Raw genomic sequence first — 144,179 nt, 5'->3', positions numbered from 1 at the left:
TTTTGCTTAAAATACAGCTAAATTTAAAAATGAATTATAGAACAGATTAAATAGTAAGAACCTATCATTTAAATCAGGGAGAATATATACAAAATCCCTTTTTTTAAGATTTTATTTATTTGAGACAGACAGAGACAGAGACAGAGAGAGCACAAGCAGGGGGAGGGGCATAAGGAGAGGGAGAATTAGACTTCCCACTGAGCAGGGAGCCCAATGTGGGATTTTTTTTTTTTTTTTATGTTACGTTAGTCACCATACAGTACATCATTAGTTTTTGATGTAGTGTTCCATGATTCATTGTCTGCATATAACACCCAGTTCTCCATGTAATATGTGCCCTCCTTAATACCCATCACCGGGCAAACCCATCCCCCCATCTCCCTCCCCCGAGAACCCTCAGTTTGTTTCCCAGAGTCCATAGTCTCTCATGATTTGTTCCCCCCTCTGATTCCCCCCCTTCATTTTTCTCTTCCTTCTCTTAATGTCCATATATACAATGGAATATTTCTCAGCCATCAGAAAGGATGATTACCCAACATTTGCATCAACATGGATGGAACTGCAGCAGATTATGCTAAAGGAAATAAGTCAAGCAGAGAAAGACAATTATCATATGGTTTCACTTATTTGTGGAACATAAGGAATAGCATGGTAGGTTCTGAAAATATAAAAACAAGCCTTCATAAAGGTTATAATCTAATGGTAGGAAACACCACTCCTCTGTACACCTCCATTAGAACCCATAATCTTGGGTAGGCTTCCCAACCAAGCAAGATAAAGAATTCAAATGACCTTGATCAATTGAATTTCTTTGTCTTCCCCCCAGCTCACTTATTATAGACAAACATAAGGGTAGTAATAGCTGTTATTCTAAACCTCAGGGCCCAGTCACTTGCAATCCCTTTAGCCTCTGGGTACTCGAATCTTCTTGGGGCTTACTAATAGTACAACCATAATCACCAGCATTTATTCAGCACCTACTATGTGTCAGACTCTACACCAAATTCTTTACCCATGTTATCTCATGTTATCATCACACTAGCCTTACAAAATAGTTACCATCACTCACACACACACACACACACACACACACACACACGCATACTTTTTTTACAGATATGACAGCAGAAATCTGTTAAGGTCATCAGTTAATACGTGGCAGAGCCAAGACTGCACATAGCCCAAATCTTCAGACCCTTATATCTGCACTGGGCATAGAGTTGGTGTTCACACCAGAAGTGGTCATTACAGCAGCTAGTAGTTCTCGTAACATTTGCTAAGCTGTCAGCCTCTGAGAGGAAACTGATGAAGCAAGGGAAAAACAAAACACAATTATGAGATTTGGAAAGTCCATGCCAGTAACCTGTCAAACTCATGATTTATGAAAAGCGTTAATGAAGTATAAACAATTCCAGGTGGGTCATTCAATCAAGCTCTTGATGGTTAGATTTCACTGTTTGAGTCTAGGTGGCTACCAAATAGAATACTAATTCCTTATGAGAGAAAACTTCAGATTGAATTATGTTGTAATTATGATCTCAGGAAGGGGGCTGGCATGTCAGTGTGTCTATATGCTAAGCATGTGTGTTGGCTACAAGACCAGGTCCTATTGCCTCAAATCCTCGTGGAATGCAGGATGCTCTGGATTCAAGTCCAAGCTGCAATTATAGGATTTGAGATGTGAACCCACCTCACCTTCAGTTTCCTCCCAGCCAGTGAGGACCCTGGAACTACCCACCTCACAATGAGACAATGTGTGAAAGCCAGTACAACAGACAATCCTTGGTGGGCTTCTGCCTCTTAATCCTTTAGTCTCAACTTCCTCCCCAGTTTCCTCCAATAAGTAATCTTCCAGCATCTAGCATATACTAAAAACTGTGCTTCAACATGAAGCACAGCTCTATCCCAAAGTCATTCAAAATCTGGTCAGGGTGCCCAATTCTGGTAGGGAGTCTACAGATAATTTCCCAGAGAGTACACTTTCAGCATTCCTTTCCTAAGAACCATTAAAGAACCTACCTATTCTTAGATCAAATATAAAATCTACCTACCTTCTAGCCCAAACACACCTCCTTCCTTTATAAAACTCTCTAGTTCACTGCTGTCTTTCTTCGGCTTTGAATGACTTCAGCACCACTGCTTCAAATCTGTTTTAGATCTCAGAGTTTCTCTTAACCTTAAGCTCAATTGGGCCTAAAGACATTTTGATAACAATAATAAAGAAAAAGCAATTAAACCCTCATGGAGCTTACACTGTAATGGAGGAGAAAGACAATAAACAAGTAACCAAATGAACATATGCTATAATTTGAAGTAAAGGTGAGTGCCGTGAAGAAAAGAGGAAGTAAAGAAATGGTGGGGTTGGCATGTCTCTGTAGATAATATGTCAGGGAAAGGGAGTAGCAGGTGCAAAGCTCCTGAGGCAAGAATGAACTTAGTGTGCTTAAGGGACTAAGAGAAGACTGGTGTCATCAGAGTATGGCAAATGAGAGTTTAAAGAAGTAGAAAAGAACCATATTTTTAAGGCCATGTAATCTATGACAGAGTTTGAGTTTCGCTCTGAGTGAGATAGGAATCCATCTGCAGAATCTTAAGTACAGGAGTGACATAATTTTATCACATTTCTTAAAGATCATTCTGTGTGAAACAATAAGAACTGTCATCCTTGTCTTGTTAATGGGAATGCAAAATGGCACAGCCACTTTGGAAGACAATTTGGCAGTTCATTACGAAACTAAACATACTCATCATATGATCCAGCAATAATGCTTCTTGGTATTTACCCAAAGAAACTGAAAACTTCTGTCCACACAAAAACCTGCACACAGATGTTTATAGCAGCTTTATTCATAATGGCCAAAACTTGGAAGCAACCAAGATGTCCTTCAGTAAGTAAATGGATAAATGAACTGTAATATATCCAAACAATGGAATATTATTCAGCACTAAAAAGAAATGAGCTATCAAACTATGAAAGAGCATGGATGAAACATAAATGCATACCAAGTGAAAGAAGCCAATCTGAAAAGGCTGCATAGTATGTAGTTCCAACTATATGACATTCTTAAAAAGACAAAACTATGGAGATAGTAAAGAGACAAGTAGTTAGCAAAGTTTGGGGAGAGGAAGAGATGAATAGGCAGAGCACAGAGAATTTTTAGCATAGTGAAACGATACTGTGTATATTATAATCGTAGATACACGTTATCATGCATTGGTCCAAAACCATAGGAAATACAACACCAAGAGTGAGCCCTAATGTAAACTTTGGACTTTGAGTTGTAATGATGTGTCGATGTATGTTCATCAGTCGTAACAAATAAAACATTCTGGTGGAGGATGTTGAAAATGGGGAAGGCTACACATGTGTCGGGCAAGAAGTATATGGGAAATCTCTGTCCTTCCTCTCAATTTTGCTGTGGACTTTAAAGTGCTCTAAAAAGCAAAGTCTATTTAAAAAAAAAAAAAAAAGATCATCCAGGAGCTACATGGAAAATAAAATAGAGACCAATGTATGTAGAAGTCTGGAAATCAGTGAAGAAGCTATTGCTAATTAGGTAAGAAATAAAGGAAGCCAGGACTAAGATGGCAGTGAGTAGTAAGACAGGGTAAAATTGGAGTATATTGTGAGGTAGAACTGACAAACTTGTTGATGGACCAGATGGACTATTCTGTGGGGGATCTGCTTCTCTTCTCCCTCTGCTCCACCCCTGCTTATGCTCTCTTGCTATCTCTCAAATAGATGTGAAATGTAAAGGGAAAACAGATTTATGACCTGATGATGCTAGGAACAGAAGAGTAAGGAAGAAACAGATTTGGAGTGAATTCAAAGCTTCTGCTCTAGACATTTTAAGTCTTAAATGTTATGTTGGACACCTGGGTGGAAAAGTTGAGCATGATTTAAATGTAAATATCTAAGATTTGGGGGCATTCTCAGGGCTACAGATACCAAATTAGAAATCACCCACTTGTACATGGCATCAAATGCCATGGGACTAGATGAGGTAACTAATGAGAGTAGACAGTAAAACAAAGAGAAACAAACTGAACACTGTGCCCAGGAGCACACCAACATCTAGAGTCCAAGAACAGGATATTGACTAGAAGTTGCAAACCAGTGTGGAAGCACAAGGGATTTAAAGAGATAGACAAGAACCCACATCCTCACCAGCAAGAATCCTGAGTCAGAAACCAGAATCGTGAACCAGAATAATAAAATGCTGCAATATCTATCCCTTTCTTGTAGATATCAGGAAGCAAGAACCATGGTCAGGGGCACGGACCCACTTGCATGAGACTTCTCAAAAGCTCAGTGTGTTTGTATGCCCCTGGTGCAGCTTCCTGCCCGAGAGGAAAGAAAGCTCTTAACTATAGCAGCAAGAAAGTTGCCTAAACCTTCAGCATGAATACCCAGTGTCAGACCATGGGGAGCATACAAGGGCAAAGAAAAGAACTCATTAGGTGAAGAATAAGGCAGTGCCTTTTGCCTTGGGAAAGTTGGGATCTTCCATAAGTAAAACGGATCCAACCATCATGAAATGCTGAGGGCCAAGCCCTGTGTTGGGTACTACGGTTTCAGCAGCTGCAGAGATAAATAGCATAAATCCCATCCTCAAAGAGATGCCAGCCAAGTGGATTGAGGAGAAAATGACTAATAGCTGGACACCTAATCCTGAAATGTGGGAAAAGGTGATTCACCCAACATCACCTTCTATCCTCACCTTCCTGTAATCTTGCTGTGAAAAGTTAGTTGGTTAGTTTTTCAGTGTGATATATTGAAAGGTATATTGGAAGTATGTGCCTGAAAAAGTCCTGGAGCAAGTCTCCATCTCCGCCTCCTACAACTGCCAGTCCTGGTCTCCTACTGCAAAAGCACACAGTAGTGTGCCAATCAAAACTCTCTTGATGGTAGGGAAGATGAAGGAGTTTGTAAAAAGACCATTCCAGGGCACCTGTGTGGCTCAGTCAGTTAAGCATCTGCCTTCAGCTCAGGTCATGATCCAGGGTCCTGGGATTGAGCCCCGCATTGGGCTCCCTATTCTGTGGGGGGTCTGCTTCTCTTCTCCCTCTGCTCTACCCCTGCTTATGCTCTCTCGCTATCTCTCAAATAAATAAAATCTTTTTAAAAGGCAGGTAGGGCACCATTCCAGGAAGAAATAGGAGGGATTTTCACAACTCTTGTTTGACACCTTTCAAAAGCCCAGCAATCTAAGGCTCTCCACCCCTTCTTAAGGAGACAGGGGTTCTGATCCTGATTTTTCTAAACAGTTAGAAGGGTCTGGTGTTGATTTTTTTTTAAATAAAATGAGCAGTATTACACTGTGCATTATAGCATTTGCATGGGGCAAATGCCTTTCTTCTCTACCTTCTCTCCCCAATCCTTCACCCATGACAGGCATCACTAACTAATCATGGTAGACTTCTCTACTGCATCAGGATGCAAAATCAGAATCCTTTTCAACACAGCACTGCAGGCAGCACTATTAATCAAAATTACTATATGAGGTGAAACCTATTTCCCATCTCTGGCATAGTATTTAGCAGCAGAGCATTTAGAATCAAGCAAAGTTCTGGATTCTGGTTCTGTCCTTATGTCAATCCTGGTTCTGAATCCACAGTTCTGAAATCCTGGGTCCCAGTTTCACTGCTTGTCAGCTGTTTATCTTTGGACACATTAACTAAATCTCTCTAAGCATCAGTTTCTTCATCTGTTGTTCAGAGGAAAAGCTCATGTTCCTGCGAGAGCTTAGGATGAGGGGACATACCGAGATTCAGAGGAGTCCAGCAAGGCTTCACTGAAGTGGGAGCACTTGAGCTGAGATGTGAGGGAGGGCAAAGCATGCTCACTGTAGGAAAGACCATGCCACATGAGAAACAGTCCATGGGAATGGAGGACAGGTATCAAGGGGTCATCAGACAATGGCCAGACTATATAAGGCTTTTAGAACATGTTAGGAATTTTGGTCATTATCCAAAATTCCATGGTTAAACACACAAAGGATTAGGATAGACAACATAATCCATTTGCAGTCTGGAAGGCATTTCCACTGGGGAAAACATGTCAGAGGGAAACTAGAATTGAGATCGGAAGGCCAGTTACAAGTCAACTGCAGTGCTCAAGGGAAAGGTATAGTAACTCAGACTAGGAAAGCAGCTTTAGAGGCTGGGAGAAGTGAAGAAAATTCAGAAATCTTTAAAAGGTTAAAAAATTAGGGAGGACCTCAACACCACTAATCATCAGGGAAATGCAGATCAAAACTACAATGAGATATACATTACACCTGTCAGAATGGTTTAAATCAAAACACAGGCAACAGGGTTGGCAAGGTTGTGGAGAAAAAGGAACCCTCGTGCACTATTGGTGGGAATGCAAACTGGTGCAGCCATGGTGAAAATAATATGGAGGTTCCTCAAAAAATTAAAAATAGAATTACCATATGATCCAGTTAATTCCACTACTGGATATTTACCCAAAGAATATGAAAGAACTAATTTGAAAAGATATATGTATCCCTACGTTTATTATAGCATTATTTACAATAGCCAAGATATGGAAGCAATCCAAGTGTCCATCCATAGATGAATGGATAAAGAAGATGTGAGACAGAGAGATAGATAGATATAATGGAATATTACTCAGCCATAAAAAAGAATGATATCTTGCCATTTGCAACAACAAGAATGGATCTAGAGTGTATAATGCTAAGTGAAATAAGTCAGTCAGAGAAAGACAAATACCATATGATTCCACTCTTACATGGATTTAAAGAAACAAAACAATCAAAGAAAAAAAGAGACCAAAAAAAAAAAGAAAAAACAGACTTTTAAATACGGAGAAAAAACTGGCGGCTGCCAGAGGGGAAGTGGGTAGGGGGGCAGGTGAAATAGATAAAGGGGATTAAGAGTACACTTATCTTTTTTTTTTTTTAAGATTTTATTTATTTATTTGACAGAGACAGCGAGAGAGAGAACACAAGCAGGGGAAGCGGGAGAGGGGAAGCAGGTTCCCCACCAAGAAGGGAGCCCAACATGCAGCTCAATCCCAGGACCCTGGGATCATGACCTGAGCCAAAGGCAGACGCTTAATGACTGAGCCGCCCAGGTGCCCCAAGAGTACACTTATCTTGATGAGCACTGAGTATTGTATAGAATTGTTGAATCATTATATCGTATACCTGAAACTAATATAACACTGTATGCTAATAATACTTCAATTAAAAATTATTTTAATTTTTAAAAAATACAAAAATATAAAAATAAAATATCCAAACAGGCCAGGGGAAAAAAAGGAAGAAAGAAATTAGGGAGACCTTGGTGATTAATTAGGGAGAAATCAAGGATAATGCCTGGGGTCCTGGGGTCTTCACTTAGCCTTCCAAGTGGGTGGTGGTGGCATTCACTAAGACAGCAACCATCAAAAAAAGACCAGATATTCTTTTGTTTTGTTTTTTTGTGGGGAAAGATTTGCAGATCCAAGTAAAAGTGTTAAATAAGCAGATGGATCCACAATAAGGATACAAATGAAAGATGAAATAATGGAGTCTAAATCAGTCTTGCTGGTACATTGAATCAATGCATGAACTCTCACATAGTTCCAAAAGTCTCCGACCCAAGATCTCCAAGATTAGGGAAAACCCCCTGATTCTTTCAGCCTGGCCTGGATGCCCTAAGCTCACAGCAGGGCTGACGTCTACCCAAATGCCCACCTACACTATGAATACTTGTCCTTGCTGCTTTTGCCAAGAATATTCTATATGCCAAGTAACTGAATCCTGAAATCATAGAAGATTAGCTCTAGGAGGAGACATAGAGATCACCCAATGCCATTGCATGGCCATGTGGAGATGTGTTAAGATACAACAAGCTGGACAGAGAGGGTGCTGGGCTCAGAGAAAAAACACCTGGATAGTTGCCCTGCCCACTAACACTCTGCTGACCTCATTTTACCGACTTGAAAACTGAGGACTTTCAAGGTGAAACTATTTCTTCAAGGTTATAGAAGGAGTTAGTTGCAGGGCAAGGACCCAAACTGACACATTCCCCCCAAATTTTCAGCAGTTCTGATGTTTCAAAAATTTTTAAGTCCACAATTATGATAATGAGTACATGTTAGAGCTATTAGCAAATCCATGAATTTAACCCTGTCCAGATTTCTATTTTCACTTATTCATTCAACAAATATTGAAGAACCTACCAAGTATCAAAGTACCAAGTACCATACAAAAATGGAGAACATACCAAGTATCAGACACAGGGCTAAAGAGAAATCCTGGTATAAACTCAGGCCTTAGTTAATCCAAGGACTAGGTAAATGGCCTGACTGTCCAGGTGAAAAACAGTTTTGAAAATTCCATCATATCTGTGGAAATTCAAAATCATTTTCCAACTTTCTAAAGGTAATTGTCCAAGACCCACACAAGAATCTACTTTCGTCAAATGAGTTGCCATCATGAAGTCAGAGGTATAGAGGCTCAAGTAACCACAGGGATTTGATTTTAACACAGAGCAAGAGCACACAAAAGGTGTGACTCTTACCTGCTTTCTGCAAGGAACACGCGTGGGATCAGAAAGATTGTGGTCCCCAAGTAACAATGGCCCTGTCTCATGAGGGTCATAGATGTAGTGCGGTGAGGCCTATGAAAGGTCAGATCTCTATCAGGAACAGCCCAATGTATTTGAGCCCCTTTGATATCTGGTTATCGGATAAAAACAGGACTTCTGGCACCAGATACTGCTGATGAACCGCAGTAGGCAAGGAGTCTTTATTGCTGTTCTGCCTGGAGTCGGCTAAAAAAAAAAAAAAAAAAAATTTTTTTTTTTTTTTTAAGCTGAATGAAAGAGAAGAGCAAAGAGAAAAGATTAACTGGAGCTTTCCAAACCTTAAACTTGTCATTACAGCTTGTGTTTTGCACAAACTTCGGACTCCTGGTTCCTTTTGCCCCCTACGTGGGTTACTTTTTTTTACCATATCTAAATTGACTAAAGGCAGCTCGGAGTATTCAGCCATGCAAGTGTTCTTAACCTTGCTACACGTGGATTGCCTACACAAACGTGGGACCTAAGTGGGTCAGTTTGATAATATAAAATGGATCATGAAAATTAAAATTATGGGACCAGGCAGAAACCTGAAAATGCTTATGATATGATGTTAGTAAAAGAATGTGAACACTCACATATGCTCTGCTGTGAGTTGCAGAAACAGTTGTGTATTCAGTAAAACGAGGTATGTAAATGACACATTGCTGTTTGTAAATGATTAAGTATTGTATCAAGGTGAAAGGATTAAGAACCAGTAGGGGAGAAGGAACATTTTTCAGTTTTCTGTAGTATGGTTTATTTGACCGATTTTTTAATTCTCTTTTTTGACAGGGTGTGAACCTGATATGGTATAGAGAAATAGTCCCCACAAGAAGCAGGTGACAGAATAGAATGCTCTCACTTTTTCCCTTTGTCTGCATGTCTGTAACCATTATTTGCCCAATTTTAGCCAGGAACAAAGCAGAAGACACTTACAAAGCTCAAGTTTTGGTGAAAATTTCACAAGGAGTAGCTATCATTCATGGGTCCATATATACAGGGAGCATCTGTGGAATTTAAAAAACAAACAAACCTGGATTCAAATCCCAATCTGATGATTTCGTTCATTTCCTTGCCTGTTAAGCGGGAAGAAGGAAAAGGAAGGAAATATTTGCTGAGTGCTTACTATGTACCAAGCTCTGGGCTTGGCAATTTTTCATACGTCATTCCATCTAATCTTCACATCAGCCCCATGAGACAAGTATTAGCCTTCAGTTTACTGGTGATACACTGAGGCCTCAAGACATTAAATAATGTGTGTGTAGTCATACAGCTAGCAAGTGGCCAGGATCCAAAACAAGGATTGTCTGTCCCCAGAATCTGCTCCTTTCACTCTCTGGATGAGACCTCCCAGGGCTACTTCAGGATTGAATTAGCTAATGGGTCAGGCTGACAGCAGGGACCTAATAAGTATTTGTTGAATCAGAACCTCACTATCACCATCAAAACCCTGTGAGCCCTACTCTTGTTTCTTCAGCTCCCTGACCAGCCCAGAAAAAGGTTTTCCCCTTGCCACTGAGTGAGCCTCTGCCCACCCTTCCCATGGAGAACAGGCACCCACATGCCTCCAGTGGGCATAAGGCAGGTCTCTCTCTACACCAGCAGAACAGCAGCCTAGAGGGGTCCTGTTGGTGGAGATGTCCAAGGCAGGACAGCACCCAGACACCAGCAGCTTCCCCAGGGCATGGGTCCTGAGCCTAATCCGAGCCCAAGGGTGTGTTGATACACAGATCTGCACTGCCTGGTTAAAGCAGAAAAAAGCCTCCAAGAGGAGAAGGAAGAGGAAGGATAGGGAGGGGATCAAAGGGCTCCCTCCTTCTCGCCATCACAGCTTCTTCAGCCACAGACTTCAACACAATCCAAAGGGAAAATGTAGCCAGGATCTAGTTTCCTTTTAAAACAGACTCCTAATTCCAATTTACCATTGCTCCACAGAAAGCACGTAAAGGTATTTATTTCTTAGATTCACCATAGTCCCATAAACAGAATTAACTTTCCTTTTTCCTTTTGTTCAAGATAACGTGGAGATAATTTCCCCCTTTTTAATATAATTGACACTATTTTTTTCCTTCAAATGCAAGAAAAGAATAGGAACATTAACAACCCCAAACTGTTCCTGAATATAGTCTTTTCACTGGCCTTTTCACATTACAATACATGTAAAGGCTCAGATAGAGAGCAGCATTAAAGACAGACACTTCCCTAGTATTTTGAAATCATTATGAGTTACAATCCTTTTGATGCAAAGGGCTTCCTTTTTTTAACCATGATGTCTTTTATGTGAATAGTGAAAAAAATGTTCATGGTAACAAATGCACCAGGAAAAAAAAGGTTAGAAAAAAATGGAAATCCTGTTTGTGTCCATAGGTGAAATGCTGCTGTGAGGCGGCTGCAATTTGACTTTGTACAAAAAGGGTCACTGAACAGAAGGTCAGGCAGCTGGCCATTTCCATTTCAAAGATGCTATCAAAAGGCCAAGAGGCAGTTCACCCAGCAGCCCTTTAGCAAACAAGATTTTCTCCTCTCTCATTTATGAAATTTTTTTTTATGCCAAAATAGTTTAGCAAAGAGATCCCTGATTCATTTCCCCTGGAACATAAGTGGCTTGCGTGAGGTTTGGGGAGGACTTTAGTTTAAGGAATAGGAAGAGTTGTGAGTAATGAGGAGCCATTTGGTAGCCACTTATCAAAGGTTTTGCAGTTAGGTAATAAATCACAGCAGAGCCCCTTCACTCCAGGCCAAGACAAGTGAGGAAAGGTAGCTCCGTTAATACAAATTATGGCTATTCACATCTGCAATGAGAGAATTCAGATTTACAAACACCTTGCTTATTCATTAAGAGCCCCTTGCAAAAACAACAGGAGAAAGGCACAAATTGGAGTTGATTATGATTTTGGTCAAGCTTGAGATCTTATTAGTTACATCTGACTTAGCAAATCTTGTCAGGCAAAATGACACTGGTAGAGCCAGAAATTGCAAACCCCTAAATTTCAGGAGCCTGTATGACAAATGCAACAAGAGTGGAAGGCAAACTGGAATATGGAAGAGCAGTCACCCAGCCCACTATTGCTCACTGTTGAAATCCTTTATGAATGATAGTATGAGCAGGTCTTCAGTCACTACAGGGGGAAAAAAATGCAGTGGGTAACACTAAAGGCACCCCCCTTTGCTAGGCTCACCAAGGAAACCAGGGCAGTCTGGACCACCCACCTGTGATAAGAACCATCAACATGAGGCCGACCCACAGGACAAGCCAGTCCTAGAAGTACCAAAGGTCAAAACTGGGGAAGTCCTATCCATCTACTGGTCCTAGAAATGCAGAAGCTAAGAAAAGGTCAGGAGCTACATGAATGCAGGAATAAAGTGATGTAAAGAGAAAGGGCACATGAAAAATACAAGACCCATGTTAATTACTTTAAATGGGGAGTTTAGCAGAACAGAGCTTTGTCATAGAAAGAAGGGACAGTATCTAGTGAGGTCACAAGGCTCAAGCCAAGCCAGATACTTACAGTCCCTAATGTTCCCCCGAGCTGTCTTTAAGAAGCCCTCTTACTTCGCCATCTTTAACCCTGTTCTCTGTAAAATGATACAAATGGCTTCTCAGCTTGTCCTTTTACCCCCATGACAGCGTGAGACTTGATTGACCCATCCCTGGATGACCAGTAATTAAGGGCACAGAACAGCCATGGAAATCTCACAGAGGTCAAGGTGGGGTCTGGAAACAGCCCCCTGGGAAAGTATGCCAGTGATTTCTTTGCTGCTTTGGCCATGCTAGTGAGCTCGGTGCCCAATGATAAAAATTAATTCTAACACTCTTGAAGAATAAAGGAAAAGAGTGTGACTAATAACTGCTCTACTTTGAAGACACACTTCATACTATGAAGAAAAAGTGTGATTGCCCCCAATATTCTGGGAGATTTAATTGAATGCTATATAAAATCTAATATAATGAATGACCTTGCATTTTCTTAACATTTCATCTTTCGAAGAGACCCTTATTTAAGTCATTTTATGCTTAAAGGGGAAAAAAGGATATCCCCTCTTGCTCTTTATTTACATTTTTCCAAAATTTTTTTCTGTTTCCAATGCTTAGGAAAAATGTCTACTGGCAGGAAGGAGTGGAGGGAGGGAGAGAGGGAGAGAAGGAAGGATGAAAGGAAAGAGGGAGGGAGGGACGGCAGGAAGGAGGGAGAAGGAGACACATCCAACACTGCACTGGCTGCTGCTTCAAGAAGCAATCTCTGGCATCTGCCAGAACTCCCACTAAATGAGGGTCGGTCTTATCAGGTGTTTGCTCTGCTCCTGTACACCTAATTGTGTGGCCTTGACTATGATGGAATTTGTTCCTTAAGGAAAAGGAAAACATGAGCCTTGGTGCTTTAATAGCAAGGTATCTTCTGAAGTAATAAATGACCAGGAGGTTGGATTTGGCAGCAAGGGAGCCTACTTCCTATGCTCTCCCCAGGGATGTCACGAGCAGCTGTGAACATTAGAAAGAAGGGAATCTGAGAGGAAGATGATGTGAGGGGAGAGGCCAGGAGGGAATGTGGGGAGGTGGCATGGAAAGTGGAGATCTTGCTGGATTCTTTGCCCCTAGGAGCCAGGCTTCTACCTGTTTGGAACAGTACATGGTAACTAGCATGACCTGCAGCACTTTCATCATTGGGCAAATTCATTAATAAGAACCTTTAAGAACCTCTGCCTAGTAGTTCCCCAAAAGCAGCTGGAGGGCTTCTAGAACGAGAGACATGTGTCTGTGGTCAGATCTTCACATTCCCACTGAATACAGTAGGTGATCCTATGATCTTCCTTAGAACTCCCATAGGGAGGAAAAAAGTTCGGCATCCAATATAGTGTGGACCAGAAATGTCTGACCAAAATTCATCCTCTAGGCATGAGAATAATTGAGAGAACTTGCAATGGCCCATAATATTAATGCTGTCCTCTTCTTCAGTGTGAAAGCCATCTACCTGCTTTCTTTATTCCTAAAAATCCTGTCAGGTTGTTACTATCCTTCCCATTTAACAGATGAGGAAAACTGAGGCTCAACCAGGCTATGTGGCTGCTCCAAACTAGCAAGCAGCAGAGCCAGGACAGATACTGTGGTCCCCTGACCGTGCATCCAGTCATTCCAGAGCCAGGACTAGGTCTGCTTGAGGAGTGTGGGAAGCTTTTTCAATCTAAACAATAAATCCCTAATGGACCTGAGATGGTGCTGTGGATTCCCACCGTTTGACACTGCTTTGGTTAGAGAAAAAAATCTCCAGTGTCTCCTTTGGAGTCGGCAAACGAGACAGTGTCTCCTGACCCCAAGTGAGGCAATGAAAACAAGAGGAACAAAGACCTAGCTCCTTGAGTTTTCAAGTCCTGGTGGGTAGAGGGCTGCCATGGGAAAGTCAGGACTTCCAAGAAGCAGCTAGAAGGTCACTGACGCCCGGTTAAGAGCAGGGAGGATGGAAGCAAAGAGGTGGGAAAAGAAAAGAAAAGAAAAGAAAAGAAAAGAGAAGAGAAGAGAAGAGAAGAGAAGAGAAGAGAAGAGAGAAGAGAAGAGAAGAGAAGAGAAGAGAAGAGAAGAGAAGAGAAGAGACTGTCTACTCAGAGTGAGGAGTCACCAGGAATCATTAAGGGGCCTGCAGGAGGCAACCAATTTGCCTCTCCTCTAGGTGAGTCTGACACAGAGACACAGACACCTGCTGCAGGGAGGGAGAGGCGGCCAAGGAGCACAACTCGGAGGAGTGCCCTGGCCCAGCCCACACCACCTCCCAATTCTTCCAGACCTCAATCTAAAAAGTTCAGCGAATACTCTTTGCCCTGGGTTACTTGCAAACTGAGCAGATTTCCAGCTGAGAAGGATCACCCTGACACACTTGGGCTTGTGGGAGAACAATCTATATCATCAGTCCCTCAAAACTAGAGTGATTGTCAAGACAGAGACCGCTGGGATATAGAGAAAAGAATGCTGGCCCCAGTCTGGAACAAGGGGAAGAAAGAACCAACATCCATTGAGTTCCCACTACGTACCAGGTGCTGTTTGTGCATTGCTCATTTAATCCCCCCAATAGCTCTACCTTAGGCATGATTATTCCTATTTTACTGTTGAAGAAACTGAGGCTCAGAGATTAAATAACTTGACCAAGGTCACACAGCTAGTTAAGTGGCAAAGATGGAATTCAAGCAATCCAGCATAGATTATACTTCTTCTATGACACCAAGTGGCTCCAGTAAATTTCACAGAATTATTCCAAGAATTAAATAAAACAATTTTAATAAAACTTTGATCAAACCCAGAGTGGCTAAGCAAATATTAGCTCTGTGTGTGCATGTGTGCACAAACAATACTTGCATACAGACAAGTACTCAGATCTACAGTTCCTTGCACAGAATAGCCATGTGAATTAGTATCAGTGGAAATGTTTCTCTCCACAAAGCAAATATCTGTACCTTACACAATTCCCCTGTGAACCCCATCATCACCATGGCCATTAAATGTGGTCCCCAGATGAAGTACGAGCATGCTGGTCAAAAATGGATATTCACAGGCTGAAAGCACTTTATGATTACCAAGGGACAAAAAATGAATTAAAATCACACCCTGCTAAGTGCCACAGAAGTATTTTCAAATTAGCATCGTTGCTGTTATCTCCTTAGTCCCTGGCACGTGGGTTGTACCTGCTGACATGTCCCTCAGGAAAACTAATATGTTCAAATCGGACCCGAGACAGCTGATTACAGTTTATTTTCCATACCAATGACAACAGAACAGGCCTGCTTTGTCAAAGGGGTAAAGTGCTGTGGGCTCTCTCTGTCCTAATGAAATGTGTGTGTTTTCTGAGAGTCACTTCTGTAATATACAAATTTCTAGCAAGGCTGAGACTAGAGGAAGGCAAGCAAAGCCCTAAGAGCACAAAACTTTAGGAAGAACTCATTCTCTGGGTTGTGCAAGTGCCAACCCTATACTTGCATGTCCTTGAGAGTGAGCACTGTCTTAAAGCTTGTACCCCAAGTACCTTGCTTGCTCACCCTAATACAGGTCCTAAATTTCCTAGCACTGGCACAGGCCCTATTCTATGAAAGAGGGGAGGAGTCTCTCAGAAGAGAGTAGCTGCTCTCAGAGAACACCACTGACACCTCCAGAAGTCCAGTGATAGATTTTTCTGAACTTCAAGGCAAGAGAAGCCAACATATGGAAATATTTAAGGGCCAGACAATGCCCCGGCATTTAGAAACCATGATATAGATGATATACATCTTATTGTTCAGAGCCCCACCTTCCACTCTTCTGAACCCATGGGAAGAAGGACAAGTAGGACTATCTACTATGTCTCTGCAGGCTGTCTTCCCTCCTCCCCATCCCTGATCTCCAACAGACCCCAGAGGAAGGACTGAGAGCATAACAAAAGCTCCCATCCTTCTCTTTTAGAAGCCCCACTCTATCACAACACCAAGCCACAAGTGAGAATATGCTATGTAATCAAATGAACTCAAGAAGTGATCAGACACAGGTCCAGGTTAGACAGTAATCCTTTCACACGACCACAATGTAGATTAGATTACCCTAGCTCTGCCCATTGAAGGGAACAAAGGAAAGAAATGTTTCAGTGTTCAGATGATCCCGGCTGCATTTCTACCAAATGTGTGTGGCAGTGGCTACACACATCCTGGTGGAATCTGAACACCTCAGATGGTGTGAATCTAGTGAGCAGAAATCGGACACTGCATTCTACAGAAGCTGGTAATAAATGTGTCCATCAGTGATGCCATGGGAGAATGGAATCAGGGTTCCATCATGTTCCCAGGAACATAATGCCCTCAGAAGCATTGAGATAGTGCCCTCCTTTACCTGCCAGGCAGTGGGACTGGAAGCCCACCTCCCCCAGGTCCAGAACAATGGTTCCTGCAGTAGGGAATGAGAGGAAAGCTGAGAAAATGAGAGAGGTCTCCAGAGAGCAAAGCGTAGAGAACATATGGCTGCCTCCTCATGCTGTAGCCCCAGGTGCTCACGTGAATTCCCAGGCAAACAGCCTGCTCACCCTCTTTTTGTAACTCTTTGGACTATAAGTGACCCTTTCCATTGTCACCACCTACTACTTCCAAAAAGGGTCTCTCCCCTAAAAGAGATGGAAAATAGACATCACCTACCACTGTGGGGCCTCAGGCATCTCACGTAACTTTTTTGAGCCTCCATTTCCTCTCCATAAAAGAGCAATACAGGCCAGCACAATGCTTGCTGCTCCGTAAGTACTAGTTACCCTCCCTTCTACAACTGGTTCAAATAGAGATTGTTCTTGAATTAGAGACTTCATATTAAAGCACAGAGCCCAATGCCTAGCTCAAAGCCCATGCATCATAAACCATTCCTTTTACTCTTCCCTACCCTCCCCTGCCAAGTTCACATAAACACACTCTGTTTTTCCCTCTCGATCAGACAGGTCCAGACAGAGGTATGATATCTGCACTGGAAGGATTGGAGACCACCAAGATTTAAACTTTCCTGGGTATTTTATCATCACAGAAGCTTAGCCTGGGGCAGAGGTGGAAGCTCTGGAGTGAAAACCCAAGTGGGACCTGGTTACAGAGGACCCTTTGAGGAGAAGGGATGAAACTGAGAACTCAAAAAAACCAGCCTCAGCGGGGGGAAGGGGTGGTGGCAGAGAGTCACCTTCTCAATACCCTTTCCTTCTCCCCACCTATGCTGCCATTCACACCCCAGATGATGGATGATGCAGAAATGGTGGGAATGAGATGAGAGACAGTTCCAGTCACCTGCGTGCTGCGGGGGCAAGTGAATGAAGAAAGAAGAGGGATTCTGTGGCCACCATGCCATGCAACCCAGGCAGGTGGTTCTAAAAGACATCCCAAGTTGAGAGACTAAAGTGGGGAACTGACTGTATTTCCATCTCCAGCATGGATGTTTGGTTAGCAATCACCCTCCCTAGGCCCCAGACCCCATAAGGCAAGTTATTACACCAACCTTCATTAAGTAAGGAAGTCCAATCAGCCAGAATCTCCAGAGCAAAAAAAAACACTGAAGGCCAAATGATCTAGATGTTTTTGACCTGAATTATCCTGATAATAACCTGAACTGTCCATTTGACTTCATTCAGGCTTATAGTAAGAGCCTGCTCCTCTTCTGACCCTTAAAGGTCACATCTTATTGAACGGACCATTCTCTTTTTGCTTACTTTCTAAAAGACATAATCTAGGGGCGTCTGGGTGGCACAGCGGTTAAGCGTCTGCCTTCGGCTCAGGGCGTGATCCCGGCGTTGTGGGATCGAGCCCCACATCAGGCTCCTCCGCTATGAGCCTGCTTCTTCCTCTCCCACTCCCCCTGCTTGTGTTTCCTCTCTCGCTGGCTGTCTCTGTCTCCGTCAAATAAATAAATAAAAAATCTTTAAAAAAATAAAATAAAATAAAAAAATAAAAGACATAATCTATATAAGCACATGAATCCTATATATCTGCACCTTTTCTTAAGATTAATCATGCTATGGTGCACTGGGTGTTATACAGAACTAATGAATCATTGAGCCTTACATCGGAAACCGGGGATGTACTGTATGGTGACTAACATAATATAATAAAAAATCATTAAAAAAAAAAAAAAAAAAAGAAACCAGGTATGTACTGTATGGTGACTAACATAATAAAAAAAACATTAAAATAAAAAAAAGAATAATGCCTTTACTTAATGCAGATCAACAAAAATAAAGATACTTTGATAATGTTCAAAAAAAAAAAAAAAAGATTAATCATGCTAATATTTCACTTAACCTAACAGGAGATAATTTTTCCCTGTGTATTTGCCATCTTTAAATTCCAGAAAAGGAAAAATAAATAAATAAAAATGAATTCCAAAAAATGTGAAACTATAGTGACAGTAGCAGATCAGTGGTTGTCTGGGCCCAGGGGTCAGGGGAGGGGATTGACCATAAAGAGGCAAAAAGAAGGGTGCCTGCCTGGCTCAATCGGTAAAGCATATGATTCTTGATCTTGGCGTCCTGAGTTCGAGTCCCAATTGGGCATAGAGCTTACCTTTTGATTGTTTGGTTTTAGTTTGGGGTTTTTTTTTATTTAAGTTTAAGTTACTTAACATATAGTGTATTATTATGTTCAGGGTAAATTTATATGACACTCAGTGCTCATTGCATTAAGTGCCCTCCTTAAAAAGAAATAAAAGGCATCCAAATCAGCAAAGAAGAAGTCAAATTTTTACTCTTTGCAGACAACATGATACTCTGTAGAAAACCCAAAAGATTCTGTGTAGAGCTTACTTCTTTAAAAAGAGGCAGGAGGAAACTTTCTACAGTAACAGAGCTATTATGTGCCTTGATGTGGGAGCAATTCATCAAACTGTACCCATGGAATTACCAAATTTTACTATATATAAATTATACCTCAATAGAAATTTATTTTTTTATCTTTTTTTTTAAGATTTTATTTATTTATTTGACAGAGAGAGACAGCCAGAGAGAGAGGGAACACAAGCAGGGGGAGTGGGAGAGGAAGAAGCAGGCTCCTAGCGGAGGAGCCTGATGTGGGGCTCAATCCCAGAACACCAGGCTCACGTCCTGAGCCAAAGGCAGATGCCCAATGACTGAGCCACCCAGGAGCCCCTCAATAGAAATTTAAAATGCTGTTGTTGGGGCGCCTGGGTGGTGCAGTCGTTAAGTGTCTGCCTTCGGCTCAGGGCGTGATCCCAGCGTTCTGGGATCGAGCCCCACATCAGGCTCCTCCATTAAGAGCCTGCTTCTTCCTCTCCCACTCCCCCTGCTTGTGTTCCCTCTCTCGCTGGCTGTCTCTGTCAAATAAATAAACAAAATCTTTAAAAAAAATTTAAAAAATAAATAAATAAATAAATAAATAAAATGCTGCTGTTGTTGTTTTGTTGTTGTTGTTTAACAACAGAGCAGCATAGGGGCACCTGGGTGGCTCAGTCATTAAATGTCTGCCTTTGGCTCAGGGCACGATCCTGGCATTCTGGGATCAAGCCCCACATCAGGCTCCTCCGCTGGGAGACTGCTTCTTCCTCTCCCACTCCCCCTGCTTGTGTTCTCTCTCTCACTGCCTGTCTCTCTCTCTCTGTCAAATAAATAAAATCTTAAAAAAAAAAAAAAAACAATAGAGCAGCATAACTTAAGAATGTCAATGAAAATGTTTCTGTTACACAGGGATGGAAATATTAGATCTGCCAAAATGTCTCAGTAACAGGGTACTTCATCAGAATATGCCAATACTTGGTAGTATAAATCATGATCTGTCAGCTGCCTGAGGTGAAGCTGTGTAACACTGAACATGTCCACAGTGTATGTTCCTCCATCACATCCTCCAGGAGCATTGTTAACCCTTCAGAAATTAGAGGCAATGTCATTCCTCAGGTGGACAATCAGTAGGGTAGTTGATACACCAGAAAAAGAAGGCAAGGGTTTTGAGTCAACATGATAATCTGTCTTTCCATAGCCCAAACACATGGTATTTCCAGAACTTTATCCTAATGCCATTTCATATTTACTTGGCAAATCAAAAACTTCAGGCCCAAATATTTTTGCCTTACCCATTTGACTTACCAAGGGACAGCATAGTAGCATCCCAAAAACCCTCTGGGAATTGCTACGGTTGGAGACTACAAAAGCTGGTGATAGTAGAAGAAATTTCTCCTACCCTGATATCCCCAGGGGTGAGGTGTCTAGGGCTGTGTGGATAAAAGTACTGCTCCCCCTTTTTAAAGATCTGCTCAGGTGGCCTGTCCCAGTCACACCCAGAAGTATGTGGAGGGAGAAGGTCCCTAGAGATACCTGCATACCCTTTTGGAACCCCACACAGCCAGTTCTGAAAGGAAGGGATATATAAGGTCTCATTTCAGGGGCCTAGCGCTCAGACCCCTGGTTGAAACTTCAGGCTGGGAACAGAAGAGAAAACCAATGATCTAGTGATGTCTCTCACTCAACAAACAGTTTCAAGAAAGACAACAACTTCATTTTCAGTCCATTAATTCTTTGTCAACAGAATCTGATGGGAAATTGAGTCTAGGAGCTAGAATGAGCACCTCATTAATATATGAAATTCAACTTAACATATTCTAAGCTTCTGTGGATACAAGGCATTGCAGGAGTTGTCTTCAGCATTGTCTGTCTTGTCTTCCTCTCCCTGAGCAATCTCATCCACCTCCCAGCTTTTTTCTGCTACATCTCCCTGATGATGTCTGAAACTCTCCAGTTCAGTTCCCTCCCTTGAGCTACATCAATGGACTTCCACCTGTCCACTGATCATCACTCCCTGGATGTTTGGTAGAAACCCTAATATAATGAGAACAGTCCAAACTCAGCATCGTTACTCACAAATCTACCCCTTGCTAATCAAGTCAGAGATTAGCACCCAGAAAATAGGCACTCAGTTACTCAAGCCCCAAACTAAGAGGGCACTCCTCCTCAACCACCATCACATCCAGTTGGTCACCAAATTCTACCTCACAGATATCTCTGAAATCTACCCTCTTCACTCTCTCCACACTCTTCATACGTTTCCTGACAACTCCTAGTCGTTCCTCCACTTGCAGTGGGATGATCCTCCTGTTCACTTTCTATAGCTGACACTCTTAGAGCCCCACCAGTTCCCCTTGACCAACCAATGCACTTGTCCCCCAGATGCTGCAGGTTTGAGTGGCTAAGAGCTCATGCTTACACCCTTTTCTGGAAGACTATCCACAGCTGATGAAATCATCTTACCTGAAGATGTGTGGGATGTCATCTTTCCCTCGGGCACAGCAAGACAACTTCTGAGATGTATTTCATGCTCCAGAGCCCCCATGAGATCAAGCCAATGCTGGATTCTTCCTGAAACCACATCTCTACCCAGCTTCTTCCACTGCTCTGTCCCACTTCCCCCTTACTCCTTTATTTTTTTTGCCTCTGAGAGCACCCCTTCAATAAATCATAAGAATCCCCATCTCAGGCTCTGCTTCTTGGGAATCCAACATAAGACATCCTTCATATTGGCATAGAATTATTTATTTTTAAAGGCATAGTTGATCCTGTAACTCCCTGGCACACATTTTCAAAACTTATACCTCATTATGTACATATAATCCAAAGACCTTAGTGTGTCATATAAATTCTTTCCTATTTCTACAGACACTGCTCCTATCAGTCCCCTTTGCAAGTTGCCCACTCCAATCAGGTTTTCTACCCTTCCTTTCTACTAAACTACTCCACTTCCCCCCAAAAGCCATGCTCTTTCACACTTCTAGGTAAGCTCATATTCTTCTCTTTGCCTGAAATTCATTTCACCATTTTGTCTAAGCTCCTGTTCATCCTTTAGATGAACAGGTTTAGGTGAAACATCACTTCCTCCCTGAACTTTTCCTGAGCCTTCCCACCCTCTTAGGCAGAGTCAGATGGCCTATCCTCCGGACTCAAGTGGTGTTGTATACGCACTCTATTACAACATTTGCCCTGTTGGGCTATATTTCGATATTACTATTAAGATAATTCAGTGTGTTTTGTGATATTGTCGGTTTTATCAGGACAGGGACTGTGTCTTAGACATGTTTGTATTCCCTGTGCCTAGCGTAGTGCCAGCACAGAGTTAAGTGCTCACAAATGTTTGTTGAATACATGTATAATCAAGCAGTCTTCTATTGCTAATCCTGGGAATGCCCTTTCCTTTTATCTGTATTGTTTCCAAAACAGTGGTGTGGACTTCTTGTTTAATTTTATCCTGCTTCCTGAAAAGTCCAGTGTTTACTCTGGTTTCCCTCCCTCAATATTTCTGGGGTGTCTAAGGGATATCGGGGGTCATCTTGGCTGCTACATGTCATGTCTGGATCTGGATTACTACCCTAAGCTTCTCTGTGGGTCACTGGTTGGTATAGGCAGCTTCTCTAGGTCACCTGAACACTCTCAGTACCAATTATTCCCAAGCAAGGACACTGATGCTCCCTTAATGTCCCAGCACAAGCCTTAGGCTGGCTATGGTATTCAGCAGACCTTTACTGAAGGCTTCGGGGTACCTGAGGAGAGTTACAACACAGGGAAAACCCACAAAACATGGCGTGAGCGATCACTGCTCCCGGAATCTGTATCCAATACACATGCCACCATGTTTCAAAGCCAACTTACTACTTCCATGGACAGAAGGTTCCCACTTAGGAATGAATGCCTGTCACAGCCCCTTCTCTCCAGCTAGAGGAGGAAACCTTTCCTTCATCTCCCAGGTAGTATCAAAACAATCTCTGCAGAGTTACAACTCTCACAATGAACACTTAACATCATTTTGAGTTTGGCTCTTTCATCATTACCTCAAACTGTCCTTTCCAAGCAGATCTGCACTTCACCTTTACATTACCAAAAACATAGTGAAATGTTAAGGTCCCCCAGAAAAAAAGAAAAAGAAAGAAAGGGAACAGGAGAACAGTACTCCTGTCCTCCACAATATACAATCTCTACCTGCAAAAACAAACAAAACCAAACAAAACAATAAAACCAGAATACTGCTATTATCTTTAAAATGGAAATTTTCACTCACCATTAAGCTTTCACAAACATTGCATTACCCTACTGAAATGAACATAAAAAAAAGGGATGAAAGAGTAAACCAAATATACCCACATGAAGGAATTAAGTAAGGCTTTAGGAAAGGGATTTGAGAGAAGGAATTATTTAAACCTACAGAGAAGGGGGAAAGAAATCACAGAGCAAAGGTCAGAGACCTGGAAACAGAAGCTTCACAGCACTTTTTAGGAAAATTGTACAAGATACGTGCATCAGTTAGGAGCAATTAGACCAGAAGGGGAATAAGATCCCTTCCACTACTGATATCTACTCCTTCTATAAGGAAAGTGATTTGAATGAGTTGTTGTTGTTGTTGTTGTTGTTGTTGTTTTCATTGCTGCTTCTTTATACATTTCTACATTCACACATTTTTTGCAAGGAGTATTTACCACCTTATGGTAAATCTGAAGAAAAGCCTGGCTACAATATTCCTAATTCTTAAAGCAAACTCTAAGGAAGATCCAGGGTAACAGTCAAATTTAAAAGGAAAGAACCTTCATTTAGCAAACATAGCCCTCTCCTATGGCACATTTACCAAGAAGGTAATTCAGCCCCCAAAGCATTATCTCTCAAAAATGGCACAGAATGGCAACAACCCAGTCAGCATTAAAATCAAAAGAATTGTATCTCCTTGCTCTATACCCATGCCACCTCATCTTGATGTTCCTTGGAAAATCTTAGCAAGAGCCAGTGACAAGCAGGATGGCAGGGAGAGTTTTGCTTCATCAGAAACACACCTTCTAGGAGCTACATCAAGAAAGAAGTAGTATCTGTGTGCAAAGATGAAGTAACCTCACCTGCAGGCTAATTACTGAAAGTACCTAAAAAAGAAATTGGATTAGAGATTCCAAACAGTTAAAGCTCACACTAGGGGAGGACTGAATGAGTTCAAAATGATGTGCTTCTTAGAAAGAAATCTCTCAAAGAAATATGAAAAAGGAAGAGTTGGAATGTGGCCTGGCCCATGGAGTAAAAGAAATCCTTCACGGACTTGGGAATCATCATCAAGATTAATGCCAACTCACACGGAGAGCATGAGGCATCATTTGGAAGATGGAAGCCCCAACATGAAGTACCTGAATGAACCTAAAAGATGACAAAACAATCCCTGGGAACGAGAAGACAATGGAGGAGCCATGTGGTAATTTAAAGGGAAATGTGGAGAAGGCAAAGGTTGATGGTAAGATGGGAAGAGTTGCCAGTGGGATGAGCCGGATGAAGGATGAAGTGAGCACAGGGGCAGAGGAAAGAGAGCATTAAATGAAGAGGTCACTGTGCCAAGTGCTGCCTTCTTTGTGAAGTGAGTCTGCCACCAGGCCAACAATACTCAGAATAAAGAAGAAATTATCTGCCAGTTTTGAGCTCTGTGCCTGTGATAATTTGTAGCTAAGGTCCTAACTTTCGACAAGGTGCTCCAGATCAGCACACTTCACTAGAGATACCAAAGGAAATTCTGAAACAAAATAAGTCAGTGGACCTAGGCCATATGTCTGGGTCTTAAAGCAGAGGGAAGAGCAAACATTCAGGGAAACATCAGCTTAGGAAACCCAGGTCAGCAATCCAAAGGGTATTCTAGGTCAGAGGAGAAGGCACACTAGGGCTTCAGGCTTAGTCACCGTGGAATTGCCCCATTCTAGGCATCCAAACCGATGGAAAATCCCTGAAAAGTATATTAAGGGAATCCTTCTTCTATAGAGAAGGCTGAAAAAGAGGTCTGCAAATGGAAGACATGAAGCAAAGAGAGAACTCAAACGTTTTCTTACTACCCTCAGGGAAGAGATTGGGAGGCTGATCAGCTCTAAGAGAGTGAAGAAGGCAAGACTTAACCCAAGATAAAACAGAAGCCATACCGCAGCTACGTGGAAACCCACAAGACAAATAAAATTCTTTTTTCTTTTAATTGATTTTATACTCTCAAATAACATTTGTAATCTTTTTGTACTAAAGTGGGATCTCTTCATTCTGTCCACTGTCCATCACCCACAGACTAAAATATGCGAAAGAAGTATGTAATGATATACACTGAAGAAGCAGGAACAATGTCTGGCCCATAACGGGTACTCCAGAGATAGCATATAGTCATTTACTTACTTATTCATTTATTCAATATTCATTGTCTTTCTATTATATGCAAGGCATTGTTCTAAAATGAGAATTCAGCATTTTTTTTAAAAAGACAAAACCTTCACAAAGCTTACATTCCAGTGGAGGGAGACTGGCAAATGTGCAAATTTATACACAACAAAGCCAGAGGGTAGTAAGTACTATGAAGAAAAAGAAGTAGATTAAGGGGATGGATAATGACTAAGGATTTCTTTAGATTTCTTTAGATGGGGCAGTCAGGGAAGTCTCTCCGAGGAGGTGGCACTCAAGCAGGACCTGGATGAAGTGAGGAAGCACCATTCAGAAAGAGGGCAAATGCAAGGCCCCAAGTACCAGGAAGAATGTGAACTAAATAGTCAAGTTTCTGCTTAGACAGTATTTTAATTTCATTCACACACATATTTAAATTACATCTACAGAATCCATCTAGAAATATCAATTTACAAATATTTCTTCCTTGTCAATCTCACTTTACATGAAGTAATTTTACTCGGACTCAAAACAAGCATGTTTGAAATCAGTATCTTTTTAGAGCCATTTTTGGGTCACTTCACATAACTTCCAGGGCACATCATCTTCACTTTCATCTAGGCTTTTTGCAGTCCATGCATAACGCTGTGGCTGAATGTTTATCCCAAGCCACAAGTACCCATTGGTAAGGATTCAGATTTTTATAGGTTTTATTTATTTGTCAGAGAGAGAGAGAGAACAAGCAGGGGGAGCAGTAGAGGAAGAGGGGGAAGCACTCTCCCAACTGAGCAAGGAGCCTGATAGGACTCTTCCCAGGACACTGGGATCATGACCTGAGCAGAAGGCAGATGCTCAACTGACTGAGCCACCCAGGAGTCCCAAGGATTCAGATTTTAAAGTAGCGCTTTCATCTTAATGTCGGTTCCTGGAAGGCAGGGTTATCATTCTGTAAACTACTGTATCCCAGGGCCTAGAGCAGAGATTAGCAAATATGGCCTGCCGGCCAAATTTGTGAATAAAGCTTTTATTAACCAAGTTTTATCAGAATAAAGCCACGCCCATTCATTTGCATACTCTCTATGGCTGCTTTTGCTCCCTAATGGCAGACTTGAACAAGTGAGAGAGACTATGTGGCTTGCAAAACCTAAAATATTTACTCTTTGGCCCTTTACAGAAAAAGTTGGCTGAGCCCTGGTCTAGAGCATTGTCTAACACATAGTAGGCACTCAACAAAATTTGGTACTGATTAGTTGACCCAAAGACTACTCCTTATTTTCTGAAGGATAATTTAGAGAAAGGAAAAAAAACAAACCTCACATTCTGTGGTATTTGTTGGATTTGTCCTCAAGCGCCCTCCACACTGGCCCCTTCCAGTAGTTCTTTTGAAGCACTAAGTGGTATAAAAGCCTTTCTGTCTAATTCTTAAGGGAGCATTTTCAAGGCAGCTCTCCTTCCCTCTGTAGCATGAATAACTCTAAAGACATCGCTTCTCTCCTCTGTGCCTCCATTTTCCACAACTTGAAAACAGAGTGTTTGTGGAACTTGTGGGTCAAGTGTTTTCAGAGAAAAGGTACTGCAGTTAGGAGTGTTTGACTTTTATATCTGGAAAAAGCAAAGGGGCCGGAGTATGGGAAGCCCATATACACAAGGAGGGATGGAAAGTTAGGTCAGCAGCTGGAGCTAATGGACGGTGAGGCCCTGGGAAGATAGCACCTTTTGAAAAGGGTCATCTTTCTCCACATGTTCAAGCCACTCTTACAAGAGCGCACTTTGAAGGGGTCCTGAAACTCTGTTCCAGTCCATGTTCAAAAACTGTGTATGAGATTTCCTGATCTTTATAGAGTATGCAGACTCTCTCAGAAAAGAGTTCCCACCAGTGCTCGTATGGAGGTACTTTGGAAAGGTTTGCAGGTAGTTCAGCCCAGCTAAGGCTCTGTCGACAGAAGCACTGCTGGATATAAAATCACCAGAAAGAACTTGAAGCTAGAAAATTGACAGAATGGTGATTGCTTTATTTCTTCTTGTAGAGCAAAGTGGAAATTACCTCCCTCTGTTGAAACAGAATCTAGTCTTAGGAGGCAGAGAGCCTACATTTTTTGGCATTGTAAGGGCTCAAAAATGTTCCATTTCACCCTCTGTCTTTTGTCTTCTGCTACCTGTAAAGGAGCAAAGAGGAGCTCTGAGAGAAATGGGTTGAACACTTTAAAAGTATTTTAGCAGCAATTTGTGCAAGAGGACAGTCCTAGGAGTGATTTTCTGTCACCTGAAATACCCTGAGGGGCAGCAAAGAAAAACTGTGAGGGCTTTTGTGGCCGAGCCTGAAGACCCAGACACACAGCCCTGCCTGGGAGCAGCCCGTCCCACAACACACTTCACAGTGAGCAAGCAAGAAGCCTTCTATTGAAGCCACACTGGTAACTAGGCCCTGCTTTCCTCATTAAACATGATTGGATGGTAGTACTGAAAGAATGAACTCATAATAAACATGAGAGCCCCTATGGCAAATGGGTCATCTCAGTGTGGGATCCCCCTGAGGCAGACCTGAGATGAGGTGTAGGTAGCACATTTGAGAACCACAGGCCAGTAGGCAAGTGAGGAAGGGAGACCAGGAAGGAAAGGAAGACATAAAGTGTCAGATATCAAGCCAGCTACCACTATGGCTCAGTGATTGAGTGACAGCTGCTGGGGTGATGTTAACTTCCCCAACATCCCACCCTGGGCAAAGGGATGCAGATATTAGAAGCAAGAACTGCAGCACATAAATATGGTAAGTTCCAATGGATATGGGTAGCATGCCCATAACATCTGCTGCAGAGCTGCTCAGTGAGTTTCCTCTCATATTTCCTGGTCCACATATCACTACCTCATACACTTGGAAACAAGTTGCGAGGGATGGAGTAGTGACATCCGCCACATTCCCAGGGCCTATTATCTTTCGAATAGACTTCTTCTGTTAGGGGAAATCCCTACATTGTAAATCCAATCTCCCCAAAGTAGAACACAAATGTCCAGCCTTCCTTGCAGCTAGGACACAGGCCTGAGTTTTAGGGTCTGCCAATCAGGCACACAAAGGTAACACTGTACTTTGAAAGTGTGCAGTGTATGAGATGGGCTAAGGAAGACATCCCTTATTCCCAGGGAGAGGAGTGGCAGAAGCATGCAGTGTTTGGTGTTGGAGGCAGCAGTGCCTATAAAGGCTTTCCAACAGTTCAGAGTAGAATTTCCAGCACAAAAGGGGCAGCAGGGTTGGTGTCCTTAGCACTTGTGGTAAATTTGGTTTCCTGCCATGTAGCGCTCAACAGCTTCAGGGCTTTTTCATCAGGCCAGTTTCTGCAGCTGGGCATAAGTGATCCTCCTAGAATCCTGTACCCAAATGTGTTTCTCCCCACTACCCTTTAATATCCTTTACATCAATCCCTTTCTTGCTTAAATCAGCCAGAGTGAACTCGGTTTTTCATGACTAAGCTCATGACTGATACAGGTGGAAAAAATAAATGGTAAACAACATAGTGTGACATGGTACATCATTTTATAAAAACATAAAGAAGGGCACCGGGCTGGCACAGTTAGTTGAGTGTCCGACCCTTGGTCTCAGCTCAGGTCATGATCTCAGGGTTGTGAGACTGAGCCCTGCCTCAGGCTCCACACTCAGCGTGCAGTCTGCTTGAGATTTTCTCTCCCTTTCCCTCTCCCTCTGCCCTTCCTGCTCGTTCTCTCTCTCTCTCTTTCTCTCTTTCTCTCTCTCTCTCAAATAAATAAATAAATAAATAAATCTTTAAAAATAAAATTAAATAAAAGTATAAAGAAACCCAAAGTGGCCATTTGGTCATCTTCCTCATAAACAGGGTACCTATAAATCATTTCAAATGAGAAACTAAGTCCCCAGAGAGAAAATTCTGCACAACATAAAAAAGTGTATCATTCTAGGAACCTACAACACCCAATGCCAGAACCTTCTACAAGGAGATACAAAAACTTTTCACAGTCATTTGAAAGGAAAAAAAGAAAAAGAAAATGAATTTAAAACACACATTTCTCACTGAATGTACCTTTAATGGTTTTAACTTTATTATACATGAAGCTGTTGATTGCCAAACATTAGGAAATCATCATTTTCATTTTCTTCCAGTTCAGTGTGACCCAGACAAAAATTTGAGAGGAGACAAAGATGTCAATACTATATTTAATATAAAAGAAAACTGTTTCCATGTCACATGGGCATCAAAAACACTTGTTTCAAAAAAGAGCTTTCTTCCAGTTCCCCTTCTACTCTCCATATTTTGAGAGCAAAGGAGGAAGTAGGAATATTCCCTCAAATCTCTGGATCAAAAGTCAACATGGGAGAGTCCACTTGAATTCCTTACTTCCCTTGTAAAAATGACATCCCCCTTTCAGGGGCAGAAATTCATCTTCCTCTTAAAGGATGCTCTTAAAGGATGTCTGTCCTCTGATGTTTGTATTTAATGGCAAGAGCTATATTGATGATGATTACATTTCTGTCAGTGGTTTTCAGAAATCATTGGGAGGGCACTGGGTCTCAGTAGTATTGCATTAACATCTTACCTTAAATGTTTTACCCATTGACCTTAAAATATTTCAAAATTCATATTTTTCTTAGAAATTACTGGAAAATATTATAAATATAAGAAGCATAATGTTTCATGAACAAATCAGGTTATACTGCATAGGGAATAAGACTTGGAATCAGACAAGCCTAGACTCTGAAGAATGACCCTCCCCTCATTACAACCTGATCCTCCACAGTTGTTAACTACATACCTTAGGCAAGTCACCTAATATCTCTTAGGCTTAGTTTCATCATCTGTCAAATGGGGTCACCATACCTACCACTCAGGACTGTTCTGAGGATTAAATGAGATAATATGTAATAATATGTAATAATATGCAAAGCAAGTAAAACATGTTGGCATTTAATAAACATTTAGTAGATGACAGCTGTTTTTCTTTTTCTTCTTAATTTAACCATACAACTTTGCATCTGTACATGATTATTTTCAAATAAATATTGTATCTATTTCAATGTGGGTGAGATTTTTATTTTATGTCTTGGCTTCAGAATTTCAGTTTTGCATATCTCATCTTCTATGATCTAAGCTATTGTCATCTATTTATTAAACTCTTGTGTTGATGATCATCTCCTCCATCATACCTTCTGACTGCTGCCAAAGTTCTTTCTTCTGATGATGTGATGAGCACACCAGCCCACACTTTAAAGTGCCAAAGTGGCTCTCATTTCCCTGTGGATCCAATTCAAGCTCTTCCTCACCTGCAGCACCACTTCATTCTCCCATCCCCAGCTGTGTATCAGAGTCCAGGAGGCTCCAAATTGTTTCTCAGATTCCTTTGCTTAATAAATTATACCCAGAGAAGTAAATTGTGGAATCATTAGTGATACCAGTGCCCACAGTCGAGAGCCACCAAATGCCCCACACAGATCTAGGTAGGACCATAGCACCACTATGTTTTTAAAAGCTGTTCCTCCACTCCCATGCCAGTTTCAAGTTATTCTGCTGTATGCTTCAGGTCAAACTCAACCCCCCCCCTTTATTTATTATTTATTTATTGGTCTCCCTTAGATTGCAGGCTGCTTAAGGGGAGAAAGAATATCTTGTTCATGGCAGGAACCCATCTCCACAGTACACACACATGCTCCTGGCAAACTGCTTTGGCACATTTTGAGTCCTTCAAAAAATGCTTGTTTGCATATCTTTTTAAAGTTAAGTGTTCCTCTCTTTGCATTCATAACTCAGCAGGTTATTTAGTTAATGCCAAATGCCTTGCTCCCTCCAAGCCCATAACATCAGAGTGACCAGTAAAAAATCTTAGAAAGATGTATTTTCAGAAGCAGAGGCAATCATGCTTTAAATAAGGAGGGCACCAAACCTGGGCCCACAGAGCCCACAGTTATCCTCAGAGACTCAAGGGAACAACCCAGGAGGACTCCATGGGTTTGCAGAGAATTCTGGAGTCATAAGATGTAAGATAGGAAGGGCCTCAGGGATCATAGTGCCTAACCTCTTCAATTATCAAAGAAACAGGCCAAGAAAGGAGAACATGACTTGTTCAAGGTCATTCAGATGTTCTGTATGAGAAGGACCTGGAGCCCCCAGCCTCTTTCCACTCAATCCTGCTCTACATGTATGGCGTGCGGAGGTCAAACTACTCTTGGTGGTATCTGGAAAAGCCTTTCCATCCTCTTCTGGACCATCGGGAAGCCAAGTGTGAATGTGACAGACTTTCCCCAGCATTCCTAGGTGATGACAGGGACAGTGACCTCAGTGACAGGTCCCTGAGCACTCCCTCAGCATCCCCATATCCTGTCCTCCCCAAAATCAATCCTTTCTAATGTTTCATTTATCACCCCAGAACTTGAGAGTGAAGTCTGAAGGAGAGAAGTCTGCCATGACTGTGTGTTCTCCACATTGCTCCTCCTGCACATAATCTCTGGGTAATGATTCCCTTGCCAGAAGCCCAGCTCCCGAAATAGTACGGTACGTTGGCCGTGGTCCAGGAGTTAATAGGGATGGCAGCATTGTGTCTTATGACCCGTTTTAACTGAGCTAATTTAGAATTTGCCTGACCAAGAGTACCATAAAACGTACTCCTCAAGATGAGATTGTTAATTACCACAGGATGACTCGCCTGTGTTGGGCGGCTGGGGAGAGCTAGAGGGGAAAGGCTGGTTTCCAGAAATAATCCTTCCCTCCTCACCAAATAGGAATTAAATGTGGGAAAGGGCAAAGGGGATGGACTGAGAGATTCACCCACAGGAACTAAATAGGGTTATAATTAGTTTGTGTGTTTGCAGGTGTCATCTTTCACCCTCCGCTGTGGAGGAGACTGAGGGTAAGCTCAGAATCTTTGTGTCTCTTGGAGAAGGGCAGTGAGATCCTTGGGGTGTTAGAGGAAGAGCTGGAAGCAAGATGACTGCTAGGAGCAAGGCAAGCGAAGTCTCTGCGGTACAGAGAGACAACGGGATGCAATGACCCCCGAATATAACACCGTTTACTGACAGCAGCTCCCCGCAGCTATTACAGGGCTGCCCAAGAACGTCCTAATTAGTGAGGGTTGTCAGCACTCCCATTATAATCCCCAGTTGAATGAGCTAAGTGTTTGTCACAGCCACTTCAAGTCACAGCCTCTGAAACATAGCCTTGAGTGGCCAGTCTCAATTTGTTTTTACCCCATGACTTATTCTAACCACCTCCATGCTTCATATGCATCTCAAATGTATATTTAAGCAGAGCCATCTCATATAAAGGGGATTCGATTTCCACAGCTGTCTCATTGCTGAGATGTCTATCATTTTACAAAAATGTCCCCTCAAAGCACACTCTTTCCAAATATTTCTAAGATATGAGTTATATATTATATTCACAGCATTTTTTTTCTGCCACTTTGCTCACTGTTTCCTCTCAGGCTGACTCCTTACACTGGGTCTTGACCTCACCACAATGGTTCTGAGTAAGCAGGAATTGGTTCCTGCTTCTGGCTGTATTAGACTGGAGTCTTGTGTATTGGTCAGCTGAAGATTGTGTTCTGTGAATTCATCTTAAGCATGCTCTCCTTAATATTCGTTAATTCATGAAACCCATGTGGAATGTGAACTGTGTTAGATATTTAATCTTACTGGTATGCCATAAACCTTTACATGACATGATCTGCCTTGATGTATAGACCAGCCTTATTAAAAGTAATGGGTGTCTTGCATTTGGAATCAAGAGAGCATTTTGAAGAAGAGAAATAAAACTCAAATGGAATGATATATGGGTAAAAACATGATTCATGTGGATGCAATCTTGTGAGCACTGCCCCTCTTCTCGGCAAGCCTCTTCTCTACAGCCACAATTATCAGGAGAATTCTAGGGTGAAGGGAGAGGAGGGGGAAGCCTTATTTTCTTGAAGTACCAGACAATACCCTAGGTAAGTATTTCAAATGTCAGGCTTCCCTTAGGCAGTGTGGAGCTAACCTAAGCTTAAGTCTGACACCAAAACCACTGGTTTTGTGAAACGAGAGAAGTCCAAAAGGTACTAAGAAAACAGAGCCCACATTAAATACTTTTTGAGATCTATATAAAATAAATGTTAAAGATGCTTGACATGAATTCACATATTAAACAATGCATGATCTTTAACAATAGTCGAATCGAGTGTCATTTCAATTCACAGACATAATCAAACATTTTGAGAAATTTAGTAACATTTTTTAACTTTGCCTTATGGAAATTTTCAAAAATATACAAAAGCAAAGAAAATAGTTTAATGAACCCCATGTATCCAATACCTAGCTGCAACACTATCAACTCCTAAGAAATCTTATTTCATTTCTATTCATCCTCACCACCTCTACCCACCCACTCCCAGATAATGTTAAAGTTAAATTCAGACTATTTGAAGAAATTTAAACAGGCATTTCACCTGTCTCAGAAAATCCACTTGGGAATTAATTACCAGGTCCTATTAGTACTCTGGGTCTACCATCCTCAAGAAGGCCTCAAAAGTGACCACAGCTACCAGAGATGTCCTTGAAGGGGTGTCTTCAAACGCACTATGAACCTCATCAGTAATCCAAAATGCAAGTGAGTGACTGGGCACCACAAGGAAGACCAACTACCTGAGGGGTAGCATTACCTACTCAAGGCCTAAGAATGGCCTGCATGAGCCATCATGAAACAGCACTTCCCAGTCACTAAGGTAACAATGTCAAGTGCTCTACTCTCAAAGAATTAAAAACAAGAAAGTATCATCCTTGCCATAGAAAAGCTCATTTTCCTTAAAAACAAAAATAAATACACGCCCATGGTTTGTGAACAAGTATAGTGTTCATTCTACAGAAATATATATGGAAAGAGGTATTATTGAAATGAACCTCCCCAAAAAAATTTTTAATAGAGCTTGTAAAAGGATACCAAACCTGGAGACTCCCATGTCCTCATCACTATTTATATATTTGAGACTCTTCTTTCTGGAATCACAATAGCAAAACATGCAAGAAAAAAACACATTTGCACACCCGGAAAGCTACTTAACTTATTTCTCAGGGTGTGTAGGAGCTTGAGGATGTTGACAAATGTGCAAAATAAATATATACGGTGGTAAATGACCAGTGAGCATTTTAAGGGTCTGAAAATATCTTTAAAGTCAGTGAGCTCCCTGATCTTGGCACATTAGCAGCTATTAGTATACTAAAATGATCTGCCTGGAAGGCATGGAAAAATCAGACATTCTCCACTGGGAAGCGAGCAAGTGTGATTAACAAGAGGAGCCTATACTAAACTTCTAATTTTCCCCCCATCAAAGCAATGGCAAATCAAGCCATTAATGAGGAAATATACATTTTTAGATGACACCCTAGAAATACACATCAGAGAGAAAGTGCATCCACAGAATAGCTAACTTAGAAAGATGGCACAACTCCGAGATCCTGGTTAGTAGGAAAAAAGAAAGGAGGCCTTCTTAATCAGCCTTTGTCAATCACCACCCAAACCACAAGGAGGAGAATGGCACTGCCAGTAACCAGGCCTTGTCAGGGAGGAAGGCAGAGCTGAAGGAGCCCCAAGAGTTAAAACCTTGTTTACTATGTCTAGAGATAGTGCAATCTATATACCAATCACTAAAGTCATTTGAGGCTTGCCTGTTGCTGACAAATGTAGATGGACAGATATGTAAAGATGATGCGTCATGAACTACAGCTGATGAATTTCCTGCAGAAACCCCTGTACTCACATCAGAAGTGTCAAGAGGTGACAGAGCTACATCACACTGAGTCTGGCAGTTTAATTTGGTGTCGGCTATTAGTGTTGACTCCCAGCGCTATTGCCATTCAGTGTTTCTGCTGGCAAGGTGACACAGCCTCAGAGATTGCTAAATTTCTTTGTTGAGTGAAAGAGAGGTTAGGTTGCCTGGTTTGCACAGTAATCCCTTGCTGAACAATGGGGACTGCAGAGGGGCAGGGGGAGGAAACAGGGAAAGAAGGAATTTGTTTCACAAAGCTTGTCTTAAACTTTCCTTGCACAATTTCAGGTAAGAGTCTGATGGCTTTCTTGGGTAAAAAATAGATGTCTGGAGCAAGATGATTTATGTTGACAGTTTGGCTGACTTAGAAGCTACTGAGTACACTGGCATCACGGAAGTACTCTCCCGACATCGGTCCCAGGGAAACCACCACATTTGCTCGGGAAGGAGAACTTCATGAGTTGCTCTGACCTCTGGGTGTCACCCAATGAACCCATTCCCTTCTCCTCACCCCATGCTTGGCAGTGTACCCAAGGACACTTCAACCTTCCTCAGTTACCCTTTCTCCATAGAAAAGAGAAATAGTGCCTGTATCCTACATCCCTCCCCACCCCATGCCACTGCTGGGGGGGTGAGAAGGTCTGGAGTACAAGCCAGGAAAGCCCGGGAAGTTCCACACTGCCTAAGGGAAGCCGGACATTGACTCCTGGGAATTTGGTCGAAGTCTAATAACAGATAGCTCCTCCTCCACTCTGCCAGGCCAGCACTGCCCCAGATGAATGTCCTGGTCCACATATCATGGAGGCCACAGAAAGGTGATAAAGGTCACCTGCTCTTAGGATACACCGTTCCAGAACTGTCTACAGACTGGGGCTGCAGTAGTAGTAGGGGTGGGAGGAGGGGTTGGAAGAAACCTGGGGAGGGATGTACATCATTAGTAGTAAAATAATGTCTATAGCAACAAGAAAAGCATGGCTCAAAGTTTAAGCAACTTGTGCAATGTAGCAATTAGAGTAGGGAAAAGAGGAAACACTTAGGAGCTCTACCTTATAAGAATCAGAGCAGATTGCAAGGCTTCCTAGCACCTGCCCTCCCGCATTGGACAAGAAGCTGCTCACAGTTCTGTGCTCCTTACATTTTCGTGGCATTTTATACTTGCCCGTGGCTTTTACGCCCATTATCTCATTTGAGCCTCATTCATTTCCTGAAGCCACTCCCAGAGGCCACCCTCTGGTTCTGAGCTTCTCCAATATTCCAACTTCTACCCACATTCTTGTCCTTTTACAGAAGAAAGCACAAAGCTGCATGTTCTGGGACAATTTCAGCCACTGCCACGGAGCTGTAACGTACAGAACGAAGTCAGTGAGAGCCCCCGCTCCACAACGGTCACTCACCTGGAATATCGTGTCCATCTGCAGGAGCCACACTTCGCAAGGGGTATCAGCCAGGGGAACATGTCCTCGGGAAAGCAGCTGGAGCACTGAGGAGCCGACATTACGGTGTGTGGCTGAAGGGCCTTGGCCAGAAAAGACAAGAATAAGCACAGTCTAAGTCTTCCATCAGTTGCAGAGTTGCCATGTGAAAACCAAGAGATGTTTAAAAAGAACAGAGCCGGGCCACAGAGGGGCCCATATGGCGTTGTTCTGGGTTTCTGCGTAACTTAAAAGGAAACTTCCACCATGTCCGGAGCGCTTGATGTCCTGCGAATGAAGGAAGACGTTCTCGAATTCCTCGCGGCAGCAACCCACTGAGGTGGCGCCCACCTTGACTTCCAAATGGAACAGTACATCCAGAAAAGGAAAAGTGATGGCACCACCTCATAAAACTGAAGAGGACCTGAAGAAGCTTCTGCCGACAACTCGTGGCATTGTTGCCATTGCAAACCTGGCAGATGTCACTGTTCTGTTCTCCAGAAATACTGGCCAGTGGGCTGCGCAGACAGGAAGTTTGCTGCTGCCGCTGGAGCCACTCCTACTGTGGGCCGCTTCACTTCTGGAAGCCTCCTTAACTGACCAACGCAGCGCCTCACTGGAGCCGAGACTTCCACTGCTTACTGATTCCAGGGCTGACCACCAGCCTCTCACAGAGGCTCTTACGTTAGTCCAGCTACCACTGCCGGGTAGCACAAACTCGCCTCAGGCGCCACACGAGCAGCGCCATCCCAGGCCTCACGGACGTTCCGCCAGCAGCCCGGCGGGAAGTTCTGCGCATGCGTGGCACCACCCCGTGAACTCCCGCGGAAAGTCACGCAGGATTTCTTCCGTCCTGAAGAGATTGAAAGGGGAGGGCAGGCCTTGGCGGAAAAGGCTGTACCAAGGTGGAATTTCAGGGTGAATGAACTGCTTCACCTCCCAAATTGACTGCTTCTCCACGGGCAGAGGCAGGCTGGTCCTGAAGGCCTGCCGGTGCCCTCTCTGCCCCTTCAGGGTTTTCCTCCTGAGGACTGGAACGCTCAGCCGGCCACTGAGGACGCGTCCGCCGCTCCCACCTCACCAGCCACCGCACCGGTAGGAACAACCACTGAGTGGTCCTAAGCTGTTCTGCACAGACTGTTAAGCAGAAAATGGAAATAGGGTTAATGGAAAAGTAAAGATTTCAAAAAAACAAAACAAAACAAAAAACAAAGCACAGCCCAAACAGCAGGAATTTCAGAAGGGAAAATCACAAGTGAGGAAGACCTCTCTAGTGGCTGGAATTGGAAGGAGCTGCCACAGGAGGCCACAAGTTGCCTCCACAGGGAGGCTACGTGCTTTGGGGATGTCGTAGAGGGATCTGTTCATCCCATAAGGGGTTGGAGTGGTTATTGCTCAGGCCCCTTCCCACTCTACTGTTCCGTGCCCTGGAATCGTCGCACGTTAGCCATAATGTATTCCAGAAAAATGAAGGAACTTCAGACATGGCATGTACTGCCCGTGGGTGAGGAATGAACTGTTGTGCTCCACGAGGAAGGAAAGGTTGAGATAAGGAAAATGACTCCACGGGCCCTCCAAGTGCTGCTCCAAGCCCCAAGTTTTTTTCCTTTTGTTTCAGAGAGGCTTTAAGGAAAAGACAATGCTGGTGAGAAGGTCCACCTTCTTCCAAATCTGACTGGATTTAACTGGTTAGTATTTTACAGGCTCAGGTGAAGAAACATCTACCTTTTCGGGAGGCTGAGAGTTTGAGGATCTGACATATACAGAGTATAGCAGCCATTTCTATCCTGTTTCCTCTGCTGTTTAGAAAGGGGTCTTGGGAGCCTGGATGGTTGCAGTTAAGCGTCAGATTCTTGGGTTTGGCTCAGGTTGTGATGAGGTTGTGAGATCTAGCCCCATGGCAGGCTCCATGCTCAGTACCAAGTCTGCTTGGGATTCTCTCTCCCTCTCCCTCTGCCACTCCTGCTTGTGCTCTCTCTCTCTTGCTCTCTCTCTCTAAAAATAAATAATAAATCTTTAAAAGGAGAAAGAAAAAAGAAAAGAAGAACACGATCTCACAGACCACCTGATCGAAACTCTTCATTTTTTTAGATGAGGAAACTAACACCCAGGAAGGTCAACTATGTATCCCAAGGTCATACTGACAATTACTAGCAGAGCTGGACCTTGAGCATTGGTCTCCTGGTGTTTTATCCGGTGGTCTTTCTTCCACCAAAGACCATTTTTATCCACTGGGGATACAAATACCAATTTCTCCAACAAATCAATGGCATGGAAAGTGAATAGATTAAAAGAGATTTAAGAGAATCCGCTAAATGCACTGATTGGAACTTGTTTAAATTCTCATTTAAAAAAAACAAATGGAAAAAATACATTTTGGAGACTAGCAAAACTGAATATGAACTAGGTAGTAGATAATATTATTTATTGACATTTGTATTCAATTTGATAATGGTATCAGGTGTATATAACTTTTCTTTAAATTCTTATCAGTATGAATGCATATTGAAGTATTAACTTACAAAACATGATGCCTGGGATTTGCTTTTAAATACTTTTAAAAACAGGAAAATGGGGGGAGTGGTAATGGATGAAATAAGATAGGTAAATGTTGGTAATTCTTGAAGCTGGGTAACATGGGGGCTTATTAAGCTATTCTGTCTATTTTTGTATATACTTGAAAATGTCAATTTTTGAAATATTTAAAAAGAAAAAAATTAATAACCCAGACTTAAGCCTGGGCAAGTTGAAAGCACAACCTCTCCTCTGTCTCCAGCTGAGCAGCAACGGAGATGGAAGTGGGGGAGGTAGCCAGGGCCTGGATCACCGCTACTCTCCTGAGTCCTTCACTCCCCCCACCTTCTGCTGAAGATGCTGCGGGGGAGGGGGTCACACTGTGCTTTATATCCATTTGTCCATACTTAATTTAACAGAAAACTGGAAACTTTTCAGTGAAATAGGCCTGTGCTGTATTTTCCAGACTCTAACGCTTTGTTAAAATTTTTAAAATAAAAAAATATAATTGGAAAAACCCTCACACTCATCGCATGCACAATATCCTGGTAATTACCAGATAGTGTTAGGGTTCATCAGTAGTTTATTCATATGACCAATTCTCACCCTCCCCTTGTAGTGTGTCTTCTACACACACATACACACACACACACCATGAACCATCAACTGTATAGGAACCCAGTTTGTTTCCACCTTAATGACAAGGAGGAAGACCTACCACTGGATCCAAATGGAAACTTGTCTGTAATATGGAATCAGAGTGTGGTTCGGCTTCGGACTGTATCTCTTCCCCTGTTAATTCTCTCAAGAGACTTGAGTAAGTTGTGCTTTCATAATTAAATAAGTTGTGTCTTTGTGGAAACATACTAAAATAACTTTGGACTTGAATCTATTTACCACTGCAATCTTGATCTAATAGCTTACAATAGTGACTCCTAGGGCATTTACAGGCCTCCATCCAGTAACTTTGGGAAAGACAATAGAGATGAAGGAGACAAAAAGGAAATACACACACACACACACACACACACACACACGTCAACACAGCCTTGGGAAATTTCTTAAAATGATTAGGACTACATAAATTACCTTCAACCAAAAAGGTTGTGATCCTAGCACACTTGCTCCCTTCCTCATCCTAACCATCCCCATCTCCTTTTACTGCTGTCATTTCTCTGGTCCATGATTTTTCCATACCAATGATGCTGTCAGCCATCACAGAGATCCCTTTGATAAGTCAGAGCCTTGTGAAATATTATTGTGGCCAGTGTTATTGTGGAGGAAACAGGAAGAGAAGCATGACTCAGGTTTGGACTCCTGGAAATAAAGCAGGGACACACGAAGTCATGGGTTTGATTCTAGGACCCCACATACTGAAAGAAAGCATTCATTAATAATTGCTAAGGAACGCACCTCCAGGCCTTATTCCCCTGTAATGCAGACCCAGTGTGGATTGGAGTTAATGTGACTGCAGAAACCACATCTCCCCCTTCTTTGTGTCTCCCACAAAACTCGGCATAGTACTTTGTACCTCATAAGAATTCACTAAGTGAATAATAGATTGCATTGGAGAGTTGCTATTTGCAATCTTGCACCAGGCACGAGATTCCCAAGACTCAACATTGCTAGTGCCAATGGAAATTCATCCTGCTCAAAACTGTATACAAATGCAATGGTTTTGTAACCCTAAAGTTTCAAAAGTGTTATTTCCAATCAGAAAAAACAAAGGTATTTTTATCCCATTGCATCTTTCAATTTAAGATATTGTATTAGACTGAAATGGAAATTATAACTTTTATTCAAGAGGTATCTCTTCTAGTCTCATTCCATTAGTTACAACGAAGCCCCATCATTGAAGATTTTATTGCCTTGCTGGGGGAGAACTTGTGATGAGTGACTGACTTCCACAATTAGCTTAGGGAACAAGACTCATTCATTGAATCAAAGAAAAAGTGTATCAAGGAAAGAAAAAAATCATCAAAGAATACCTCTCTGAGCTCACTGTTTTTGTTTTTGTTTTTTTCTTTCCTTGAGACTACTAGCATCCCTCTTGGAAATGAGGTAACACTCAGAAGATGGACCTGAGTGCTCAAGGGGTTTTAGTGGGTCTGCAGCATTCATTAAGAATTGATTGTATACAAGTGCTTCAATGGGATAGCTGTGGCTGAAGAACTCACTGCAGGCCTGGCCCATGCAGGCTTTATATGAGAAGCTTACTATCTCATCAAGAAGACCTAAAAGAGAGGAGAAGCATTTTTTGAACTAAAGAAAAAGTGGCATAAAAACTAATAGAAAATAATAAAATGCTGGGGTGCCTGGGTGGCACAGCGGTTAAGCGTCTGCCTTCGGCTCAGGGCGTGATCCCGGCGTTATGGGATCGAGCCCCACATCAGGCTCCTCCGCTATGAGCCTGCTTCTTCCTCTCCCACTCCCCCTGCTTGTGTTCCCTCTCGCTGGCTGTCTCTCTCTGTCAAATAAATAAATAAAATCTTTAAAAATAATAATAATAATAATAAAATGCAAATGAAATACCCAAGGGACAGGGAGAGTTGGATTAAGGCCACAGTGAAATCAACATAGGCAATAACAATCCCTTCCATTTGTACAATACTTCTCAGTTTTTAAATATTCACACCTATTATCTCTTTTAATTTTCAAACAATTTTATGAAGCAGGCTTTATTTCCCCCAATTTCTCAATGAGAAAACTGGGTCCCATGTAGGTAAAGTGATGTGACCAAAGCCCCTGAGCTAGTAAGTAGCAAAGCTGAACAGAAAATGACTCAGAGTTCTAATCTGACTTCTAGCCATTGCTGTTTCTGCTTCTCCACATTAGCACTCACCACTGTGTATCTGTGCAGAGCTCTACTTTAACAAAGTATTTTCACAGGGACTTCATCATTTGGTCCTCTCAGCAACCTGGTGAAAGAGGCAGAGCAGCAATTCCCCCAGGAGAGCAAACTAAAAAGTTGGTGAGCTTTCCTGCTGGAAGTCACCCAACCAGAGATTGTCAGTGCATCCTGACTTACAGCACAGGGACCATTCCTTCACAATTAACTGTGATTTCATGGCCGGGGTGAGCAGGAGAAAGGACAAGCGCAAATGGGGGAAAGTGCACTTTCATTTCTTCCTGGATCTGTACCCACAGGTAACAGTTCAAACCATGAGACCAGAAGAGGAGAGGGACTGAGATACAAACCAGCCTGTTCTCCCAGCAGCTTCCTTACTTTTCAGAGCATCAGGAATGGTGGGGCTTCCTCATATCTTCCCCACACCCCAAATCACCCTGGACCTCTTTGCTTGGATCAAGACGATGGAGTTGGATGGTGAATTTAAATCACGTCCCCAGCTCCCAGCGCTAGCTTGTCTAGCTTGTCAGTGGAACTGCCACAGCCTCCCCTGTTTTGCATGCCCTCTGCGAAGAAGAACACAGAGAGAAAGATAACCCCCGGGTAAGCAGGAGAACCACTTTGGGAAATGTATTCCCGCAGCACCCGGGAAGGAGCAGGCTAATTGGTTCCAGAGGCGGCGGCAGCGGCGGCAGCGGCAGCACGGGCAGGTAGGATTGCGCCGTCCTTTATTGACTGGTGCAGTCACTTGTTGGAAACCCGTGTTCATTAGCTGTGTGTAAAGTGATATTAGAGGAGAGACGCTGGGTCCTGTGCTGAATGATTGAACGCCCCACCTGATGGGCGGTGCATTATGTAAAAGCCCCTGCGAGAGTAATCGAGTTACTTAAGTGGATGTGTTGAGCGTATCTGAGAGGGTGCTGCCTCGAGAATGCAAGATCAGGGGGCGTTGAAATGTGAAAGGCGACTCTACGTGAACTGAAATAAGCCCTCAGCCTTTTGAAACTGTGCATCTCCCTCTAGTCATTATCTGGAAGTAAGAGTCTTCCCACTTTACTTATGCTAACTCTTCAGGTTTCCAGGGAAAGGTAGGTAAGCGGGCACCAGGATCTGTTTCACTAGCAGACCCAGGAGGAGAGTGGAGAGGCCAACTTTTCTTCCTTCAAATATTCCTTAGTCCTCTCTGTGACATGAGGAAGCTCCCTCACTGATCCCTAGGTTTTAAACGAGTCAAAGAAATTTTTAAAAAGCTGCTAGACCAGTGATACCTCCTAGGGTGTTGCTGCTCAGGTGAGAAATAGCAACAAGTTCACAGTATTTGCCACCATGCCCCTAACTTTTAGAGGCAAAGAAGGAAGGAGAGTCTGGTTAGCATTGGCCTTGTGCTGAAATCAAACAAGCACACCAACACCCACCATGGGATGTGTGGAAGGGCCACACCTCCATCACTGACTCCACAAAATCGTGGTCATCACTCACCTTTTCTCCCTAGTTCATTACCTTCCAAACCCCCTTCCTCTTCTTTTAACCACAGCTTCCCAGTGAGACAGTGACATTCATACAAAAGCATTTCTCTGGCTCCACCCCCACCCACTTTGCAGCACCTGCAGACCCTTCCAGTTCTTCCCAAATCATCCTGAGAATCTCCAGAGGCCTTTCCTAGGTCCTCCAAACCAAACTTGTGGGGTACCAATGTCCCCTGTCCCTGTCATACTTACACAGGGTTATGGGTGGTGTCTCTCATCAGATCTTGCACAAGAAGTATTGCCTGTGTACATCCTGAAATCTAGGACTCCGGATCTCCTATGCAAATAAACCATGGCTGGGTTCTACACTTCCTACCCCAGCCCTCCAAATGTGACACATTCTAGGGAGAACAGAGCTTCAGCTCATGTCATGACCCAGCTCACTTTCAGTGGCTCCCAACCACCTATACAATGCAGCCTGAATTCTTCAGCATGGCATTCAAAGCCCCAGTCACTCTGCTTCTACTGCCGTTCATCTTCCAACTCGTCCTCACACCCAAATCATCACACCCCCATACACACTACTGTCTTTCACTGAATACACTTTGAACTGATACCTGCTCTGGGCCTTTATCCTAAAGGTCTCCTATAACTGACCTGCCCTTCCCTCTACCCTGTCAACCAGCAAGACCCAGGTGACCACAAGCTTTCCTCTTTTCACAGACAAGGTTACATCACAGTCAGTAGTGTGTGTTTCTCCCTAAAGTGTGCACTCTGGAGGACAGGGTCCACATCTTATTTATCTAGATCCTTATTGTCAATAACAGAGTGCTTCACACATAGTGGGTACTCAATGGGTGGTTATTGGATAGAAGAGGCTACAGGCATCCAAAAAATGATGCCTGCTGAAAATAATTCATTTGCATCCTAATTATGAAATCATTTATCCATTTTGTTTGTTTTAGCTGATGATGTTCAGGAGGGGAAGAAGAGAAGAGGACCCAAACTGTCAGGGTTTGAAAGACCAGGTTAGGATTGGAAAACACTTGAAGCATGGTCCATGGGAAACCCACGTATAAGGTACCTACCACCAATGGGAACCAGAGAAAACAGAGTAAAAGGAGAAACAGAGTGGAGAAAGGAGATAGTCGAAACAAAGGAGCACACACCAATTCTCAGGAGGTCTGACCCCCAACACCAACAATGCATACTTTTTATATGCTTCAGCCTTTTTCATTTCAACTTTCTTTCATAGAACAAAGAGAAGTTGGGATCATTGAATATTAAAATTATATAATCTAACCCCTTCATTTTATAGAGTCAGAAATGGAGGCTCAGAAAGGTAAATTGACTTCCCCAAGGTCACACACCAGTTAGCAAAGTGAGAACGAAACACAGGTCTCCTGGGGCACCTGGGTGGCTCAGTTGGTTAAGCCTCTGTCTTAGGCTCAGGTCATGATCCCAGGGTCCTGGGATCAAGCCCCATGTCGGGCTCCCTGATCAGCAGCGGAGTCTGCTTCTCCCTCTTCCTCTCCCTCTGCCCCTGCTTACGTGCTCTCACTCTCTCTCTCAAGTAAATAAATTAAATCTTAAAAAAAAAAGAGGTCTCCTAACTACATATGCGTATTTTTTACTAATATTATAGACTTTTCTTCCCACTTCTTTTTTTTTTTTAATTGTATTTGTTTATTGCAGAGGAGGGGATGTGGGGGGAGGAGCAGAGGGGGAGGGACAAGCAGACTGAGCATGAAGCCTGAGGTGGATCTCATCAAGGAAATCAATCCCAGGACTCTGAGATCTTGACCTGAGCCAAAACCAAAAGTTAGATGCTCAACTGACTGAGCCACCCAGGTTCCCCTTCTTCCCACTTCTTTACCAAAGAGAACTGGGAATGAAATGAAAGGATGAGGAAGGATAAGGCAGAAAAAGAGGAACTAGAAAAGAGTATTCATTCATAAATCTTTGCTACATTTCCAGTGCTACCCCAACAGTAGAAGGCTTTTGTAAATTCCCTTGCTTTCACTAAAAGGGGTAAGAAGTCATGGAATTCACAAGTGACTTTGTATCCAATTGCTGAAAACCAGCCCCTCCCCCTGCTATGTACAGACCTCCAGTCCTCCTTGCTAGAATATTGACGTTATTGTCTTTAGCACTAGTCCCCAATCCTGCCAGACTTTCCTCTCTGATTTATTAGCATAGACCCAGCACTCTAAAAATATAATTACTGCATTTAGAATGTGTTTCCTATCTATAGGCTGCAGGGTCTTAAGCAGCACATAAACTCTTCTGACACTAAATTATACATTAGGAAACCAAAATTGTGCATTCTGCGGAGCAAGCCTGGTAGCTGGATGATCCGATGAGCTACAGATTCAGGCTGATGCTCATCAGCAGCTGCCACATGAATGATGGCAGTAATCAATTTTAACATAAAGTACACAATTTACAGCAAGGGAGGCAGCCTCATAGATCTTTCTTAATCATTGTAATATGGACTATTTCCTGAGTTTTAAAATATACCCCCAGATTCTCACCCTTGATCTAGAGAGAAACTGTAGAATTTCTTTGTGCAGTTACTAATATAAGGTAAAGGAGAGGAGGAGGTATCATGTTTCTGAATGAATTGTGTCTGGGAAACGGCCTTAAGCATAGGTCCTTCAAGGTTATCCTTCTACCACTCCTTTATATCACCTTTAAAACCGCATGGGGACTAATGCCTTAAACTCCTTACAGTCTCTGAGCCCCTCTGGGACTACCAGAAGACCTTGAGGTATAGTGACTTAGGGCTTCTCCCCATTGCTGTGCAATCATGGGGAAATGGCTCTCTGTGCCTTAGTCACCTCAGCTACAAAATGGGGATAATAGCCATTGCCTGTTAGTTTTCTAGGGCCACCATAACAAAATACCACAGGCTACGTAGCTTAAACAGTATATATTTCCTCACAGCTTTGGAGGCTGAGGCCAAGGTCAAGCTGTCAGCAAGGTTGATTTCATTCTGGGGCCTCTCTCCTTGGCTTGCAGATGGCTTCCCTCTCCTGTACCCTCACATAATCTTTTCTCTGTGCTCACACATCCCTGGTATCGCTCTGTATGACCAAATTTCATTTTCTTCTAAAGACAGGAGTCAGACTGGCTTAGGCCCCACCCAAATGGCGTCGTTTTAATGTAATCACCTCTTTAAAGACCTTATCACCAAAGCCGATTACCTGTTGCGACTTCAACAAATAAGTTTTGGGGAAGTGGGGGACTCAATTCAGCCCATAACACTCCCACACTGTGATGTGATCATAAGAATCAAATGCAGTAATGAATATAAAGTGGCTAACATAGTGTCTCTATACAGTAAATGCACAGTAAACGCCAGCTATTTATAATATCACTATCTCTTGATAATATAATTTTGAGCTCTAAATAAAATTCAGATCTCATCATGTGTATTTCTTGTTTGGGAAGTTTGCAATGTCCTTGGAAGCTTTTGGCAAGACTAAAGTTCTAAACACTTGAGTATTACTTAACAAAACTCTTCAGAACCTGGTTTGACCTATCTTTCCTACCTTAGTCCATTCTTCACATACCTGATGCTCTCTGTCACTCCAGACTTGCTACTGTTCTCCAGACTTGCTGGCTCCATCACATATATGGGTACCTCTCCCCTCCACTACACACTTGGTGAACTCCTACATAGCCTTCAAACCCACACTGTTTCACCTTTCCTGTGAAACCTTTCCCCTAACCCTGAATCAAAGTCAGTTTTTCTTATCATTATACAACTAATTCTCTGCATACAAATTTACAATAGTATGTATTGCTTTGTATTTTAACTATTTGCCTATATGACTGTTTGTGGCTTATTTACTCTTTTTCACATAGTAGGTGAAATTATATTGGAATATAAAAAGAATTCTTATAGATGTTAAGATTTCATTCTTTTGATGGCTGAGTAATATTCTATTGTATATAGGTACCACATTATTATTCATTCATCTGTCGATGGACATCTGGGCTCTTTCCATGTTTTAGCTATTGTGTTCATTGCTGCTATAAACATTGGTGTGCATGTGCCCCCTTCAAATGACTATTTTTGTATCCTTTGGATAAATACCTAGTAGTGCAGTTGCTGGGTCATAGGGTAGTTCTATTTTTAACTTTTTGAGGAAACTCCATACTGTTTTCCAGAGTAGCTACATCAGTTTTCATTCCCACCAACAGTGTAAGAGGATTCCCCCTTTCTCCACATCCTTACCAATGAACATCTGTTGTTTCCTGTTTTTTGGGTGTTGAGTTTGATAAATTCTTTATATATTTTGGATACTAGCCCTTTATCTGATATGTCCTTTCCAAATATCTTGTCCCATTCCATAGGTTGCCTTTTAGATTTGTTGATCATTTCCTTTGCTGTGCAGAAGCTTTTTATCCGGATAAAGTCCCAATAGTTCACTTTTGCTTTTGTTTCCCTTGCCTTTGGAGATGCATCTAGCAAGAAGTTGCTGCAGCCAAGGTCAAAGAGGTTGCTCCCTGTGTTCTCCTCTAGGATTTTGGTGGATTCTTGTCTCACATTTAGATCTTTAATCCATTTTGAGTTTGTCTTTGTGTGTGGTATAAAAAAGTGGTCCAGGTTTAGTCTTCTGCACGTGGCTGTCCAATTTTCCTAACACCATTTGTTGCAGAGACTGTCTTTTTTCCGTTGGATATTCTTTCTTGCTTTGTTGAAGATTAGTTGACCATAGAGTTGAAGGTCCATTTCTGGGTTCTCTATTCTGTTCCATTGATCTGTGTGTCCATTTTTGTGCCAATACCATACTGTCTTGATGATTACAGCTTTGTAATACAGCTTGAAGTCCAGAATTGTGATGCCTCTAGCTTTGGTTTTCTTTTTCAACATTACTTTGGCTATTCGGGGTTTTTTTGGGGGGGAGGAATCCATCCAAGTTTTAGGATTGTTTGTTCCAGCTCTGTGAAAAATGCTGATGGTATTTTGATAGGGATTGCATTGAATGTGTAGATTGCTTTGGGTAGCATAGACATTTTAACAATATTTGTTCCTCCAATCCATGAGCATGGAATGTTTTTCCATTTCTTTGTGTCTTCCTCAATTTCTTTCATAAGTGTTCCATAGTTTCCAGAGTACAGATCTTTCACCTCTTTGTTTAGGTTTATTCCTGGGTATCTTACAGTTTTTGTTGCAATTGCAAGTAAGATCAATTCCTTGATTTCTCTTTCTGCTGCTTCATTGTTAGCGTATAAAAATGCAACTGACTTCTGTGCATTGATTTTATATCCTGCATCTTTGCTGAATTCAGTTCTAGCAATATTTTTGACAGAGTCTTTTGGGTTTCTACATAGAGTATCATGTTATCTACAAAGAGTGAAAGTTTGATTTCTTCTTTGCCGATTTGGATGCCACAGTTGGGAACTTTTAACCACCTTAGCTAAGTTTATCCATTTACAAGATACCCTAGAGAAAAAAGCGGTCTCAACCAGGCACTCACCATAAAGTGTAGAGGAAGAATTATTTTTTCTCCTCTATAGTTTTGGTGGCTGAGATAAGACCCATGGGACACCCCACTCGCTCTGGAGCCTGCAGACAGCACCCTGGGAAAACTGATAGAAGCCAGCAAAGGGTAAGAATTCTTACCAAAGTCAGCTATCTCAGATCTCTGTCTGTAGTGCCTGGTTGAGAAACAAAGGTAAAATTTCTTGTTGTACCTTTCTTTCCAAATTCAGGTTGGCAGGAAAAAACATTGGTTATTGATTCTTTCTCTCCCAGGGACAGCTATTGCCTTCTTGTTTGTCTTGTTTTGTGTCCTGAGAACTCAGCTTGGCCACTGTCAAGTTGGGGGCCCCAAAAATATGGCCAGACAGAAATGTGGGAAATTCATATATAAATGAAATGATAATCCACATGCTGTTCCCTTGCCTCAGAACAATGCCATGTACACAGGCAGAATGTGGCTCATTCCTCTGGTTGTTCATTACACCTTTCCAAGAGTAATCCACTTGGTAGTCCCCAGCTGATGGCCACAGAGGGTACAGCTCACAACCATGGCACCCACTGCCCTCATCCTGAGCTCCCTAACTTCCTGGTGGCTCACAGGAGAAGAACATGGAGCAGGATACATAGATTGTGACTTAGTTAGAAGGTACCAGAAAGGGCTTCTACTCAAAAGTATACCCTATCCTAGGGGCGCCTGGGTGGCACAGCGGTTGAGCGTCTGCCTTCGGCTCAGGGCGTGATCCCAGTGTTGTGGGATCGAGCCCCACATCAGGCTCCTCCGCTATGAGCCTGCTTCTTCCTCTCCCACTCCCCCTGCTTGTGTTCCCTCTCTCGCTAGCTGTCTCTATCTCTGTCAAATAAATAAATAAAATCTTTAAAAAAAAAAAAAGTATACCCTATCCTGAATGCAAATTTATATAGCCACTGTGGAAAACAGTATGGAGATTCTTCAAAACATTAAAAATAGAACTACCATATAATAATTCCACTGCTGGATATTTACCCAATGAACATGAAAATACTAAATCAAAAAGATATATGTACCCCTGTGTTTATTGCAGCATTATTTACAATAGCCAAACTATGAAAGCAGCCCAAGTGTCTATCAATAGATGAATAAAGATGTGGTATATATACAATAGAATATTACTTAGCCATAAAAAATGAAATCTTGCCATTTGCAGCAACATGTATGGAGCTAGAGTATAATGCTAACTGAAATGAGTCAGGCAGAGAAAGACAAATACCATATGATTTCATTCGTGTATGGAATTTAAAAAACAAAACTAATGAACAAAGAAAGAAAGAGACAAACCTAGAAACACTCTTAACTATAAAGAACAAATTGATGGTTACCAGAGGGGAGGTGGGTAGGGGAATAGGTGAAATAGGCAAAGGGGATTAAGAGCACACTTGTCATCATGAGCGCTGAGTAATGTATAGAATTGCTGAATCACTATATTGTACACCAGAAACTAATGTAACACTGTATGTTAACTATACTGGAATTAATTGTATATTGATATGTATATCAATTAATTAATATATATATATTAGGTTGTTTATATATTGCATCTCAGATTTTCTTACCCTGAGATTTCTAAACTCTGTCCTTTTTAAAAGTTAAATATAACAAACCCTGACCACTCAGGAAACCCTGCAGCTCCCCATCTCCTGGAGCCAGGGTTCAAAGATAGGCCATGAATAGTAGCTGCTGCACCTTCTGACTGGCCTCCAAAACAAAGAGCATATTCAGGGTTAATAAAGGAAAGCAGTTTCAGATGTTGCAGAATGAAAAAGCCCTTTCAAGCATTTGCCCAAGAAATAAAGTGCACAAGTGGGATTTCCCATAAAATGTGGAGTCCCAGCCTTTGCAGAAGAGTTTCTGACACAGCTCCACCCTGCAACTGTGTGACCTCTGAAAAATCACCTAAGCTCTCTGGGCCTCAGCTATAAAAAGGGCCACGGGAAGAGGGGTGGGGTACAGGTGGGTAAATTATTGAACTACCAAAGACCAGGGGCTGACCAAGGTAAAGTTTGAGGCCCTTCCCATCCACTGATGCTGAATTTCTCTGGCTTCTCAGCTGCTTCTAGGCACTGTGGCATGTGTGACAGTCCGTGTGTTTGGATATATACTCAAACTGGGAAATAAAGAAAAGGAAAGTCTCCTTTTCATCCAAATAAACTGGTTCCATCCAGATAAACTCTCAGCAGACAGAGTATCTGAAGATTAGAAGTCTCAGAAAAAGCAGAATCTGCTCTTTTCTGAAAGATGTGAATGAGAAAGGAAGGACGTGGCCTTGGGGGGTTGCTGCAGCCATCTTGTAACCACCAAAGTACAGTCGGCCTGAGGATAGAGGAATGAGGGAGGAGAGCAGAGAAATCGAGAAGTCAGGTCTCTCCATTTGAGCCCTGGCCAAACCATACCCAAAGGTTCTGTTTCATGAACCAATAAATTCCCTTTGTTGTTAAAAATCTTAAGGAAATAAAGCAGCATAAACTGCTAGGGATAGTTCTGGCAAGAGCACATAATTTGAGGTACCAAAAGCTTATTTTGACCAGCGAGAGGTCCTACTTTTTCTGCACTAGGTGAACACTAGCTGTTTCTGAAGGCCTTGGTCAAGGCCTTCCTCATAGTCCTCACATCCTACAAGAGATAACCACAACTATGTAGGAGGCTCCCCGACTAACCAGAGAATACCCCAAGAAGAGAACAAGAAAGAGAATATGCTGGACTAGCCACATTGGGAAAACTTTAAAGTACTTGGAATTCACCCTAAAAAAGAGAAGTCCAAGAACAGAAACTGCTACCTTCTAATGTTTGAAGAGCTGGCAGATGGAAAATTAAGGAGGTTTATTCTATATGACACCAAAGCTGTGTTTACCATGAGGCTTTGTGAAACACCAGCTCTGCAAGATGTATAACCACAAAGGGCTTCTTGGTCAATTTAGTCTGGGAAATACTACAAACTCTCCCCCTGCTTGGAAAATCACAGTAGATGTTAGCATACATTAAAGAATCTGAGAAGTCCTGCAGTAAAAAACCATATTTTGCATTGTTTCATATAGTATGTTAGTTAAGGTTCTCCAGAGAAACAGAACCAATGGGTTAGGGAGAAAGAAATTTGTTTTAAGGAATTGGATCATTCGATTATGGAGGATGAAAAGTCTCAAGACCTACAGCTGGCAAGCTGGAGACCCAGGAGAGCCAATGGTATAAGTTCTAGTCTGAAAGCCTGCAGGTTCAAAGAGTCAAGTTTTCAGTTTTAGTCCAAAGGCAGGAAAAGACTGATGTTCTAGCTCAGTCAGGTAAGAGTTTCCTCTCATCAGCCTGTTTGTTCTACTCATATCTTTGATTGGATGAGGTCCTCCCTCGTGAGGGAGGGCAATATGCATTACTCAGTCTAATGATTCAAATGTTAATCTCATCTAGAAACACCCTCATAGACATACCCAGAAATAACATGTGACCAAATGTCTGGGTACCGCATGTCCCAGTCAACTTGACACATAAAATTAACCATCATACACTCTGTTTCCCAGAACTTTTCCTACCTCAGAATGCCTCTCTAGAACAGTGTTTCTCAGACACTGGTGGTTCATGGGTCACCTGTCTCAGAATCACCTGAGCTATTCTCTTAGAGATGCTAATTCAGAGGTCTGGGCTGGACCTATGACACTTTCAGGGCTATAACACCTGAACGCATGGATCAATCTCAGCACCACTAAATGTGGAACTCCTTTTGCTGTGACATAGTGGGAAGTACACAGCACCATCTGTCATATATTCTTGCCCCAAAAATGGAATGAAATCCAAATAAGTCTCAGATATAAGTGACTATCAGTTAACAGAAAATAGAGGTAAACTATTTAAAATTTACTGTGCAGATACAATCAGCCAAATCCTGAATGTGACACGTTCTATAAGATGAATGCTTTGATTTCTTCACAAATAAGTACTATTTTATTTCTTCACAAATAATTACTATTTTTTATTTGATTTCTTCACAAATAAGTACTATTTTTTTAAGGATTTTGGGGGGAGGATTATCATAGATTAAAAGACCCTTAAGAAATGTAAAATCCAGGGGCACCTGGGTGGCTCAGTCGGTTAAGCATCTGCCTTCGACTAAGGTCATGATCCCAGGGTCCTGAGATGGAGGCCTACATCAGGCTCCCTGCTCCCTGGAGAGTCTGCTTCTCCCTCTCCCCCTCCCCCTGCTTATGCGCACTCTCTCTCTCTCTCTCTCAAATAAATGAATAAAATCTTAAAAAAAAAAAAGAAATGTAAAATCCAATGCAATGTATAATGTATAGAAACCACCTTTAAAAGACATTTTGGGGACAACCAGGACAATATGAGTATGTCTAATATTAAGGAATTGTTAATTTTGTTATGTGTAATAATGGCATTGTGAATGCATAGAAATAGAGTTGTCATCTGGCAGAGATGTATATTAACGTATATGCAGGTGAAATTATATGATGACTGAGATTTTCTTTAAATTACTCCATTAAAAAGCAGGAATGAGACTAATGTTTTTAAAATATTGAAAATGTATGATAAGAACATAGTTTTTTTTTTACTTATATTTTTCTCTACTGTTGTATTATGTTTAAAATTTTCCATAGTAAACATATTTAAGAAAAGAGAAAAAGAGAAAGCTCCCCCAGGTGATTCATATGCATTCGAAAGTTCTCTCTGGGTAGTCCTGGGACAAATGGATCATGAGGAAGCAGAAATCAACTCAATTTTTCAGAAGCCTTCTAACAGTTAGATATATCTGACTCTGGGGGTATTCAGGGAAAGGTCCAGGACAAAAGAAGCTGCAGAAGGAATTTCTGCATTGTTTTGGAAGCTGAGCAATGTCTCCACTGGCCAATAGCATGTGCACTCCAATGCTTTCCCCTCACCACTCCTGGGCATCCTGATGTCCAAGGAACATCAAGGTTACCAAGTTCCAGCCACTTGTCCCCACTCTACATAGTTATAATTCCCAGGTTACAGAATATCTAATCCCCAGCCCTGAGTATGGTGAGGACTCAGAATCTTTGATATGACTTACCACCTGCTTTGAACTTTTAAAGTGGCTCGTGCCAAACAATGTCAGTGGACCATCTCTGCAGCCAGTAATTTGAAATATTTGACAGGTCTTGCAAATAGCCACTTGCTCAAGGCAAGAAACTATTTATTAGGGGCACATAGAAAAGGATATTAATTTCACTTACTGTGCTACATGTATGTATCCCTGGAGGGCAAGGAGAGATGTAGTTTAAAAAAAACAAAAACCCAACAAACAAAGCTATTATGGGATAAGAAAAAACTATGATTTTTTAAGTAGCTATTTTAAGAATCTAGTCAGTTTGAATTTCACAAACAAATTCAGGTGCTGATTATCTAGCTTCCCGTTTCCAAGAACGACTTGGAATTGTGAGAGATTCCAAATAACAAAGAAAAATAAGTAATGTCCATTTTTCACCACAGCGCTCATGCTGGAGACAGGCTAATGAAGTTGGCTTACAAAGTGTCATTTATACTTCGCTCTTAAGGTTATCCGGAGCATTTTATTTCCTCCATTTTTTACCCTTTAAAGGTTTTCTAGCACTTTTGCTTGTAAAAATCACCTTTGCAAGTAGTGGCACAATTGAACATAGATGTGTACTCCTTGTTTCAATTCAGAATCACACACACACAATTCTTCAGGGACTTTTCCAATCAGCCATGTCCATGATAGCTGCATAGTAAGGGGTGCCAACCTACAGTTATTTTTCTTCTGCAAATTAATGGTGTTGCATGTCTCTGTTAAAGTAAGTGTGTTTGACTTTTCTATTAAGGTGTATTATCCTAAATGGGCTGTCAGTCAGATTGCCCTCATTAGAAATTCAAAACTCCATGTTCATCAGGAAATAGATTTAGAATGGCTAATGATGTTACAAAGCTGCCAACCTTTATTCATAAGAAAAATTAGCTCTGTGATATCTCAGGAGTTCATCTCTTCCTTTCTCTTCGCACAAAACTTGCTCAAATGCAGGCTCTCCCTGCTTCTAGCCTACACAAAAGCCTTCCCTCTTCATTACTACCCACCTCTCTGGGCCTACACACACACACTCACACACACACACACACACACACACACACAGAGTTTTGCTGTTCACTCCGACATTCAAAGCACCAAACCAGCCCTATCCCTCACTCCCATTCTCCCACCAACACCCCCACTACCACCACTACACTGATGTCCAAACCACATCACACAGTTGCTGTGCCCTGAACAGGTTTAGCATGCATCATTTTCCATCCCTCCCTATTTGGAGGCCTTTAGCCCACATCTGCACCCATCAGAGCTCTTCCAATTATTCAATACCTTGTTGAGATCTTCCATTTCTAGGAGGACTCTCATGTCTTCCAAATAGAATTAATCTTCTCCTCATAGGTTCACTCTTTCAACTCTGCTTACACCATTCTTACAGCACAACTCCAGCCTATATTTTTTATAATTACCCAGGTATATATCTTCTCTTCCAACAGAACATGAACCCTGGGAGACAGAAACATGTCATATTCACCGTTGCTTCCCAGGCAATGCCTAGCATATGGTAGCTATTCCATACATTTTTGGGTTAAAGTAAAATGCTAGGCAGCCTTTCAAAAAAGGTATGAAACCACGACCAAGATATAATATTAATTAAAAAGCAAAAGGAGAAAAATGTTTATATCATACTGCCATTTATGTAAAATATAATCAGATGTGGATAGAGATATGTAGAGAAAAATAGATTGGTCTTTGATATATTTTTCAAGAGATACACATACATACACACATGTACACACAACTGATAACGTGACGGCCGTTGAGGAGGAGGCAGATACACAGGGTCAACAGTGGGACAGAGCCTTACTTTCTCTGTGTACCATTTTATACTGTTTGAATTTTATTATCATTGCATATATTACCTTGTGCATATATTATCCATATTACTTATTCAAAGATAACAATTCAATTCAATTAAATTGAAAGTAATAAAATAAATGTTTGATTTTAATTGAAGCTGAACTGAACAACCCTGAAATTAATAATAGAACTGGCTGGAGTAGTCAAATTACCCATTCCCAATGAGTTCAGCACTCAGAGAAAGAATTTTATTCCTCTAATTATATGGTGATCTAATGCCAAGTTGAATTCATTAGTTTTAATAATGGTAATAATAATGAATATGCTTATAAAATTAATAGATCAGATACAATTTTTTATATTGAGAAATTTTTTCCAAGAGTATTTAAATTCTATGAGCTTAGAAAATCAGTCCACTAACACTGTGAGCTCTCAGCAATCATTTTTTTACCCAGTATTATTATTGAAAAGTATTGCCAAACACCAAAAGCTGAAACTGCAATAAATATTTCATTAAATCTTATAATTGCATAAATTATATTGGTAAATCTTTGTTGGAAATGTGTGCATAGAGGATATAAAAACTGCCCTTAGAGTTCACCCTGAAAAAGCCCTCTCCATGAAGAACTGGGACATAGTATTTGTAGCAAAGAGGTTCCCAGACTGGGCTTTGTGGCCAGGTTTGCACAGGTCTGTTTCCTCTTCTAGTTTCCTCTATACAATGAAAGCACCCACTCTATCATACCAACTAAAAATACCATTGTTCCCTTTTAGCTACTTTTGTATCCTTCCTTCCTTCGTGACCTGTTAGCAAATACATGAACATTCAAAGGAAGATTCAAAAAAAAAAAAAATTTAAAAGAAATCCTTCCATACCATGCATGGACTGCCAGGTGCCTTCTTCACCCTTTCTGGTGGAAAGACCCTGCTCCAGACCCCAAGGTTTCATTGCTTTCATCATTATCTTAGCCTCTGGAGCTACAAATGTTACACGTGGCCGTTAAATTATCCTGCCATCTTTAAGATCCCTTTTTAAAGAGTCACCTATGATGTATGAGCAGCACTGAAACCCCACTCCTGGAAGCTTTCAGTGGAATGTCGGGGGCAGGATAGAGACCCAAGGTAGCAGCGGCAGATCCTGGGGGACGCTAATGAGGAGCAGGGCCAGTGCTCAAGAGAAGCACTACTTATTATTAACACATTAGCCCCACAGGGCACCATGCCAGTTTTAAGAAGCAACCAATCTGGCACGGCTGCTCATCTATGAAAGATCTGGAAGGAAACTCAGGAAAAAATATCTGCCTATACACCTCATTTCCAGCACTACCCAGAAAAACACTTACCAAAACAATAACTCAGGCACTGCTGGTCAGTATAGTAATCTTAAGCATTATTGCTAATGATAGACATGACTCCTATTACTCTCTACACCCAGTGTAATTATTGTAGAGGGTATATACTAAATATACTATCATAGAATTCATGATAACAATAATAAACTATCATAATATACTTTGCTCACCATTGATTGTATCCTAGCCTGGAATATGGCAGGTGCCTAATATTTGTTGACTCTAATTGAGTATTATATACAATATGATAGATAATATCTTATTTCTAAGAAAAAAGACTCAATTTCTTGAAAAGTGATTTCAGACTTCTGTATGTTTTTATTTGCAGATATTATCATTTACTTGACAATTTTTCAAAAGGAAGACAGAAAGAAGTCAGAGATGGGCTATTGCAGAAGAAAAACAATGAGGAGAAGGGGGCTTTCTGAGCAGCTGTGTAAGGTTAGTCTCTAGTTGCCTTGCCTCTCCTTCCTGCAGTCAGTCCTCCCTGGAAAAACCTGAGGAGCAGTCCTCTCCTTTAGACAAGAAACTTTGTAATATTTTAGCTTCTCACTCTTTTCTTTAGTGCTCATCTCTTCTCTTTGTCCTCTGGTCCGGGACAGACTGTGAATTGCTTGTAGGAAGTATTTGGAGCCATTTTCCCCTGAATCAGGAAAAAACATCAGCAATGCCCTTCAAGTTTCAGGTTCCAAGTGTACACTGCTAGCTGGCAAGAATATTAGAATAAGCCTTTTGAAGAGCAATTTGGCAACGTACTAGCAAGAGCTCTAGAATCATACACCCCATTTGGCCCAAGAATTCACCTTCTGGAAAGCCAGCCTAAGGAAATCATCCAAAATACATAAAAGCTTTCTAGTCAATTTCATTCAGAGCCTCATCGACAATCTGTGATTGTCTGGATACAACCTGAATTTCGAATAATAACAGTATGTTTTATTCTACTTACATGCTGGAACATTATATGACCATTAAAAATTATTTTGAAAAGCATGTAACAAGGAGAAATCCTTATATCTTAATTATAAGTGGAAAAATATATGTATATAGGATGATCTTAATTATATAAAAATGTACACATAAAGTAAGGGACTCAGGGCACCTGGGGGGCTCACTGGGTTGGGCAGCGGACTCTTGGTTTAGGCTCAGGTCATGATCTCAGGGTCATGAGATCAAGCCCCACATGGGGCTCCTCACTCAGCAGGGAGTCTACTTGAAGATTCTCTCTCTCCCTCTGCCTCTGCCCCCACTCTCCCACTCTTTCTCTCTCAAATAAATAAATCTTAAAAAAATAATAAGGGGCTCAATTTCACTAAGGGAAATGCAGATAAAAATTACAATGAAATAGCATTTCACACCATTAGGTCTGTAGAATTTAAAGTCTGACAATAGTAAGTGTTGGTGAAGCTGTGAAGTCAAATACTCTAAATTGGCAGTATCTAGTAAAATTGAAGAATTTCCTCTCCTGGGTATGTTCCACATGAACATAAAGAGACAACCACTGAAAATTTTACTTTTTGTAATAGTGAAACATGAAAACAACTTACTAATTACTAACAAGAGAATGGATGAATAAATGGTAGTCAGGTCATACAGAAGAATACTATATAGTAATGAAAATGGAGGAGCTAAGGACATCAACATGCCTAATCTCATAAACATAATGTTAAGCATCAAATACAAATTGCAGAAAAAATAATTATGTGAATCTTAAATACATGCAAAGCAATATTTTACATTACGTAATGATAAATGCATATGGATATAATAATATAAAGAGATGCAGTATAACAATTATCTCTTAGGAATAGGGAAAGAAATATGACAGGAAAAGAGCACAAAGGGAGCTTCAATAGAATAGATGAATGTTTTATTTCTTAAGCACGATAGTGAGTATTGGCTTTATTATTTTTGCATCTTTTGGTATATCTTAAATTGCTCATAACAATTTTAAAATATGTGATAAATAAATACACAACACAAAAGAGAAAAGAATTAACTACAGCCAATCAGTACAATGGCTACCTCTGTATGGTATAAGAGAGAAGAGATTCTTTTTCTTCCCTACTTTTCACTATTTACTAAGCAAGTATAACCTGGAAAATATGAAATTTATTTACAAACAGAGAGGCACCAGTCAGAGCCAGAAAACGCTCTATAGAGACCATGGGTGAATAGAGGTGTGTAACCAATGTAACAATGAGATCCTTTCTGTATCCCAGCTGGTGAGCCTCTTTCCTCAGAGTGATCCCTGTGCTCAATCTGCTTGGATTGACTGGGTTTAGAATACCACGCCCATTTACTGCAGCTCCTGTGAGTTCAGTTCAATTAGTCACACATATATGGAAGGCCTACAATGTACCTGGCACAATAAAGAAGCCTTGTCTGGTCTATTCCCTGTGCCCACCCACGCTGGACTAAAGGCCCAGTTCTGGCCACTACCAATCTGGCCCAGATGCCTTCCAAAACTGATCAGACCCTGTCCTAAGATAGAACCTAGTGAATTGAGATGTTCTTGACTCTACCTGGTAATATAGTGCATGCACAGATACACAGAAGACTCCACCTCCTATCACTCTACTCTAGGCTCTTTCTCCATGTTCCATTGTTTATACTGGAGCCACACTGCTTCATATAGACCCAGAGTTTGCCAACCTGAACCTAATAATATGACTCACCTCTACTTCCTATGGAATAACCGAAGATCATGAGCCTTACTTGATGTAAAACGACTTACCCTTCCACAACCCAGCCACTACTCCCCCACCAATCACCGCCATTTGTTTAAGAGGATTATTCTTGGGGCTGATGTTACGCAAGGAGACCAGTCCTCAGTTCAGGGGTCTCCAGTCAACTGCAGAGGAGGAAGGAGCTTTTACTGAGAGCTGAAAGTACTTAATGAAGAAAGCTTTCAAGATTAAAAGTCAAAATAATAACAAAATGCCTGTCTTTGAATTTTTACCACAATACCAAAAGTTTTTCTACCCAACATACACACATTTTTTATGATGGTTGGGGAAATGGGCATTCTCATACACTGATAGAAAGGATGAATCTATGCATTTGGTGTGGGGACATTTTGATAAATCTGCTTGTTTGTTTTAGAGAGGAAGAGAAAGAGAGATGGGGTGAAGGGCAGAGGGAGAGGGAGAGAGAGAGAGAGAATCTCAAGCAGATGTGATGCCCAGCACAGAGCCCAACACAGGGTTAGATCCCACAACACTGAGATCATGACCTGAGCCAAAATCAGTCAGAAGCCCAACCAACTGAGCCACCCAGACACCCCTTGGTAAATCTGTTTTAAAATTGTTCAGTGTGCATACTCTTTAACCCGGCAATTCCACTGCTAGGAACACAGACATAAACACATACACACATACACACACACACACGCACACACACACACACACACACACAAGGCTACGAGCTGCAGTACTGCTTACAATAGCAAAAATATATTTTTATAAAAAACTAAATATCCATGCTTTAATTTTAACTACACAAATTAAAGCATATCTGTACAATGGAATATTTCACAGCACTGACAAAGTTAGGTAAATCTTGTTGAAATGGAATGGAAATATGTCTAAAATATATTATCAAATGAAACCAAAAAAAGACTCACAGTAGTAGGTGTAGTGTACTCTATTTGTAAAATCTTTTTAAAGCTACCGTCTGTCTACATTTGTGATAAGTGTAGCATAAGGTATAGAACTGTTGAATCACTATGTTGTACACCTGAAATTAATGTAACATTGTATATCAAATGTACTCAAATAAAAAATTTTAATAAATAAAAATAAAACTAATTTTAAAAAGTAAAAAACAAAATGAAATTAAAAAACATACGCCTGCCCACACATGGGGAATTTTTTTTTAATTTTAATGTACAAAAGACTACATGAGAAACTGTTGAAAATGATTCCTGGCAGTAAAGAGTATATGAAGAGAGTTTTATCTTTCATTTCATACCCTGCTATGCTTTGAATTAACATCTGTATACATTAACTTCAGCTATATTGTTTTTATTTTAAATAAGTTTCTTTGACTTGTTTGGAAATAAGTAGCTATAATTGTATTTTTTCAAATGCATATATAGATATATGTTTATATGTATATATGTGCATACATATATATGTATGTGTATATGTACGTATATACGATGAAACAAAAGAAGCATCACTGGATCTGCACTAATAGAGACATACAAATATTACACAGCATTACTGTGGACATTAAATGAAACTGACTTTAAAATCTTGAAAATATAATTCTATTTCTTAAACACTCCTTACACTTCCCTTCCTTCCACCTCCATACATTTTATTTGTGCTTTTAATTAGTATGACAAAATGTTTCCAGTGGATAATGTAAAGCCCAATCCACCTACTACAAATTTCAAATAAACCGTCCAAATTAATCTCATTTCACTTAGAATGTTTCTTTCATGACCTCACAAGATATCTATTATTATGGAGGGCTCTTGAAGAATAAGAGTATTCAAAACAACAATTGATGACTAAGTGGGAAGGCAGTCAGAGGAGGAAGAAAGAATAGTTAGGCAAGAAGGTGAAAAACTGAAAAGAAAAGCTAGGCAAGACAGGAAAGCATTTCTGTGTCTGCAGGGGAGAAGTAAATGTGATTACAAGGGAAAGGGTGTTTCTTTGTAACTGACACTTGGCAGGAAGGACATGAAGATATGACAGAGTTTGAAGAGACTGTATTTGAAAAGGTAAAATTATAAAGCTGTGAGAAACTCCAAGAGATTGCCCAGGGTCTTGAAAAGAATGACAATTATTTGATGATAAAAGATACTGAAAACATAGGAGGCAAAATTAAACATCAGAAGAATATAAATCTATATCCCAGGTAGATCAGTAAAAAGCAATATTAGTTAAAAGTTGACAAAAACAAATGCTTGTCTGCAGTATTTTTAAAGCTCCCTTAGAATAAGGATCAAATGCTTATGCACACACATATACCCAGAGTACAGTGACCAATCATCCCAATTTACCTGGGACTAATAGGTTCCTGGGATGCGGGACCTTCAGTGCTGAAACCAGAACAGTCCCAGGCAAACTGGGAACAAACTGGTCACCCTAACACAGAGTTAGGTAAATAAGATAGCTGGACAGTTGAGATAGATAGATAGATAGATAGATAGATAGATAGATAGATAGATAGATACATCGATAGATATAGGGAATATATCTCACACACAGTCTCTGAAACATGTGGTGGAGCATTACCAAAAGAATTAAGTTATTGCTCTGGTTCCCATTATTTTTTAAGACTTTATTTTTTAGAACAGTTTCAGGTTCACAGCGAAATTGAATGAAAGATACAGAGATTTCCCATATACTCCCTGCCCCCACACAAGCACATCCCCAAATAGGGTGGTACATTTGTTACAATTGAAGATGCATCATTATCATCCAAAGGCCATAGTTTACCACCACTCAAGGAGGCGAACATTCTCTCTGTTTGGCCAAATGTATACTGATGTGTATCCACCATTATAGTAACATTCAGAGTAGTATCACTACCCTAAAAATACACTGTACTCCACCTACTCATCCTTCTCTCCCCCTGAACTCCTGGCCTTTTTACTGTTTCTGTAGTTTCGCCTTTTCCAGAACGTCCTAGGGTTGGGATCCTATAGTATGCCACCTTTTTCATATTGGCTTCTTTCCCCTGGTAATATGCATTTAAGTTTCCTCTGAATAAAACTGCTATAAACATCTGTGTGCAGCTTTTTGTATGGACATAAGTTTTAACTTCTTTGGGTAATTACCAAGGAGCGTGATTGCCAAACTGTCCTCCAAGTGGCTGTACCATTTTGGATTACGATTAGCAGTGAATGAGAGCGTTGCTGTTGCTCCACATCCTCTTCAGCATTTGATTTTGCCAGTGTTCTAGATTTTGGCCATTCCAATGAATGCATAGTAGTATCTCGTTGTTGTGTTTCTTTTAAAGATTTTATTTATTTATTTGTCAGAGACAGAGAGAGAGAGAGCACATGCAGGGGGAGTGGCAGGCAGAGGGAGAAGCAGGCTCCACGCTGAGTAAGGAGCCTCATGCGGGGGACTGGGACTTAATCCCAGGACCCTGGGATCATGACCTGAGCCAAAGGCAGATACTTAACCAACTGAGCTACCCAGGCGTCCCACTCGTTGTTTTAATTTGCATTTCCCTGTGACATATGATTTTCATATGCCTATTTGTCATCTGTTATATCATCTTTGGTGGTGTGTCTGTTACTGTCTTTAGCCATTTTTAATCAAGTTGTTTGTTTTCTTATTGTTGAGTTTCTTTGTATATTTTAGATAATAGCCCTTTATCAGATGGGCATTTTGCAAATATTTTCTCTCAGTCTATGTCTTATCTTCTCATTCTCTTGATGTTGTCTTTCACAGAGCAGAAGTTTTATTTTTAATGAAGTCTGGCTTATCAATTATTTCTTTCTTGGATCATGGCTTTGTTGGTATATCTAAAAAGGCAACACTACAACCAAATTCATCTAGGTTTCCTCCTATGTTATCTTCTAGGGAGTTTATACTTTTATATTTTATAATAGTTTATATTTAGGTCTATGACACATTTTGAATTAATTTTTGTGAAGGGCATAAAGTCTGTGTCTAGATTCATTTTTTTGCATGTGGATGTCCAGTTCTTCCAGCACTGTTTGTTGAAGAAACTATCTTTGCTCCATTGTACTGCTTTTGCTCCTTTGTCAGACGTCATTGACTGTATTTATGGGGATCTGTTTCTGGACTTTTTATTCTGTTCCATTAATCTGTTTCTTACTTTTTCATCAATACTACACTATCTTTATAGGCTTGAAGTAAGGTATTCTTTTTTTTTTAATGTTTTTTTATTATATTATGTTAGTCACCATACAGTACATCCCTGGTTTCTGATGCAAAGTTTGATGATTCATTAGTTGCGTACAACACCCAGTGCACCATGCAATACGTGCCCTCCTTACTACCCATCACCAGTTTATCCCATTCCCCCACCCCTCTCCCCTCTGAAGCCCTCAGTTTGTTTCCCAGAGTCCATAGTCTCTCTTGCTTCATTCCCCCTTCTGATTCCCCCCCTTTCTTTATCCCTTTCTTCCCCTACTGATCTTCCTAGTTCTTATGTTCCATAGATGAGAGAAATCATATGATAATTGTCTTTCTCTGCTTGACTTATTTCACTTAGCATTATCTCTTCCAGTGCCATCCATGTTGCAGCAAATGTTGAGAACTCATTCTTTCTGATAGCTGAGTAATATTCCATTGTATATATGGACCACAGCTTCTTAATCCAGTCATCTGTTGAAGGGCATCTCGGCTCCTTCCATGATTTAGCTATTGTGGACAATGCTGCTATGAACATTGGGGTGCATATGGCCCTTCTTGAAGTAAGGTATTCTTAGTCCTCCAACTTTGTTCTTCATCAGTACTGTGTTGCCTATTCTGAGTCTTTTGCCTTGCCATGTAAACTTTGGAATCAGTTTGTTGTTATCCAAGAAGTAATTTGCTGGGATTTTGATTGGGATTGCAATGAACCTATAGATCAAGTTGGGAAGAACTGACATCTTGACAGTGTTGAACCTTTCTAACCACAAGCATGGAATCTCTCTCCAGTTATTTAGTTTTTTTTATTTTATTCATCAGAGTTTTAGTTTTCCTCTTATAGGTCTTATACATATTTTGTTAGATTTAAAACTATGTATTTCAGTTTGGGGGTTCTAATTATTTTTAATAAAATCGATATAAGTTCACCTTAGCCACTCTTTAGGCCACTCCATTTCTGGCCCCTTGAAGCAAAATGTTATGGTTTAGTGAAATTCTGTATACTCTGCATCCAGAAGAAAAATCCTCTAACAAGCCAGTCAAGATGATTACAGCTGAGTTAATTTAAGATCTGTTTCCATCCAACTTGATAACAGGATACACCTGATATTGCATAATATTCTTAGATTTTCTTTTTAACTAAGTAGGGCAATTCCTAGAATATGAGAATTATCAGAGTTCATTCACTTATTCAACAAATATTTGCTAGGCCTCTAATTTCTGCTACATGTTAATATAATGCAACCAAAACCGTTCTCACAGTTTTTTCTCTAACCCCACCCTGCCAGAGAAAATACTGCTTTTGCCAGCCCAATTTTACCTCCTCACCAGTCCAAAAGAGGAAAGATTGATCTACATAAAAGGATTTGGGAAGTCAGGTGGGAGGGAGCAGCACTGAGCTGGACTTGGGAGGCTATTTGAGATAATTTGGAGAGCAAAATTCTCTACAGCAGCTGAGGATGGTGAAGAAATGGGTGGGAAAGGAGTGAAGGTTTTAAGAAATATCCCAGTGAACTATTTATGTGAATCTCTTCCACATTTTTTAGAACTACAAATAAGTATTTGAGCTATTCTGAACAGGTTTTTGGTTACTAGACTGTTTGTTTGGCAGACCTCAAGAATGAGCCCCATGGGTGCTTGCTCTGTAAGGATTATAGCAGAAATAAATACACTGTGACTCTCAGGGGAAGTAAAAAACTAAGTTGTATACTGTTATTACCATAAATAAAGTTTTTCCCATCTGAAGGCTTTGTACCCATTTAAGCTTCCCACCTCATGAATTCCATCATATCCTCTGCCACATTATTTCCATGTTGTAAGCAATGTGATCAAATAAATTTAGTATTGTTTGCATTTTATTGCTGGTTTACATAAAAGGCATTCTGTAAGATGATTGAAGTTCAAATATTTTCAGACCACAGTGGATACGTGTGTGTTTGGGGAGATTAGCTCATCAATGTTAAGTACCAAGCCACAGGTACACAGGCATTTCAAGTAAATAATTTCCACACAAGTCCAAATGCTGAAGAGAAATAGCTGAAATGTAAACTGCGGGTTTTACTGATTTTGTATTGACATATCAAATTTTGCAAGAACAATAGATAGCAAAAGCATTAGCTATATAATGGCATTTAGAACAGAAAACTATGTCTGCAGTCTAAAAAAACTGTTTATAACTTTTTTACATCAGCAAATTAAATGGATAAACACAAATGTGCTCAAATTTTCTGCACCGTTTATAATTGCAACCATAAGGATTTAGTAATACATATCTGCATAGATTCAAAGATGAGCAGAAGAAATGGAAACTTAGAGGTTAGTACAACTCCTTCATTTTAAAAAGGGAAAATTGAGGTCCAGGGGAATTAAACAATTTCTCTAAACCCATACAATTCCAGAGGTAAAAGGAGTACTTGGAACCAGGTCTTGTGGCTCAAAATCTATGTTTCACCATAATATGCTGCAACTCTCACAACACCTGCAATTTATTTTTCTAAATGATTATCTACATTCACCTTAGACATTTTTATTATAAAAGTAATTTCTTCATGGTGGAAATTAAAACAGATCATAATTGTTTTTATTCTGATAGAAAAACATAATGACATATCAACTGAAAGTGCATTTTGTCAAAGATACTCTGTGTCTAGAAGAACCTTTTGATAAAGTACTGACAGAGTTCTAAAATGAAATTAAACTTAAAGGATCTGATAACATGTAAAATTATAAAATTGGAATAAGGAAACCTTTTTGGAAATGTGATAAATTCCAAAAGCCATAAAGAAAAATTAATAAATTTGCTTATATAAAATGTAAAAAAGACTAATAATGAGACACTATTTTTTTATATATAAGACTGATAAAGACCATTAAGTTTAAAGAAATATATCTAATTGAAAAGAATATAGGGCAACATTTTCAGTCATTTTCGATAAGAATGAAAATAAAAGTAAACTCTTTTCAGTAAAAATTGACAAAATCAAATTCAATATATTTATTACATTTAACACAAAACTTTTTAAATTTAACTTGATAAAGAGTGTCTACAATAAACCTGCAGGTAGTATACTTAATGGTGGAAGACTGAATCCTTCCTCTATAAGCTCAAGAACAGGCAAAGATGCCCATTCTCAACACTCCTATTCAACATAGTACTGGCAGTACAATAGGGTAAGAAAAACAATTTAAAAATACAGATTAGAAAGAGAGAAATAAATCTCCTCCAATTTGTACTTGACATAATTGTCTAGATAGAAAATCGAGGGAATATATATTTTTAAAAAAGAAAAACCTAAAACTATTAAGTGAGTTCAGCAAGGTCACAGGATTCAAGGTCAACAAATAAAAATACTCTGAAGAACCCAATAACCGAAATTTAAAATACACTAGAGGGAATAAATAGTAAACCAGAGGATACAGAAGAACAGATCAGTGACCTGGAGAGCAGAGTAATGTAAACCAATCAAGCTGAACAGGAGAGAGAAAATGTATAATAAAAATGAGAATAGATAACAGGAACTCAACAACGCCATCCAATGTAATAACATCTGCATTATAGGGATCCTAAAAGGAGAAAAGAGAGAAAAGGGGGGGCAGAGAATGCATTTGAAGAATTAATAGCTGAAAGCTTTACAAATTTTGGGAAAGAAACAGAAATCCAGATCCAGGAGGCACAGAAATCTTCCAACAAAATCAACCCAAAGAGGTCCACACCAAGACACATAGTAATTAAAATGGCAAAAAGTAGCAATAAAGAAAGAATTTTAAAAGCAGCAAAAGAAAAGAAAACACTTACATACAAAGGAAACCCCATAAGACTTTCAGCTGATTTTTCAGCAGAAACATGGCTGGCCAGAAGGGAGTGACAGGATATATTCAAAGGGCTAAAAGAAAAAAACTGCAACCAAAAATACCATATCCAGCAAGGCTATTATTCAGAATAGAAGGAAAGATAGAATTTCTCAGACAAACAAAAGTAAAAGGAACTCATCACCACTAAACTAGTCTTACAAAAAATGGTAAAAGGGACTATCTGAGTGGAAGGGAAAGACCATAAATAGGAGTAAGAAAAGTAGGAAGTACAAAAGCAGTAAAATTAAGTATTTCTATAAAAATTTGTCAAGGGATTCACAAAGTAAAAGGGTGTAAAGTATGACACCATCTACCTAAAATGGGGGAGGAGCAGAGGGAGTAAAAATTTAGTGCTTTTACAATGGATTCAAACTTAAGCAACCTAACCATCAACTTAATATATACTGCTATATGCATAAGATGTCATATATAAACCTAATGGTAACCACAAATCAAAAACCAATAATAGATATGCAAAAAATAAAGAGAAGTTAATCCAAGTATATCACTAAAGAAAGCTAGCAAACCTTGAGAGAAGAGAGCAAGAGAAGAAAGGAACACAGAAGAATTATAAAAACAACCATAAAACAAGTAAAAAAAAAATAGCAGTAAGTACATACCATCAATAATTACTTTAAATGGAAATGGCCTAAATGCTCTGATCAAAGACATAGGGTCACAGAAGGGATAAAAAAAGCAAGACCCATATATATGTACAAGAGACTCATTTCAGACCTAAAAACACATGCAGATTGAAAGTGACAGGATAGAAAAGCATTTAGCATGAAAAGGGAAGTGAAAAGAAAGCCAGAGTAGAAATACTTATATCAGACAAAATAGACTTTAAAAAAAGATTATAGGGGCACCTGGGTGGCTCAGTCAGTTAAGCAGCTGTTTTCAACTCAGGTCATGATCTCCAGATCCTGGGATTGAGCCCCGCATCAGGCTCCCTGCTCAGCCGGGAGTCTGCTTCTCCCTCTCCCTCTGCCTCTCCCACCACTTGTGCTTCCTCTCTCTCTCTCTCAAATAAATAAATAAATAAATAAATAAATAAATAAATAAATAAATAAAATCTTTAAGAAAAAATTAATCTCACACCTAAAGGAACTAGAAAAAGAAATAAAACCCAAAACCAGTAGAAGGAAGGAAATAATAAAGATTACAGCAGAAATAAATGAAATAGAAACTGAAGAAACAATAAAACAGGTCAATGAAATCAGGAGCTGGTTCTTGAAAAAAATCAACAAAATTGATAAACCTTTAACCAGACTCATCAGAAAAAGAGGGGACTCAAATAAACAAAATCAGGAATGAAAGAGGAGAAATAACAACCGACACCACAGAAATACAAAAGGTTATAAGAGAATATTATGAAAAATTATATGTCCAACAAATTGGACAACCTAGAAGAAATGGATAAATTCCTAGAAACATATAATCTACCAAAACTGAAACAGGAAGTAATAGAGAATTTGAAGAGACCAATTACCAGCAATGAAATTGGATCAGTAATCAAAAAGCTCCCAACAAACAAAAGTCCAGGACTAGATGGTTTCACAGGTGAATTCTACCAAACATTCATAGAAGAGTTAATACCAATTCTTCTCAAACTATTCCAAAAAATAGAGAAGGAAAAGCTTGCAAATTCATTCCATGAGGCCAACATTATCCTGATACCAAAACCAGATAAAGACAAGACAAAAAAAAGAAAACTACTGGCCAATATCTCTAATAAACATAGATGCAAAAATCCTCAAGAAAATGTTAGCAAACCAAATCCAACAACACATTTAAAAAATCATTCACCACAATGAAGCAGAATTTATTCCTGGGATGCAAGGGTGGCTCAGTAGTCCCAGATCAATTAATGTGATACATCACATCAACAACAGAAAGCATAAAAACCATATATTTCGATAGATGCAGAAAAAGCATTTGACAGAATACAACATCGATTCATGATATAAATCCTCAACAAAGTAGGTTAAGAGGGAACATACTTCAACATAATAAAGAATATTATTCAGCCTATCATTTGTGACAACATGGATAGATCCTGAGGGTTTCATGCTAACTAATATAAGCCAAATAGAGAAAGACAAATACTGTATGGTATTACTTATATGTGGAATCTAAAAAGGGGGGGGGGGCACCTGGGTGGCTCAGTCAGTTAAGCTTCTACCTTCAGCTTGGGTCGTGATCCCAGGGTCCTGGGATGAAGCCCTGTGCTGGGCTCTCTGCTCAGCAGGGAGCTTGCTTCTCCCTCTTCCTCTGCTGCTCCCCTTGCAGTGCTCTCTCTCGCTCTGTCAAAAAAATAAAACTTTAAAAATAAATAAATAAAAATAAATCAAACTCATAGAAAAAGAGAGTAGAAAAGTGATTACAGGGATTGGGTGTGAGATAAATAGGGAGAGTTTGGTAAAATGATACAAACTTTTCACAATAAGTTAAAAAAAAAAAAAGCCTGAGGATCTACTGTATAAATTGATGACTATAGTTGATAACATTGTATTATATAATTGAAATTTGCTAAGAGAGTAGAACTTAAATTTTATCACAAAAAAATAATTAATGTGCATGTTCGTGTGTGTGTGTGTGTGTGTGTGTGTGTGGTGATGGATGTGTTAATTAACTAGATGGCAGGAATCCCTTCACAGTGTATACATACATCAAATTATCATGCTGTACACTTCAAGTATCTTACAAATTTATTTGTTAATTGTATCTCAATAAAGCTGAAAAAAAAAGAAATGCCATAGTTAGGAATTGGAAAACTCAATAAAGATGTCAATTCTCCCCAAGTTGATATACAAGTTAATGCAATTTCTTTCATAACCCTAACAAGATTTGAGATAAAGATAAAGAAAAGTTTATTCTAAAATTTATATGAAAGAACACAGGCCCTAAAATAGTTTTAAAAATCTTGACAAGGCGCACCTGGGTGGCTCAGTTGGTTGAGTGTCAAACTTGGTTTCAGCTCCAGTCATGATCTTAGGGTGGTGAATCTGAGCCCTGCTTCAGGCTCCACACTCAGCAGAGTATCTGCTTGAGATTCTTTCCCTCTGCCCCTCCCCTGGCATGCACGTGCACTCTCTGTCTCATAAGTAATCTTTTTTTTTTTTTAAATCTTGACAAAGAAGAATATCGTGGGAGGAACTATTCTACCCAATATTAAGACTCACTATATAGCTACTATAATCAAAACAATATGGTATTAGCTAGGGGATAGACACCTAGATCAATGAAACAGAATAAAGAACTTAGAAATAGACCCAAACAAATATACCCAACTGATATCCTTTTATATTTCTTTGACATTTTAACTATGGACAAAATACATATCATGTATTCTTTTTTAAATTTTTTACTGAAGTACAATTCATACATCATAAAATTTATGTTTACAAAGTGTACAAGTCAGTGATTTCTACTATGTTCAAAAGTTATGTAACCATCACTACTAATTCCAGAATATTTTCAGCACCCCAAAAAGAAACTCCATACCCATTGGCAGTCCTCCCCAACCCCTCCACTAATCTATATTCTGTCTCTATGGATTTGTATATTCTGAAATTTTCATATAAATGGAATCATACAATATGTGACTTTGTGTCTGGCTTCTTTCACTTAGCCTAAGTGTTCAGGATTCATCCATGTTGTAGCTTCATTATGTGCGCTTCATTCCTTTTTATTGCTGAATGATAAACCATTGCATGGATATTTTATTTATCCACTACTAAGTTGATAGACATTAAAATTGTTTCTACTTTTTAGCTATTATGAATAATGCTGCTGCAAGCATTCATGTATGAATTTTTTGTGGATATGTGTTTTCAGTTCTTTTGGATACATAGCATAGAACTGGAATTGCTGGGTCATGTGGTAACTCTATGTTTGACTCTTTCAGGGACCACCAAACTATTTTCCAAAGGAGCTGCGCCATTTTGCATTCCCACCAGCAATGTTTATGAGGGCTCCAGTTTCTCCACATGCTCTTCAACACTAGTCCATTTTTCTAGTATAGCCATCCCAGTGAGCGAAGTGATAACTCTTTGTGGTTTGAATTTACCTTTCCCTAATGACTAATAATGCTGAGAATTTTTTCATGTGCTTTCTGGCCATTTGTGTATCTCCTTTGGAGAAATGTCTATGCAAGACCTTTGCCCATTTATTTCAGAAGTAGAAGAACCCACACTTGAAGACCAATTAATGTCAGAAGAAAAAAAAAAAAGGAAGGGATTTAAGATGTGTCTCTTTCTATTATTTTGAGTGATATGAAATTGCCATTTTTGTAAGTCAAAAATTCTTGAAATTCACCAATTTAAAATGTTATAAATGAAAGACTCAGCAAATAGTTATTTTATAAAAGCAAGATATGACAACCAGATGGAAGAGCTTATTTTGGAGTGGATATAGTCATTTTTATTAAACAAAAGAAGTGAAGAATTAATTTCCTATTTTCAAAGGCAGCCTTGGAGAGATACTTTGTCAAATATGATAGAGTATTCCCTAGCTCCTTTCCTTTAAATCATGGGTGGCTCAGCAAAGGGCAAAGAATAAACTGCAAACTCAAGAATACAGTCTTTTAGAACCAAGAGACCTGTATCCAGTGATCGCCATAGTTCCCCTTCCTCCTGGATATAAAGTTAAACTCCACTCCTCATCATCCCTTGCAGTTAGGTGTCTGACAGTGGAATGCAGGTGAAAGTGATAGCATTACTGGATATGGCCCATGAGACCTCCATGGGTGGCCTTCATTCCCTTCCTAGCTCCCAAACCAAAGCACAGGCTCCATCAGAGGACACCAAGCCAGAAGGGGCATGTATTCCTGAGTGACCACAGTGAAGGCTCCCCTTCAACCAGGAACATCCATATTTCTTGAACAAGGAATAAATATTTATTAGGATAAGCCATTAAAAGTTTTGAGATTAGTTTGTTGTAGCAGGTGGCCCACCCTGGCTAATATAAGCTCTCTTTCCTTTAAGATTTGTTTATTTAGGGGCACCTGGGTGGCTCAGTTGATTAGGCATCTGCCTTTGGCTCAGGCCATCATCCTGAGGTCCTGGAATCGAGCCCCACATCAGACTTCCTGATCAGCAGGAAGTCTGCCTCTCCTTCTCCCTCTGCCATTCCCCCTGCTTGTTCTCTCTCTCACTGTATCTCCCAAATAAATAAATAAGATCTTTAAAAAAAAGATGGCATTTGACTTTACCCAGAGTGAGAGAACCAAGAGAGAAAGGTGGAAATGTCAATGTCTTTAAAAAAAAAAAAAGTATTTATTTGAGAGAGAGCAGGGGGAGGGGCAGAGGGAGAGGGAGAGAGAGAATCCTCAAGCAGACTCCCTGATGAGTGCAGAGCCCCACACACTGCTCAAACCCAGGACTCCGAGATCATGATCTGAGCTGAAATCAAGCGTTTGCCACTTAGCCAACTGAGTTATTCAGGCACCCCTAAGCTCTTTAATAAATAACCAAGGACTTTGGGCAACCATTTCTTTGTCACTGTGCCTCAGTATTGCCTCCTTCAGAGTCATAAGGGAAGAGTAAATCCATGGTTATATACCAGCAGCAATTTCTCTTCATGAGTATCTTCCTTCTGTTTTCAAAGTGCAGGCCACTCTTCTTGAACAATCTGATCAACTTGACACATTACAGCACTCAACAAAATCCTTAAAACAATGGGCAGGTGCCTGGCTGGCTCAGTTGGTTAAGCATCTGCCTTTGGCTCAGGTCATGATCTCAGGGTCCTGGGATCAGGTCCTGGGATCAAGCCCCAGAGTCAGAATCCCTGCTGACTCTCTCTCTCATAAATAAATAAAATCTTTAAGAAAAAAAAAAAAAGCAACTCATTTTAAATGCAGGGTCATTAGGAAAACAAATTTGAAAAAAAGGAAAACAAATTAGACACAGCACACTATACAATGATTTCATAATTCAGTATACCAATTCCACAAGTTTCTTGACATTAAACAGACCCATGACGGCTTTACTGTATTTATCATCTCTCACAGGAAGAAATGAGGATGTATGAAAGGCTCCTCGAATGCAAAATGTAAAACAGTAACTGTTTCCTCCTCCCTCCCCACTCTCCAAAAAAAACAAAAAAACAAAAAACTGCTTTCACCCAGACTTCCTACCTCAGGAAATCATACCACCATTTGTTGCTTAAGCCAAACACCTAATAGTTATTGTTTAAATTCTTTTCCCTCACTACCACCTCTTCACTTCCAATTCATCTACAATTGCTATCAGCTCCACTTCTAAATGATATTCCGAACATCTCCATTTTGTTTTCATATTTTTTTTTCATATTTTTCTTGTGCTAAGAATACTGATCATGAGATTTAGCCTTTTAACACATTTTTAAGTGTATGACACAGTATTGTAATCTATAGGTACAATGTTGTACAGCACATTCTGGAATTTGTTTATCTTGCTTAACTGAAAGTTTATACCTGTTGATTGGCAACTCCTGTTTTCCCTTCCCCCACCCCCGACCCCTGGCAACCACAATATTATTCCTTGCTTCCCTGAGTTTACTATTTTAAATATTTCATATAAATAGAATTGTGCAGTATTTGTCCTTCTGTGACTGGCTTATTTCACTTAGCATGATTGCCTCCAGCTTCATTCATGTTATTGCGTAACACAGATTTCCTTTTTTTTTCATGGCTGGATAATAGTCTATTGTATGTATATGTCACATTTTCTTTATTCATTCATCTGTCAATGGACATTTATATTTTTTCTGCTTCTTGGCTATTGTGAATAAAGCTTCAGTGAATATTGCAAGTGCAAATATCTCTTTAAGATCCTGATTTCATTCTTTGGGATAAATACCCAGAAGTGGGATTGCTACATGATATGGCAGTTCTATTTTTAATTATTTGAGGAACCCCCAACTATTTTTCATGGCAGATGCACCATTTTGCATCCCTACCAACAGTGTACAAGAAGTCCAAATTTTCCATAATCTTTCCAACACTTCTCTTTTGTTTTTTAGATAATAGCCGTCCTAATACATATAAGGTGATAGCTTATGGTTTTGATTTGCATTTCCCTGATGTTTAGTAATACTGAGCATCTTTTCATATACTTGTTGGCCATTTGTCTGTCTTCTTTGGAGAAATACCTATGTAAATCCTTAGCCCATTTTTAATGTTTTACTATTAAGTTCTAGCAGTTCCTTACATATTTTGGAAATTAACCCCTTATCATGGTTTGCAAATATTTTCTCCCATTCCATAAGTTGTCTTTTCGTTCCACTGATTGTCTTTTTTGTTGTTGTTTTGTTTTGCTGTACAGAGGCTTCTTAGTTTGATACAGTATTACTTGCCTATTTTTGCTTTTACCTATGCTTTTGGTATCTTAGCCATGAAAATGTTGCCAAGACTAGAGTCATGAAGATGTCCTGTATGTTCTATAGTTTCAAGTTTTACATTTTTGTCTTTAATCTATTTTGAGTTTATTTTTGTGTGCGGTGTTAGGATAAGAGTCCAATTTCATTCTTTTGCATGTGGATATACAATTTTCCCAGAGCCATTCATCCAAGAGACTATCCTTTACCCATTGTGTATTTTTAGCACCCTTGTCAGACATCGGTAGACCATGTATACATTGATTTATTTCTGAGCTATCTATTCTGTTCCATTGGTCTACATATCTGTCTTTATGTCAGTACCATTTTATTTTAATTACTATAGCTTTGTAACATATATTGAAATCAGGAAGCGTGATACCTTCAGCTTTGCTCTTCTTTTTCAGGATTGATTTGGTTATTTAGAGTCTTCTGTGGTTCCATATGGTTTCTAGAATTGTTTTTTTGTCTTTCCGAAAAGAAATGCCATTGGAGATTTGATAAGGATGCACTGAATCACAGATTGCTTTGAATAATATGAACATTTTAATATTAAGTCTTCCAAAAAATAAAATATTAAGTCTTCCTATCCATAAACATAAAATGTCTTTGCATTTATTTGTCTTTAATTTCTTTCATTAATGTTTTATAGTTTTCAGTATATAATTCCTTCATTTCTTTGGTTTAGTTTATTCCTAAGTATTTTATTCTTTTGATGTTATTCTAAATGGGATTGTTTTACTAATCTCAGTCCTTTTCAGTTGGTTTGTTTTTAGTGTATAGAGACATAGCTGATTTTTATATGTTGACTTTATATTCTGCAACTTTATTGAATGTGTTTATTAGTTTTAACAGGTTTCATTTGGTGGAGCCTTTAGAGTTTCCTGCATATAAGATCATGTCATCTGCAAACGGGACAATTTTACTTCTTCCATTCCAGTTTGGATGCCTTTTATTTCTTTTTCTAACCTAATTGTTCTGGCTAGGACTTCCAATACTATTTATGTTGAATAGAAGTGGTGAGACTGCACATCCCTTTCCTACTCCTGATCTTAATGGAAAAGCTTTCAGTTTTTCACCATTGAGTATGATGTTAGCTATGGGCTTTCTATAACTGGCCTTTATTTTGTTGGGGCAATTCCTCCTACTCCTAGTTTGTTGAGAGTTTTTATCATAAAGGGGTATTGAATATTATCAAATGCTTTTTCTGTATCAATTGAGGTGATCATGTGATTTTTATCCTTTATTCTGTTAGTGTGATATGTCCCATTAATTGATTTTCATATGTTGAACCATCCTTGCATTCCAGGGCTAAATCCCATTTGTTCATGGTATATTGTCCTTTTAATATGCCATTGAATTCAAGTTGCTAGTATTTTGTTGAAGATTTTTACATCTATGTTTAAAAATGTCTAGTCACCAACTATCATGTGGTAGACAGGGAGTCCTCCCGCATTTCCAACAGGCAATTATCTGACACTAGCTAGGTATCCTACAATTCAACTCAATTCTAATATCTACCCAAAGATAGCATCAGATCCCACAGGTTAAGGGTTCAGTCCTACAAAACTGCCCCCTCTGACTTCAGATGCCAGTCACAAGTCCAGATTGTTACCTGTACTTCTGACCAACTGATTATAAATCAGCCATTCCCACAACCCTCTCCTTTGGTAAGATTAATTTGCCAGAGCGGCTCACAGAACTCAGAGAAACATATTACTTTCTATGTCAGCAGTTTATTATAAAATGATATAACTCAGGAATCCAGGGGGAAGAAATGCATAGAGCAGGGTGTGGAGAAACAGCATGGAGTTTCCATGTCAAACTCCTTGAACTTCCATGTGTTCACCAACCCAGGAGTTCTCTTAACCCTCGTTTTGGAGGTTAATGGAGGCTTATTACTAGGCATAATTAAATAAATCATTAGTCATTGGTGATTGGTTCAACCTCCAGCCCCTCTACCCTCACTGGAGGATAGGGCATGGGTCTATAAGTTCCAACCCTCATCATCTGGTTAATTCTCTTGGTAGCCAGCCCCCATCTTTAGATGGGGTCCACAAGTCACCTCATTAACATAAAAAAGGATACCTGTACAATTCTCATCACTTAGGAATTTCCAAGGGTTTCTGGAGCTCTGTGTTAGGAATGGGGCCAAAGACCAAATATATATTTCTTATTATAAATCCCAATATCACAAAGTCCATCAGAGATATTTGCCTATAGTTTTCTTTCCTTTGGGTGTTAGTCTGGTTTTGGTATCAGGGTAATGTTGCCCTTGTAAAATGTGTTTGGAAGTGTTCCTTCCTCTTCGATTTTTTTGGAAGAGTTTGAGAAAAACTGACATTCACAAGTTCCATTTTTCTTCCTCTCCACAGCCACCACCTTAGTTCAAACCATCATCTCACCTGAAGCTGCAACAGCCTCCTCAACTTCCACTTCCACTGGTCAACCTCTATCATTCATTTCCTAGACAGCAGCCATGGGAATCTTTGAAAACATGAACTGGGTCACTCTGTTGAAAAGTCTTTGATGGCTTCCCATTGTATTTGGAATACAATGCAGAGGTCTGTAACATTTTGGCCCAAAAGGCCTTTTGTGGTCCAGTCTGTACCCAAGTCTCCAATCTTGTCTTGTGCCACTGTAGCACTCAACTACTATTCTTTAACTATCAAATTAGTTCATCTTAGCAACATATATTTCAGCTTTGTTGCAGTCAGCAGAGGGAAGGTGGCAAACAATCTATATCAGCAAACAAAACAAACAATTACCCTAATACTATCTATCTCTGTCCTTTTTCTTTCACATTTAACATTCCCATTGCCTAATTTGTGCCTCTCAAGTAAAATTTTAAAAAATAAATAAATACAGGCTCCTGGGTAGCTTAGTTGGTTAAGCATCCAACTCTTGATTTCAGCTCAGGTTGTATTCTCAGGGTTGCGAGATCAAGCCCTACATTGGGCTTCATGTTCAGCAGAGAGTCTGCTTCTCTCTCTCTCCCTCTCCCTCTGCCCCCTCACACCCTCTCTCTTTGTCAAATAAATTAATCTTTTTTCAAAAAATTAATAAATAGAAATAATTTTTTAAATGTTTAAATTTGAAAAAGTAGGCAGATACTATTGTTCTTCTTTGACCTCAACTTAAATGTACAGTAAATGTTAATGAACTTCAGTCTATAATTCATCCTGCAGAGTAGTACTAAAGCAGCATCAAGTATACACCCCATATTTCAAAAAGTCATAAGAACTATAATGTTACATCTCTTATATTTATATTTAAAGAATCATATTTTAAACATCTGCTTCATTTTCTGTCTCTCAGAATTGTGATATGATTCCAACTCAGATTATCTCTATAGAGCAAAATGGCATTTGTATTGTCACTGTGGCAAAAAAAAAAAATGTGTTGAAATATATGATGTTAATAAGGGACTATCACTAATTTTCTAATGCCAAAAGTCTAGTTAGGAATCTTTGATATTTCTTTTCTTTTTTAAGATTTTATTTATTTATTTGAGAAAGAGTGAGGGAGAGAGAGAGAAGGAGCAGGGGGAAGGGCAGAGTGAAAGGAAGAAACAGACTCCCCGCTGAGCAGGGAGCCTGACGTGGGCTTGATCCTGGGACTCCAGGATCATGACCTGAGCTGAAGGCAGACGCTTAACTGGCTGAGCCACCCCGGCATCCCAGGATTTTGATATTTCAAAACAAAATTAAAAACTCAGAAAAACATGGAATATCTTTATCAATATGGTTCAAGATTTATTTTTATTTGAATGAGAAAGTTTATTTTTAAAAGAATTTTTCATTATATGTGCTTATTTGTTAGTAATCATAGATTTTCCTAAGAATGAGGGGAATTAAATTACCTAGGGGAGCTGAAAATACTGATTATGCATGCCTACTTATGGTCAACAAAAAGAGTACTAAACAATGCTTTTCCATTGCTTTTAGAGATAAATTCTTTACCTACACTAATTCATATCCAAAATTTTTTATAAAATGAAGCTGCTCCAGTTTGAGTAGGGATAGAAACCTGCAGAGCCTCTCCTTTACCCCAGTTTTCCTAAGAAGAATCTAGAGTTTTATTCCAGATTTAAATCCTCAGAAGTTGCTGGAATGTTACTTTTAGTCCTATTGGAAATGATGGATTTTATACCACAAATTTAAGAAGCACCATAGCTTGATTTCGTTTTTGACTTGAAGTGTTATTTCTATTTCTATTCCTATTTCAAATTGCCTATTTTTCTCTCTCCTTATGTTTCACTCTGTTTTTAATCTGTTTCCAGACATTACACTTGCAGTCATTATGAGTTTTGAACTTTTTAAACAAAAAGGGGAGGGAATGTATATTTCAAGGAATAGATTCAGTATTCTCGTATATCAATATTTTGTTTTAGGAGCTTTAGGTCAAGTGAGCCACAAGACATTGGCTATTGTGGGGCGCCTGGGTGGCTCAGACACATTTGAACAAAGTATTGTTCAATCCATCTGCCTTTGGCTCAGGTCATGATCTCAGGGTCCTGGGGTCCAGCACTGCGTTGGGCTCCCTGCTCAGTAGGGAGCCTGCTTCCTCCTCTGCCTCTGCTCCTGCCCCAGCTTGTGCTGTCTCTCAAATAAATAAATAAAATCTTTAAAAAAAAAAATAGACATGGGCCATCATAATGTGTAATTACACACCATGCTCGGTAATACCAACAAAAGTCAGTAGTTTGAAGCCAAATGCCCCTGTACTGAAGTAGAAACAATAGAAAAAGGCATGTGGACACAGACCTCTACAGATTTAGGGATTTTGCTATTTATATCAATAAATCTGAATGAAAGAGGGTATATCACAACAGAAAAAAAATAATAAGTTTCAAAGGAGACAAGAATAGATAAATCAGACTATGGACTATGAGAAACAAACTGAGGGCTACAGAGGGGAGGGGGGTGGGGGAATGGGATAGGTCGGTGATGGGTAGTAAGGAGGGCACATATTGCCTGGTGCACTGGGTGTTATACACAACTAATGAATCATCGAGCCTTACATCGAAAACTGGGGATGTACTGTATGGTGACTAACATAATATAATAAAAAATCATTATAAAAAAAAAGAATAGATAAATCAAGCTTAAGCACAAGAGAAAACCTTAATTGCATGCCTTGTAGACAAGGTCATTTTGGGCAGCCTCTCATTAACCAATGTTTCATTCTTTTTGGTAGATGCGTAAGTGTCCATCACTGTAAGCCTCACCTGGATGCAGGCTTGCTTCAGGGACCTGTACATGTCAGCCTGGGTAAGCAGACATTTTGTGTAGCATGGGTATAGGAAAGTATTGTTCAATCCAATTAGACCCAATACCCCCTTTATTAACAAAGATCATGTTATGTCTCCTTCACTATCCTAAAGTAAAATGAATTAATATAATTTACTCATGTACATATTTCATAAGGCTTCAATAGTGATGTAAAGAAGAAATAAAAATAAAGCAATTTACTATTTAAGAATATATTTCAGGGGCGCCTGGGTAGCGCAGTCGTTAAAGCGTCTGCCTTCGGCTCAGGGCGTGATCCCGGCATTCCGGGATCGAGTCCCACATCGGGCTCCTCCGCTGGGAGCCTGCTTCTTCCTCTCTCACTCGCCTGCTGTGTTCCCTCTCTCGCTGGCTGTCTCTCTGTCACATAAATAAATAAAATCTTTAAAAAAAAAAAAAAAAAAAGAATATATTTCAAAATGTGGGGCTCTGGGGTGGCTCAGTGGGTTAAGCACCTGCCTTCAGCTCAGGTCACGATCCCAGGGTCCTGGGATCAAGCCCCCAGTCAGGCTCCCTGCTCAGCGGGAGTCTGCTTCTCCCTGTCCCTCTGTACCCACCTTTGCTCTATCAAATAAATAAATAAAATCTTTTTTAAAAATAAATATATATTTTGGGGACGCCTGGGTGGCTCAGCCGTTAAGCATCTGCCTTAAGCTCAGGTCATGATCCCAGGGTCCTGGGATCGAGCCCCACATTGGGCTCCCTGCTCCGTGGGAAGCCTGCTTCTCCCTCTCACACTCCCCTTGCTTGTGTTCCCTCTCTCACTGTCTCTGTCAAATAAATAAAATCTTTTAAAAATATAAAAATAAAAAATAAAAATGAATATATATTTCAAAACGTAAATGCTCAGGGGCACCTGGGTGGCTCACTTAAGCATCTGACTCTTGATTTTGGCTCAGGTCATGATCTCAGGGTTGTGAGATTGAGCCCCACAGCAGGATCCACACCGGGTGTGCAGCCTGCTTAAATTCTCTTTCTCCCTCTCCCTCTGCCTTTCCCTCCCCCTTCCCTCTCTAAAATAAAATAAAATAAAATAAAATAAAATAAAATAAAATAAAATAAAATAAAATAAAATAACGTCAATGCTCGGAGATGAGTTCCTTGAAGACCTAATGAAGTAATTGGAAGCTTACAACTATCAACGAAGAAGTGTGAGTTAAGAAACATAAGAAATCCAAAGCCATTTCATATGAGAAACAGACAAATAAGAGAAAACATATGAATAGAAGGACATAGAATAAATACTACTGTTAGGATAAGTAATAAGAAATCAAAACATACTTGCATAGCAACAGGACAAAAAGGAAAATAAGCAATATTGCTATGACAAGTTACAGACTATCAAAGTGAAGAAAATAAGGAAATATACTTTTTAATTGATTAATAATGTCAATACACTCATGCCAGGATTGTCAGATTTTAGAACCTACTTTCAAAATTTGTGTAGGTTGTATCACTTAGAAACACATTCAGCTGGTAGTAACACATCTGAAATAATCTTGACTTAAATATGATAAAGGCCTATTTCTCTCTCATGAAAAAAATCCAGAGGTACACAGTTAAGGGCTGGCATGATGACTCCAGGGTCCTTAGGAACCAGGCTTCTTCTACTTTTCTGCCACACCATCTTTAACACATAGCTTTTACCCTCAAAAATGCCTCATAGCTGCAAGACGATCACTGCAGCTCCGACCATCAAGTCTATGATCCAAACATCAGGAAAAAGGCACAAGACCAAAGGTCAAACATCCCAGCCTCCTTTAAAGTACTTTTCTGAAAGTATTACCAGAAGACCACTTCTCATGAACCACTACCCTTTTCTGCAAGAGAGATCTGGAGACACAGTTGCATATCTGTGCACATTGCCACACTCAACATTATAGGAATTTCATTACTAAAGAAGAAGAGGAGAGGGACGCCTGAGTGACTCAGTTAAGTATCTGCCTTCGGCTCAGGTCATGATCCAGGGTCCTGAGATCAATCAGGCTCCTTGCTCAGGAGGGAGTCTGCTTCTCTGTCTCCTTCTGCCTCTCCCCCTGCTCATGTGCACTCTCTCCCTCTGTCTCTCTCACACATAAATCATAAATAAATAACATCTTAAAAAATTATTTTAAAAAGGAGAAACATTGGGAGGGAGAATAAAGAGATGTCTGAAGAGGAACTTTAAATCAGGCTCCTTGCTCAGCGGGAGGCCGCTTCTCCCTCTGCCCGCTACTCCCCCTGCTTCTGCTCTCTCTCTCTCTCTGGCAAATAAATAAAATCTTTTTTTTAAAAAGTAAAATAAAGAGGAACTTTAGGAAATTTAAGATGTGGAATGCTATATTTAAAAAGGGCAGTGCAGGTTTTAAGACACTTCCAAGAAGACATATAATGAAGATCCACTATTCTTCAAGGCTTTTTGAGGTGCTTTGTGTTTTGTTTGAATATGACCAGCTCCACCGCCAGTGAAGACAAGCTTCCAGTCCAGGAACAATGGTTATCTCCCCAAAACATGCAAATCAAGTTCAACAGAAAACAAGACTCAAAGGCAAAGCTATGGGATACTTACAATATTACTTACAAAATTAAACAAAAGTAATAGGAAATAGAAAAATAATCACATTTACACTCTTTAGATAAATTTGATACTATCATTTCTCTGTGGTTTAATTAAAAGAAATGGAGATTTGGGAAATTATTTAATGAATTTGGGCTTTATATGCACTAAGAGTATGAGTACAGTTTTGTCTTGGTTTGCTGTTTTTATCATTTTTATAGTGGCCTTCCTGTCCCCAGTCTCCTCATTCTGCCACCAGTTATTTTCCTAAGCAATAAATCAGATCATCTCATTTGCCTGCTTAAAAATTTCATTTCGTTCCCTGTTGAGTAAATTATGAAATCCAAGCCCAACTTGGCAACGGGACCCCTCACAGGCCCCAGTGACTTTCTTCTTGAGCTGTACCCCATCACGCCTACCAGGCTGAACACTCGGACTGCACTGCCTTAGCACAAATTATTTCTTTTTGCCTCTCTGTCCCCCTACACCCTCATCTTTACCTGCTCGACTCCATCTCTCCTCCTGAGCTTGAGGGTTTGCTTCCTTGGGTAAAGCCTTCCGTGACAAATTCCCTGCCCCAAGCAGCTACCCATCCTCTCTACTCCCACTGCTTTCTTCAGATCTCTGAAACAACATCTAAATATGTCACTTCCCTCAGATCAGGAACAACCACTTTCTATTTCCTCTTGACTCCTGCGCCCAGCAAGGTGCCTAGCACACAGTGGGCAGTGGATGGCTGAGCAAACATTATATTTTTCAAACTGTCAGTCACTTTCTACCCTGAGAGCTTTGGCGACAATTCACCATAGCTTACCTCCAGCAGGCCCATTGCCCTCACTCAGGAGGCCTAAGAAATGGATAATGAGAATTCTCTAAGCCCACCCCAAGCATTCCCCTAGAAGGAATGATGTCCTCAAGAACTAACACTCTGGGACACACCCCTGGGAGCCACTGGTCAAAAACATTTCCCATGGGTATCTCAAAATAAAATATTTGGGAGGGGCGCCTGGGTGGCTCAGTCAGTTAAGTGTCTGCCTTCAGCTCAGGTCATGATCTATGGGTCCTGGCATTGAGGCTTGGGGCAGGTTCCCTGCTCAGTGGGGACTCTGCTTCTGCTTCTCCCTCTGCCCCCCCCAACTTGCTCTCTCTCAAATAAATAAATAAAATCTTTAAAAAATAATAATAAAATAAAATGTTGGGGAAGGGGAGAAGACATGCAGAAACATTTCCCTTTCTATTTAATGAAGCTTCACACAGTAGAAAGAAAAAATGAGAGAGGAAGACACAGAGAGCAAGGGGGTGGAAAAGCAGCACAAGGAGGAGAGAGTGAGCTAGCCAATGCCAGACTCTGCTGTGTTTGCCTATACCTCCTACTACTCTGCTACTTAGGAATTCATCTTCAGCCAGTCCCTGTCCCTTTCCCACTGATCTTTCTGAGCCTAACCAAAAATAAAAAGGAAAATTTGGTTTGTACAAAAAACCAAAATGATGCGATTTTACTAGGATATTTACTACACCTAGATAAGTATCTTGTCAATATTAATGTCTATATTATGTTAGGTAATATTTATTTTGTGCTGGCAAATAATAATTCAGGGTTTCTATTGTCTCTGTAACTAGCAACATCTAACAAGCCAATTCCATTGTCTCCTCAAACTCTTTGAGAAATATTATCAGAATAAAATGGCTTATCTTTCCAATGTTTTAAGTTTCAATTGTCTGAAGCTTCTCTTCCTTTCTTCAGCTGTCTACTCTCAACGTTCAGCAACTGCAGAATCAGGCACCAGAGTAGATCAGCCCAGAGAGTTTCTAATTTCGTGAACTCTCCATTCTGGACTGATTCCTGCCCCCTGGGATATACAAGGCTCCTTCCTTCTGGAGTCTTTCTAAACCACACACGGACTGTTGTGTAAGGACATTTCAGTGATCAGAGTTTATGACTCAGAGCTTTTAAAAGTCTAAATTCTGGTATCTGTTTTACACTGCCTGCTGGACGGGGTTCTGGCCTCCCACTTCTCTCCACTTCACATTATAGAAACTAGATCCAAGAATTGATGAGACAAACATTTGCAAATATTGTGTTAGCTTATGATAACAGGATATTTTAGAGAAGACAAGAATAAATAAAGGGACAGAAAGGTTAATGAATATTTGGAAGTCATTTATGAATTAACCCAACATTAATTATCTACTATATGACACTCAATTTCACAAACATTCTCCCATTTAATCTTTAAGGTAACCGTGTGTCATAGACATTAATTACATCCACATTAGAAGAGAAAACTGAGGCTCAGAGGGGTGAAATCCCTTGCCCAAGGGTCCCAGTGCTAGTGAATATCATAGGATTTGAACTTAGATCATTTGATTCCTGGTTCAGAATTCTTTTCACTGCATCACTCTGTAGAAAAGACCAGTACATTCCATGGTTTGAAATTTGTCATCCATTGTCTACGATCCACCTTTTAATGTAAATCTTACTAAAATAAGTTTTTATTATAGTACAACCTCAAAAGATTACCTTTTCTGGAAAAATAAAATTGAGATGTTGTTCCTATTCTTAGGATCATCTCACTTAAGCAACAACTGGGAAAGGTGGAATCAGTAGAGACTTGATACTATTCCCATGACCCTTTACAAACAGAAATAAACCTCTATCTAATGCAGACTACTCAATGCCCCCCTCCTTTTGGACTAAATGGGGCCCTTTTACCGAGGAAGCTGCTAATATGGCATCAAGCTATTAATGGGAAAAGCATTTACTTTAGATTAAGAACAGTGTAAAGTAGAGCGGGGGCCCACTATGACTGGCTATTAGGGATGTTAATTAAATATTTATAATGTCTAAATTAGCATAGTGAAAGCTCAATTCATCAATTTGTTCTGGTCTGTTTGTAAGGGGAAAAAAATAACTCCAAATGCCCCTGAAGAAAGATGCTATGTGAGTCAATAGGAAGATGACTGAACAATTTATTATGATTGTGGTAAACTTTTTATTTTGATTTTATTTAAAGGTACTTGTTGCAGCACCTTACCTTAAAGACCACTTACCACAGTCAATATACTGGAGGGCCATGCATTATTCATTGTTATCCAATGAAAAATTTGCTAAGGTGCTTCAATGCTGTATGTCTGATTGATTAATTGATTTCTTGATAGTTACTTCCAAAAAGTAGGGGCTAGGGGTTAATGTTGAGAACTGGGGCTGGAAGCCAGAAGCCCTGGGTCCTTCCTCCATTACTAAGGAGCCTGCTGAAGGACCTAGTTTTCCAAGCTTTGAAATGATATCTTGCTAATAGAGTTGTTTTCAGGCTTCATGGTTAATAATTGAGAGGAATAGTTGGATCTTCCACTGAAAATGGCTAAGTATGTGGCAGCTTTTCCTTCTGTCTAGTGTCAGGAAGCCAATAATATTAACACCTAAATGCCCACAGCCTGTGAATGCTTAATGAATGTATTTTCCGAATTCCATTAGTTTAAAAAAACTTTTTTTGCCCCGTTTATTATGAGAAAGTCCCAAAAAGGGAAAGGCCAACTGTCCAACCTATTTTCAACCGTAGATGAGACTGACTGCAATGGAGACTTCATCACCGACACTTTAAATGGAGCTGTCTGTAGCTGTCTAAAGCTCATCACCATTCACACGTTTGGATAAACATAATTATGGGAGAAGAGTCTGGAGTTTTTACAAACCTATTCTCCCCACACTAGATCAGTGGTTTCATGACCACACTTAATGAATGTACGTCTTGCCCAAAACTAAAAATTTTAAAAATAAAACTTTATGAAGATATTTTAGTTTGTTTTGGCTATAAGAAACTGTTTTTCCTTCTATCTTGTAGGTTTTCTTCTCCTATAGAGAAGCGACCAGAAATACAGTTTGACCCCTCTTTATATGGGTGCATCTAATCCCTCTCTTTCTTCTCCTTCAGACAAGCTGGCCTTCCCTAGAGGGAGAGCTGGCGTGAAAGGGTTAAAGGTTCTCTGGTCAAAATGACCCAACAGAAGGAGCCCGGCCCAGAGCTGAAATCTAAGTGCTAATGACCGCTGCCCTTCACCCCGCTGCTGTCCACCGGCCGGACCTGCGGCCGGGCGGGGGCCAGGGCTGAGAGAGGGCACAATGTTCTGCATTTAACATTTGAACTTCTCCTATGCGAGGCAGCAGGCCGTTTTGTCCTGGGGTCGCTGACCCTGGCTCCCCCATCAGCTGCCCTGAAACCTTAATTGAATGACAGATGGTCATCTTCGAGGTCGCCAGAAGCTGCGCTCTGCCAGCCGCGCGGGGGCTACGGCCCCAGGCCCCAGCGGTCCTGCCCCGACTCTGCCAGCAAGGGGCGGGCGGCAGAGGCAGCAGGCACCCTGCGGAACATACCCGGCCCACGGGCACCGCGGGGTCGGTGGGCCATGCCGCGCTCCCAGAGGAAACCAAGGCCTCAGTGGCCGCGGGGGGTAAGGGGGGTGGGGAATCGCCCGATCCTAGTGTCTCTGCCAGCCTCCCAGGCCGAGCGCCCACGCTAGGCCTACAGCAGGGCGTTCTCCCCGGCAGACGGCCCAGCTTCGGGCCCTGGAAAGCAACCACGGCGGGACAAAACCGTATTCTATGCGGGAAGGCCCGGGTTCGAACATCCTCGGGGCCTGAAGCGTCGAGGTCTGGAGCCTGTGAGGCCCAAGGCCAACAAGCCAGCGTCCAAGCGCAGGACGCTCATCTCTAGACCTGGCCCGCCCTCCAGGGCCCGCAAGGAGACCGGGAAAAGGCCAGATCCCGCGCCGCCAGCCCTGCCGCACGCGGCCTGCCCTGAGCAGCCAGGAGCACCTTCCCGCTAGCGCCGTTCCTAGCAGGAAACCACTCGAGCCTCGCGGTCCCTGCAGGCCCCTAGCCTCCCGGGCTAATACCTGGCCGCTGGAATCCCAAAACTACCCCACTATGGGGAGCTTTCAAGGCGCTAGGGTAAAAGATGGGCGCCCAGAAATGCGCCCGGGAGCACCACGTCTAGCCGCGCTGCCTTCAGCAGCCTGTCCGCGCCCCAGTGTCCTTTTTTTTTTTTTTTTTTTTTTTAAATAAAAGCTGCGAGTCCTACAATTACTGGGATTACAGTGAGCGGGTATTGATCTGCAGCCGGCATTGTAGGATCAAGCAGGCGGGCGGAGGCGGACATCTCCGCCCCCACCCCTCGCCGCCACCTAGTCCTGCAAAGCGCTTAAAAAAACGTTTCTAAATGTTTGATTTCAGACGCACCATCAACACCTGCTGCAAAAAAATGACCCTCCCCCCCTTCTCCTACCCGCCGGAGCGGCCACACCTCCTCCCCTCCACCCGTGGGCCTCCCAGGCCGGAGCCAGCTACGCCGCCACCTTCAGCCCTTTTTTTCCTTTTTTTTTTTTTTTTTTTAATTACTGAGGGGAAATATACACATAAGCAAAAAAAAAAAAAAAAAAAAAAAAGCCTCCCCGGCAGGCGCGAGAGGGGGTGGTGAGGAGGCCAGCGAAGGCGGTAATGCAACCCTAATGCACAGATAGCTGACATCAACTTCCGTCAGGCAGCTCCTGAAGATCGAACCTTTCGATTGTAACTGGGACAATTTGCATAGTGATTCCCTTTCAGAGCTTTCCCGGGTCCATAACAAGCCCAGGCAGCTATTCAAATGCAAGTTGCAACCCCAAATGCAAGGCTGGCCTGACCAAAAAGAGCCATCCGGCTGCTGGGAGAAGCGAGACCCGAGCTCTGGTTCTGATCCTTCTCTGTTCTTCCTTTTTCTTTCTCTTCTCCGATTCCTGATTTAGCTGGGAGCTGTTTATTTATGGCTGCAAATGTGTGTGTGCGAGGGAGAGGGAGAATTGATCTTTGCCTGGATTTAAAGATGGAGCCGAATGCGCTGGAGGGAATTTGGGTTTGTGCGTCTGGCTCAGACCCTGCGCGCCAAAGGGGGCCGCTTGGCACCGAGCCCGAGGTCTTTCTTTCTCGAACCCCTCACCTCGCGACCCTGCAGGAATCCGCGGGCCCAGGAGCGGCCTGGCTGACCCACCTGCCCCGGGCCGGGCTGTCGAGAAAGCCTTCATGGAGGGGGCCAACACGTCCCCGTCTTTAAAATGAGCACAATAAAAGGTATCACCTGCGACATGTGCGGATTATTTTTTTCTTAGTGTTCATTGACGCGGGAGCGGGGTGGGGCGGTTTATAGGTTCTGGGGGAGGGGGGAATTAGGGGGCCTGAAATTAGGCTCCCGGGTTTCCCGGTTTCTTTCACATTTGAAATTATGCAGATTGACTCTCGTTTCCCTCCCTCCTAGGGGGCAAATCCTCCAACGCGAACCTGATCGCTTGTCACAGAAGCAACTTGCCATGAAATCCGCTAATGCGCCGCGACTCGCCCACCGGGGTAAGCCAGTCTCACAGGCGCGTGCGGGGGGAGGGGGGCTTGGTAGGCCGGGGCAGGGGCTCCAGGGGCCCCGCCATGCCGGTCCACTGCTGAGCTTGTAGCCACACAAACAGGGTGGGAGCCGAGGGCGGAGGGCAGAAGCCGCGTCACGGCCCGGGAGCCAAGCGGGGGCGCCCCCCTCCCGCCTGCCCTCATAGGCACTGTAGCTAACGGGTCCTCCTGGCAAGTTTAAAGTAGCAAATGAAGGCTGGGAGGAGGCCTCCCAAGCAGGGTGTAAATATCCCGGCGTGCCCAGCTGGGTGGCCGGTATGCGAGCGCGTGTCTGCGGTTTGTGCGCGGTTCTGCGAAGCGGCGAACGGCTGCAGAACCGCACCTGCATTGGTGCGCGTTATGGAACTGGAGCCAGCGGAATTCACAAACCGGGGGCAAATCCCCCGAATGGAACTTGTCTACACTTCCCTAGACTGCTTCCCACTTTCTGGATCTCCCAGGTTGCTCGGTTGTCTCTCCAAATCCAGTCTAAACCTGCTAAAGATGATCACAGGCCACTGTTCTTGCAGCACTGACCATTATCTCGGTGGCAGAACCAGCTCCTCTAATCAGAGAGCAAAAAAGCGGCAGCTAAATTTGTGTCTTTTCTTTCTTTCACTTTCTTTCTTTCTCTCTCTCTTTTTTAAGTGATGAGAAAATGTAGGCTTCTTAAACCCAAAGAGCAGCCAAACACACATTTGCCAATGTTCTTTGCTTATATTGGTTCTGCTGCTGGAAGCTGTCTGTCCATGAGCTTTTTCGTTGTGCTTGTTTTATGCAGAGCACTCGGGATATTTTTCTAATTTTTTAAGTCTTTATATCTTAAAAATATATATATAGAATGCTTTCCTGATCGTTTCGCAATAGGTTTCTTAAAGACCAGGTATGTAGGGGGAGTGTTTGGGATTGAATGGTGAAAAAAAGCAGACTGGAAGGCACAAATAAACCCAATGCAAATTGAAAACAAATTGAACAAACGAAATGATTATGAAAGAAGAGGGAATTAACTAGTCTGGAAAGAGCAAGTTTTAAGGTCTGAAGTGTCCAGATTTAATGACCACAGGTAACAAATCGAAAAGAATTAAGTCTATGCCTTTGCCTGTGTATGCACAGCCAAAGAATACAGGTCCTCCTGGGTATCTTACTCAAGTGCACATTTATTTTGAGGCGTTTCAAAGGACAGTTCAGTTTTGGGATGCTTTCCTACTTTTCGGCAAACTACAACCATTTAGGTGACCTTTAGTTCTGGTGGAAAACAATTTAAAATTTATTTCTGGCTGTAGGAAAAAAGTGAAATTTTTCATGCCCTGATAGTTCATAAATTACAGGTGTCTAAGGGGTTAATTTGATATAAATAATCTACGTTCTGTGAGCACAGAGGGAGTAAGGTAGAGGCCTTGGCTATAAGAAAGCTCTGTCTGGTAGTGATGGAGCTTTGTGTGTCTGAGGGAAGTGTGAGGAGGCTCTGAACCTAGCTTTGGGTTGGTTGCATCCCTCTCCCTCTCTTAAAACAGTAACTCAAGATGTAAGTAAAAGTGTTTTCATTTTTTATTGATCCTGCTAACATCTTTCATTATCCAGCATGTAGCCACAGCAAATTATTGCTCATTTGATACCGAGAATTCTATTGACCATCACTTTCATTGGAGAGAGAATTCTAACTACTCCACTGCTTTATAGTCAGTCAGAGCTAAGGCTGAGTTTCTGCTAAAACTGAAGTAAATTGAGCCCTCTGCCTCCAGGAATTGATGGAGATGTGTTCATTACATTGGGCCACGTGAACATGCATAGAAATCTGCTTTTTACTCTGCCGACCTTGCCCCCATTCATGCAAAAGGTCGGCCCCTTTGGAACAGATCTGCCGACTTGGAGAGCTAGGCATTCGTTTGTCTCTCGGATCCCTTCTGGCAACTTCTTTCCATCTCTGACCAGGATTGGGGCAATGGAAATGATGCAGCGGAAGCCTGCTCCTCTGGTCGATCCTGTGCTCAAAATCAGCCCAATCTGGACACCTACGAAATCATTAAACCACCCCGTCCCCACCAAAAACAAAAAACAAAAAAACAAAAAACAAAAAAAAAAAAAACCTTCCTAAAATATCCAGATGAGTGACTTTATGGTCTGGATATGATATCCTAAATGAAACTGACCCCTACACACACCAAGACCCCACCAGAGAAGGCTAAGTAAGGGAGGTGGGAGCTCCGAGATCAGCGTCTGTTCTGTTTTATGGTTGGCAATGGGCATCCAGAAGAGAATGTCAGGCCAGGCAAACCCAGCGCTCACACCAGCGGTGGCACAAGTGGAAGCTCGACCCTAGTGAAGGTCTGACCTTTGACCCTCAAACCCGCAGCTCTGGGGCTCTCTAGGCTGGAGACGGAGGCCAGTCGGGAAAAGAGGTTGGAGAGAAGGACCGGGATAGGAAAGGAGAGGCCGAGTTTGTTGGTGGCTGTATCTGCCTTGACATAGCAAGTAGCTGGAGCTACCACATAGCAGAGGCCACGCGACGTCCCAATCGTCGGTCCGCCTTCCTCCTCCCTAAGTCGCCTCCTCAGACCCTGCCTAGTCAGGACCCGCGCGCCCTCATCTCTTCCCTTTGGACGTCTCTGGGAAAAGTGCCCGACTCAAGGGTGCGCTGGCCAGGCGGGACAGGGGCAGAAAGCGACATCGGGCTCGACCACTGCTAGCCCGGTATCCGCGCCCAGCGGGGCCTTCAGATCTCCAAGTAACAAGCAATCTACGCCGGCTTCACCTTAAGCCCTCGACCCCAAGGAGAGGCCAGAAGACCTTGGAGAAGCCATGTCCCTGGGGACTCCGTAGAAGAGAGGGTTAGGTTGGGTTTCATTTCTGCAACCTCTAGGAGATAAGTCCTCTCGGTTCCAGAACAAAAGGAGACCCAATTAACGACTTTAACAAACGCAACCGCGGCGTGTGCAACCGGTGAAACAGCGCCAGCTCCAAATCGGAAGGCACATGGGACTCAAAGGGACCTGGCTTGGTAGTTATTTTCCTAATGGTGCTAAGTGCGAGTGAAGCTATTCACACTCTCTCGCAGGCCGCGCTCCATGAACCGTAGCGCGGTTGGGAGCCACTTTGTTCTAGAACAAGGCAGTGAACTAGTGGGAGCGTGCTCTGGGCACGCTGGTCTCTGACCCAAAGCAGCAGCTGAGAGATGAGGGTAGATTCTAACTCGGCTACGGTGTCATCGAGGGGCTGGTGGAGGGAAGTTCAAGCCGAGATTCACATAGTGGATTTTTTTTTAATTTTTGTTTTTAACGTACGTGCGCCCAATACAGTCGTGTTCCTCGAATGCGCGCACCGCACACTTGGAGAATCCAGCCCAGAGATGTTTCCGAAACCCCATTTTCCTGATTGCAGCTCAGACTCTGGAAACCCACGAACTCTCAGGGAAAGGGAGCTTGATCCCAGCCAAGCAGAGAGTCAGGCACACACACGCACAGACGCATACACACACACAGGACAGAAGGCTGTGCTTCCTGGGATGGAAGATGCAGGGTGGCTGGACGGGGATCTGGGAGGCTGTGACTGAAGGAAGGCTTTGGCACTGCCATAATGGTGCAACCTCTAAAGCAGTGTCATCCTTAGAGTTATTTAGGGGAACAAGACCTGGGACCTGGGTTTGAGTTAAAGAAGCTAGGGGCAAGGGACAGTTGGCCCAGCATTTCTTCGGAATGAAGCAGAACTAAGAAATGAAGCTGGATGGGCACTGTTGCAAACTGGAGATTAGGAAATATATTATCCTTGCACACACAGCAGCACACATCTCCTCCGATGACGAGCTCATCCCTGAGCAGGGGGTCTCTGGCACCAGCACTGAGCACCACAACTGCCCTTTCAGTCTCCTCCAGGTTTTGCCAGGCAAATGAAACGAGCAAAACTCCATAGTAAATTATTTTGTTCAGCCCTCTGTCATTTTATGAAAATAAAAGGCAACACTTTGTCATTTTTAATCATATAAGCAGACAATAAACCTAATTTTGATATTGATTTTTTCCAGAATCAAGTGATTTTGTGCAGTGTCTGTTGTATTTCCTTTCCAAGGAATGGCCGCTTACTGGTAGATTGTGTGGGTATAACGTGGAATCTGTGCAGCCCGGCGATTATCTGAAACATGCAGTTGATTGTGGACTTTGAAGCCAGATAGCTGAGGAGCACCTCTTCCTGGGGGGCAGGAAGTTTGGTTTTTGTCTAATTATCTAGGTAATGGTTTCAACTGGGCTGCCCCTAGAGCCCTAGGATAGATTTAAGGCTCTCAGCTGGTGCTTTTAGGAGTTTGGGCCTCAGAGATCCACTTTAATTTTTTTCAAAATAAAGTCAAATAAATAAAAGTAAAAACAACAACCCAAGATTCTTGCTAATGTCAGGGGCCCAGGTGGCACTGTGAGGAACATTAGCAAGGGGAGCACACTCTCCCTGTTTGCAAAGTTCCAAGCCTGGGAAAGGGGTGCCACCTGGGCCGGCTGGACATGGGCCACTGCAAAGGCTCACCCAGAAGTGTCCGGTGATACCACTGACAGCAAAAGGGCCTAGAGAGTGCTCCCTCTGCATTCTGGAGCTCACTTGCCTTTTTCTTTTTTTCAAAAATAAGATTTTTTTATGTCAGGGCAAAATGGAGTTGTCACCATTCGTGGGAAAGTCTTGAGGTGCAGAGAGGTGGGCCAGGCCTCCACCTAACTATAGAAGGAGGAGAAGGAGGAAGGAAATGAGGGAAGAAAGCTGCAGAGAGGAAAACAATAGGAAGTGGAGAGGGAAGAAAAAAGAAAAGGAAGGGAGGAGAAAATTAAAAGGGAAATGGGGAGATGAAAGAACAAACAGAAGATGGAAGAGGGAAAGAAAGAAAGAAAAGAAAGGAAATGGAGACATGAAAAAGATGGTGAAGGGCAAGAAGGAAGGAAAAAGAGGAGGAAAAACAAAATTTAAAAGAACTAACAAAGAAAAAATACAAAATTACCCCATCCTTCGGAGGGAAACTGTAATTGACCTGGAACATATACTGCAGGTCCAGGTGGCTCCTACTCCCTCCTGAAATGGAGAACAAATGACAGTCCCAAGCATAAATTAAAAGCCCCCCAACTTCCTACTCCAATCCGAAAGACTAAACTCAGGACCGCGAGGTCAGGGGGAGACCCACGGGGGGACCCACCCACTACCCTAGCATCTTCCGCTATAAGGAAGCCCTTATAATCTGCGGGGAGGGGTCGTCCTCTCCTCCTACCCCCACCCCCAACCCCCCTCCCCTGCCTCCGCTTCCAAGGGCCTCAGACCCAGCCAGTGGGAGGGAACCTGGCGGCCCTACGCCCCTCACAGGGGGATGAAACCTCCGGCCTGCGAGTGACCCTCGGGCTTTGACCTTTCCCGACGCCCTCCAGGGTCAGTATTTAACCTTTCGCTCCCGGGTCCCTGGCCCTCGGCTGGGGAGAAAGGGAAAGTGGGTCGATATTTGGGACCAGCGGGGAGAAGGGGGGTGGCGCCTAGGCCGAATTGCTCGTGGATGAGGCCCAAGCCAGAGCTCTTGCTCCTCTCCCAACGCTTATGAAACCGAGCCTCCAGGATCCCGCGCTTGTGGGGCGCTGAATGCCAAGGCCCAGTTACACCTCGTGCCTGGTAAAGAACGTGCTGAGGCACGGAGGAGGAGATTGGGAGTCGTTCCCGGTTTTCCTGCCCAGTTTAGAGCAGTTTCTCTTCATACAACCTACTCCCGTCTCAGACATGAGCCCCCGTTTACATTTTGGGGATCCGGAGAGCCTTAGCCGGATGTACTGGAGGCGACAGTGAGGAATCCGACTTGTGACACCCCCCACCCCCAAGCCCGAAGTGTTTGACTCCTCCCTGGGAGCGGGTGCCAAGAGGACCAGTGAAGAAATCGGGCCAAAGTCTGGGCTGCCCGGCCCCAACCACCGCTTCACAGTCCCCTCTGGGAAAGCAGACATCAGCCTCGCTCCAGCTCCATTCCACTAACTTCCAAAAGCGCCTGCAACCAGCGCCCCGAGGGCTCTCCCGGCGGGGATGGGGGAAGATGGGCGGCAAACCGGAGGCTACAGAGGCCAGCGGAGCGCCCCCCACCCTCAGCTCCCCGCGGCTTGGGCTTGGGGTTTTCGCGGTCTCCCCAGCTGGAGCCGGGGCCGCCAGGAGCCAGAGCGTTAGGTTCAAATGCATCAAGACTCTGAAGTCATTTATCCGGTTTCATAAATAATTTTCTTATTACACTTAAGCCCGATTCCTGCCCCCTTCCCATTTTTATTGCGGGGTTTCAGCGGCTAAAAAGTTTCTAAGTCGTGTGGGCCGTTGTTTTCCTTTTTCCATCATTAACATCATTAATATACGCTATCAATAACCCTGTCGTTCGGAGCCGAGTTTCACGGTATTGATCCACGCAGCTATTCATCTCTGCCATGCAAGACACGGAATAATTTTCGCATTACAGTAGCTTGGATTTGCTTTTAATTCATATTTAAAGCTGCAACCGGCTCGGCGGAGCGCTCTGCGAAAGACTAGAGGCGCCTAATTAATAATAAGTTAGAAACGAAGGAAGGCACTGGCGAATAAATAATTAATACAGACATCTATGTCTCTTTGAATATTGCTCCTTTAAAAATTTAGACTTACCAGGACCATACTGTAAGTCTGCAATTTATATTGCAGGGATGATTTAAGAAAGCTATTTTTTTTCCTTGAAATACAATACTAAATTATTTACAGTGTTTTGCAAACCTAAGTTCCTTCATTAGCTAGCCCCTCCGGTTTGTTCCTTCCAGGTGGAAAACACCAATTTTTTTAAATAATCATAATAAGAATCATGAAAATCTCCCAACAAAACCGCAGGTTGCGATTAACTTCGGGTGTCAAGGGTGGGGGCAGATTGGCCTGGAAAGTCATGTATAGACTCCAGTTGTCTGAGGAGTTGGGGGCTGCCATATAGGGGGTTTTGTTAGGGAAGGTGAACAACAAAATCCAAAGTATTGAGTAGCGACTTTGGGCATTTGCTGGTGCCGGTAGGGAAAGAGTTTGAGGTAAACTCAGAGTCCTCAAAGAGCCTATGGAAGGAAGGAGGCTGGGATTTGGAGGGTTCCTGGTTCTCCCCCAAGGTAAAATGATAATAACAACAACAACAACAACAACAACAACAACAATATTATTATTATTATTATTATTATTATTATTAAATCAGGATTCCTAGAGAAAGGCTACTGAAATCCAGGACTGCATTCCAGGTTAGCCAGGAACTACAGTAGGTGAGGAGAAACAAAATACAAGTGGGTAGAAATGACTGAAAATCGGATGCAGTTTTTGTGTGAGAGAGACTAGGATTTGTTTGCAATATTGTTAGCAATATTGATTTTTTTTGTTACTTGGATTAATGTATGTTAAACAGGAAAATACAGGCATTAGTCAAGTACATTATAATCATCTATTGTTGAGAGCAAAATTTCTCAGGTGAGTGCCAGAGACTTGAGAAGCAGTCGCAGGGACCTCAAGACCACTGAGGCTTACGTCGGGGCAGCCAGAGCCCCTAGGGCCTGGCAGTGTGGGGAGAAGGAAGCGGCTTTACCTCCAGCTCACTCTTCTCCCCCTTTTAGAATTACAGCCTTATATTTAACCAACCCGCTACGCAGGTGTGTCAGGGTTGACTTCTCTGCTGGGCTAAATGATGATTAGAGAAAATGAGAGGTGGCGGTGTTCTTGGCCACCTGGGTCTCCCAAAATTCCTCACCTCCCCCTTCTATCTTTGGAACAGCCTCCTAGCCCTGCCTCCAGGTGTCTTGGCCTGGTAACCTTCTATACAACACTCTCCAATCTTGACCCAGGACTAGGGACTCCCACATTCCAGTGTTGGTAGCCTGAGGTCGGGTGCGGCCGCACAGCCTTCATGCCTACACAAATACACACACACACACACACACACACACACACACACACACACACACACACAGGTTAGGCCTGAAAAAAGACACAGGAGTTGGAGAGGGAGACACAGGAGCAGCTGTTGACAAGCATTTGCAAACCTTCCCAAGCCGGACCCCTGGACCTTGGGTGTCCACCTGGCTCAGAGAAGCACACCACGGAGAGATGACATCTCTCTCTCTCTCTCTCACACACACACACACACACACACACACACGCACACACACACACACATACACCCCTAGGGACGCCACCCCTCGCAAGCCCTGCCTCCTCGCCCCGCTTTTGTAGGTTGGGGGCCAAAGCTGCTGCATTCTCAGCTTTTCTTCTCATGCCCCTCCTGGGCCCTGGGTCACCACATTTATGTGGCTAGACCCCAAGAGGCACGCACGCCCTGCCCGGCAGGGGAAGGTCTTTGCCGAACTCCAGTGAAGCTAACAGGCACGCATAGGACCCCTAGGGCCTTGGATGGTTCAAGGGGAGACGAGAAAGTGAGCTTCAGGGTTAAAGGGCAAAGTCTCGAGGAAAAGATTTCTGGGCGCCTGAGACTTCATAATTCTGCGCCCGGATGGCACGCGGGCCAAAGGCAGGCGCGCTAGCCCAGAGCACAAGGGGTCGCATACCTTGAGGATGGGTTCCCGTGCCAGTCACGGGAGTGATGGGATCACGAAGCCAAGACCAGCAAGGCGGAAAGGGCCAGATGGGCAAGAAAAGAAAGAAGAGTGTGGAAGTATGAGGGGGAAAGGACGAAGGAAGGGAGGAAAGGAGGAGACTCGGCCTGGAGAAAACAAAGGACCCGACGGGGGCCCAGCAGACCGTGGAGAGAAGCGCAGGCAAGGGGTGGGGAGCCTGGAACACCGGCGTTTCATTTTTAAATCTTCTAGGTGTCTGCGGGTCAAATAAAGACAAGGGCAGTAACGATTATTCTGTTAAATCTATGGTACTTGACTGCGCAAACACTAATTGATTAGACACCAAAATGATTTGTTTAAAGAGTTTTCCTTCCCAAGTGCAGCTGTTCTCGGGCCCGGGTGGACGTTATCCTGCGAGGCTGCGGAGAAGCCCGCCAAGTGGGCTGTGCGCCCGACCGCAGAACCCGCAATCTACATGGGGTAGGGGGTGGCTGGTCCAAGCCTCTCCAGCCTCAGGTTCGCCGCTGGGCGGAGACCCGCGACTTCCGCCCTTCTGTTCTTCAGGGCTGGAGGATGGTGCACCCGGAGACCGTCGTGAGTCGACTTTGCCCTCCGCCTGCCCCCTTTGCTCCGAGTTCTACTCACTTCGGGTCGCTTTGACTTGCACCATAAGGGACCCTTCTCCCTTGCCCCTGTCCTTCCTAGCCCCCAGACCTGGTACCTTCCCCCCGCCTCCCAGCGTGGCTAATCCACAACGGAGCCCCAGATGCGTGACACCGGAAGGGGAGCCTTAACCATCGCCCCAAAACTGAAAAAATTCGTCGCCCCCTGCAGCCGTTATAGTTCTTCTTTGTAATATACTTCAACCGTATAGAGATAAGACCAAGAAAGAAAATCCACTGAAGGGTTGGTGAGAGAAGGCCAACTCTCCTAGAACAGAGACGACTGCGTTCAGCTCCGGGTCCTCTGGCCAGAGCATCACCCTGAAGCTTTGGACCCTTCCCGCAGCCCCCGCCCCCGCCCCCGGCCTCAGGACACACTATCTCCCTTCAGCGCTCACGGCCTGAGGCCTTTAAAAGCCCTCGCCAACGTGGAATGGATTTAAGCCTAAGAGAAGCCGCCTCTAGTTTATAAAATGGCCCAGGAGAGGAAGTAATCAGAGATGCTCTAGGAGGGGTCTGACGTCGTGAGACCGCTGCCTCTCGCATCCCTTAGAACGCAATCTTCGAATCTTCTAGAACCCAGAGTCAGGAGCGGTTGGCATGAGCCCTTCACCAGTGTATCTTCTCTTTGGGATTTAGAGGGGGTGGGTAAGAAATGAAACAAAGAGAGTGCAAAAGTACAGAGTTATATATATTTTCATACACATACATACTTATGTCACGGACAAAAACCGCAATTAAGGTTGTTAGGTTTCCTTTTTTTCCTTAAAAAGGGGAAAAAGTGAACCTAACAGATGAATAAAAACTATATGCTAAATAGAAGATCAAAGATTACCAAAAAAGGGCTAGAATAATTGGTTACCATTTCGGCCCCCAGAGAGTAAGGAGAAGCCATTGACTAATTTTTTTAAAAAAATTATTTTCAATAGTAAATCACCAGGTCACTTTGAATTTTTTGGTGTTCTGTTCTAAGCTAACAGCAATTTTCTGAATAAAATTTCTGCAGAGGTGTGACGAAGGACAGGAGACGCTGGCAGGAAGCACCCAGAAGTTATCAAGTTCCCTACCATTGCCAGACACCAAAGAAATGGTTCCTCACCAGGAGTTTAATTCTAGACTTGCTACAAGCATCAGAAATTCTGGTGAGTTCCATTCTGAGACTCTGGCCAAGGAGTCAGCCGCTCCCAGGAGCCCTGGATGGGGGAATCTTCCCTGACACAAGGTTTGCTGTTTATGGGGTCAACAAATGGGAAGTAAACACTTGATGGCTCATGGGGGCTAGAAACATTTCTTTGGAATGGTCATGAAAACTGGGACTGAGCCATATGTTACATCTCTATTACTCACAAAAAGAACTAAGGCAGGAACTCTGAAACTGATGGAAGATTCTGAGAGAAACTTCTGTGACCAGAGTTTGGAAAAATGACCTTATTCTCAGTCTCTTTTCTAAGTATGGTACAGCTGCCTGGCAAGCTCTGTCTGCTCAATACAGGAAGGACTGTACCTGCCCAGGCACCACGACCTGACATTTACAAAATAAGCAGTCTAAAATCCTTGTTTCCACACTGAAAATATTGCCAGTAACAAGCATCCAGTCCATAGTCTTATTTCCTTTTTTCTTAAATGTGTACGCGAATGTAATTTTGTGGTGGTGATTGACCCTATTTTTCTTTCTTTAATTTTCCTGCAGCTACTCAAAATCTAACCAGCTGACAGCAAGCCCTCCCCTCAAATGTCTTGGCTGTTATAAAAAAATTGAACAGCATCCTGTAATTGCATACAATGACCAACCAAGTAGTTTTAAGGGACCCCTCCTTGGGCTCTAATTCTTTCATTCCCCATAATGTACCTGCTGGATACCAGGCATTGTGCTGGCACTGAAAGGGGGAAAGGTAGAGAGGAAGAAAATGATGAAAAGCAATCCCAGCCCTCCAGCAGTTGGCAGTCCATCTAGTGTCCCTCCCACACATGCACACACATGTACATTCACCTTTAACTAGGCCTAAGAGCATCCTTCCCACTCATCACACATCCTCAGTGATAGGAAATTTTTCCAAAAGGTCAAATAAGAATACAATGTTTCTTTAAAAATCACTGCAATTCAGTCAACTACAGGTAAACAATGGTAATGAAAGGCATGAAAAGCCAAGAAAGATTAAGGAGATTTGCAAACCAAAGCAAGTCCTGCACACACATTAACTCAACAAAGATCTTTCCTTTGGCTTCTCCTTTAGGGACCAACACCGAACCAGACCCCCTTTTCATGGGAGCTGGGGTAGGTGGGGCAGTATTGAGCTCACCTGATCTCAGCCCTCTTCAGGTAGGCTCCAGGGGCCCAGGCGGGAACCATACAAGAAGGAGGTTTTCCAGGATCAAGTCCCTAATAACTTACGCAAAGAGAAAACCATGAACAATTTGTGCACTTAGTGGTATTTACTTCTTTCTTTTAACAAACTGTCTTTTGGGAAGAGAGTTGTCATAAGGGCAAATCAATCCTTTCGGAGGTGATTAAAATGGGGTGGAGGGAGAGACATAAAAGTTTAGCTCAAAGGTAGCCTGCTACTGAAACCCACTGTTCAGTCTTATATGAGAGCTACGTGCTCTGTATTGTAAGAAAAGAGAACAGAAACATTAAGGAACCAAGGATGCAGCTTCCCACGAATATATTGTGATCCACTAGGCAGAAAATATGTTCTTTGTTTTTGTGTCTATGTGTATGAATAGTTAGATGTAGATATAAGTTTAAATAGAGTAATTTTGTTCTCTGAGCTCCTTTATGTCAGTGTGCCCCCCCCCCAATTTTTCTTGTCTGGGGCCTTAAATTCCAAAATGTTCACTGTGCTGGTAGACACTAAGTCTACTGAGATGGATTCCCATTTCCTGGGCCTCCATGGGCATTATTTGGACAAGATAGGCGTGCCTCTGGTGATAAAGCCAGCCAGATTAACCAATCCCAGGACATGGCCACTTTCAAGGAAGTCAGGTTGGACTGTACCCACTGGCCTTGACCTACTTGGATCATGATGTTGCCCTGGTTGTGCCGGGGAACTGGATAAACAGATGCCCCTGCTCATGCCTTAGCTGGTGGGAAGTTTCCCCCAAGGATTGGTTGGCCCAAGTGTTTGCCTAGGTGACTCAGCCACCACTACTCCCACCATCCCAGCCCTGGCCTCTCCTAGGGTCTAAGAACATTTTCAGCAGAGACACTGTTAGTGGGCTCTGATTCAGTGAGTGTCCCAGGAAAGGAACATACAGTCTAAGTTTGGCCCAGCAAAGGCCACACACACTTTGTTCCATATCCAGGTCCAAATACCCAGGCTCTGAGAGGCTGTCCCCCATTGTGACCACTGCTAGCCCGGGGCTGAGGCTCGGCGCTGACCCGGTCGTAACTGCCAAGGGCTGGACAATGGGCACATCTGTCCTTTCTCTGAGGGATGAAAGCACCTAAGCAGACACGGCTCTGCCTTTTGTTACGGATTTTTTTTTCTTTCTTTTGTAAACGAAAGAAAGCCTCGACATGTGGTAGCCGGGTGTACGTCCCACACTGGGGGCCTCCCCACGCGTCCCCACCAAGCCCAAGGACAGGGTTCGATTCCAGATTGGAGCGTGATTGTGGGAAGCGGACAATTATGCCCGAAGCTGAATTGATTTTCAAATCTGGAGGCTTCTCTCGGTGACGCCAGGAAGAGGGCGTCCCTACGGGCCAAGGAGAGACCGGCGTGCGTGGTCCACTCTGCGGGCGTCAGTCCTTCCCGCAAGCAGCGGACTCTGGGTGCTTTACCAGGAGGGCCATAGTGGAACCGCAGGAACAGCCCAAGCCTCAGCAGCCCCACCAGCACCCAGAAGTTAACGTGGGAACCCACTAGGGTACTCCCCACCCCCAACACACACACACACACACACACACACACACACACACACACACACACGAGTCATTCGCGGAGCAGCACGCCGCCTTATTATCAGCTGAGATGAAGAAGGACCCAAGCGGCAGGGGACAACGAGATATGGCCGGGACCAAAATTCTTGGCATGAAAAGCGTTCCCCTCTCCGGCCCGTGGAAAAGGGTGGGCAGAGGGTCAACAGTCATCAAGCTGACCAAAGCATTTAAGATATTTGCTTCTCCTCCCTCCAAAACTGCCAAGCGCCTGAGGATGGGGAGAGCGTGGGCTCCCAGAAGCCCTCTGGGAAATAAAGCTTGGTAGGACAGGGTGGAAGGAGTAACTGCACAGGCCGAAGCTCCCCGGGCAACCTACACCAAGAGGCAGCAACTGGAGAGAAGGGTGAGGACTTTCCAGTCTTGGCGCACCACCCGGGATGGGAGCCCGGCAAGTGCTTCTGGGTGAGAGCCCACCTCAGCCTGAGAGCCGAGAAGGGCGCAAGTCTCCTGGGGTTGCGTTCGCTGCCCTAGGTCGCACTCCACGCCAGGCCTTCGCACGTGCGCGCCGCTCCAGGGCCACCCGGCGCCGCTGTTAAGGCGCGGGGCCCCCCTTCATCATTTGTACGGGGACGTCACGGGCCGCGAGTGCGGGGGCTGAGGGGGCGGGGCCGAGCCGCGCGCTTGCGCGCTGAGCCCGGCGGGCGTGAGGGCGGGCCGCGGCGGCGGCGGCGGCGGCGGCAGCGGCGGCGGCGGCGGCGGAACCGCGGCCACAGAGTCTGCAACAGTAACCGAGCCATGGCTGGAGCTGGCCAGCGGCGCGGGCAAGCAGCAGCCGCGGAAGAGGCGCGGACTGCGTCAGGGGAGCCGGGGGCCTCAGAATTCTAAGAAGGAGAGGGGCGAGAGGGGACCAGGGGCGGGCGGGCTGGGGGCGCCGCGCTCGCCCAACGGCACGGATCCTTTTTGGAAATTAATATTTAAAAAAAAGCCGAGGACGCAGAGGGGAAGGTGGGGGCAAGAGGGAAGGCGAGACACACAGAGAGGGAGACAGAGCCCCACAGTGAGAGGAAGGAAGGAAGGAAGGCAACAGTCGCCGGCAGCCGATGTGAAGACCGGACTGCGTGCGCCCTTCGCCGCCTCTGCCCGGCCTCATCGATGTTGTGTCCGCCGCCCGCTCGCCCGGATCACGATGAACGCGCAGCTGACCATGGAGGCGATCGGCGAGCTGCACGGGGTGAGCCATGAGCCGGTGCCCGCTCCTGCCGACCTCCTGGGCGGCAGTCCCCACGCGCGAAGCTCCGTGGCGCACCGTGGCAGCCACCTGCCCCCCGCGCACCCGCGTTCCATGGGCATGGCGTCCTTGCTGGACGGCGGTGGCGGCGGCGGCGATTACCACCACCACCACCGGGCCCCCGAGCACAGCCTGGCCGGCCCCCTGCACCCCACCATGACCATGGCCTGCGAGACTCCCCCAGGTATGAGCATGCCCACCACCTACACCACCTTAACCCCTCTGCAGCCGCTGCCGCCCATCTCTACCGTCTCGGACAAGTTCCCTCACCATCACCACCACCACCATCACCACCACCACCCGCACCACCACCAGCGCCTGGCGGGCAATGTGAGCGGTAGCTTCACGCTCATGCGGGACGAGCGCGGGCTGGCCTCTATGAATAACCTCTATACCCCCTACCACAAGGACGTGGCCGGCATGGGCCAGAGCCTCTCGCCCCTCTCCACCTCCGGTCTCGGTGGCATCCACAACTCCCAGCAAGGGCTCCCTCACTATGCCCACCCGGGCGCCGCCATGCCCACTGACAAGATGCTCACCCCGAACGGCTTTGAAGCCCACCACCCGGCCATGCTCGGCCGTCACGGGGAGCAGCACCTCACGCCCACCTCGGCCGGCATGGTGCCCATCAACGGCCTTCCTCCGCACCACCCCCACGCCCACCTGAACGCGCAGGGCCACGGGCAGCTCCTGGGCACGGCCCGGGAGCCCAACCCTTCGGTGACTGGTGCACAGGTCAGCAATGGAAGTAATTCAGGGCAGATGGAAGAGATCAATACCAAAGAGGTGGCGCAGCGTATCACCACCGAGCTCAAGCGCTACAGCATCCCACAGGCCATCTTCGCGCAGAGGGTGCTCTGCCGCTCCCAAGGGACCCTCTCGGACCTGCTGCGCAACCCCAAACCCTGGAGCAAACTCAAGTCCGGCCGGGAGACCTTCCGGAGGATGTGGAAGTGGCTGCAGGAGCCGGAGTTCCAGCGGATGTCTGCGCTCCGCTTAGCAGGTGAGCGGGCCAAGGGCTGACGCGTGGGGAGGTAAGGGATTGGGGAAGCTAAAGAGACCGAAGGAGGGAAGGAAAAAGAGAGAGCTGGACACGCATCATCCCATCCTTCTTTCCCCAAGGGGAGGTGGGTAGTTCCCTGGGCCTGGAAGAGCCAGCGACGGCTCCCGGGAGCAGACCGCCTGTTCTAGGACTCTGTGAATTGGGCTGTGGTAGGCTTCGGGAGCTAAGCGGTACCGCCTGGGCGAGTGCGGGGATGCATTTGTGCTCGGAGACTGTGCTGGAAGCGGTCGCGGCCGGAGGCGAAGAGAAACCCGCGCACCTGGCCGGACACGGTCTGTGCGTCGCTTCTCAGTTGGGCACTCTGGGTTTGGGAAGAGGGAGGCGACGCGTGCGTGGAACTGTGCGCAGATGCTGCCCGCTAGTACCCCTGACACATACCCGGGCGTTGGGTTGGAGCGTGCTGGAGCTGCACGCCCACGTTTGGCTGAACTTGGTGCGGTGACCCCTCTCCCCCTCTCTATTGGCTCGAGGCAGGGGAGGGAGGGATGGGGAGCACGCTCAGAGTTCCGGCAAAAGGTTCCGAAGCCGCGGGAAGGTGTGTGTTTGGCGCGGAAGCTGTTTAAGAGTTAGCAAGCACTCTGCCCTGGTAACCGGCTGTGGAAAGGAGAGGAAGGCAGATGGTGCCGAGGTAAGGGTGAGGGCGGCAGAGCAGCGAGGGATCTTACAGCTGAGCCCAGGGACCGCCTTTGCTGCCGACTCATTTACGACTTCACATTTCGTTTTATTCCTCTGCGTGATGTTTCGAATGTATCCCCTTGCGTGGGGTTGGGAGTGTGGACATGACCCCCCAAGTCTGCGAGCAGAGGTCTCCCGGCCCCAAACCCGGAGGCCCGGGTGTTTGCGAGTTGAGCGGGAAGGTCTCCGCGGCGCTGCACAGACAGCGCTTAGCCTTCTCAGCCTCTCAAAGCCAAGGTGCATGGAAGGCTCCGGGAAGCTGGCCGAGGGGACAGCTTAGCCCAGTCTGAAACACACCAGAGATTTCAAGCTGATTCGGCGACCCCCGAGGGCAGAGGACACACGGGGAGGTAGAACCAAGGGCAGCCGAGGGCGGACACGGTTTGATGAGACCCTGCCGACTTGATTGACTCCTGGGTCCGTGCTACTCCCCCCGCCCCAGTCTCAGCCTGGTGCCCTGGCCTGAGTCCTGGCGAAGAGAAAGGTAAAAGCCGGAATGAGGGTTTGTTAATTAACTGATCGTTCTCCATTAATTCGTCCCTGGAGAATGAGAGACAGTCAATCCGCTCAGAGCCGGGGGCACTGAGCCGTTTCACAGTCTAAAATCAAAGCGAGAGGCCAGAGCCCCCTCCCCCACCTCATGCGGGCCAATGAGAAGCTAGAGGGAGGCAGGTGCCGGCGTGCCACTGAGCCTGCCGCCCGAGCCGGAAGCAACCCCAAAACACTATTTGGGTCTGGGCACTGGTGGCCTCCCTCCCGCATGCCCCAGTTCATGAGCCTCTGCCCCGCCAGGTTTTCCAGCCCAGCCTGTGCTCACTGGTTCCAAGCAAAATCCCCACACAGGCTATTGCAGCTTGTGCCTGGAAGTCGGGGGCGGGGGGGGGGGGGGGGGGGGGAGGTGGAGATAGGACAGGAATGGTGAGGGAGAGATTGACAAGGTACCCTCTGGGGCTCCCACAGATCCATTCCCTAGCCCTGTGTACATCCCTCGTATGGCCTCCCACCCCCGTAAGCTGACTGAGACCGGACGGCAGCTCAGGTTCTAGAAGGGGTGGGAGAAATGGATACCCTTCTCCTTGACTGCCCAGCCTCTGCTGGCACCCAAAGTAGTCACTGCCTTTTCACAAGCCCACGTCAGCCTCGCGCCCAGCTTCAGAACCCTTGTACCCAGGCAGTGCTCACACAGGCCTGTCAGTGGGGCGGGGAGAAATGGAGGAAAGGGTTGGAAATGAAAAGGGATCCCCCACAGGGAAGCTTGTGATCCCCACCTAGTGAAGGTGCTTGCTCAAGACTTCAATGACCACCTTTCCCCACTGCCCCCCCCCCCGTCGCCCCCTGGAAATTCAGACTGATGGGTTCTGTTCAGAGATGACCCCCAGCCCTGGAAACCGGGCCTTGCACTCTGACCAGCGGGCGTGCGCTCTGACCTACACGCGTGGGCGCTGCAGTGCTGTTGAAGCCCCGAGCACTAGTACTGTGACCCTCCTGTGGGAGGCGTGGGCCGCATGCCGGCCAGTGCTCACCGGACCCAGGAGGTTATCGAAGGGGTGACAATCTGGCACCTAGCAGCCTAAGACAAGTCATGCTCAGCCCGAGGCATGTGGCCTTTTTCTTTGGAAAAAATAAATGAATGAATGAATAAAAGGGAAGAAAGAAAATTCAGAGACTCTGGCAGGAGAAAATTTGGTGCCCAATCCCAGCTGAAATCACATCCCAGGACCCGGATGGAGCGTTGAGTGTTTAATTTTCCTTTTTTTAACTTAATTGAAAGGGTGGGAAAGGCTGGGACGGGGGCGCTTGCGGAGGGAGCCCAACCCGGGGCAATCCCGTTACACTGCAGGAACCACGACCTATTTTAAAATCAGCGAAAAACAATGAGCCATCTCTCTAACATTTTCATTTCGAGGATGGGGTAAGGAGGGAGTGAGGCTGTTTCCTGGGCTCTCCAAATGATCTCTAGTAGGCCCGATTGCAGATTTAAACAAATGCATTGCAGGGCACTTTGGCCAAGGCTGTGGGACATTGCTGGTGTCTCCCCACCACTAGCCTCCATGCACAGAGGTGCCCCTTGCACTTTGGCTCGCTGCTTGCACTAAAGACCCTTCAACCTTTCCTTATCCCTCAGGGCAGTTCCTTCACTCATTGGCGAAGAGGGGCTTTTGCATGCCCATCCCTGTATACGAGGTTCCACGAAGCCTGTTGTGCAGAGTCAAAACCCCCACACTTGGCAGCATGTTTGGGGAGGCGCCTTCCCCTTACAAAATGACATCGGCTTAGCAGAAGATGGGAGACAAGAGGAAATTCTCACCAAATTAACTACCTTTAAAAAATCAATACGTGTTCCCTCAATGTAATACTTGCTGCTGCCCCATTAAAGTACAGTGCAACTAGGCTCGGGGCTGCATCTCATCCGAGGTGGGGTGGGCGGGCTGGACTATACGGGTGGGTGGGCGCCTCGCCTCTGACGTGGGCGCCTATTAAGACTGGAAGAGATTAGTTTCCAATTAAAGATTTCAGAAGGCTTTGGCCACAGTAGGGGAGCTGTCAGTATTTGAAGAGGCTGCAAAGCACAGTACCAGAGGGCACAGCACCGAGGACCCAAGGAGGAGGCAAGGCCCAGCGGGTTGGGCAGGGGTGGGTGCTGGGCCCCTCTGATCCTGGGGTACCTGAAGGAAGGGTACCTCCAAACAGTGCTGGGGAGACTGCCCGGTCTCCCGCACCCGGGACTGCGCCCCCTTCCCATCCAGAATTTGCCCCAGAATGACCTGAAGGAGAGCGGGAGCCTGGAAGAGGGTAAGGGTGGGGGAGGGATGTTCGGCCAGAAGGTGGCCATGAGAAAGTCTTGCAGGGACCAATCTGGGTTGTGTTTGCCATAAGTGGCCTTGCGGTCTGGTTGATTGATAACTGGCCTCCATGCAAGTCCATTTGCTTTTTGTTAATATTTATCCCGGCGGGTGACATTTCAACTGTCCCCTGCTTCCCTGGGCCAAGTGAGCCAAGAAGTAGGAGTGCTGTGTTGGGCCTTGGGAACCTCACTTCCCCAAATCTCAAAGACTCCTGGGCTGGGAAAAAAACCAGGACTGGGACTCAGGAACTGGAAGGGTTCCTGGGCCCAAGAGAAGGCACCACGCAGACTGGTTCCCTCGCGCCCCACTTCTCACACAGTGCAGCTGCTCCCAGCGGCTGCGGTTCGAACAAAGGGCCTGCGGGGCGCGGCCAACCGCATCCGCCTCACAGCCCCGGAGCCAGTGGGACTGCCTGGGAGGTGGGGGTAGAGGGGAGGGAAGGGAGTGTCTCCTCCAAAGGCTTGGTGTGGCCTCCTCCTGACGTGCAATGGTGGAGGCATCCAGTTGTCAGGAGGAGTCCCAAAGAACCCCCACCTCCTCAGGGTGAATGGTGGCCATGTGCCCAGGGAGTTGGCCGGGGATCCCCCCCCCCCCCAACACACACACACACCAATACAGCAAGAAACCAAAAGTTCTCACTCCAGTCACCAAAAAGCTCTGCATGGGCCTTTTTCTCAGCCCATGCCTGACCCCTTGAGGGTCTATAGTTGGGGACAATAGTTCCTTCTTGCAGTCCCCACTAGGGAGCACAAACCCCAGTGAAGGGAGGAAAGAATGCCTAGTGTTAAGAAGTGTGCATATAGTGAAGATTGGAGCCGATTGTTTGACACTGGTAGATAGACCTGCTTCTGAGGCTTGAGGAGGCCTGGTAGTTATTGTGTGGTGACCCTAGTGTCAGCACATGCAGGATGGCCGCCTGAAACAAATAACCCCATTCTGATGGCCCCATTCTGATGGTCCTGCCAGTGGATGCAGCCCCAAGCCCCTTGGAAATGCCCAAAGCGTGATCAGAGTCCACCAGAGCAACCCGCTGGCCCCAGGGCTGTAGTGGTCACTAGAGACCCAGGCTCTGCCATAGCTATTTCACAACTGGCACTTGGGGACAGACTGTGCCAACAATACCAGTTGTAGTAGCAAAGTAACTCAAAGCCCAGGCTACATCTTTCTTCATCTTCAAGCTTTGATCCTCAGTGCCCTGCAGGGAGCTGGCATCCTGCCCTCCCAGATGCCCTTCCTGGGGCTTGCCTTCCCCGGGGAGCCTGATGGGCTGTGTACTGCGATAGCTCCGCACGCCCCCTGCGGGCTGCCGCTGGCCACTGAACAAGCTCTTGGTTCAACACGCTGTGGAAAGGAAAGGGATGCTTGCTGTGGCTTTGTTTTTTACACATCGTTGTATTGGTGATTTGCAAAACAATTATTTTTTGATAGGAAAGGGGTGTGGAGGAGGAATCTATCTTGGTACCCAACAATGTCTGGGTATTACCCCACTGATGAGACAAAATTGCTATCCCCCCAAAGTACATCCCAACTCTGACCTCTCTAAGCAAGATGCGTGTTTGGATTTCCTATTCTAATTACACTTTTGCTGGCATGTTTTTATTTGAGGAAAGCAGGGTCAGAGTAGAGAAGGTGAGTAGGAGGTTGGGGCTGGAGGATGTAGTACTGGGAGCATGGATTAGTGGTTCCTTTGTTTTGTTGTTTCTTCCCCTTCTAGCTAACTGACAGGAGTCAGGAGACAGCCCTGAGGCTTTGAGCTTGGAGGGCTTTGTTTTCTTTCGTGTGGGGTGGGTGAAAGGGCCCGCGGAGGCCGACGGGCCTGGAGCCTTGGTGCGGCGTCAGGACCCTGGACAGGGCCCCGCCAGCGCTCTCCCGGTCCTGTTTCTCTTTGCTGCTGGCAAGTGGGTAGAAGGCCTTTGAAGAGTTGTAGTAAAGGAAGTGGAAACTAACAGCAAATATTCTGAAGTTTATGAGAAGTCTCGAGGCCCCGCCAGGAATATACACCAGCACAGTCAAGTAATCAAAAAGATCAAACCTATCCTCGTCGATCAGATGATTGATCTTTTCCTCCCTCTCTGGCAGCTTTCTGTCTGTGTCTGAGGACACGTGCACACCTGCTTATAAAATCGGAATTCGAGTCCCTATGGGTGTGACAGGGGTTGGATCATTAAGCTAAAACGTTCAATTCAGTCCCTTTGATCCGTGCTGGGGAAAATCTATAGTCATCTCTAATCTACGAGGTCTTTAAGAAGGTTGTTACACGAGCTGTTTTGATGTCATCATTTCCGCATTCATGGCAAATTCAGCTAATCAAAAAGACATTGCTACCCAAAGTTCTCAAAAGAGATAGTTCTTACAGAGTGTATCGGTAAAATTTATTCTTGATTTCCTTGTAAGAAAGAAAATCCGCAAGTCTGATGGAGTTTGGTAATTTAAAAAAAGGTTCTCTGTGTCTTCCTCCTCAAAATCCATAGTTAGAAGCTTTGCCCTTCAAGGAAGTGTGCAGTGCTCTTTGTAAAGTCCACATATTGGAATAGTTAAACACCTAGATAATGCTTTAAATCAACCAAGGAGCCTTGATGGATTGGATGAGAAATGACTAGTTTCATTTCAATTAAAACAGCAGAATTTCCACACTCTTGGTAAAATAGAATGGTCCTCAGCCAAGGGTAGCAATAGAAGGAGGGTCTTATTGAAATCGTGATAGTTAGGATAGATTTCTCATAATTCTGGATAAATGCATTCAACAAGTACTCATTAAATACTATTTTCATCATGTCTCTATTTAAATAAGATGAATAAGCACCTTTGGGAGAAGAAAAACCACATTGTTTCCACATGAAAAGTGTCAGCCTCATAGAGTTCAGTTAAAAGAAAAGACTGATTTCTTATGTATGTGAATTTATTTCACAATCATAAATTCCTGTCTTCTATCAATAGATTTGCACAGGTTTTTATTTTGTGACAAGTAAGTTAATACTAAGGAAGTTTAATTTCCTCTTAAAGTGATAGGATTGGATTACATGACTAGACCAATCTCAAGACAATCAGATGATTTTGATACAAACATAGGAATTCGTTTTATCGCTGAGTCTTGCTATAGTATCATCTATCTTATGTTCCTCCCAAAAGATGTTCCATTATCATAAAGTTGTAAAAAAAATTAGCTTCTAGAATTTTTCCTCTCCATTAGATGAGACAATTTGGTAAACCAACAGCTGAACAGAACCAGTCCCTGAGGTACTACCTGTCCAATTTGTCATGGCAATTGATAAGGATGGAGCTTATGTCTGTTGTGTACATTCTATTAGTCAGGTACTGTACTAGGACATAAATGTTCTCCTTTAATATTCATTTCAGTGGCTCCCACATCTTGCTCCACGTTGAAATCACTTAGGGATCTTTACAGATATGATTCATAGTTAAAACCCAGGGCATTACCTAGGCATTAGGATTTTTAAGAGCTCTGAGCTGGTTTTAATGAGCAACAAGGTTGGGGAGCCACTAGTTTATGTGGTAGTTACTATTATTGTCCCTGGTTACATAATTTATCTCTGATAACACAACTGGAAAGCATTGATATGCTGAACTCAGCTTTCCCAGCTCAAAGCCCAGAACCCTCTTACTCTCCACCCTGTCCCTACTAGTACAAATCTACCAGGTCACTGGACCTAGACTGTGGAGATGTCTGATTTACTGTCATAAACACCCAGTCTAGAAAGTGTCTGCGTAATAAAGGTCTTGAAACTAGAGAGTGTGTATCCTCCTCTGTGACTCTCAAAGACGGTTACATATGGAGACTTATTTCTTTTTACTCAAGACTTATAAGCGAGACTTTTTATTGCTGTATTTTGAAGGAGCACCCAGAGGGAATGTAAGGCTGTATGAGAGCTAGACATGGAACCCAAGTCTCCCTCTCCATTTGTTCACTTAAACAATTATTGATGGGCAAGACCCAATCATTAGATGTGTTCTGTGGGTGGGACTGGTCCATTGGGACTCCTGCCTGGAGGAGGGCCCAAAGGCCCAAACCTCCCAAACTTTCAGGCATTGGTGTTCTGAGATCTGCACTTACAACAGCAATTACATTTCTTTGCTTCAGATCACCGCCTGTCTTGCTATTCCAAGCTTGCCTGTTACTCATGTTTTAGGACTCTGCACTGAAAAATAATAAATGAACTTAAAACTGTCTGAGCTGGCAATCATCCAGAGGACAACTTACAATTTCCCTCAAACACTGTGTGTTTCCAGTTATGCATGTGTCTCTCATCTTCCTTTGCATATGCCATAGGGTGCTCAGAATTGACAGTTTCTGAAATCACTACTTTCGTTTTTGCATCTGGTGATGATCTCATAGTCCCAAAGAGAGGTTATCAAAGGAACACAATAAACTATGAGCTTTTCGCTTTCTTTCCTGTTGTCTTCTAAAACAGATCAATGGCTGGGGAAATTAAATAAATAAACGAGCGAAGCCCGCCACCTAGTGACCTCCATGCTCACTGCAGGTGAAGTGCGTGAGAGGAGTGGCTAACGCGATTCAAGTATTGATGGAGTCACAAAAATCGTTCATTAAGGCAATTTAATCTTTGCTATTAAATGTCCTTTCAATTCATTTGGGATAATTAAGATGCAGTTAAAGTGATTAAATTCTAATTACTTATGCTAGACAAAGGCATATTTGTCACACTAATGCGGTTAACTAAGGACTCAGAAAGAAAGTTAACATTTACTTCAAATGATGCAACTGGAAAAATCAGTTCCTCTTTTCATCATTAATCCAGCGAGCCGGGTGATTATGTAATGGCACTACAAGCTCATTAAGTAGGGCAAGTGCTGATTAAAATGACTGCTAGGAGGAAAACCTGAACCAGGAGCACCGCCGTAGTTTGGTTAGCATTCCTAGCAAAATTTCTTGGTGTTCTTTCCCTCCAAACCCCCCACCCCAAAGTAAGAAGCAGCTCCTGAGTTTTATCCTGACATTTAAAAAGGGGCTCCTCCCAGAAAGCCTTTATTGCCAGCCTACAGACATTGTTAAACCGAAAAACATTTTTAAGTGGTAAGGGGATTCTCAGCATAGGGAGGAGCTAGGCAGATGGGCTGGGGAGGGAATTCCCGAAGTCAGAATGAAAAGGTCCAATGAAGGCTCCTGAGGCCACTTCCCTTCCCATAAGCACCTTTCCTAGTAAGCAGTCCTTCACTCCCTCCCTAGTTCACTTTCACTGTCTTTGATGCAAGGGGACAGATTCCTCTGAATGGGATCATGCCACGTTTGATCATTATGCATACTCTGACGACTGCTAAGTATACCTCCGGTGCCAATCGGTCTTTTTCAGTATTTTTCTGCATTTGCACGTAAAGCCATCCGAGATTATAAACCATTGAGTTACTGAGGCTATTTTACCATAATGTCCACAAACAGTTCCCAGCCTCTTATGATAGCTTAATTATGAGTGCTCCTAAGAGGGAGTCGAATTGAAACAACTGAATTTGAAGTTTGCCTTCCTTGCAAAAATGGCTTCCTAAGGCAGTGCGTAGCATTTGTCCAGGGTGGGGAGGATGATCCAAGGACGAAGATGGTCAGTCATAAAATTGAGGATTATTTTCACCAGGAGATAGGTGTCTTCTAGCCCTGTTAAATTTGCATACTGAAAATCATAATTGTGGAGATTGCATCTTTCCCTTATTTATCTCATTGGAATTCAATATTATCCCTGTTTCCTTATAAGCAAAGGAGCTAAAGTTACTAAATTCATCAGTCACATAAGTCAAACCACTACCTTTAAAAAATAAATTGGCAATTATTTGGATACTTACAGTTATTATTAATTTAACAGATCATGTTATGCCATCTTACATTACTAAAACAAATAAATTGAAGTTTAAAACCCTGGACTAAGAATCAAAAGCCCTAGAGACAAGTTCTCATACTAATTAACTCAGTGAACTTGTCATTTACCCTTCCTGGAGCCTCAGTCGCCTTAAATATAGAATGAAGGATTTGGCCTTAGGGTCCTTCCAGGTCCTACATTCTATGATTGATTGGCTTCTGGGATGCCTGTGTATCCACAGCAGAGTCTCTTGTCTGTGTCCCAAAGTCAGGATTCAATGAGGTGTAAGCTCCAGGGGCTCATCTCCTGGGCAAAGTCTCAGATCAGGCTCTACTGTCACATGGTAAAGAGAAAGCAGCCCATCCAGTCAGGAGTGCCTCCTTCTGGCACAAATATGCCACAGTTTGAGATTACAATTCCCATGTCCTAATAATACAAGCTGTTGGTGAGGATTTGGATCAACAGGAATCCATACACTGCTGGTTGGGAATGTAAATTGGGACCATTGCTTCAAAAGATAATTTGGCATTGTCTTATAACCCTGAACCTACACATATCCAGTGGTTTTACTCTTTGGCATATACCCTAGGTAAAGCCACAGATGCTCCTGGAAATGTATACAAGACGGTAGCAGAATTGTTCATAAGAGCAAAGAAGCCAGAAACATCCCAAACGTCCATTGGCAAGGAATGCGTAAATTGTGATATATTCATATAATGCAGTAGTACACTGCAGTGAAAATAAATGGGCCACAGTTACATACAACAGCATAGTTGAGTCTTAGGAACAACATTGAATTAAAAAAAAAAAACCTATGGAAGATCACATCAGAACAATACTACTTTTCCAAAGCTCAAAAGCAAGCAGTGCTGAATAATTTATTGTTTGGAGAAACACAAGTATGTGATAAAGCTGTTTTTTAAAAAGAAAATGAATAATAAACTCCGATTCCAGAGTGTGGTTACCTCTGGTAGGGGAAGGTCAGAAGATCAGTAGCTTTACAAGCCAGTTACAGTTCTTTTGTTGGATGCTGCCCTCACAAATGTTCATTTTGTTACTAGGCTTTCTATCTTAAATATCCATACTGTTCCTGGAGGTAAATATTTTTTAATTTTAACATTGGGGAGGAAAAAGATTATTATTTTTTTTCTGATTCCCCCACCCAAACAGCTTGGACCAAACAAACCCTGCATTCGTACGCAGTTCCTAGCAACATACTAAATGTCAGCCCTCCCGGAAATTATGTTCTGCCAATTGTGGACAGGACATAAGAAGTGAAAGAGGATGTTTATCGCAGCATTATCTACAAGAGTCAAATTATGGAAACAGCCCAAGTGTCCATCAACTGATGAATGGATAAAGAAGATGTGGCATGGGGGTGCCTGAGTGGCTCAGTTAGTTAAGCATCCGACTCTTGATTTCGGCGCAGGTTGTGATCACAGGGTCATGAGATCAAGCCCCACGCCAGGCTCTGCACCGGGCATGGAACCTGCCTGAGATTCTCTCTTTCTCCCCCCCCCTTGCACACTCTCCCTTTCTCTCTCTCTAAAAATCAATAAATAAAATATTTTTTAAAAAAGATATGGCATGTACATACAATGGAATATTACTCAGCCATGAAAAAGAATGTAATCTTGCTGTTTGCAATGGCATGGATGGAGCCAGAGAATATTATGCTAAGTGACATAAGTCAGAGAAAGACAAATACCAGATGATTTCACTCCTATGTGGAATTTAAGAAACAGAACAAATGAGCAAAGGGAAGAAGAGACAGAGAGAGGCAAGCCAAGAAACAGACTCTTAACTATAGAGAACAAACTGATGGTTACCAGAGTTGAGGGGGGAGGGGGATGGATGAAATAGGTACTGGGGATGAAGGAGGGCACTTACTGTGATGAGCAGCGGGTGATGTATGCAAGTGTTGAATCACTATATTGTACACCTGAAACTAATGCTACACTGTTAACTAATTGGAATTTAAATAAAAACTTAAAAAAAAAAAGAAGTGAGAGAGGAAATTTCATTAGATATGGAAAGAGGGGTTTGTTTTTCATTCACTTGAGCACCAGCTACAACACTGGTGTGCTCAGTACTGGGGACGGCATATGCAGCAGACAGTCTAGTGGGGAAGAGAGACAGATAGCTGTTCGTTTCCTGCTTGACTGTTTTGTATGTGTGTCTGTGTGTGTGTGCCAAGAAAGAAAAGTTCGGGGTGTGATGAAAGGACAATTTTGAAGATCTGCAAAATGAATAAGACTTGAGTCAGAAATGGAAGAGGGAACGGCAGTTTGTGTGGAGGTCCTGACTGAAATATGTTTTCAGAAGATTTCTAGAATCTGAATTGCTATATAGCTGAAAGCTTGTTTCTTCCACACCTAAGTGACATAATACCTTCTCATCAATAACAAAAGTGTAAGAACGCCTGAGTGGCTCAGTCGGTTAAGCGTCTGCCTTCGGCTCAGGTCGTGATCCCGGGGTTCTGGAATTGAGTCCCACATCAGGCTCCCTGCTGGGAGCCTGCTTCTCTCTCCCTCTCCCACTCCCCCTGCTTGTGTTCCCACTCTAGCTGTCTTTCTGTCTCTCTCTCTCTCTCTCTCAAATAAATAAAGTCTTAAAAAAAAAAAAAAAAGAAGAGCTTCCCAGGTGAGGGGTGTCTAGGTGGCTCAGTCGATTGAGCATCCAACTCTTGGTTTCAACTCAAGTCATGCTCTCATGCGGCATGAGATTGACCAGCCCCAAGTCAAGCCCAGCGTGGAACCCCCCATCGAACCCCCCCCCCCCCCCGCACCCTTATCCAGCCCTCCACGTGGAGCCCCGCCTCCAGCTCCTGGCTTCTGCTAGAGGATTCTCTCTTACTGCCTCTCCCCATCCCCCCACCATGGGCACACCCACCCACTGCTCTTTCTTTCTCTCTCTCTCATAAATAAATTTTTTTTAAAGCTTCCCAGGTGATTCTAATGTAACTCCAAGTTGAGAATTAGAACATTGATATTGAGAATTTAAGAGCAAATGACTTTTATTTTTGCCCCTTTATTTTACCATTTTTCTGGAGTAATCTATAGTTTGATAACTTTATATTTATGGATAGATAGGCAGATAGATACAGATATAATATGTAGTAGAATGAAGTTGTCAGATGTGTGCTTTTGAAAGCAAACTTGAGTGAGATAATAGGAGAATAGCAATAACAAGAAACTAGAAGGGGGTGGGAATAGATTATGAGAGTCTGACTGCATGTCATTGTCAGCAGAGGTGGAGAAAATAGGTGGGCAAAATCTGAAAGATCTATTTAAAGTAAAATCGAGAAGACTTCATGGAGAGCAAAAATGAGAGAGGAGCAGACTCCTATGGTTCTGATTTGGAAAGTAGGGGTGCTTGGATATACCTTTAGCCATAGGGTTGCTGTGTTGATGTGACTATAAAGATAGAACATTTCAGAATAGCCCACACTCTCAAGCATGTCCTGGAGAGAGGTGGGTTCTCTGGCCTCCACACAAATTTGAGATGTAAAATCAGGTAGATTGCCTCTGCCTCGAAGGGACATGTTACTTAATGGGGGAGACACGATGTTAGCATCGTGCTAATGAGGTGAAGATTGTGGGTTCAGTCCTTTGGGTCTGGTTTTTATTTCCCAGTGTTGGTGGGCAGTGATGGGTGCTTTCATTCCAACCAGCTGCCTGCCATTGGGCCCACAAAAGCCTTGAAGAACCAGTGTCAAAGGTTAACCCAAATCTGTTCCTGCTGGTAGAGAAACGAAAGCAGTCCCCTTTCGTAAGTAAGAGTAGGTCAGGAGCCCTCTGTCTATGAGCAAAGACAACAGTGGAGAGGACAGAAGCACAGCCGTGTTGGAGGGTAGACAGGTGCTGGCAAGTCTTGGTTTTTGTCACGTTCACATTAGTTTGGGGTAGGAATTAACCCTTCCAAAATCAAATTTTGTTTTTCTCTAATCTAGCTTACACAGTTGTTGCCCCATAAGCCCCAAATTTTTTTAAAGAATTATTTTTAATTAATTAATGTTTATTTTTGAGTATGTACTACATGCACATTGTGTTTTAAAAAGTTAAACAACACAGAAAGGTTACAGAGAAAACCAAGTTCTCCTCCTAATCTATTCCCTCAGTACCCAGGTCCCCTCCCCTAGAGGCAACCCTTGTTACCAGTTTCTTGGGTATCTTTTAGAGATAGTCTGTGACTTTTCAAGTGTGTGTGCATGCCTATAAATGCCTGTGCAAGCATGTGTGTGTGTGTGTGTATCCCTCTTTTAAAATAATCAAGGGCCTCTTCCAAATAATAACTTCTAGGGAGAAGATTGAATGCTTCTTCCTTCCTTTATTCTGCTCTTTTGACTGACAGTTGACTTCCTAGAAATGTATTTACATACCCAGCAAGGTGCTGCCCAGTACAATTATCTGAGCACTGCAATTAAGGAGTAGCACAGGGCAACCACCCTTCTGGGTATGTTGAAAGTGGTCTGAAGTGCTTCAGTGGAAGTCCCTTTAATCCCTCTCTTTTATGAAAAACAATGTAGGAAAGTTGTTCAAGACTTAAGCTTATATAAGTATATGATCTGCCACCTAGCCTCCCTACTGAAAAATGATATAATACAACCACTATATCATTTCAGAACACTACCTTCAACACAAAGGTAGAATTTTTTTTTCGATGAGTTAATTATTGTACTCTGTACATATATAATTTTAGATCCTGCTTTTGTCATGACATAGCTTTAGTAAATATGTTTTTCACTATTTGTTGCCTACCTACCATATCCAAGCACATTGTATTTTATTTTTATAATATACTTTTAAATTCCAGTTTTCTCAAAAAAAATTTTCTCAAAAAACAAAACCAAACCAAAAACCTTCTTTATAAAGTATTACTGTTTAGCCACCTGGGTGGCTCAGTCGGTTAAGCATCTGCCTTCAGCTCAGGTTGTGATTCCAGGGTCCTGAGATCCAGTCCCGCATCCGGCTCCTTGCTCAGCTTGGAGCCTGCTTCTCACCCTGCCGGCTGCTCCCCCTGCTGGTGGTCTCTCTCTGTGTGTCAAATAAATAAATAAAACCTTTAAAAAATAAAGTATTAATGTTAATCAAGGTAAAGGTAAAGAATCACTCATAACACCCCCACTCAAAGATAACCCCCCATTTTTGTGAATATCCTTCTAATCTTTTCTCAGTGTGATGATACATACACACTGTTTTATAACTTTTTTTTTTAAGATTATTTATTTATTTATTTATTTATTTATTTATTTATTTGACAGAGACAGCTAGCGAGAGAGGGAACACAAGCAGGGGGAGTAGGAGAGGAAGAAGCAGGCTCCCAGCAGAGGAGCCTGATGTGGGGCTCGATCCCAGAATGCTGGGATCACGCCCTGAGCCGAAGGCAGATGCTTAATGACTGAGCCACCCAGGCGCCCCTGTTTTATAACTTTTAAAATTAAAAATCCCATATTATTAAATTTATGGTAGAACATTTGAAATACATAAAAGAATCATGGAGACAATAAAAATCCCTGATAATTCCGTCATCCCTCTCCCTCCCACATAACTGATGACTAGCATTCATTCATTTAGCAGATATGAATAGATAAGGCGTTTGTGATTTGTGGGACAGCAGAGATGGACAGAGAAGGACAAAGACAGTTCCCTCTGCTCCTAGAGCACTCGATGCCAGAAAACATTATACATTATGTGTTTTGTATCTATGCTGTAATTTAAGCAATCCCCTACTTTTGGACACTTGGATTGGTCCATAAATTGATTGGGAAAGCATCAAGTTTTATGACCTTATAATATTTAAAAGTATCATAACTGATACAGCCTTTCCAACAACCTTTTCTATCACTGGACATTTCAGGGATTTCAGAGGTTTTGGTTTGGCTTTGTTTTTGCTGTTACTAATGAATGACACAGCAGTCAGAAACATGATACATAAAACATTACTGAATATTTGTTTTACTCCTTCAAAAATAAGTTTTCTCTAATTATTAAAGTCATACATGCTAGATGTAGAAGCTTTGGAAAATATGAAACATTATAAACAATACAACAAAATCAAATTATCCATTCCATAATCCAGAGATGATACCTGTGATTTGTTGGCTTGTCTCCTTCTAACTTTTTAAAAGTACAAAGATAGGCGCCCCTGGGTGGTAAAGTTGGTTAAGTGCCTGACTCTGGTTTCAGCTTAGGTCCTGATCTTAGGGTCTTGAGATCAAGCCCCAAGTGGGGCTCTGCACTCAGCATGGAGCCTGCTTGAGTTTCTCTCACCCTCTTCCTCTGCCACCCCCCATCTCCCCTCCCCCCCTGCTGCTCACACACACACTCTATATAAAAAAAATACGTCTTAATAAAAAAGGGGGGGGGAATGCCAGAGTGGCTCATTCAGTTAAGCATCTGCCTTCCACTCGGGTTGTGATGTCATGGTCCTGGGATAGAGTCCAACATTGGGCTCCCTACTCAGCAGGGAGCCTGCTTCTGCCTCTGCCTCTTCCCCTGCTTGTGTTCTCTCTCCCTCTCTCTCTCTTTCTCACGCTTATTCTCTTTCAAATAAATAAAAAAATCTTTTAAATAAATAAGTAAATAAAAGTACAAAGATAAAGGTACAGTTAATTGTTTTATGTTTCACAAAATTGAGCTCATAGAGAATTTACAATTGGCAGTGTCGTTAAATATTATCCAAAAGCTTGATTTTTTAAAATTTTTATTTGGAAATTATTTCAGGTGTTTTAAGAATAGTACAAAGTACATCCGTATACTCTTTCCCCAATTGTTAACAGGATCAATTGACCAATTGTTAGCATTTCACCCCATTTGCTTTATCATATGTGCACCGATGGTCAAGTGCTCGTGCTCGCGCTCTGTCTCTGTCTTTCTCTTTCTCTCTCACATATGTACACACACACGAGAAATTTTTTTCATGGACCATTTGAGGGTAAGTTGCATCCATCTGGTCCCTTTCCCTGAAATACTTAAGAGTGTATTTCCAGGAGCAGGGCTATTCCCTTATGCAACTACAGTTCACTTTTGTCAGTTGACCCAGTAATGTCCTACATGGCATTATTCTCCTCCAAGACAGGATCCAGTCTTGGAGTGAGTTGTCATATCTCCTTTTTTCTTCAATCTGAAGCAATTCCACAGCCTTTCTTTACCTTTTATAACACTGACATGTTTGAAGCATACCATCCCTACTTTTTTAAAAAGATAGTTCTCATTTTGTGTCTGACTGATGTTTCCTCATGAAGGAATTGAGGTGATGCTTTCTTACCCAGAAAGCTGCATGGGTGAGGTGTGTCCTTCTGGAAGGATCACATCTAGAGGACCACAAAGTCTGTCTGTCCCTCACTTACATGGTGAGTTCATTCCGATCACCCCGTCAAGCCATTGCCAAGTTTCTCCACTGTGTAATCGCTGTTGTGGGGTTTTTCTTTTCTTTCTTACAACTCACAGGCAATCTGCATGGAGATATTTTAAGGTCATGCAAATATCCTACTTCTTTTCAAAATTCCCCTTAGATTTAGCTTCTGCTGATTCTTGCCTGATCTAGTGTTTATCACAATGGTTTCAGAATGAGTTTCCATCTCCAACCGTCTGCCAGGTTTAGCAGACAGCTCTCAGCTTTCTTCATTGGCAAGAGCTCCCTTCCCTTTCATTGATTCATCCATTTATTATGGGTGTAGACTCAGACATTTCTTTTTTTCCCCGATGGTTTATAATTCATTATTGTACTCACCTATTTCAGTGCTCACATTATCCCAGATTTGACCAGTAGGGGCCCCTTTAATCTGGCTCCTGTAACATTCTTCCTTTTTTTTTTTTTTTTTAAGACTTTCTGGTGTTATAATAAGATGTACCAACCTCATCGGTTACCTACCCTGGCCCAACCCTAGAATCTGCCACTTTAATGAACCCTGGTGTATTATGGTGGGCAATGATATTAGAGACCAAGATTTCCTGGGTACTAGGTGTGGCTGCTAGGGTGACTTTGTTTTGGGATCCCTCAGAAAAATCCAGGAAATATATGTATGCATATTTATATACACATACAAATATACATATACATTCTTGTCTGCATAATATACATATACACATAAACATACTTATGTACATATTCTTAATATGTAAATGAATCCTGAGTTCACACCGACACTTCCACATCCAGTTGCAATGTATACCCGCAGGATTTTTTCTTGCCTTCTCCCATTCCATATTTGTACAGGCATACCTTGGAGATATGGTGGGTTCTGTTCCAGATCACTGCAGTAAGACAAATATTGCAATAAAGCAAGAAAGTGAGTCAAATGAATTATTTGGTTTCCCAGTGCATATAAAAGTTATGTTTATACTACACTGTTAAGTGTAGAATACTGTTATGTCTGTAAAAGGTGCATACCTTAATTAAAAATACTTTATTGTTGTGGCTCAGTCAGTTAAATGTCTTCCTTCAGCTCAGGTCATGATCCCAGGGTCCTGGGATGGAGTCCGCATTATCCTGCTCAGTGGGGAGTCTGTTTCTCCCTCTGCCCCTCCCCCAACTCGTGCACGCTTTCTCTCTCTCAAAAATAAATAAAATCTTTTCTTTTAAGATTTTATTTATTTATTTGACAGAGAGACAGCCAGCAAGAGAGGGAACACAAGCAGGGGGAGTGGGAGAGGAAGAAGCAGGCTCCCCGCAGAAGAACCTGATGCGGGGCTCGATCCCAGAACGCCGGGATCACGCCCTGAGCCGGAGGCAGCCGCTTAACGACTGCACTACCCAGGCGCCCCAAAATAAATAAAATCTTTAAAAAAATACTTTATTGCTAAAAACTGTGAACCATCATCTGAGCTTAAGTCATAATCACTGATCACAGATCACCATAACAAATGTAATAATGAAGAAGTTTGAAATATTTTAAGAATTATCAAAGTATGACACAGAGACACAGAGTGAGTAAATGGTGTTGGAAAAATGGCACTAATAAACTTGCTCCATGAGGGTTGCCATAAACCTTCAACTTGTAAAAAAAAAAAAAAAAAAAAAGCACTATCCACAAAGCACAATGAAACAAAGTATGTCTGTATACCCCTTCTTCTGCAGTAAGAACCCTGACATCCATATCTCTCTCCGCCACCCATACTTACTCATTTACTCAATCCTGTAATACATTTAAAATAATTTCCAAATTGCTTCACCCATACCCATAAAATAAACAACCTGTTATAAAAATTTTTAGGTAGGGTTCATTTGCAATTCTTCCCCCCAAACATAGGCCCCAGCATCCCTGGGGAGCTTGTTAGAAGTCCTACTGATTCAGAAACTCTGAGGTAGAGCCCAGGAATCTGTGTTTTTACAAGCTCTGGAAGTGAAGCTAAAGTTTGAGAAGCATAGCTGGAAATCTGCAACATGGGTTTATGATAGGTGTGTGTGTGTGTGTGCACGGAACCAGGTGTCACTATGTAAAGTGTGCTTTCAATGGATTCTAAATGCAACAGCCGTAAAACGGGTCCAGTGCAGACAAATAGGGATTTTTCTGTCACAGCATGGGTGCGGAGGTGTAAAGTAAAAGAAAATAAACACCCCAGTTCTATTTTCTCTTCCTGGTGCCAGAGGATAATTAGGAGGCAGAGAGCAAGGGAGTGTGATGTACCATCACTTGCCAGAGGGGGTGGCCTGCAGTTCCACGTGTGCCAGCCCCGGCCCCTCCGCAGTAGACATTTGAGAGTACGCTCAAGATGGAGGAAGTGTCGTCAGTGCTGAAAAGCTCACAGCCATTAATCGGTTGCTTTCTGCTCTCACCTAACCTCCCCTTACCTGAGAATCACAGCACAAATTCCCTCTGCCTCCGGCATCGAACACCATGGATGCTTCTGCCCTAACCCTCCACACGCCCACTTCTTTTCCTCTGCAGACTGTCTACGACAGTGTAGCTGGGTTTTACAGGGACAGTTTCATGGTGGAAAAGGGAAAAGGGTTACCTGGACCTTTCCCAGCCCCAATGAAGGATCCTACCAAGCAGGCTTTCCTAAACCTAAGATCAAAAGGGATCACCTAGTGCTCTTCTTAAAATATAGATTCCTTTTTTTTTTTTAATGATTTTTTATTATATTATGTTACTCACCATACAGTACATCCCCGGTGTCCGATGTAAGGCTCGATGATTCATTAGTTGTGTATAACACCCAGTGCACCATGCAATACGTGCCCTCCTTACTACCCATCACCGGTCTATCCCATTCCCCCACCCCCTCCCCTCTGTGGCCCTCAGTTTGTTTCCCAGAGTCCATAGTCTCTCATGTTTCATTCCCTCTTCTGATTACCCCCCCCTTTCTTTATCCCTTTCTTCCCCTACCGATCTTCCTAGTTTTTATGTTCCATAGATGAGAGAAATCATATGATAAATGTCTTTCTCTGCTTGACTTATTTCACTTAGCATTATCTCCTCCGGTGCCGTCCATGTTGTAGCAAATGTTGAGAACTCGTTCTTTCTGATAGCTGAGTAATATTCCATTGTATATATGGACCACAACTTCTTAATCCAGTCATCTGTTGAAGGGCATCTCGGCTCCTTCCACGATTTAGCTATTGTGGACATTGCTGCTATGAACATTGGGGTGCATATGGCCCTTCTCTTCACTACGTCTGTATCTTTGGGGTAAACACCCAGTAGTGCAATGGCTGGATCATAGGGTAGCTCAATTTTTAACTTTTTAAGGGACCTCCACACTGTTTTCCAGAGTGGCTGTACCAACTTGCATTCCCACCAACAATGTAGGAGGGATCCCCTTTCTCCACATCCTCTCCAACAATTGTTGTTTCTTGCCTTGTCTATTTTTGCCATTCTAACTGGCGTAAGGTGGTATCTCAGTGTGGTATTGATTTGAATTTCCTTGATGGCTAATGATTTTGAACATTTTTTCATGTGTCTGTTAGCCATTTGTAAGTCTTCATTGGAAAAGTGTCTGTTCATATCTTCTGCCCATTTTTTGATTTGTTTATTTGTTTCTCGTGTATTGAGTTTGAGAAGTTCTTTGTAGATCTTGGATATCAGTCCTTTATCTGTAGTGTCATTTGCAGATATATTCTCCCATTCCGTGGGCTGCCTCTTAGTTTTTCTGACTGTTTCCTTGGCTGTGCAGAAATTTTAATCTTGATGAAGTCCCATAAATTTGATTCCTTGAAGCACCTGGGTGGCTCAGTCGTTCAGCGTCTGCCTTTGGCCCAGGGCCTGATCCCAGGGTCCTGGGATCGAGCCCCGCATCAGGCTCCCTGCTCCGCTGGGAGCCTGCTTCTTCCTCTCCCACTCCCCCTGCTTGTGTTCCCTCTCTCGCTGGCTGTGTTTCTCTCTGTCAAATAAATAAATAAAATCTTTTAAAAAATACAGCCACTCCTAAAATTCTGATTCAGTCAGTAGGTATTCTTGACAAGTGTGTGGAGTGATTCTTTAGATCTTGGCAAGTTCTGAAACTCTGGCCTAGGAGCAAGTGGCTCCAACTTTATCGGGCAACAAAGTTACCGGGGAAGTTTGTTTAAAGCGTATGTCTGTGAATCCCATTCTCGCAGAGAATCTAATCCGGTAAGAATAGGATGGGGTTCTGGAGTGCATTTGGAACAAACCTCCTCTTCATGTTCCCAGGTGACGCTGATGTTTTGGGCCCACATCTTAGTTAGAATCTCTGCTCTGAACTCTAGACCCTGCTTCCCCAGAGTGTGGTCCTTGGACCAGCCGCTGGGCAGCCCCGGGAGCTTGGTCTTGTGTAGACTCTGACGCCTCGCCCAGACCAGCTGAGTCAGAATCCTCATCTTCATTCTCCAGGGTGTACACTCAAATTTGAGAAGCACTGCAGTAGGGTGCTGGTGCTCACCCTTTTAGAATCGCCTCAGGAGCTCTCAAAAATCCCAGGCCCGGACCTCTGCTAGACTGAGTGAGCCAGTATCTCTGGAGACAGCGGGTCTCAGGCAGCAAGGTTTTTGAAGTTTTTCAGGTGATTCCAGTTTATAACGGAGGCTCGCAACCTCTGAAGGTCCTTCCATCCTCTCCCATGGCAGAATTCACACCAGCCTGGAAACCCAGGGTGGAAGGAAAGACACCTGTCACCCCTGGATCCAGGAAGGTAACAGTCTGTTGTCCTATGCAAAAAATCCAATGACTGGGCAGTCGTCAGAAGAAAAAGAAACAACACGATATTTCATTTCACCTTATGTATAAAGCATTCCTCATCTGAGCTCTTCATCCCTTGACGACATCCCTGTATTTGACTGAGGCATGTATGGACCAGTCACCACCCAGACTTAGCAAGGACAAACACAGTGTCTTTCTGCCCTCTGATACCCAGTGCCCCTACCTAGGTACTTCATCTGGGTGAGGCTGACTGACCTGTTCCCAGCTTATGTCAGTGTTTTAGCCCAAATTCAGACCCTCTGCATCTTCTGCTCTTCCACTCTGTTACTTCCGTCTCCTCCCCACCTGGCCCTCAGCTACCTTCCGACTCAGTCATAGGAGTGCTACAGCACCAGTTTCCTTCACCAGGGGCTCAGCCCCCCTTTCACTGACTTCTCAATGACAATTCAGAAATATCCCCCACAGTACCATTAAACTGCTTCAAAACAGTTATCCAGTGAAAGGATTAAAAAGATCTCATGACATTTCATTCTCCGCACACGTTTTCAAAATTTAAAGACCTGTCTTGGGTGTCTCCATTTTCTGTGGGGCCACATCCAACTTATTTTTCCAACAAGGATGCTGAATGTGCCAAAGAAATAATCCATGGTCTACTGTTATGGAACTCGTGGTCTAGTGAGAGAGATGAGTAGGTAAATAAGTATCTGGGGAAATGGTGGGGAGGTGGTCTGAGCATAGGAGACAACAGTTGTCTTTGGATGGAGAGGGGATGGAGAAGGCTTAGCAGAAAATGAGATACTTGAGCTGGGCTTTGAGTACATAAGGAAATTTTGTATAGAAAAGAAAGACAAGGAAGGACTTCTTCATGAGGGAACAACTTGAGTGAAAGAAATAGAGGTGAAAATTCATGAATCTAGGACTGACTTCTGAGCAGTGTGGCTCAGTAGGGATGCTGGGCAGGCAGTAGTAGGTAGTGAGATGGGAACGGAGTTGCAGTCAGTGTCAAGGTCCTGAAATAGCCACCAACAGCTTTCCTTTCAGGCTCTTGGGAGACCCTTGTGAGACTAATTATACATGCCATTGGGAGAATAGTATTTACAATTTGACGCTACAGACAACTTTCCAGAAATGCAAACAAGGAAAAACACTAATTTGAAATTTGAAATTAATTATGGAAAATTTCTGATAACATAGTGAAAAGTCAAAATTGTAGGTTATTTTTGAAGGAATTCCATTTTATAATTTTCTTTTTTTTTTTTTAAAGATTTTATTTATTTATTTGACAGAGAGAGACAGCCAGCGCGAGAGGGAACACAAGCAGGGAGAGTGGGAGAGGAAGAAGCAGGCTCTTAGTGGAGGAGCCTGATGTGGGGCTCGAACCCATAACGTCGGGATCACGCCCTGAGCTGAAGGCAGATGCTAACCGCTGTGCTACCCAGGCGCCCCCCATTTTATAATTTTCAATTGCTGCGAATATTGTAAAGTATACATGGCTATTAATTAAAAAATAGAACCAATGAACTAAGACTTGCAATGCACAGTTGGCGTATATGAGATAATAACACATCGTAAGTATGTAATTCATCAGGTTTACCATCTGTTTTGACTTTTTGAGAAATCAACACCAAAACTAGGGCATCAGTATCACGTTTCCAATTACTGGGGTCCAAACTATTGAGGGGCTCTTTAAGAGGAGGGATAATAATACGATAAAACTCCAATGGATCAGGCATTAAGAGAAGTGTAGGAATTTAAAAATCAGAATTTCTGAGCCAGGCTTTCAGAAAAGAGCCACATTACCTTTTGTTACTAACTGGACAAGCAGGTGCAAGGCAGTGGCCTCTTCCCTCTGGTTCCTTTGAAGCTGCAATGCAGGGAAAGAGCTTCACAGAACGGAGGGTCAGATAGTGGGTGTTTCTTCCTGTAAGTGTCAAAAAGCTTGAGCTTGTGCTCAGGAAAATGTGTGCACATGAGTGTGAATGACCAGCAAGAGGACAATGCAAAGTATCACAGGGATATGAAAATGTATTCATTCAATGAGGATTCTCAGCTCACCATTCTAGCTGAGGTTCAGCCTGTATGAGAAGGAACACAGAGCAAATGGGAGAAGACAAAGTTTGTGGGGAAAAGAGCTAAGATAGTCTGGAACCACACATAAAGGGCCATGTGAGGGGTCACAGAGAGTAAAAGCTGGTATGATTCTCTGGTGTCCTGGTTTGTGCCCGAGGAATACCTGGGCCACTCTCCTCATCTCCCCCAGCACCATCAGCAGGCCCTGCGCAGGCTATCATCCCAGCTCCACCATTTACTATCAGGGTGACCTTGGGCCAGTTCCTGAACCTCGGAACCTCAGGCTGCCCTTCTGTAAACTAGACATAATAGCAGTGCCTACCTCCCATGGTGGTTGGGAGGCTCTGTAAGGTGATACGCCTGTGGAGCTTAGCACAGGGGAAGCAGCCACACCTTTCAACTGATCCTGTTCCACCCCTCCCAAGCATGCCAGCCTCTGCCCTCTTTGGATCATAAAGTCCAAGAGTTTACCTTTTGGGCTACAGACTATTGAGCTTTGGCTAGAGAAGCGAGGTTGATGGAAATATTTTACATGCTGACTCCAGAAGTCCAGGCAGCAGATGCATGGAAAGGCAGGTCTCTGTCCTGGATGGCTCTGTTAAAGAAGCCAACAAGGCAGGGTGGTGAGAAGTTTGGGTGACTTTTCCAACCAGAATTGGATGGAGCACACTCTCCCAGCTTTAGCTGCTCCCCATCTTTCTCCTTCCATTGATCAGCTCAGTTTTATGTAGCTTCCTCTCCAAGCACACATCCGCATGGACATAGCTGTCCCCTGGTCCTCAGCATCCTACTGAAACTAGATTCCCTCTCCCAGGCCATTGTGGGTGTGCTGTCCCCACACTGTCCGAACTCCCTCCAATTCAACTTCCATGCTGCCCACTTTCCTGGAGGGGGTCCTTGTAATCCATTCAGCCACAGAGAGATGGGGCTGGCTGACAGCTAGCCTGCTGCCCACTGGCCAACTGCTCCTGCCCTGCTCACCATGGCTGCGGGTTCCCTGGGCTCCCTTTCACCCCTGCCCCTGCCCATTTAACCATTTAGGAGGCTGCCATCTGCCTCCAGAGCACCGTGGGTGGGAGGTGCCCCCACCCAATCAGCTGCCTGCCCATAGGCAAGTCACTTAACCTCTCTGACATTGTTTCTTCATCTACAGAAAAAGAAGGAATACCCATTTCTACCTCACTGGAGTTTTGTGGGGATCACATAGGAGGATTCAATGTGATGTTTTAAGCACTGTAAAGCAAGACACAGGGGTGAATTACAGGGATCATTTCTGGCTGGGAATGTCCATTGGCAGGTTTCTGGTAGGCCTTCCACGTGCATGCCCAGAAGAGTTTCTACTGGTGCTCTGGCTGCCCACAAACTCACAGACATAAGCAAAGCTAGCTTGTGTCCGTCAGGTTGTTCTGGCCCCACCTCCCCTCTGCTGGGCATCACAGTTTCCAGACAATTTATGCAGGACTTCACTCCCCGTGCAAAGGCTGCCCTTGACCACATCAGTTTGAACTCACTGGACTTGCTTTTTTTTTTTTTTTTTTTAATTTTATTTATTTGACAGAGACACAGCGAGAGAGGGAACACAAGCAGGGGGAGTGGGAGAGGGAGAAGCAGGTTTCCCTATGAGCAGGGAGCCCGATGCAGGGCTCGATCCCAGGACCCTGGGATCATGACTTGAGCCAAAGCCAGATGCTTAACAACTGAGCCACCCAGGCGCCCCTTGAGTTGCTTTTTAAATTGTACATTGTGTGTTGTGCCATGCCCTCTAAAGCTGACCCTCAAGAGCTGCCTCATTCCAAAAACAACTGGGGGCCTGGCTTATAAAAATATGCAAAATTATGCAAGGCAAAGCAGATAATATTGACCCAGCACTCCCGGAGTCTCAGCTATAATCTTGAAACTGTTGCAGCCCATTCACTAGCTGTCTGATCTCCACAGTGTGGGTGCTGGCCTGTAAAATGGGCTCAGGAACCTGCCACGTTCTCTTCCAGAGTTTCGCTTTTTCCGTCTCTCAAAACCACAGTCTCGTTTTACTGAAATCTGTTGGATTTGCATTCTTGCTCCTCCATGTAGACTTTGCTTTGAAAAGCAGCTTCAGGGAACCTGGGTGGCTCAGGGAGTTAAACATCTGCCTTTGGCTCAGATTATGATCTCAGGGTCCTGGGATCGGGCTCCCTGCTCAGCGGGGAGTCTGCGGAGTCTGCTTCCCCTCTCCCTCTGCTCCTCCTCCCTGCTCGCTTTCTCTCTCTCTCTCTCTCAAATAAATTAATAAATAAATAAAATCTTTCTTAAAAAATTGTAAAAAAAGAGAAAGAAAGGCAGCTCTAGCTGTCAAGAAAGGGTCTTTGAGGGCTCAGTAGACATGAACAGCCGACCCCTTGCTTTTCCTTGCCACAGTTTAGAAGAGGTTCCTTCTCAGTGGCAGACAGAGTGATAACAGAGGACTCACCCCGTGTGCATGCCCAGTGACTTTTTCCATAAACAATTTTATTAAGAAACAATTTACATACTATACAATTCACCCATCTAAAGTGTATCATTCATTGGTTTTAGTAGGCTCACAGAGCTGTGCAACTATCACCACGATCAATTTAAGAACCTTTTCATCACCTCCCCAAAAAAGAAACCCTACACCCATGAGGAGTCACTGGCATTTCCTCCCACTACCCACTCAGCCATAGGTAACCACCAACCTGTTTTCTGTCCCTGTGGATTTGCCTCTTCTGGCCCAGCTGCTTTTCTAACCTTTCTTTCCTGCCCCTGAAGCCCCGAGCGCCCCAGGCAGAGTATGCAGGAATGTCTCTGGCCCATCAGGAATCCGGGTACAATTTTAGGGTGCGCCTTTATGTGACCAGTGCACCCCAGCTGACCCTGGAGGCCCTGGAGCAGCAGAGGAACTGAGAGCCTTAGCAGCTGCCTGGACCGCCCTCCAAATCCAGGCTGGACCTCCCTGAATGACGTGGGACATCACCGGCTTGCATTGCCTTTTTTTTTTTTTTTAAGATTGTATTTATTTATTTGACAGAGAGAGAGAGAGAACGAGCAGGGGGAAGGGCAGAGGGAGGGAGAAGCAGGCTCCTCACTGAGCAGGGAGCCTGACGCAGGGCTCGATCCCAGGACCCTGAGATCATGACTTGAGCTGAAGGCAGACACTTAACTGACTGAGCCACCCAGGCATCCCACCAGGATTGGCCTTTTGGGCAAAGACACTGTGTCTCTAGCAGGCCCCTATTATAATGCCACAGTTTCATGGTGCCCTGGAAATCTCAGCTTTCCCCTTTACTTCTTTCTGAACCACCTCCCCTGGAATCATGTTGAAACAGCAGACACCCCAGTTGTTTGGAGGGAAAAAATACTTGGCCACAGCACAGGGACTCACAGGGCACAAGCCACGTACGAATGGGGAAGCTATAGGCTTACAGTCCTCCCTCAATCCATTACATTCAGACCACCAAATGAATCTGATTTGAGTCACCCAGGTCCGATTCTTCGCTGGGTCCCTCCGTCATTTTACCCGGCCTCTCTGGGGTTCTCCATCCAGACATCAAGGCCAAAACTGCCCTCCCCACAGGTATGTGCCTAAATTTCTTTCAGCTCTATGAAATGTGGTCCTCACAGAGCAGTTGCCACATTCAGTAATGCCTCTAAAGTGATAGACACAAGGTTTGCCCTTCTTGTGGCCCTATTCCCGTCTTATTCTATCAGATAGATGACTGCCTAGAAGTGAGCCCCCCTCTCTGGTTTTCACGTGTCTGTATATACATCCACCGCCACCACCCACAAAACCCACATATTCTCCATAGTCCTTGGTGTAACGAAGGTAAGCTAGAATTTTCTAACGGACCTTTACAAATTATGTCTAAGAATAACACAATTTATGGAGTCCAGTTTTCCGATCCTACCCGATAATATTGTTTACTGTACACACAGGTGTTTTTTCCCTTCCTACCTCATTGGAAGGTGCTCTGCCCCAAATCCCTAATCCCCCCGCCCACAACCATCTCTGCCTGCCAGGAGTGAAATGGAGGTAGTAGTGGTACGTGGACATTCTGACTAAAGAGGGGGTGTGTCCTGGAAGGATTGCCCAGCTGTTCCCTAGAGCGAATAGTTCAACCCTCACACTTGTCCAGGTGCCCATGGATGATGTAGAAACCAATAGTCCTGAACAGGGTCTGTACTGCCTGCTGCTGACCCCTGGAGTGATGTGGAAAGCTGTTTACACACATCAAGTCATAGAGCTACACCTTGAAGGGACTGTAAGTTATTTAGTCCAATCCCTTCATTGTACATATACAGTTAAGGAACCTGGGCCCAGCTTGGTTACGGGATTTAACCCAGTCATTCAACTAATTAATGACAAAGTCAGAACCACAGCCCCAAACTTCTGATGACCAGTGCAATGCTTTTTACAAAGCCTTCCTCACTCATCGACGGGGAAGATAGGTACACTGTTGTGACTTTACCTGGGCCCACGGCGTACGCTCGGTAAGTACACAGTGAAACGTACGCAGCTCTACCCCCTCCAAGAAGACAGCCTTACTCTCACCCACAATTCCAAATTTTATGGAAGCAGCCAACTCTAGGACAAATGATCCAGAAAGTCAGGAAGCAAGTTAAATAAATTGCCCTACAATTGTAATGAAAAAGTAGCAACTCAGTAAAAACATAAACTACAATTGTTTAATGGCTCAGAATCCGAGGTGGGCAAATGCTTAAGGGTTTCAGTGTCTGCGGTACTGGTTGGTGTAACTGCTTTCATCTCCAGAGCTCCTACACTTTCGAAGTCGAAGCAACTATGAGGAAGGTGAGGTTATGTTTATCACCTTCATTCCGATGAACGTGCATTGGGATTATTTGCAGCACTGACTGATGTTCCTGTAGAGTCATCACTTGCTCCTTTTGAGAAGCCATAGGTGGGAGAAAAGAAAAGTCAACATCGTGGCTGTATATTCTAAACGACAGAGTAAGGTTATGTTGGAAATTTTTTGCGGTGATAATAGACTTTGGAAACCAGGAGGGACACTGTAGCCATGTGGTTCTTGACTTACAGGGCTTTTGTATCCATAGGGGCCTTGAAACATTGTCTGCTCATTTAAAGAAGGCAGAAGAAAAGCTCAAATGATGTGTCCAAGTTCTTGCCACAGGCTAGAGTCAGAGTGAGGATTCCAGCCTACTGTGCAAATTCGTTTTATACTTACATCGTGACTACAGAAGGGAAGGAGTAAAATATTAATTTGCAAACATCTGGAATACTCCCTTAAGAGTTTATAGTTTTAATAATCACCTCAACATACATTATCTTCTTAATGCTTATTATAATCCTGTGATGAAAGAAGGCCATCGTCCTCTGTTTGGCAGCTGGGCGAACTAAGGCTCAAAGAAAGTGGGGGACTCGCCCAAGATCACACATCTGTCAGTGGCCACAGAGCTGGGACTGGAGCCGTGTCCCGAGCCCAGGTTCATCGACAAAGTTGTGTTATAAATCTCTCCGGCTTTATAAATGTCTCCCAGGCCAAGATGTCTGCGCCCACATGTTCCTAGATAAATTCTTGGCAGACTTTGCCTAACTCAATCAGCACTTTAGATGTTGTAAAGCCCTTTGTGTCATTAAATCAGGAAAATGGATACAAGTTGATGAAGGAATGCTTGGCTGACAGCTGATTCTTGGATGTTTCTGTATACCATGTTTTTTAAAGTCTGTTCTAAGACAGAGTTTCTTAAACCCTAGGTAGTGAAGGACTAGTTGTTTGTTTCTAATTTCTATCTGTCCTGCAGCAGTAGTTTTTTTTTTTAAAGATTTTATTTATTTACTTATTTTAGAGAAAGAGCACAAGTGGGGGGAGGAGCAGAGGGAGAGGGACAAACAGATTCCACGCTGAGCACGGAGCCCGACAGGGACTCTATCTCATGACCCTGAGATCAAGACCTGAGTCGAAACCAAGAGTCAGAGGCTCAACCGACTGAGCCACCAGGCACGCCTGGAACAATAGTTTTGATAATACAATAAAAAATGTATTACTAGAACAGTAATCATACATTTGAATGTTGCAGCAATATCAAACTGCCATATACATTTCTAATTGCTTTTTCTCAATTTTCTGTACTGATCTTGATGCAGGTCAGTAACAGTTCACAGACCAGCATGGGTCTGCCAACCACATTTTGAGAAACACTATTCTAAGCAACGCCATTCCTGAGAGAAATTCCCTGAATAGAGTTCTTTAATCAAAGAAGTTTGGGAGACCCCATAAGTATCAGTGCACATTAGTATATTAAATTTTGGGAGACTCTGTTAGTATCAGTGCACCTTAAGGTATCAAAGGCTCTGAGAAGTCCTGCATTAAAGAAGTTTGTTTAATCATTAATTAACTCAGCATTTCCCAGACTGACCTCAAAACTCATTGTTCATGAAATATCTTTCAATATCCTGCAGAATTCACATTTCTTGAAATACGGTTGGCTCAGTCTTGCCAGCTATGGGCAAAGTACAGGTCCCAGGCATGCCTAAAATGAAAGCCTCTGTCTTTTACTTATATTCTCATGTGCTGCCTTTTAAAAATAAATAATAATTCCTTACAATCTTTGTTCTTTGGTGCACAAAGTCATATCTGCCTTTTACCATCTCCCATGCCTACTTCTGCCCCCTGCTTGGAACTCACTGTGGGTGACCTCGCCCATAGAGAAGATCAAAGTCTCTTGTCTGAGATAGCGCACTATACTCTGCCCCTGCATACTGCAAATATATCTATGGCTCGCCTTCATAAAGGGGACTCATGACAGGTCGTCTTCCTCTTCGGCACTACCTTTCACAAACAGGAAGAATCCTCTTTCCTATAATCCACTTCTATGATAAATACGTCTCTGTTTGAAGTGGAAACTGTACACCTAAACGAAATGTGTAACTGTCACATAAAACACAGGCAGTGTTGTCCCTGAGCAGCATACCTCGTGTGATGCCTCACTCCACCCCCCTACTCCTGCTCTCTACCATGCCCACTGTGTGGACTCTCATGACCTCCAGTGCATGGTTTCCTACCTTATAATGGGTAATCTCTACCCTGCAATGTATTCTATGGAAATTCCAAAGCATTGCTCTTGTTCATATTCTCTTGACAGTTCTAACAATTGTAGTTCTGTACAAGCTTCTAGAAGCATGATTTTACTTCTGTGGGTTGTTCATGCTATCCTCTTTGTTAAGGTCACCCAGTGACCCTCAACAAGCTTTAGTCCGTTCTTCATTCTACTGATATCTCTGCATTCTTATTCAGCAACTCCAACATCCGCACAGAGTTCTCTCCAGATATACCACACACACTGAGTCACAGCCAGCCCTCTGTAGTACCCACACAGGTAGTGAGCTCCCCTTATAGCCAGGCACTATGCCAGGATGCCCTGGAGGTACGGAATGAGTCAGCCAGGCTCTGGGCTCCTAGAGAAACTCACTTCCCAGGCTCTGACATTGTGACATCTGTAATACTTGAGAGCTCAGGGCAAAAACTTCCAAATTGCATTTCCCCAACATTAGTATTGTATGAGACATTAATAGACAGTCCCTACTGAACAGAGTTCTAGGGCTAAATAAATTTAGGGAACATAATGACATGTGTCATTGAATGTTGAGGAAGAAGCTATATATAGTACGTTTTTCCAAATATACTTGACCTGCAAACCATCTTTTCCAGGAACCCACTGGAGACAGTATCATTCCTCTGACACCATTTGGGAAATGCTGGTTTGGAAGTAGCTTCAGCCCACTCAGTCCTGCCAAATGCCAAGGACCAGATTGAAGTCATTCAAATATACAACCTGGTTAGGTGGAAAATGGATATCTCTTTGTGATTTCCCTTAGCTCTGCCTTTTGAATGATAAATAAGTTGAGTCTGCACCTGATGCTCAATTACTTACATTTGCATAGGTATGTTCCATGTAATTTACCATCTAGAGCCCTAATGACTTCCCAGTCTATAGTCCTAGCCCAGACCTCCCTCCCTCCCCCACCCCAGAGCTCCAGTCCCCATATATCGTGCTGTCTGCTGGACAACCACCTATTGGAGATCTTTAACAGAATGTCCAACAAGCACTTCAAATGCAATTTGTCCCCCATAGAAGTGATTACTGCCCTCATAAAATTCATTTCTCCGTCTGCATTCTCTAATGGGCTCATTACCAGCTTCCAATCAGAAACCTGGGACTTGTTTGGAATTCTACCCTCCCAGCCAAGTTGTCATTGAGTCCTCCTGATTCTGTCTTTGAGAAGCTCTTGGATTTGGTCTCCGTATTCCACCCCCAACTGTCATTGTCTAATTTGGGGTCCTCACTACAGTGGTTTTCTTTGGTCAGGTTTTCCAGGAAACAGACTCTGGGTTTCTGAGACTTGCACATAGGCAGGTTATCAGAGAGAGCCATGGAGAGTAATCACTCTTGGGAGAGTGGAGGAAGCAAGACCAGCCCGAAGAAGTTGAACTTTGGTAGTTGTTAGAATAGCCTCAACCAATTCTATGGGGTGCTATAGAACTGGGTGACCCTTTAGAATTGTCCCAAATTGATGCAAGGGGTTGGAGAGGTTCCCACTCTCTTCAACCTCCATCCTCCTACACCCCTCACCCCCCACTGGCAATTCCCAGAATGGCCCTCAGCTGAGGGCCACCAGCCACCAACTCTTGCCGCAGGTGGGGAATGAGTGCCTCATCCTGAGGGGATTAGGGTGGTAACAGCATCCTTGTCCCTAATCTTGCTGCTTCCAATTTATCCCCCACACCACCACCAGAGGGGTCTTTCTAAACCCAAATTTAATCACAGTATACACTTTCTCAAAATCTTTCAGTAACACCTCCTTACCAACAAGGTAATTCAATTCTGATCTTTGTCCACTGACATTTATCCATCCTTCATGAGCGCTACTCCCCATGCCAGGCATGAGTTTGTCCCACGTCTCTCATTAACAAACTCCTACTCATGCTGTCAGGCCCAGTGTAAGCAGCCCCTCTTCTTTGATGCCTTCTTTAATATCCTCAAGCAGGAGTAATATTCTGTATACTCTTTTTATACATACAGTCATTTGCCTCTGTGATCATTAGACTGATTCCTGAAGAGCAAAGCCTATGTCATATTCATTTTTGAAGGTGAAGGAATGAATCCATCAGCCATGTGCATGAGTATTGTATAAAGCTGGTCTACATGGGCTAATTCAGATGAATTAGACGTGCCCTCAGTCTAGTCAGCTGTTTTTTCAGAGACTTAATCTAGTTGCCCAGTGAGGGCTATACGTCCCTGGAAGCAGAGATTCTATTTGGGGGAAATTCAGCTGGTGTATGTAGCTCGATGCTCTGAGGGATTGGACATTTAATACATACTTCCCATTATGTTGAAAGGGGCATAGCCAGTGCCTCTCATGTTGAAAAGGGGCATAGCCAGTGACCTGTGGGATATGTTATAAAATGTACCGTATGGCCGGACTGGCCTCAAAATCTCTCTTTCATTAATGAGGTTTCCCTTCATGTCCATTCTGAAATTCTTACCCTCATATTTCCCTATGATTGGAATTGGACCAGTGGTCCCTTGGTTGGGGTGAATGCATGCCAGGGCCTAGGCAAGCTAATTCATCTGTAGATGTGTCTATTTTTATTTTACTCCTTTCAAAAATTCGTGTATTTTGCTTATGCTTTATAACGTACATCGTATAGTATTAGAGTAACACATGTATATAATTTATAAGTAAATAATATTAATACACTCAATACACTGTAATAAATAATACACTCAAAACATTTTTTACTAAGTAGCACATGGTTAAAAAAATTTGGAGACCCCTAGATTGGACTCCAAAGACTGGAGTCTTCTTCAGCCTTCACTCATTAGCTTTTCAGCTGATCTGACTGCTGAGCTACTTTGTGCTAAGGCCCTAGGGAAACTCTAAAATCCAGGGGCAATTAAGAATGAAAGATATGGGGGCACCTGGGTGGCACAGCGGTTAAGCGTCTGCCTTCGGCTCAGGGCGTGATCCCGGCGTTATGGGATCGAGCCCCACATCAGGCTCCTCTGCTATGAGCCTGCTTCTTCCTCTCCCACTCCCCCTGCTTGTGTTCCCTCTCTCGCTGGCTGTCTCTATCTCTGTCAAATAAATAAATAAAATCTTAAAAAAAAAAAAAAAGAATGAAAGATATGGGCCGGCTGGGGAGCAGGGCTAGGTGAGGAGAGCACAGAGACTGCATCTGTCCAGAGCTGATGAACCATCTAGTAAGACATTGCGAAGCTGGAATACGAAGAGGCAAAAGGTGGGGCAGGAGACAGCAATCGGCAGGGCAGCCAACTGGAAGGATGAGGAGATGTGAAAGAGTGAAGGGACTTGGGGCAGAGACAGCGACAAGGACGTGGTCAAGGTGAAGGGTGGGGAGGGTGGACTTGTGGAGGCTGTGGGCTTGGGGCAGAGCCTGGTCACGCACCAGGAGCGGGTACCCTCTCATGCTGCATGCCCTCCTGAGTGTGCCGATAGCGGCAGTGGCCCTCGGCTGAGACTCAGGCAGCCACCCTGCCGTCTGCCTGGCCGCAGTGCTTACATCAGCTTCCGTGTTCTCTGAGCCACAGGCAGCATTTTCACCTTCCTGCTCAGTGTCTCTGGGCCCCTGCTTCCAATTCTGTGCACACCTCACTCCACCTGCAAAACCTCAAGAACAGGATTGAGAACAAGATTGAGAGTATTGGTCTCAAGTGGACGCCAGTGGGGCTGTGACTGGAGGTACTGGGACAAGAGCAAGAGGCTGGATCTTAGGGGTCTGGGATCTGTACCCAAGACCTGGAGAATACCACCCCCACTCTGGCTATGAACCAGGGACCAGAGCCCTTTCCCAGGCCTTAAAATAGAGTGATCTCTCCAATTAAAAAAGCAGGACATCTGCAACCCTCCCCCCAGTTCCAAAATTGGTATATCCCTCCTATCCAGCCCCCGTTATGTAGGGGACCAGACTCTACCCCAGCCCTGAACTTGGGGCATGGAGACCAGAGCATCCAAGGTCAACCTCAAACTCTGGACCCAGAGATATTCCCTCACCCCCAATCTGGGTCCCTCCCATCTGCCATGCTCAGCCCCAAAGCTGTGAGCTGGGACCAAGGCATTCTCTGAACCCTGGACTAAGGCTTTTCCACACCCCAGCCCAGCTTTGAACCCAGGTCAGGGCATTGCCAAATCTTGAACCCAGGATGCAAGTATTCCCAGCCCCCATCAGAACAGAGGATTCAGGCATCCTGACCCTGTTGAATCCTCAGTTCCAGGTGACCCCCACATTCACCAGTCCCACTTGCCTCTCTCCATCTCTGCTTAGGGATTCTGCCCCTCCCCCCCAAAGTTCCACATTGTTGAGGACCAAGGGGTAGGGTGGGGTGGTATGGGGGTAGTTCTGACCCAGAATGGGACATCTGTGTCAGTGTGACTACAACAATAAAGGCTGTTGCATTACTCAAGCCAAGAAAGGAAGGAAAGGAAAGAAGGGAGGAAGGGGGAGGGAGGGAGGAAAGAAGGGAGGGAGGGGGGAAGGGAAGAGGGGGCAAAGGGGGAGAGGAAAAAAAGAAAGAAAGAAAAAAGAAAAAGAAAGAAAGAAAGAAAGAAAGAAAGAAAGAAAGAAAGAAAGAAAGAAAGAAAGGAGGAAGAGAGAGAGGAAGAAAGAGAGAAAGAGAAAAGGAAGAGGAAAAAAAGAGTAACAACTTTACCTCGACCAGGAAGACGCCCCATCGGCCTGTCACTGTGGTTGAAGCTCACGTCAGAGCACAGCCAGCCAGAACAAGGGTAGTGCGGGCTGCTGCACCGTGCCGGCGTAGGGTCCTGAGAGGCAGCAGTCTGATCGGAGTCAGGGCACAGGAGCTTTGTCTTCATTGCATTAGCATAACCAGAGCATCATTTTTATATAGATTTTATGGTTATTTGGGGATGGCTATAGGGATTGATGGTGGAAATTCGGAGTGGGTGAAGGATGGTGTTAGCAGTGCAGCCCCAGGGCCGCCCTGGCAGGTGGAAGCTGGTGAGCCGTATTAGTCTACAAAGAGGACGTATGGCACCCGAGATGAGGAGAAACCCCGATCCAACATGAAACCCTGGGGGCCCAAGGGCCACGTTGGGGCGATACACCAGAATAGTTCTAGCAGCCAAGAAGCATGACACATGATATAGGACCAAAAGGCATGAGTGGGGAATGGGCCTTCTGCGTGGGAGATAAGGTAGGGGAAGGTGGGGCACCTGAAGGGAAAAATTTCATGAAGGCACAGAGAGACCCCAAAGAGGAATGTGCCTCACGTGACAGTTTTAGCCCCAGTGGCAAGGAAGCAGGCTTCATAACTCCAAGAGTCCTTGTTTCACTGAATAATCAGTGGAGGACTGTTTGGTGGGTATGGTAGCAGGCTGTCTATCGTTTTCTTACATATGGAGTTGCCTGGGAAACAAAAAAGATCAGAAGGATAACAAATGCAATTCTTTTTTATGTTGTTTTCAGACACTCTTAGGCTCTTAGTATTCTACCAGGAGCAGACTATAAACCCTTTGAGGGGTACAGCCACTTCTAGGTGATAAGACTTTTCATGTGTAAAGCATTTCAGTTAACATAAAATTTGTATACACTATTTCATATATCCTTACCACAACCCAGCAAGGTAGGTTTGTTTTTGTTTTTGTTTTTTTTGTCAGAAAGAGCACAAGCAGGAGAGCAGCAGGCAGAGGGAGAAGCAGGCTTCCTGCTGAGCAAGGAGCCTGATGTGAGACTCGATCCCAGGACCCTGGGATCATGACCTGAGCTAAAGGCAGATGCTTAATCGACTGAGCCACCCAGGTGGCCCATTATTCTTATACCCATTTTGCAGATAGTGATATAAAAATTCAAGCAACAAGTTTGTTTTGCCAGAGCCCTATATTCTGCAGATGAGGTGTCTGAAGCCAAGGTGGAGTTCATTGGTTTGCCGCTCACCATGGACAAAGAGCAGATGCTTACAAAGCCAGGACCCACACCCAGGATTCACAGAAACCCACCTCCTCCAACTTCTCCATCCTTATATCACACTTCCCTCCCAGCCCACCATCGTACTAAAATTAGAGCTCAGCAACCACAAAGTGGTCCATGAGGAATGGCAAACAAATGTTACTGGCTCTGCCTTTCTACTCCTGAGTCTCCTGGGCAGTTTGTTCTAACATCCGCTGTGGGTTTTGTTTTGTTTTGTTTTGTTTTGTTTTGCAGCATGCAAAAGGAAAGAACAAGAACATGGGAAGGATAGAGGCAACACACCCAAAAAGCCCAGGTTGGTCTTCACAGATGTCCAGCGTCGAACTCTACATGCAATATTCAAGGAAAATAAGCGCCCATCCAAAGAATTGCAAATCACTATTTCCCAGCAGCTGGGGTTGGAGCTGAGCACCGTCAGCAATTTCTTCATGAACGCGCGAAGGAGGAGTCTGGACAAGTGGCAGGACGAGGGCAGCTCCAATTCAGGCAACTCCTCTTCTTCATCAAGCACTTGTACCAAAGCATGAAGGAATAACCACGAACTAAACCTCGGTGGAAAAGCTTTAAATAAAAAAAAATTTTTAAAAGACCAGGACCTCAAGATAGCAGGTTTATACTTAGAAATATTTGAAGAAAAAAAAAGTGTTATTTATAGTCCAAAGAAACCAAAGACTTAGCTCACCTGCATTCTGACTTTGTTCGGAGACACACACTTCAGCGGGGCAACGACTTGGCAAGAAAATTATGAGCAGAAAAGCACCACTGGATCTCACACCTTCAATCCATGATCATTCTCGCTGTGCTTGGCTGTTTCGTGGTTTGGAGCATAGTGATTTTGAGCCATTGAGTGGACATCTCTTAAGATCAGACTTTCTTATCTGTTCCACCACGCCGCGAAGGTGTATGGTGTCTCAGTACTGTGTGGGTACGTGAGTGCATACACACACACACACACACACACACACACACACACACAACACATGCACACACCACCAGTGGTTAGGGACTTAGGCAGGGCTGGTCTTCAGGAAGGGTTGTGCTGTAGGGGTGCAACCAACATAGTGTGGGGTTGTCTGAGTTCATTGGATAGGAGTGTGATTTCGCTTGTCTAGCCTAGCGTTTGAACCTGCCAGGCCCGCAACCTAAATGCAGATTCAAACCCAGCAAAGAAAATTTGAATGACACCTAAACCAGTGCATTCTCTTTGTTTGTTAAGGAATGTTCAGATATTTTTTAAGAAATGAAACAAGAGTCCATCCATTTAAAGAAAAAAATCACCTAGGTACCAAAGAACACACTTAATATTATAGTGCAGGTATTTTATTGCAATGATTTTAAAAACCAAAGCTATTTTTACACAAGATACTATGTAAAGTTATACATATGAACTGATCTAGCTGTAATACACATGCCACATAGAATCATGACTATTATTTATGACTCTTGACGCATTTGAAATATTAGTTTTCAGAACTGGCAAGAAAGAATGTAGCTTCAGGGAAGCAATTAATATCATGACAGAGAGGTCAGTGTAGTGGACGTGTACATCCAGATGGCACACTCCCTTTCGGGATCCATAAATGATACTTAAGTAGACATATAGACATGATGCCATAATCTGTTCATAGCTGAGAAAACCTGGGGATTCTTCCAAAGCAGGACCCCCTTTGTAAATTAGAAAACTAAGTTTAACAGAGCAAGTAATTAAATTAGAAAATGTGTTCTAAGTAATGCTTTTTTAGTAAAAGACCACTGAATAAAGGATATCATGCTTAGGTTAATTTGACTTAAAGTTGCTTTATGCACTTGACACCAAATACCTTTTTAAAATACTTCACGAACACACAAAGTGAGCAGACCAGTATTATTATTAAAATGAACTATCCAGTATTTGTAGTCAAATTGTTTTTATTGCCAATCTCAGATATTGTATGACTTGGACATCCATAGACATAGCAGATACAACTGAAAAATGGTGAAACAGCATAGGAAACACCAGAGCTCTAGTGGAAGACAAAACTTTGGGTTCTATAGGCATGAAGCTATTTATTTCTCTAAGCATAGCCTCCAAAGTGTACTACATTCTTTCTTGCTATCGCATTAAGCTGGAAATTTTATGACATAGAGTTCACTCTGTAACAGGGACAGATAAAACCCTAGACCTGAGCTTCCAAATACAAAATTTTCAGCTTCTCTTTTTCCCAATCACTAAGCCACAGCTGGAGAAATCAAGGGGGAGGAAAAAAGCTAACACAGTTGTACTAGTAGTACCCCAGTGAATCACTTGCTTTCCGGAAAAATTCTGAATTCCATTGAATTGTAACTCATAGAAGTGGATACCTTTTATACTATTAGGTAAAGAATTGGGTGCTCTTGGTTAATTACCACACCTAATTAGAAATATAAAATGAAATGTTATCTCTACAATAAGTTGTTGATTGAGATTCATTAAAATGCTAAAGAAAAAAAAATTGAACCATCTTGACACAAAAGCCTAACTCCCTAAGGTCAAATCTGAGCATCTTGTCTAGGTCTAGAAGTGACAGACGCCTGGAGAGATGAAGGTAAACCAATAAGCCATCTGGGTCTCCTTCATTTCTGCTATAGAATGAGAAAAGCAAACCAACCCATGCTTCTCCTTTAATGAAATAGCGCATTTGCCTTGACACATTTTGTCTTAGTATTTTTTTTTTAAATCTCAGAGCAAATTCCAGCTTAAAATTTTTCCTTCCAAACATGGCACAATTACAATTCAACTTTTAAAAGAGACCATTTCAGTGGCCACCTGTAGAGATTTGCTTAACATATAATCTTATCAATGACATAAACCAAAAGGAAAAAACTGATTAACTTTTTCTCTCTCTCTGGAATGGAGGGGGCCAGGAGTACAGCTATATATTTATAATTTGGGAGGGAGGAAAGCCTTATTTATTTAAAACATGAGAATTTTAAACGCAGGGAAACTCAAGCTGTGTCTACACACAATCTTACCGAATTCAGCACCCCAGGAAGAACAAAAGTTGA

General features: G+C 43.1%; 1 protein-coding gene, 2 long non-coding RNA genes and 1 pseudogene across 3 annotated transcripts; all 4 read left to right on the top strand.

Moving 5' to 3' along the window:
• The first annotated feature begins 36,703 nt into the window (after positions 1 to 36,703).
• LOC113269737 (40S ribosomal protein SA-like) lies at positions 36,704 to 37,486 on the top strand (annotated as a pseudogene).
• Positions 37,487 to 88,283: 50,797 nt separating this feature from the next.
• Positions 88,284 to 93,219, top strand: LOC123002078 (uncharacterized). The gene is made up of 3 exons (XR_006411587.3): positions 88,284 to 88,908; positions 89,093 to 89,181; positions 91,144 to 93,219. It is a non-coding gene; the product is annotated as an uncharacterized LOC123002078 (long non-coding RNA).
• A 9,833-nt stretch (positions 93,220 to 103,052) lies between these two features.
• Positions 103,053 to 143,626, top strand: ONECUT1 (one cut homeobox 1). Its single transcript, XM_026518513.4, has 2 exons — positions 103,053 to 104,599; positions 141,390 to 143,626. The coding sequence occupies exons 1-2, from the start codon at positions 103,495 to 103,497 to the stop codon at positions 141,680 to 141,682; spliced, it is 1,398 nt and encodes a 465-aa protein (XP_026374298.1). The 5' UTR covers positions 103,053 to 103,494; the 3' UTR covers positions 141,683 to 143,626.
• LOC130542519 (uncharacterized) lies at positions 104,607 to 113,968 on the top strand. The gene is made up of 2 exons (XR_008957141.1): positions 104,607 to 105,287; positions 107,460 to 113,968. It is a non-coding gene; the product is annotated as an uncharacterized LOC130542519 (long non-coding RNA).
• Positions 143,627 to 144,179: the final 553 nt, after the last annotated feature.

Source organism: Ursus arctos, unplaced genomic scaffold, assembly GCF_023065955.2.
Source record: "Ursus arctos isolate Adak ecotype North America unplaced genomic scaffold, UrsArc2.0 scaffold_36, whole genome shotgun sequence".
Classification (NCBI taxonomy): domain Eukaryota; kingdom Metazoa; phylum Chordata; class Mammalia; order Carnivora; family Ursidae; genus Ursus; species Ursus arctos.
This window is presented reverse-complemented; position numbering and strand designations above follow the sequence as displayed.

Bases quoted from the DNA above. Each gene is read 5' to 3' on its own strand.
- ONECUT1 (XM_026518513.4), top strand. From the start codon at position 103,495: ATGAACGCGCAGCTGACCATGGAGGCGATCGGCGAGCTGCACGGGGTG. The intron at 104,600-141,389 runs GTGAGCGGGCCA...TTTGTTTTGCAG, and splicing joins GTCTGCGCTCCGCTTAGCAG to CATGCAAAAGGAAAGAACAA.